We start from the raw sequence: 144,179 nt of genomic DNA on the forward strand, positions 1-144,179 counted from the left end.
CGGCCTGTAGTTCAGGAACAATCTGGTTCGGGGTCCTGATCGAATACTGGACTTACTCGGAGGTTGTTGGACTCCCATTCCTGGTGACCGCAGAACTCCATGGGGATCAGGGAGTCGCCTTCCGCCATCTCTTATGTGAGTAAAGCCTTGGAAGTTCACCCCTATGGCCTCCGGACTCTTTATTCTGCGTCACGCCGCACTATGCAGACTTTCTGGAGTACTACCCCCGTCTTCCTGTCTCTCTGCCCCGAGGCCCTGCTCCACCTGTGGGGAGTAGTAACAACGATGGACGCCATACCACCATGCCTCAGCGGACTGCAGCGGCTCTGGTGGCCTTCACCAGGTGCCACAGGTGGCGTAGTCGTAATCAGCCACTCAACCCGGATAAGCACCCCATCTCTCCAACTTAGGACCCGACTCCAAGTCTCCCAGGGTAAAAAGGGGCTTTCGAGTAAGAGGCGTCATAACAGCCTGTATACAATACTCCTTATTGTAGGACCATTATGCAAGCTATCAAACATGTCCAGAGAAACATAATTAGAATATTTGATGCAGGACTAGTCCACAAGAAAAAGACAACCCGCTAGACTAGTCCTTCCTCATTAGCATCAGCGACGCCGAATGATAAAAAAAAAAAAATGCATTGTTGTGCACTACTAAGCATAAGCACATAAAACACCTTATTAGAATGAAGATATTTGCTGGAATACCGCTATAATAGGTGTTGTAGACAGTCGGGAAACTTGACAGGTTAGCTTTAAATTTCTAAAAACATCACAGTAAAAGATAATGCCTTACCAACACTAGGTCAGATTACCAATGCACTGCAGGATGCAGCAAGCCTCCATGATAGGGGCAGCACATGTGCAAAATACTAATGCAGACAGCCACTCACTAACCTACCAATTCATGGAGGGGGTGGCTGTGTAGCATTATACATGCACACCGATGGAGTTTGCATAGGGCGCCGGTCACACAGATATGTGTGATGCACAGTGTTTGGCTTGCAGCCTATTGATGACGCCCCTACTATTAGATCAGACGGGTTGCTCAGCACTGTATACGTGCATCCCCACCGGACAGATGCCCCTATTCACCCTGCCAACACTAAAGAGGTCTAGCCGCATCCTGCATAAAAATGTGCAAAAAAGATGAAAAATAGTGTAGAAGATAAATACACCACATGAGGTATTGGTCGATATTTTGGCCAAAATACGCAAGCTCGCAACCCAACGTCAAGGGTCCCCATACTTGCGAGTCCTAACACTAAACATTAAAAATGGTGAACATTTAGTGTTAGGACTCGCAAGTATGTGGACCGTTGACGTTGGGTTGCGTATTTTTGCAATACCTCATGTAGTGTATTTCTTATACACTATTTTTCATTTTTTTTGCACATTTTTATGCAGGATGTGGCTAGGCCTCTTTAGTGTTGGCTGGGTGAATTGGGGCGTCTGTCCTGTGGGGGTGCACGTGTGACACCCTCCCTGAGCTGCGGCTGATTTCCGGGGAAGTCTTCACCCGGAGCCGGGCCAATGTTACAGTGCAAGTGTGTTGTGTCGTCGTGGCCATGACCCGGTCCGTGCCCAGGGCTGTCACATGAAAAATAGGCTTATTTGAGTGGTAAAGTTCGAAGGCCACCAGCGCTGCTGCGGTCCTCTGAGGCCGGTGTTATGGCAGCCTAGATGGTGTAGCTCCCCACAGGTGGAGCTAGGCCTCAGGGCAGAGTTTGGGGTAAGGAGAGTTGTGGTGGGTGCAGTGCCACTTAATAAAGACAGACGGAGGCGGTAGATGAAGTCATCCAAGCTTTACTCACGTTAATGAAAGTGGCAGCTGCAAAGCTTCTCTCTGCCTCTTGTGGCACGCTGAGGCCACCAGGTCAGGGTTCGGCACTCTACAGGTAGATCAGGAGCACCTGTCAAGACCCCGTTAGTGTGTTCCTCTCCTTCCTCTTTTCTCCCACTTGTGTTCCCCCTGGGATCCACTAAGCCTCCGGGCTTTTCTGACTGAGACGTGAAGTGACAAAGTCAGATATCAGGGGCCGGTCACCTCTCTTGCGGCAGGAGTCCCTCTGACTAGGCCAGAGTGAAGAATACAGGTGGCGACTCCGCTCCGTCCATACCCTCCTGGGAACCTTTCGCCTGTGGAGCCTCTCTCCTCTGCTCCCCTCCTAGGCCTTCTTAGTTCAGGACCCTGACCAGGGTAGAGTGCTCTAGTTACCTCCACCCTGCTCCTCGCCTCAAGGCCAGAGCGCGAGGACCGTGACTCTTCAGCCTGCTACAGACACTTGCTGGACCCCGACTGAAGACCTCACAATCAAAAGACCTTGAACTTAAGATGGCCACCTGTTATATATGATCCCTTTAAGTGCTTCATGCAAGTGTTTCCTCCACCCTCACCCACTACTTGGTCTGCCCACTCTTTGGTTCCCCCCATCTCCACTATCCGGGCCCGGGGCAGCACCCTGGTGCTATCTGGCCCCCTACAGGACTGGAGTGGTGTAGTGTTGAGTGTGAAGTTGGGGTCCTGTGTGATGCTCCATCCTTACCTGTAGGAGGAGATACCACACCTCTTTATGAGGTGCAGTTCACCCCTGTGGCGACCGAACCCCCAGGGGCGCCACACACGTATATAGTGCTGGGCAACCCATCTGATCTAATAGTATGGGCGTCATCAATAGGCTGCAAGCCAGACACTGTACATCACACGTATCTGTGTGACTGGCGCCCTATGCAAACTCCATCGGTGTGCATGTATAATACTACACAGCAACCCCCTCCATGAATTGGTAGGTTAGTGAGTGTCTGTCTGCATCAGTATTTTACACATGTGCTGCCCCCGCCTTTATCATGGAGGCTTGCTGCATCCTGCAGTGCATTGGTGACCCAGCTTTAAATTTCTCCAACATTCTTTTCTGATATATTTTACATAATATGAGCCCAGCTCGGTTGTTAGTGGTGCGTCTGGCAAATAGCATGTTGACTGCTCCAATGACAACCAGCAGAATTGTCACAACAGCTCTAAAATATAATACAGACTAAAACTTAAGGGAATGTCATATTTTTCTGAATGTTATCATTAATGCCGAATCCTTGCGCAAATACGGTAAGGGTGAGGTTGTAGTGTGGCTGCTTGAATGTAGTCCAGCCTAGGGTGCTGATCTTCTGGAAGTCTAAAACTGAACTTTCTCAAGAGATTGGAAACAAAAATGAACAGTTCAGTTCTGGCAAGTTGCTCCCCCAGGCAAACACGTTGACCTACAAGCAAGAAAATTAAAAAATGTTGGGCAAGTTCATGACGCTAAAGCAACTTTGTCCCACATAAATTATTCAATCCATATTTCCTAAATGTATTACATTGGCTTCTACTTATACAATATAGATATATAAGAATCAAGATATTACAGCTCATCTCAATGTCGTCAACTGTGTAGTCACGATTTCATGTAGGAAATGTATCTATGCAATTATGCTTGTTTTCTGTTAACACAGTAAAAAAATGCTAGATGTAAATTAATATATTTTACTTTTGTTAAGTATAGTAGATATACAGTGGCATATAAAAGTTCGGGCACCCGTGGTCAAAATTACTGTTATTGTGAACAGTTATGCAAGTTGAAGATGAAATGATCTCTAAAAGGCCTAAAGTTAAAGATGACACATTTCCTTTGTATTCTAGGCAAAAAAATATATATATACTGTATATATTTTCATCTTTTTACATTTTAAAAATTACAAAAAGGAAAATGGGCCGATGCAAAAGTTTGGGCACCCTGGGTGATTAGTACCTGGTAGCACCCCCTTTTGAAAGAATCACAGCTTGTAAACGCTTTTTGTAGCCAGCCAAAAGTCTTTCAATTCTTGTTTGAAAATTCTTCCAGTTCTGTGAGATTCCTGGGTCATCTTGCATGCACTGCTATTTTGAGGTCTAGCCACAGATTTTCAATGATGTTAAGATCAGGGGACTGTAAGGGCCATTATAAAGTATTTTGAGGTCGTCTATTGTCCTATTGTGGATTTGATGTGTGTTTAAGATCATTATTCATTATTCACCTTTTTTTCTTTTTTTTTTTTTTTTTTTTTTTTTACAGATGATGTTTGCATCAAGAATTTGTTGAAATTTCATTGAATCCATTTTTCCCTCTACCAGAGATGTTCTTGTCCTGAAATTCTGTGTTTTTTTTCTTCATACATACCTTTGATCATTGTGGCAAAAGAGTTATATTTTAACTACATCAGTCGACAGGACTTGTTTCCAAAATGCATCATTTGCATACTTCTGACGCTGAATTTTATGGTGAGGACACAGGAGAGGGTTTCTTCTGATGACTCTTCCATGAAGTCCATATTTGTGCGTGTGTCTCTGAACAGTAGAACAATGTACCACAATTAAGTCTGCTAAATCTTTCTGAAGGTCTTTTGCAGTCAAGCGGAGGCTCTGGTTTGCCTTAGCAAATGACTAGCAATCCTACGAGCAGCTCTCACTGAAATTTTGTTTGGTCTTCCAAACCTTATCTTGACCTCCACTGTTCCTGTGAATTGCCATTTCTTAATTACTTTTCAAACTGAGGAAACAGCAATTTGAAAACACTTTGATATCTTCTTATAGCCTTCTCCTGCTTTGTGGATCTCCACCATTTTCATTTTCAGAGTGCTAGGCAGCTGCTTACAAGAACCCATGGCTGTTTTTGGGCACAATGTTAGAGGAGGCTGGGTTTTTATAAAGCTTGTAAATTTGCATCACCTGGCCTTTCCTAACGATGATAGTAAATAAGCCATGCCACTAGCAAGCTAATTAAGGTCTGAAACCTTGGTCAAAGTTATCTGAGCACACAAATCTCCAATGGTGCCCAAACTTTTGCATCAGCCAATTTCCCTTCTTATAATTTTTTAAATGAAAAAAATGACTTTTTTTGGAGCTAAAATACTAAGGAAATGTGTCATCTTGAAGTTTAGGCCTTTTAGAGATCATTTCATCTTCACCTTGCTTAACTTCACAATAGCAGGAATTTTGACCAGGGGTGCCCAAACTTTTGCATGCTACTGTACTGTGCAGACATAAAGAGATGAGCCATATTAAGAATATAAACCTATTACATTACCATTCTGAACTTCATGTGACGCGCCCCTGGGCCTGTGTCGCGCAGCGTTGCGCACGCGGGAGCTTACCCGGAGCCGGATCTCTGGAGGGTTGTAGTCTCGTGGCGGTGATCCGGTCCGTGCCCAGGGAGTCAGACTAAGTGGCGCTGTATCAGCGGTAGATGTTGGATGACTACGCCACCCGTTGAATGCAGCTTTGGAGCTGCCGCTGCAGGGCAGACCGCTGAGGCCGGTGGAAGGATGGTGCAGCGGGGATGGTATAACCCCCAACGGGAGGGGTATGGCCTCAGGGCAGCCGACGTGGATGATGGGGGTAGCAGGAACCACTCAGAGACGATGCGGTGTAGTTCAGGGTCTTTACTGGTGACAAAGATAGACCCTCCCGGAGTACTGGCTAGCGGTTGGGGCCTGGTCAGTCCTTGAGCAGATGGGATCTCCCCTGGCCAGGCGGAGTTGTAGGCCTCCCAAACTAACGATACTCTTCTGGCTACCTTGCTAGAAGCGAGTATAAGTAGCCCACGTCCCTGAGTGTACCGTGTGGTGCTCACCCGTATGGCCGGTGACTCGGGGCCTTCGGGTTTCTGGGCCAGAGGACCTGCAATCCCCTGCCGGTCGGTTTCTGCTGCTGGATAGGAGTTAGTCCCCACAGCCTCGGACTCCGGGTCCGGTGATAACTTCTCAGTCAGGGCGAGCTCTGCAGCTGCCAGCCCCTGACTCCTTGTAGCACTGCTCCCACAGAGCTCCTGTTGTTTCTTCCTATATTTGCTTCTTTTCTCTGCTTCTTCTCTACTCACTCACCCTGCCTCAGCCCTAGGTTTATATAGGGGAAGTTCTTCCCCTCCCAGGACTGGGCAGGAGGTGTGGCATGCATAGGATCCCTGACCAAGAGACCTCCCACCTGCTCTCAGACATAACATTGCTGTTACTGTGGAAAACCAGACCCCTGGGGTGCCACATTCCCCCCTAGTGAAATTTAGTACTCCGGGACTAAACATATTTTAGAAAAACATAACAAGATATAACAATAACAATAAAGAAACACATAAAGGTGGTCACGGCATGTCCGTAACCGGGTGCAGTCTTTGAAGAAAGCAAGGTGTCCATTTCACCAAAACAGGGAGACGTAACCAGGTAGGGGTCTGTCCTGCCCCGAGTCCTTAACAGTCTTTAGTCCGTCCTGGGTTACGCTCCAACTATGTACAAAGGATTCCCGGTAAATCCACCAAGGACTCCTAAAAATAACTAGAAACACATAATTATACACAAGCAACAATAAACAGGTAACCACAAATAAAACAATTTATACACTTCAAATCCTCCAACGTGCGGGTAACTGGCCCCTAGTGGCCCTAGTGGACCTACGGAGCTGACTGTCTGGCCCTGAACTACAGGGTGTAGGAGCTGTTAAGGGTAAACTGGGCAGCGGTCTACGGGCCCTTTGGCTCACTAGGGATATGGCAGGCTCACTGCAAGCAGAGGGTTGATCCTCCTGGTCTGCTGGTGTGGGGTCTTCTGCCTCCTGGACCGGCTGTTCTTCCAGCTCTACCTGTTGCTCCGTAGGTGCTTGGGATGCTGGTTGGAGGAAGGTGAGTACGGGTACCACAACTGCACCATTGACTTGAGTCCAAGACCGAGGGAAGTCTCCGAGCACAGTATTAACCATGTCTTCCCTTTCCTCTACGGGTCGAGGGTCTTCTTGTTCCTCTTCAGGGTTCCGTAGCTGTTCGGGACACTTCTTCAGGTGATCCCGGGATACAATGGTTGTGGTTTCCCCTCCGTCTTTACTGATGGTACAGACCTTTGGGTTGTCGTGGCTTGAGGGCAGTACGGTGTACGGGTCCTTCTCCCACTGGTCGTCCAACTTGTGGAGCCGTCTTTTTCTCTTCAAGACCTGCTCTCCGGGTACCAGGGGAACAGCGGGAGCATACTGGTTGTAAGTTTTCTCTTGTCTTTCCCTAGCCTGACAGAGACTTCGCTCCACGCTCTCCTGTACTCTCCGGTACTGCTGCTGCCTCTCTGTGTCCCAGTCTGCTTCTGGTGAAGTGTCCTCAGGTGTCAGGACTCCCATTTCCAGGTCAACAGGTAACTTACCAGGTCTCGCCCTCATTAGGTAAGCCGGGGTACAGTTGGTGGAACCTACCGGGATGTGGTTGTATAGGTCCACCAGATCGGGCAGCTTCTCAGGCCACAGACTGCGTTCTTCCAGGGGCAACGTTTTCAGAAGATCCATTACCACCTGGTTCATTTTCTCACAAAGTCCATTAGTTTGCGGATGATAGGGTGTCGTCCTTATCTTCCGGCAGCCATACAGAGTGCAGAATTCTTGGAAGACCTCCGCTTCAAAGGCAGGTCCCTGGTCTGTCAACACTTGGTCCGGGTACCCGTGTGGACGGCAGAAATGCTGCTGGAAGGCTCTCGCTGCTGTTCGAGCTGTTAAGTCCTTGACGGGGACGACAACCAAGAACCGGGAGTAGTGATCCACGATGGTTAGTGCGTAGACGTAGCCACTTCTGCTTGGGGTCAGTTTTACATGATCCAAGGCTACCAGTTCCAACGGCTCCCGGGTGACGATGGACTGCAGGGGAGTCTTCTGGCTGGCACGGTCCTTCCTTCTTAGGTTGCACGGGCCACAGTCTCTGCACCACCTCTCGATGGTTCCCCTCATGCCTACCCAGTGGAACCGCTCGCGCAGCAGGAACTCCAGCTTCTTCCATCCGAAGTGTCCAGCCCCGTCGTGGTATGCCTCCATCACCATGGCTGCGTCTCTTCGTGGCACCACTACTTGCCAGATTAGTTCATGCATCCGGGAGTTAACCATTCTGCGGCACAACTTCCCCTTATAAAGGAACAGTCGACTCTTCTCAGCCCACAGTTGCTTGGCTTCCTCCGGAGCGTCTGGGTCAAGGCGAGCCTCTGGCCGAGTCAGCATCTCCTTCATCAGTCGGACGGCAGGGTCACTGTCTTGCGTTTCCTCCCAGTTGTAGTGAGGCAAGGGGTTAAACGTAGCGGCTTGCTTACTCCTTACCCGGTGGGAATACTGGATAGTCCCATGCCGGTGGAACGCAGGGAGTTCGACTTCTTCCAGTCCCTCTGGATCTTCTCCTACGTCCGGTAGGTTTGGCATCCTGGACAGGGCGTCCGCGTTGGTATTGGAGCGTCCTGCCCGGTATTTGATTGTGAACTCGTAGTTGGACAGACGGGCCATCCATCTCTGCTCTAGGGCACCGAGTCTTGCTGTGTCCAGGTGTGTCAACGGGTTGTTATCCGTGTACACGACGAACCGGGAAGAAGCGAGGTAGTGCTTAAAGCGTTCGGTGACTGCCCACACCACTGCCAGGAACTCTAGCTTAAATGAGCTGTAATTCTCAGGGTTTTTCTCGGTGGGTCGCAGTTTTCGGCTGGCGTAAGCGATTACTCGTTCTTTCACCTGCTGGATCTGGGACAGCACGGCTCCTAGCCCGATGTTACTTGCGTCGGTGTAGAGGATAAAGGGTTGGCTGTAATCCGGGTACGCCAGGATTTCATCCCCCGTGAGGGCCATCTTCAGCTGGCGGAAGGACTCCTCTTCCAACTTCTCCCATCTGAAGGGTGGCTTCTGGTTCTTGGCCTTCCGGGACTGGCCTATCAGGAGGTCCTGCATAGGAGCTGCCTTTTTGGTGAAACCGGGGATGAACCTGCGGTAGTAGCCTACCAACCCGAGGAACTGCCGCACTTCCTTTACACTGGAGGGACTTGGCCATTCCTTAATTGCGGTGATCTTATCAGGGTCGGGAGCCACTCCGTCAGCGCTCACCACGTGTCCCAGGTACTGCACCTTTGGTTTCAGGAGGTGACACTTGGAGGGTTTCACCTTTAGGCCGTAGCTTGCCAGAGCTTCGAACACTTCCGCCAGGTGTTTCAGGTGGTCCTCATAAGTCTTAGAATATACGATGACATCGTCCAGGTACAACAGGACCGTCTCGAAGTTTCTATGGCCCAGACAGCACTCCATTAATCGTTGGAAGGTTCCTGGTGCGTTGCAGAGTCCGAACGGCATGCAGGTAAACTCGCTAAGTCCCATCGGGGTGGTGAATGCGGTCTTCTCCCGGTCCGCCTCTGCTACAGGAACCTGCCAGTACCCACTAGTGAGATCCAAGGTAGAGAAGAAGTTAGCAGATCTTAAAGCAGCCATCAGCCTCTATCCTTGGTAAGGGGTACGCATCCTTGTGTGTGATACGGTTGATTTTCCGGTAATCTACACACATCCTCATGGTGTTGTCTTTCTTTTTGACTAAGACTAGTGGAGCTGCCCAGGGGCTACAGCTATCCCTGATCACCCCAGCCTCCTTCATGTCTCTAAGCATCCCCTTGGCGTGTTGGTAGTGTGCAGGGGGTACGGGTCGATACCTCTCTTTTATGGGAGGATGGTCTCCCGTGGGGATGTGGTGTTCTACCCCCTTGACTCGCCCGAAGTCTAACGGGTGTTTACTAAACACTCTCTCGTACTCTTGAACCACCCGATAGACTCCCTGTTTCTGATGTGAGGGAGTGGAGTCAGTACCCAAATGTAGTTGCTGACACCAGTCCTCCATTGTTTTCTTAGAGCCGTTACCTTCCTCCGGGTGAGATTGAGGCAAGGGTTCCACAGATTGTATAGCATTTTGGTTAATGGTATATAATTTGGCTAGCGTGGCATACCGGGGCAGGTACACTTCCCTCTTCCCGATATTGATTATGCGAACGGGCACCCTCCCATGGCGTACATTAACCACCCCCCGTGCTGTCAAGATGGTGGGCCTACTGTCTGAGTAAACTGGTTCTACCATTGCCTGGTAATCTCTACCTCTCAGACCAATAGCTGCCCGGCACCAAATCATCATTTCACTTTTTGGGGGCATGGCAATAGGGAAAGGGTCACACATTCTCACGCTACCAATCTCACCACCGGAGAGTTCCACCTGTTGCCGTCGCATCAGTGCCCGGATCTCTTTTTGGAGCACTCGCTGCTCGCCGGAGCTGGCGTTCTTGGCAACCTGCTGTAAAAGGAAAATCACCTCTGCAAGACAATTTTCAATTACATTAGTTCCTAGAGTTATCTTTGGGTGACTCTCGTGTTTGTCAATGTCTACAATGATCAGTCCCTGTGCTGCCAGTTCAACTCTACCAATTTTAATGGTCACCTCTTTAAATCCGATCTGTGGCACGGGCTGACCATTGCTGGCGATGATACTCAAGTCGTCGTCAGGGTAGCGGGTAATATCCGAGTCATTCCAGTACTGCTTGAAGAGCACGTACGGGATGGTGGTGACCTGTGACCCGGTGTCCAGTAGGGCACTCATAGGAATGCCATCCAGTACCACAGGCAAGACTGGACGTCCTCCCACATATTTGTCGCGCCAGTTTGATGGGCCTGATGATCTTTTTCCTAGGGGTTGGCCCTCTACCCTAGGTTGTGCCAGTTTAAAGGACAGTACCTTGCCATATGTCCGGGTTGATTACAGCGGCGGCAGATGGGTCGTCCGTCCTCGTATCGGTCGCTGGGTCTTCCTCTGGCCGGTGGGGTCCTCCTTGGTCGACGCCACGGGATGTCCTCCGGTCCGGATGCCAGCTGGATCTTCCCTGGAGTGGAAACCTGTAAAGACTGCACAGTTCGGGTTAGCGCAGCAACGCTTTTAGCTAGCTCTTGGACCTGATGGTGCAGGTCTGGAGCCGAGTCATTGTTCAAAGCCTGCGTATCAGCTCCCACAGGCCCTGCCGACAAGGGCGCCGCCTCCTGGTGGTAGGTGGTAGTGGGGCGTCTGTGGGTCACAACGCCACCTGGTGCCGGTTCTCGGAGCACCCGGATGGCTCTGTCCTTGAACTGTGCAAATCCCAGATGAGGGTCCTGTAAGGCCATTGCCCGCAACTGGGTTCGGTGGGCATTGCAATATAAACCCTCTATAAATTGTTCAGTTAACAGCCTGTCCTCGTCTCCCACGCCGTCAGGGTCGGTCTGCTTAATGGCTCTCAGGGCCTCTTGTAGGTTCAGGGCATAGTCCCTTATACTCTCATGTGCCCGCTGTTTGCACCCGTAGAATCTAAGCTTGATCTCGGCTGAGGTGCGGGTATCAAAGGTGTCCCTCAGCCGGGTTAGTATCTCTGCGACAGTCCTCCTCCCAGGTGGCCAGGACTTTACCTCCCTTTGGGCTGCCCCGGTTAATTGGGCCACCAGGATGCTTACTTTTTGCTCTTCTGTGAGGGGGTACACCTGGAAGAGGCTATCCAGTTTTTCTCTAAAGTCCTGCAGGGTATGTGACTCCCCTGAGTACTGGGGTAGCCAGGCTGCCCCCGGGATATAGGGCATGGTGAAAGGCATGACCGCAACAGCGGTGGCGCTGGCGGGGGTTGGAGCGGTGAAGCTCTCCTCCGTATCCGACATCCTTCTCCCCCCTAGTGGACCGTGGCCTACCTTGCGATGATCCTCTTCCGTAGGCCGCGGCTCCGCAGTGGATCGTCAGGGTTGAGGACCTTCCGTCGCGCTCCTGTGACGTCGGCGTCTGCTGGGCTCCTTCCAGGACCTTACGCAACGTCCGGACGTGAGGCGGGGCTTCAGTTCTCGCGCGTTTTCGGAGTCCACGCCCCTCTTCTTCCCGCGCGGCGTCCTCAAGATGGCGTCCAATGGCGGGAAAACTCCACGGATGGCGGGAAGAAGGCCGAAGATGGCGCCGGATGGCGGGAAAACTCCACCGATGGCGGGAAGAAAGCGGAAGATGGCGCCGGATGGCGGGAATCTTCACCACAGGTAAGTTTTCACAGTCTTTTTCAGGCACGCAGTACCCGGTGGTTGCGGGCACGATATCCTGCCGACTACGCCAAAAGTTGACGCGCCCCTGGGCCTGTGTCGCGCAGCGTTGCGCACGCGGGAGCTTACCCGGAGCCGGATCTCTTGAGGGTTGTAGTCTCGTGGCGGTGATCCGGTCCGTGCCCAGGGAGTCAGACTAAGTGGCGCTGTATCAGCGGTAGATGTTGGATGACTACGCCACCCGTTGAATGCAGCTTTGGAGCTGCCGCTGCAGGGCAGACCGCTGAGGCCGGTGGAAGGATGGTGCAGCGGGGATGGTATAACCCCCAACGGGAGGGGTATGGCCTCAGGGCAGCCGACGTGGATGATGGGGGTAGCAGGAACCACTCAGAGACGATGCGGTGTAGTTCAGGGTCTTTACTGGTGACAAAGATAGACCCTCCCGGAGTACTGGCTAGCGGTTGGGGCCTGGTCAGTCCTTGAGCAGATGGGATCTCCCCTGGCCAGGCGGAGTTGTAGGCCTCCCAAACTAACGATACTCTTCTGGCTACCTTGCTAGAAGCGAGTATAAGTAGCCCACGTCCCTGAGTGTACCGTGTGGTGCTCACCCGTATGGCCGGTGACTCGGGGCCTTCGGGTTTCTGGGCCAGAGGACCTGCAATCCCCTGCCGGTCGGTTTCTGCTGCTGGATAGGAGTTAGTCCCCACAGCCTCGGACTCCGGGTCCGGTGATAACTTCTCAGTCAGGGCGAGCTCTGCAGCTGCCAGCCCCTGACTCCTTGTAGCACTGCTCCCACAGAGCTCCTGTTGTTTCTTCCTATATTTGCTTCTTTTCTCTGCTTCTTCTCTACTCACTCACCCTGCCTCAGCCCTAGGTTTATATAGGGGAAGTTCTTCCCCTCCCAGGACTGGGCAGGAGGTGTGGCATGCATAGGATCCCTGACCAAGAGACCTCCCACCTGCTCTCAGACATAACATTGCTGTTACTGTGGAAAACCAGACCCCTGGGGTGCCACACATGTGTCCCAGCATCTTTGCTTCTTGCTTTCATAAATTCTGCTATCCTGGATATCTTCCAGACTGATTTGCTACTAATTTAATTATGCTAACAGGTTTTTTCCCAAACTCACAAGTTATTCCCTATAACTATTCCCAAGACTTGTTATATCCACTGTACACTGACTCAGCTTTGCTATACACCACTCACTTCTGCCTCACATACACTCACTCAATTCTGCTATTCACTCGCTCAGATCTGCCACACAAACACTCGGTTCTCCTATATCCTCACTCAGCTGTGCCAAACATACACTCAGCTCTGCCAGACACCCACTCCGCTCTGCCACTCCAGGAGGAGACGCCGACAGTAGAGCTGCATTGCCGCGCAAAGACCGTCTCCCAGCACAGCATTTCCAATGCCAGCCACCGGCCAATCAGAAGCCAGTAGCTAATATCTGCGTCCCAGCGCAGCGGCGTATGATGTCACTGCCATGCGCAGATGTCAGTTGCTGGCCTCTGTCTGCGCGGCAATGCAGCGTTGCTGTCGGCGGCTCCTCCAGGACCAGGTCGGGATCATCAAGGGGTCTATGGTGCCTGTGGGCCGCATGTGCACAAAGGGAACGGAGGACAGGTGAGAAGATTTTTTTTTTCTTCTTTTTTTATGTGTGTGAAGAACAGCGCAATTGACAATTCTACCAGATGGGGACCTGGATGGGGCATTACTACCGGATGGGGGACATTACTCCAAGACGAGGACCAGGATGGGGCACATTACTGCAAGATGGGGACCACCAGGATGGGGCACATTACTGCAAGATGGGGACCACCAGGATGGGGCACATTACTGCAAGATGGGGACCACCAGGATGGGGCACATTACTCCAAAAGGATGACTAGGATGGGGCACCTTACTGCAAGATGGGGACCACCAGGATGGGGCACATTACTGCAAGATGGGGACCACCAGGATGGGGCACATTACTACAAGATGGGGACCACCAGGATGGGGCACATTACTACAAGATGGGGACCACCAGGATGGGGCACATTACTACAAGATGGGGACCACCAGGATGGGGCACATTACTACAATATGGTGACGACTAGGATGGGGCACATTACTACAAGGTGGGGACCAGGATGGGGCACATTACTGCAAGATGGGGACCACCAGGATCGGTCACATTACTGCAAGATGGGGACCACCAGGATGGGGCACATTACTGCAAGATGGGGACCACCAGGATGGGGCACATTACTCCAAAAGGATGACCAGAATGGGGCACATTACTGCAAGATGGGGACCACCAGGATGTGGCACATTACTGCAATATGGGGACCACCAGGATGGGGCACATTACTCCAAAACGAGGACCAGGATGGGGCACCTTACTGCAAGATGGGGACCACCAGGATGGGGCACATTACTGCAAGATGGGGACCACCAGGATGGGGCACATTACTCCAAAACGAGGACCAGGATGGGGCACATTACTGCAAGATGGGGACCACCAGGATGGGGCACATTTCTGCAAGATGGGGACCACCAGGATGGGGAACATTACTGCAAGATGGGGACCACCAGGATGGGGCATATTACGGCAAGATGGGGACCACCAGGATGGGGCATATTACTCCAAGACGAGGACCAGGATGGGGCATATTACTGCAAGATGGGGACCACCAGGATGGGGCACATTTCTGCAAGATGGGGACCACCAGGATGGGGCACATTACTGCAAGATGGGGACCACCAGGATGGGGCACATTACTGCAAGACGAGGACCAGGATGGGGAACATTACTGCAAGATGGGGCATATTACTACAAGATGGGGACCACCAGGATGGGGCACATTACTTCAAGATGGGAACCACCAGGATGGGGCATATTGCAACAAGATGGGGACCACCAGGATGGGGCATATTACTACAAGATGGGGACCAGGATGGGGCATATTACTGCAAGATGGGGACCACCAGGATGGGGCACATTTCTGCAAGATGGTGACCACCAGGATGGGGCACATTACTGCAAGATGGGGACCACCAGGATGGGGCACATTACTCCAAGACGAGGACCAGGATGGGGAACATTACTGCAAGATGGGGCATATTACTACAAGATGGGGACCACCAGGATGGGGCACATTATTACAAGATTGGGACCATCAGGATGGACTACATTACTAGATGTTTGCCAGAATTACTATATGGTGCTAATTGTAAAACAATATTACTATATGTGGCCAAATGGAGGAAACAAAATTGTAAAAAAAAAAAAAAAAAATTAAAAATAAAACATGAAAAAATATTTTGCCACTAAAAATGCTGTTTTATATATAAACTAAAGTAAACACAAAAAAGTGCACGTTCATTATCGCCACATCTGTAACGACCCAAGCTATAAATAAAATAAACACAGCAAAAATGTTCAGACAGTGTATAATCCAAAAGCTGTGCGTAGTTGGCAGTCTTGGTTGACAAGCTGTCACCACTTGTCACAGAGGATGCAACCACCTTTACTGAGCTGCCCTTGAAGATGCTTCTAGGCTGAAGAGAGGTGGATAACACAAATGAATATGGTCATCTTTAGACTTGCTATTCATATGCATTGTTTATGTGCAGAAGCAGTTCAATGTACTGATTTACATATTAATTAGAGATGAATGAATTCATTCACAGGATCCTGGTCCAAAAGCCAGTCAGCAGTTCATGGCTGCTGCAGCCCTGCCCAGCCACCCCTTACACGCCATCATCCGTAACTCATCTTTCGATTAGCCGGCCTTGCTTCATGTCATCGTTGTGGCAATTGCAAATATTTTCGCTAATCTACATACTAGTCTACATTTGTCCATTATCAAATACTGGACATATGTGACACATACCTGATGAGAATGGTAAGAAGGCGTCATTGGTAAGAAACATCCCATGCTCATCTAAGAAATGCTGTGGATTAAATTTGAACGGTGTCTCCCATTGTTTTGGGTCATATAAAACAGAAGAAAGGTTTGGAAGGATTATTGTACCCTGCAAAACAGTGATTATGAGAATTAATTTAATAGAGTATAAGACAAACAAGCTCTAGTACAGTAAGTGAACATTGGTGACCCACTAAAGCACACGCACTGTGAAATGCAAGCAATAAATAAGAAGCTATGAAGCAAAAAAGATAAACAATAACGCATCAGTTGTTGTTTTTTTAACTAATTCTACTGCTTTTTACGGGTGAATTTTGTCAGAAATTCATCAAGATGGTGCATAATATTTCATAAATTTGACACAAATTTTAAAATGTCATATAATCTTGTCAGTAAGTTATAAAATGTCATGCTGGTTTTCAACTGGTGATTTTTTTCAGACATTTTTGGAAAGGGACCCACTATAAAAACTCCTCAAAAAACTACATGTGCACATATAGTAGTGTTCAAAAAAATAGCAGTGTGTTCAAAAACATGAGTTAAGCACAAAATCTTTTTACTAGTTTTTCTTTCCATACATTGGGAACATTGCACACGGTTTTTTAATTCAAAACATGAAGAGAAATGTATGTAATTTTTAACTACTTTACAGAAAATAACAAAAAATGAACATTGGGCTGTTCTAAGAGATAGCAGTGTCTGCAATTGTCTTTAGAAACAAATGCAGACAAAATGAGAAAACAAATCTTGAAAAACACATTGTCTGATTTGGAAAGAAATTTTTTTGAAGGTGGCATTCAAAGTTTTACAGTCATGGCCAAAAGTGTTGGCACTATTGAAACTGTTCCTTAAAATGAAGTATATCTCCCAGAAAATTATTGCAATTGCATATGTTTTGTTATACACATGTTTACTCCCTTTGTGTGTATTGGAACAACACAAAAAAACTGAAAAAAAAAAGATACATTTCCAAAATTGTGGGTAAACAACGTTGTTTCAAGCATATGATGCTTGTTAAAACTCAACAGTGGCAAGTAACAGGGGTGGGCAATATTAAAATCACACCTGAAACCAGACCATCTGTCTATGGATAGTAGACTGAGGTCCTGAGTTGTGTAATTTGCAAGGTTTTGCACAACTCTCTCAACACTTTCGACATGAATGGAGTCCCTTGATGCGTTAGGATCTCCTTAGGCAGCCCAGCTCTGGAAAAGATATGACCAACTCCCAAGCTATACACTTAGCGGGGGAGTTTCGTAATGGTACTGCCTCCGGGTACCATGTAGCATAGTCCACGACCACAAGGATATACGGATACCCTCTGGCAGACTTGAGCAGGGGTCCCACTAAATCCATAGCTATGTGACCTCAATGATGGGAAACGGTACGAAGGGACGAGGAAATGAGCCACCGTTGAGGTCAGCTGGCAGGTGGGACAGGACCTACAGTAGTTTATGATTTCTTGGTGACAACCGGGCCAGTAGAACCTCTGGAGTATCTGTTCTTGGGTTTTGTTTACCCACAGATGACCTCCTAACACATGATTATGGGCCATGTCTAACACCTTGCGTCTGTAGGGCCTTGGAACCAGTAACTGCTCGATCACCTAACCCTTCCGGTAACGCAATATAATAACTCCCCGTTCATGGCAAAATATGGGTATCTGGTGCCGGCCCCTGGCTCTTGAGCTACACCATTAAGTACAGTCACATTATTAAATGCCCCTTTCAGAGTTAAGTCCCTGAGTTGGGCAATTCCAAAGTATTCGTACTCGTCCAGCTCAGGGATGTTGGCCTCCGGAGATGCTGCCTCATTCCTCATCGCCAATAAGCACACAAAAGGGAAACCTATCAGCTGCCGCCTGCGACAAGGTTTCTTTAGGGGTGACCTGTCTGTCGTCAGAGCCATCAGGTGACCCTGCTTCCCCCACAAGTTTCAGAATAAAGCAAAGTCCCACCTTATTATTATAGGGTGTAATAGGTCCTGGATGACTCCAACGTCATGGGTCTAGATGCCGGAGTTTCCATTTATGACAACATGGGTCACAGAGTAATTTTTAGCACCCCATGGATGCCCCAGACTCCCACTACGTTCCCAGGAACCAGCTGGTAAGGAAGTGTGGCCCTTACTAGGGTTATCATACTCCCTGAGTCCTATAGACCAGTCACTTTCACCCCGTTCACCGACACTGGTCATGCCTGCAGCCCCTCATCAGGTTGAGGGTCAGTACTGCAGGCAGGGTATGCAAAATATGAACAGTGACGACCTATGCTGCAGTCCATTGGCTCAGTGGTCATGGGGCAATGGGCAGCTATGTGACACGGGGCATGACACCTCCAACAGATAACATTATTAGAGTATCAGATGAATCCCTGGAGACAGCTCTGATGCCTCCTGGGCCCTTGGACTCCTGAGGCTTTAGTCACCATATTTTGGGTGTCAGCCCCCCTTGGGTAACATTCAGGCCCCTTGCTTCCCCAATGACTTCTCGACCGCTTGGTATCTTTCCACCAGGCTATCGACACTCTGAGGATTTCCCTGGGCAACCCAGCATTGAACTGGACTTGGAGGGGAGTGTATGAACCTGTCCATCACAACTGTCTCCACCATCGGTGCTAGGAAAGAAGATTCAGGTTGCAGTCACTTTTGTAACAGGTGCAGAAGAACAAACATCTGGAACCGGGGGACTTTGACACTGTGGTAGTCCCAGTGGTGTACCAATTGCACCCTGACAGCCAGAGTTACGCCCAGATGTGGCAAAATCTCAGGCAATAGTTTCTTATACTCTTTGGCGTTCTGCAGGGCCAGGTCAAAGTATGCCTTTTGTGGTTCTCTGGACAAAACTGGCGCCAGAACCTTCACTCACTGCTCCGGAGGCAGTCTCTCACGGTCCACCAGCCTCTCAAACACAGGAATGCGTCGATGTCATCCGCAAAGGTCATCTTCTGTAGCGCCCCCTTTAACAACTTCCTCACCTGCGTCTCGTCACTGCGGCTTAGGACAGTGCGTTTTCCCTGACAGGGAAGGCCTCTGCTAGGAGAGTCATCTGCTGCTGCTGTTAGTGCTGCAGCTGTTTATGTTGTTGCATCAACAGTTTATTTGTCTACTGGTGGGCTTGCTGCTGCTTTTAGTCTGAACCAGCTTTTTAATTAGCTCCTCCATGGCTTCAGACTGCACTTGCATTGCTAGAGCAACTTTGACCCAGGACATACAGTTTCCAGACAGCAGTGCTCCTTGGGAAAGTTGCCCGCACTTCTAGCACCAATTGTAAGGTTTCCGCTCACTCGTCAGCGTTTGAGCCATACACAGGAAGCAATTTCTTAAACAACGACCAGAGAGGTTTATTCAAATTTCATAAACTGTGCAGTAAATAAACCATATAATGGCCCTTAAGCATAAGGAAAACAAAAATAGTCCAAGTACAATGGCTCACCCAGACAGTGTAACATCCAGCACAAAAGACTCTGCCAGGAGAATTAACACAGGAGGACTTCTCATCTGCACTCTCAGTCACTGAATCAGACAACTAGTCTCCTTCTTATCTGCCATACCATGCTCCAGGGTGGGGATATATAAGCAGCCAGTCCCACCCATCTCTCTGACTGCTCATAAACCCGACCTTTGACATGCCCTATTAGCTCTCTCAGCAATATACGCCCTGGAGCCTGCTTTTCCGGGCTAATCCCACGAGGCTACCAACGTCGATTAATCATATCTCCCCTCGAGAACCTGTCCGGTGGACATTTACAATACATTCAAGGTGCGACATGTTGCATTAAAATCTATGGCAAATAAGTTCCATGCGACCTTCGATAGAAAATCCAACTCATATGAAAACATTTACGACTATGTGTCACAGTGACAGGATGTCGCAATGCAACACTATAGGAAATCATTAGATGTGATGTCGCAAAGTAACATTGTGATTTCAATGCCACACTACAAATGTTGCCGTGTATCCCTAGCCTTAATCTGGGAAATTTGGCTTTTTTCCACCTGTCTCCTGGAACAGTTCTGTCTAACAGAACTGTGAAGACTGCAGCCCATTATTGGTCACTGTAGTCCGTAGCCTTCACAAGACATAAACAATGTCACAATGTGACCTGTGGCCATAAGGAGCCGAGGTTTAACGTTAGTCCAAGGGGTATGTATGCTTTTTTATTATATTGTTCAGTATAAAGGGGGGGTCGAAAAGGGGTTATCCAGTAGAAGAACCCTTTAAACAGAAAGATAGCTTGTACCATGTGCATACCTTCGGTAGATTAAATCCATGTAACTTTGTGTCTTTCATGCACTTTCTGACTACCCCAACAGATACAATATTGCCGAAGCGTTGAATCTCATGGATAACTGCATTGGTGTATGGCAGCCGCTTCCTGTCTTCATAACAGATCACGTCACAAGGAAGAAGAGTAGTATCCAACTCCATATGCACTTTTTCTAGACAGAAAGACAAGATCATTTTAATAGTACAAAAAAATTGAGGATACAGATATCAGCCCTACACACAAAAATAAGAGGCACACATAGTAAAACTCTCAATTTATACTAATGTTACATTTTCTAATGTACTTTGCTTATCAATTTACTGCATGAGTGGTAAGTGATTAGTGTAAAATGCTGCACATTCCCAGCATCAAGATAGCTCAGCTTCAGCCACTAGGCTGCGCTATCTGCCGCTGGAGCCATGTGACGCTCCTTTCTTTCTGAGCCATGCAGTGCCCAAACAGTAGTTTATGGCCATATATGAGGTCATATATTGCCGTCGTTTGGAAAAATTGTGGGGTGCTTTTCTCCTACTAAAACTTGTGAAAAAGTGAGACACCAAAATGAATTCTTTGAGAAGAATAATTTACACCATATTGGTGCCTCATGGACTCTATAATTGAAACATTATGCCCCAAAATCATTCCAACAAAATTTGTGCTCCAAAGGTCAAATGGCACTCCTTTCCTTCAGAACTCTGTGTGTCGAAGCTTCAATTTATGATCACATATGGAGTATTGCCGTACCTAGAGGAATTATGAAACAAATTGCTTTTTCTTCTAAAATCTTCGGGGAAAGTAAACATTTTTAGCTAAAACAACATATGATTGACAAACATGTGATTCTACATATTCACAGCTTAGTGAAACACTTGTGCAGTCAAAATACTCAGTACAACCCATAGTAAATACCTAGGTGGGGTGTAAATACCTAAAACGCCTTTTGGACAGTGCCGTAACTATAAACTTCGGGGCCCCGGGAGCAAAACTTCATAGTGGGGCCCCTCAACATTTCATTCACTAGAGGTTGTGCGGAACGTGGTGAGCCTGCTACGCATTGTTGTATACCACACACAGGCTTCACCACGGTCCGCAAGACATTTAATAGATTTTGTTTATGACGCAAGTTTTAGAAGTTAAATATTCAGTGAATATGTTTGGAAAATTAATAAGGTGAATAATTCCAAATATTGCACAATTTTCAAATAAGTATATGTTTATTAAATATTAAGTAGTTTTAAACAGTATATATTGAAACTTTGTTCACTTAAACATATCATTACTTAAACATTACCAATTTGTTCAGTTTTAAACAGCTACTTAAACATTTGTTTCCTAACTTTCAGAGAAGCGAATTCATCATTACTTTGTCAAAGTTGATCTGTTGAGCTCGATCATTCTCAATTGAAAGTAAAGCTAAGCTGCTGAGTCTTTCTTGAGCCATAGTACTTCTCAAGTAGTTTTTTATGAGCTTAAGCTTAGAGAAGGATCGTTCAGCCTTAGACACAGTCACAGGAACAGTCAAATACATGATGCACGCTGTGCAAACGTCTGGATAGCTTGATGAAAGTGAAGAATGCTCGACTATTAGGAAATCAGCAAATTCCTTAACACTTTTCATTTTTTCCAGTTGCTTTTGAAACAATTTTTTTACTGAACATAACTGTGAAGGAAAGGCTGGAGTTACATCATCTGCAAACTTGTTAACAAAATCAACAGCTTTTTTGTGAATATCTCTTTCACTTGCACTGGCCAAAAAATCAGGTTGTATTACTTCATAAGAGTCAAGAACAGCTTTCATCCCTTCAAAGCGGCGATGAAGTTGAGTACAAAGTGTGTCTACCATTGGATAGAACACAGTAACTCGGAAACAAGTTGTTGGGTCTGCTAATCTCTCGTCTTCACACAACTCATCAAAGTGTTTCTTCACTTTCCTTACTCTGTTCTGGTGAAATTCATTTTTTATTCCCCATCGACTACACACATCTGATGCTTCAGAAACAAGTGCTTCGCACCTTTCACGCATTTCGGTTATCTTTAACAATGCATTACCCAATAACTCATATGCAGACAAGAGGTCCATGGTTTCAGATTGTAAGGATTTCGAAACGAGGTTGAGAGTCTCTAAGACTTCACACTGCACAACCAAAAGTAATACAAAATCAAAACTTTCAAGTTTGTTCTTTAGCTGCTGTGCTTCATTTCTTTCCTTACTTTTTTTGGAACTCAAAGTTATGCGAGTAAGACTTTTCATCACGTCACAAAACCTGTGTTTCAGTGCATACACTGCATCATGTCTGCCAGACCAACGAGTTGGATTAAGAGTTCTCAGTGTTACTTTCGATTTCGAATTCAGTGAATCGGGCTGAGCCTCGATGCAGTACACTGATTTCAAATCTTGCCAGCAAACAATACTATTACCAAAAAAGCAATATACACTTTGAATTGTTTCAAAAAACTGGCTCACCACTCGGTTCTCTTCCACAGCATCCTTCAACACTAAATTAAGGTTATGAGCAGCGCAGTGCACAAAGTATGCGTGTGTGGCTTTTTCTTTAATACGCTGCTGCACTCCATTGTATACCCCACTCATGACTGCAGCACCATCATAGCCTTGTCCCCGGCATTTGGTCAAATCCAAGTTTTTCTCTTTCAATGAAGTTATTATTTCTTCTGCAAGACCTTGCGCAGACTGATCTTTTATCTCTCTGAAGGATACAAAAGTTTCACATATTTTGATTTCAATAGGTTTCCCCTCTTCATCATTAACTATTTTGACATACCGGTAAACTTCACTCATCTGATCAATTTTAGCTATGTACTGGGTGGTATCTAGGATCAATGAAAAAAGCAAGGAATTTTGAAGCTCAACTAGAATTTCATCTTTGATTTGTAAGGCTAATAGATCCACGAAACACAAGATTACATGTTGCAAGTGTTATTGTCACATTCAGGATTCTTTCAAAAACTTTACGCCAAAAGCTTCTTTCACTCTCCACATTTTTGTCGAAAACGTCTTCTAAAGTACCACGTTTCCGCCATTGCTCATAAACTACACAAGCATGTGTATGGCTTTTGGATGCTTCATGAACTGAAATACGTTCTGAAATATGCTTCCAGTCTCGAACTCCGGTTGTTGAAAACAGTAATACACGATTTCTGTATTCAAGTGCTTCCGACTGTGACTGAGGGAATAGCCAACATGGCAAGCAGTAAACACAATCTAATTTTGTTGAGTAACATAACCAACTTCTTTTAAGCTTCAACCCTGACTTTGTGTTGATAAAATAATAATTACTTGAAAAAGATCGACCTTGTTGATTGATATCCTTGGGAAATGGTCCGTCAGGCTGTATTGGAGCAGACGCTATCAGCCTACGTTTCTTATCATGATTTTCAATCACAGTAGGAAAGGCGTCGTAGTAGGCAGAATCTTCATCTTCCAAAAAATTTGGCGTATCATTGGTGGGGTCTGTTAGATCTTCTTCGCCTATAAATGTTTGCTTTTTCGAGTCATTATCATTATTAAGGTTGTCTTGTTCCGACGTATCTGAATTTAATTTTTGTGAGATTTCAATATCAGAAGGATCCCCTTTTTTTTCATTTTCCTCCAAAGTGTCTTCCAGACCTTGGGTAGTTAATTTATTCGTACCAAAAAAGAAAATAATTAAATTAATAAAAAATTATTTTTTGAACACAGGTTTTTATAACGTACTAAAAACGTGTTAATATGCGTTAGTATTCAGAAAATGAAAAATTTGAATGTAAAAGTACAATATAATAAATTATAAAGAAATTAAGTAGGCTAGTTTCAGTTTTGGAAATAAGTTTTTCTTCTGCATAAATATTTAAGAATAACGAATAATTGAATAAAGACAGCGTAGTGGCCGTAATGTAAACAAACATCATGCAAATGTAACCAATCAAATCATACACATACCTGTCTTATCATCATTCCTTGTCGAGTGGTTTTCAACATCCAGCCATGCTGCTAAGTTCTTAGAACTTTTTTCAGCCTCCAAGTTTCTTCTTTTCGCAGTCTGCCTTTTTTTATTTCCACTTGGCTGGTGCCCAATTCGCTTCATAATAAACGGTTTTACACACACAATCACAGACTAGTACCGTATTTTCCAGCGTATAAGACTACTTTTTAACCCCTGAAAATCTTCTCAGAAGTCAGGGGTCATCTTATACGCCAGGTGCAGGGCGCCGCCTACTGACAAAGAGACAGTGCGGCTGCCCAGAATATGTGCACTGTGTCCAGACATCAAATACTACAACCCCCGACCACAGGTACAGCAGTCACTATTGCTCCCTCCCGGTTGTGAGGAGAGTGGGGGTTGTTGTACACAGCTCTGATTATTGAAAACAAGAGGCAGATGACTGAGAAGATAGATACTGCATGACCTGGAGCCGGAAGAAATGTGTGATTATGGAGACTTCCCCCTCCTCCCCTCCCCCTCGCAGCAGTATAGACCTATAGCAGGACTTCTCACAGTTTGTCACAGAGATATTTGTGTCTGCTGAGACTGTCTCCTCTCAATGATGCTGAGAGTTTGTTACAGTCAGTGTGCACTGTGCCTGCCTTGCCAACTCTCTGTGATCTCCAGACTAACATATTGTTGCAAATCTTGTGCTATGAGACTCTCAAAGCCAGTGCAGCTTTCCATTCATTGACAGCTGACAGAGCTCCTGGAAATGATTGAAATGATAGTCTCTCCTGTCTTCCAGGTGACATTGTCCGACAGTGTGGCGCCCTGCTGTGCATTGGTGCCACAGATCCCAGAGGGGTGCATGGATGGACTTCTCCACAAGAGGCCCTCACAACATTCACACACCTCCACCCTACCACCTCAGACCACCAGAGGGAGCCCGGATAGGGATATATAAACTGGAGGGTGGAGTTAGGCAGTTAGTTCCTGCAGAAAGATGAGCCTGTGAGAGGTCAGTCTGCAGTGGAGCTAAGGCAGTTCACAGTTAGGAGTCTAGAGAACAGTCTACCCAGGGAGCAGAGTTAGTTCCAGTGGAGAGTTCAGACTCAGTGAGCTCAAGCTTGTGAGCCCAGAGCGTGCCGACGCTCCGAGAGCGGCGAAGAGCAGTGTGCCTGCTGCAGTGTGAAGCCTAGTGAGGGCCCCGAGCGTGGCCGAAGGCGAGTGGAGTGAGTAATATAGGGGGCAGAGGAGCTTAAAGCAGGCTCACCCCGATTAATCTACAGTGGACACCGGGTCCGCGCCTACAGGGGCCTATATCCCCAGCAGGAATAACCGGTACCCCTGGCGAACTATATGTCCCAGGTCCACCAGAAGCTGACTGTTATACCAGGGCCAGGAATCACAGAGGTCCCAGAGACCAGGGAGTGTGATCTCCAACAGAAGGCCCTACTACCAGGTCAGCAGGTGCAAGACAGAGACCAAGTTAGGCCTAGCTCCACGCAGGTCAGAAACTTATCAAGGAAAGGCAAGGAACAGGAGGCCCTACACCCGCTCACTGGGGAGAGTCCTGATATGCACCCTTCACCCTGAAGTACCCTGGATCGTGCCTGAAACACCACCAGTAAAGGTACTGAAGTGAACTCCGGTGTGCGTGCCTATTCTTTCTCTGACCCGGCTGGGTCCTCTCTGTCCTGCACCCCTACACTTACGCTGCCCTGAGACCCCGCTCCACCTGTGGGGAGCTGTACGTGGTAAAGGGTATGCATCTTTATGTGTAATGCGATTTACTTGTCTGTAATCTACACACATTCTCATGCTTCCGTCCTTTTTCCTGACTAGAACTAGGGGAGCTGCCCAGGGACTACAACTATCCCTTACTACCCCTGCCTTCTTCACGTCGTGCAACATCTCCTTCGCCTTCTGGTAGTGTGCTGGTAGTATAGGCCTGTAACGTTCTTTGATGGGTGGATGGTCACCTGTGGGGATCTGGTGTTGTACCCCCTTAATCCTCCCAAAGTCAAGTGGGTGCTTACTGAATACCTGCGCGTATTCCTGAACCACCCGGTGTACACCCTGCTTTTGATGGACAGGAGTGGTGTCTGTCCCAACATGGAGCTGTTGACACCAATCCTCCACCTGGGTTCCGGGGTCATTATCCTCCACTTCGTCTGGTGAGGTTAAGGACTCCGCTGTGTGTATGGAGTTGTTATTTACTGTGTACAGTTTGGCAACAGTGGCATAGCATGGTAATCTGACCTCGTCTTCCCCATAGTTGAGAAGACGGACGGGTACCGTCCTGTTGCGTACGTCCACTACCCCTCTGGCAGTTAAGAGTGTAGGTCTATGCTCTGAGCTAAGGGGCTCTACTACCGCCTGGTAGCTCTGTCCTTTGAGACCTATTGCTGCTCTACACCAAATCAGCATTTCACTCATTGGGGGAATCACAGTGGGTACCAGGTCTGTCACCCGTACATTACCAACTTCACCACCTGTTAGCTTTACCCGTTGCTGATACATAAGAGCTCGGATCTCTTTCTGGGGTGCCCTTTTCTGCCCTGGTCTGGCAGTGTCAGCTATCTGTTGGAGCAAAAGCAACACTTCTCCCAAACAGTTACTAGCAATATTGGTGCCAAGTACCATATACAGTTCTGTATCATCAGAAGTAGTCTCTACTACAATGAGTCCTTGGTCCTTCAGCTCCACTCTCCCCACCTTTACTGCCACATCCTTAACCCCGACTAGGGGGAGGCCGTTTGAGGCATATACGGAAAGATTTGGATCTGGCGGGTGGAGATTGTCTATGGACCAGAACCTTTTGTAGAGGACATCAGGCATGATGGTTACCTGAGATCCAGTGTCCAGCAGGGCAGGTGTCGTGATGCCGTCCAGTATAATGGACAGGAAGGGTCTTCCTCCCACGAACCTGCGGTACCAGTTGGATGGGCCTGGGGGGTCTACTCCTGGGTGTCGGCCCTCGGCCCCAGGGTTTACTCGTTTAAAGGACAGTTCCGCACTTTGTGGCCTGCCTTCTGGCAGCGGTGGCAGATGAATTCTTCTTGAGGGTGTCATTGGTCGTTGGTCCTTCCACGGGGCGGCGTTGTCCTCCTCCTCCTTCTCATCCAGGGGACATCCTCAGGGCTGTCGGCTAGCAGGATCCTTCCTTCCGTCTCAGGCTCCATCCGTAGCTGCAGGGCACTCATCACAGAGGTCAGGTTTTTAGTCAGCTGACGCACTTCTGAGCGCAGACTGTCCAGTTCACTAGGGGGCGCGGTTTGCACCTTGGCTTCAGCCAACGGGGAAAAGGTGGACACTACGGGCACTGGGGTGGCCCCAGCCTGATAACATTGGATAGCAGTACCTGTTGTTTCCAGGGGTTGAAGTCCATTTATAGCTATGTCCTTAAGGGTGTCAAAGGTGGCATCTGGATGATCCAAGGACCACCAACGCACAGTCCTGCTCTCCTCTTGGTACCTCAGTCCCCGGATAAACTGTTCCTTCAGCATTTTGTTTTCATCAACGATGCTGGTTGGACTAACCTGTTTCAGAGCTCGCAGGGCCCCTTGTAAACGCCAGGCATAGTCCCGAACACTGTCCTCCGGTTTCTGAGAGCAGTTGTAGAACCTCATCCGGAGGTCTGTCTCAGTGCGATTCTCAAAGACAGTCTGTAGCTTTTTAAAGATTCTGGGAACAGACTCCTGGTCTGCGGCCGACCAGGTCTCTACTTCTCGCTCCGCAGCACCAGCCAATTGTCCCAAAACAACAGCGGCTCTCTGCTTGCCTGTCAGAGTACATGTCCAGTATACCGCAGATCTTCCTCTTAAATCCAGACAGGGTATCTGGTTTGCCGCTGTACCGGGGGAGCCACTTCGCTCCAGGGATGTACAGTAGGGCCATGGGTATGACAGGGGTTACAGGCTTGCTGGTGGAGCGGCTGCTTTGGCCTGCGCGGCGCCTGGCGCGGGTTGATCGTCAGGGCCATTAACTGGTACTCCGGCGTTGCGCTGCTCTTCCGACATTCTGGCGCCCCCCTAGCGAACCGTGGCCTACCTTCTTCTTGTTTTCCGGTAGGCCGCAGCTCCGCAGGTGACTGTCTTCATCTAGGACTTTGCGTCGCTTGCGTCCTACGTCAGGGCGCTCCCTTGGACCTGGCGCTTCCTGGGTTGACGTCGAGGCGTGGGGTGTGTCCGGGACTTTGAGCGCTTCAGCAGGTATGCCTACTAGTTTCCCGCGGTTACGCCCTTCTTCCCGTGCGGCGGCACAGCAATGGCAGCGTTCTTCGCCACAGTTAAATACACAGTTCTTATTAAAAGCGCACAGTACCCGGTGGCAATGGGCACAACGCTCCGTCGTTGACGCGGGCACGAAATCCTGTTCGTGACTCCAGGAAGAGATAACGCGCCCAGGGGATATGGACGACTCGGCGCCTGGGCCTTGTTGCCTGGTTTATATGGAATACGGTGTCCAGTATAAGGCTTTTGGGGTGAGCTTGTAAAGCTCCTCTGCCCCCTGTGTTACTCTTTCCACACGCCTTTGGCCACGCTCAGGGCCCTCACTAGGCTTCACACTGCAGCAGGCACACTGCTCTTCACCGCTCTCAGAGCGTCGGCACGCTCTGGGCTCACAAACTTGAGCTCACTGAGTCTGAACTCTCCACTGGAGCTAACTCTGTTCCCTGGGTAGACTGTTCTCTGGACTCCTAACTGTGAACTTCCTGCCTAACTCCACCCTCTGGTATATATACGTCTCTATCCGGGCTCCCTCTGGTAGTCTGAGGTGGTAGGGTGGAGGTGTGTAACTGCTATGAGGGCCTCTTGTGGAGAAGTCCATCCATGCACCCCTCTGGGATCTGTGGCACCATTGTGCAGCAGGGCGCCACACAGCTAGCTACATATGGCCCAAACTTTACCTACCATGATGTTCAATGGCTGCATGATTTTGAGACTTTAGCCATCTTCAGATGAGCAGACTTTTCTCCATGTGTCCAGCTGTGCTGTGTGGTTTCACACTGTCTCATCCTTTGCAATTTATACCATTACCCATAGTCTTGCCCTTAGCTATTTTCTGTGATAACCTGCAAGTTAACATTTGCTAAAAGTCTTTTGGTTGACTATTCTTCTTGACTGACATGTGCAGACCTGTGTAGGGTAAAAAAAAGGACTGTGTGCTGTGTTTAGCATGCAATAATCAATCAAGGCGCATACCCACTGCTACACTCTCAACATATTTTATAGTCAGTGGCGTACGGTCCATAGAGGCAGACCACGCCATCGCTATGGGGCCCATGAGTAGTGTTGAGCCACCCCAATAGTGTTCAGGTTTGGTTCGTCGAACACCGTTAAAACCGATGGCAGGCAAACAAAAACACATAGAAACACATAGAAAACACATAGAAAACACCTTCAAAGGTGTCCAAAAGCTGACAAACTGCTCAGAAGACACAACTAACACACGGAAAAGTGACAAGTACATATAGTCATGCGAAAAGAAAAGAGGTGGAGGAGTAAAAGGAGGAGGAGACACAGATATAGGCATATCATGCCCTTCTAAAATCTAGAAAGGCTGGAGTAAAAATCTAAAATCAGCCTACCAACACCCAGACGCCGTGACAAGAAAATTAAAAAAAGAAATATCTTTAGGTAGAATTGCGGTTCCATTCAGAACACTTTCCTTACAAGACATAGTGGTATCCCCGTTGGGAGTCGTGCCAAAAACGGAACCCAATACATTCGGACTAATCCACCATTTGTCATATCCAAGAGGCAGGTCAGTAAACGACAACATCGACGTGGAACCGTGTACAGTAGTATATACTGTACCTCCTTTGACAAGGCAATCAGGCGGGTCAAGAAGTTGGGAAGGGGCACCCTAATGGTCAAAACAGACATTGAGGGGGCGTTCCGGTTACTTACTACCTGTGCCTCCAAATAGTGTCTGCCTATTGGGTTGCTTCTGGGAAGGAGCATACTATATAGATCGCTGTTTGCCCATGGGGTGCTCCATATCCTGCTCACTATTTGAGGCGTTTAGTTGCTTCCTCAAATGGGTCGTCATGGACGTTTCTAAGGGGTCACATATACCTCGATGACTTCTTATGCCTGGGCCCAAAAGATTCGCCACAGTGTGAATACACGCGGTAGTCCACCTGTGAGAAGGGGAGAGCTGGAGGGAGAGCGGACATCACAGAGCCGAGGGGTTAGATGGAGAACGGAAGAAGGAAAGAGGGCGAGGGAGGTAAGGGAGTACAGTTTAAGGTCGACCTGAGCTCCCCCACGTTCCTGCTGGGCGGGGAACAGCCCTGGGAAGAAAAGCCGCTTGCGCATCCCGTTGAGGTTACGGGCGCGAGCGGGCAGAGGGACTACACTGGAGGCTGGAGTGCGAAGCCGACACGGCCAGGTCGTTCCTGCCCATGCGACCTTCGTGTTGCCGGGTTTGTGCCAGAGCCACGTTGGACCCTGACGGCCAGCCCCCCTCTCCCAATACTGGTGCCTGTCCGCTGGTGGGTCGAGACCCCCCCCACGGTGGAGGCAGGTCTAAGCTCTGTAATTTAAATTGGCTCTGTAATTTGAATGAGTACACTTTAAATCCTTTTACAAGGATCTATTGGAGGGCAAATCTGGTGCCAGCAGCCCCGGTAATTCCAGCTCCAGTAGCGTCCATTAAAGCTGCTTCAGTTAAAAAGCTTTTATAAGGATCGAGCTTGGCATTCCACCGCAAGGCATGCTACCGCCAGTCCCAGCCCCTTTGCCTTAGGGCGCCTCCCCAATGCTCTTGACTGAGTGTCCCGGGGGCCCGAAGCGTTTCCTTTGAAAAAATTAAGTGTCCAAAGCACAGGTGGTGTAGCTTGCTTAACGGCTGGGCTACTCCGCTTACTAGCAGACACTGCTACTAGGCCCAAAGTATTGCCTGGGCTAGATGCAGTTCAAAATTTGTAATTAGATCTACAGGCGGTGTAGCTAGCTTAACAGCTGGGTTACTCTGCTGACTAGCAGTCACTGCTACTAGGCCCAAAGTATTGCCTGGGCTAGATGCAATTAAAAAATTGTAATTAGATCTACAGGCGGTGTAGCTTGCAAAACAGCTGGGCTATTCCGCTGACTAGGAGACACTGCTACTAGGCCCAAAGTATTGCCTGGGCTAGATGCAGTTCAAAATTTGTAATTAGATCTACAGGCGGTGTAGCTAGCTTAACAGCTAGGCTACTCTGCTGACTAGCAGTCACTGCTACTAGGCCCAAAGTATTGTCTGGGCTAGATACAGTTAAAAATTTGTAATTAGATCTACAGGCGGTGTAAGCTTGCAAAACATCTGGGCCACTCCGCTGACTAGCAGACACTGCTACTAGGCCCAAAGTATTGCCTGAGCTAGATGCAGTTAAAAATTTGTAATTAGATCTACAGGCGGTGTAGCTTGCTTAACAGCTGGGCTACTCCGCTGACTAGCAGACACTGCTACTTAGGCCCAAAGTATTGCCTGGGCTAGATGCAGTTCAAAATTTGTTATTAGATACAAAGGCGGTGTAGCTTGCTTCAGATGGGCTACTCCGCTGGCTACGAGACACTGCTACTAGCCCAAAATGATTGGCTGGATTAGATGCAGTAAAAAATTGTTATTAGATACACAGGTGGTGTAGCTTGCTTCACAGCTGGGCTACTACGCAGACTAGCAGACACTGAAGCTTTGGAGCAGACCTCTGATTCCCAGGCTATAGTATGAGTAAACAGCTCTGCAGACTCAACCATCTGTGTTACCCCATACTCAGACGGGCAGCTGGAGACTTGGGAGCTGTGAGGAAGCAAGTGCGATTGGGGTGACACCTCTGAGGACTGGAGTATTTGTGATGTTGAAGTTGAGGTGGAGGAGAGCTCACTTGAAGGAGCACTTGATATCCATTGAAGCACCTGCTGTTTTTGTGCCTCATCTGGAATTTGTAGCAATGGGCGTGTCCGTAAGAAAGGGATCATATCACATTGTCCACTAAAAGAAGTAGACATCATAGTTTGGCTGGAAGATGGTCTTTCTTCTGCTGATGTTACTGTTGCTTTAACACCTACCCCACGGACACAACCTTTTTTCCCTTTCCAACACGCCTATTCCCCTTTCCACCAGCAGCAGGCCTTTTGCCACTCATTTTGGTGGTTAACTAATTGGCAACTCTGTAGTTGTTTGCACAAAAAACGATGGATGGAAACTGAGCAGAGCTGAGTGGCCAAACTGTGATACTAGCCCAAAAGGATTGGCTGGGTTAGATGCAGTAAAACAATTTTATGAGATAGACAGGCGGTGTAGCTTGCTTCCTAGGTGGGCTACTCCGCTGACTACCAGACACTGCTACTAGGCCCAAAAAGATTTCCTGGGTTAGATGCAGTAAAAAATTAGAATTAGATACACAGGCGGTGTAGCTTCCTTCACAGGTGGGCTACTCTGCTGACCAGGGCCGGCTCCAGGTTTTTCTGGGCCCTGGGCGAAAGAGTCTCAGTGGGCCCCTTTAACACATACCACGATTCATGATGCACAGATACCGCAGAGAAATTATATATTGTAAATTCTACAATAGCTCAGAAACCGACGAATCGCTCCATACAGGACACTGGCCCCCATATAACGCTCCATACAGGATACTGGCCCCCATATAACGCTCCATACAGAATACTGGCCCCCATATAACGCTCCATGCAGGCTGTGCCCCCACATAATGCTCCATGCAGGCTGTCCCCCCTCATATAATGCCCCATGCAGGATGTCACCTCCCATATAATGACCCATGCAGGATGTCACCCCCCATATAATGCCCCATGCAGGATGTCACATCCCCCCTCCCTTATATTGCCCCATGCAGGATGTCACACACACCCCCCTCTCTTATAATGCACCATGCAAGATGCCACATCCCCCCCTCGCTTATAATGCCCCATGCAGGATGTCACACACCTCCACCTGCATTATAATGCCCCATGCAGGATGTCACTTCCCCCCCATATAATGCCCCATGCAGGATTTCACATCCCACCCTCCCTTATAATGCCCCATGCAGGATGTCACACTCCCCCCATAAAATGCCCCATGCAGGATGTCACTTCCCCCCTCCCTTATAATGCCCCATGCAGGATATCACATCCCCCTCCATATAATGCCCCATGCAGGATGTCATACCCCCCTCCCTTATAATGCCCCATGCAGGATGTCACACACCCCCTCCCTTATAATGCCCCATGCAGGATGTCACACACCCCCTCCCTTATAATGCCCCATGCAGGATGTCACACACCCCCTCCCTTATAATGCCCCATGCAGGATGTCACTCCCCCCCTCCCTTATAATGTCCCATGCAGGATGTCACATCCCCCCCCTCTCTTATAATGCCCCATGCAGATGTCACATCCCCCCTTCCCTTATAATGCCCCATGCAGGATATCATACACACCCCCCTCCCTTATAATGCCCCACGCAGGAAGTCACACCCCCCCATATAATGCCCCACGCAGGATGTCACCCCACCCTCGCTTATAATGCCTCATGCATGATGTCACACCCCCCACCCCACCATTTAATGCCCTATGCCCCCATACAATAAAAAAAATCCAATACTCACCTCACTTCTCACCTGCTGCTGCCGCTGCTCCGGACTCCAGCGTCGCCGGCATCTTCCCGCTCTGCGCTGTGACGGCTCAGGAGAGAGCGCAGTGTAAAGACATCACCGCGCCCTCTGACCTGAAACGTCACAGTGCAGGAGCGGAAGAGACAGGAGTTGCTGTGGAGGCACGGGGAGGGGTAAGCATTGTGCCGGGTGCCGGGGCCCTGAGCAAGCGAGGGAGGGTGGGCGCTGACACCGGCACCGCACCGCTCACGGGTCCCATTGCGAGCAGGGGTGCGCGATGGCAAGTAGGCCCCCCTGCCTGCTCAGGGCCCCGGCACTTGCCCGTGTGCGCCGGGTGCTGATGCCGCCCCTGCCGATGACTTCCAGACACTGCTATTAGGCCCAAAAAGATTTCCTGTGTTAGATGCAGTAAAAAATTAGAATTAGATACACAGGCGGTGTAGCTTCCTTCACAGGTGGGCTACTCCGCTGACTACCAGACACTGCTACTAGGCCCAAAAGGATTTACTGGGTTAGATGCAGTAAAAAATTGTTATTAAATACACAGGTGGTGTAGCTTGCTTCAGATGGGCTATTCCACTGACTACCAGACACTGCTACAGGCCCAAAGGGATTGGCTGGCTTAGATGCAGTAAAAAATTGGTATTAGATACACAGGTGGTGTAGCTTGCAACACAGATAGACTACTCCACTGACTACCAGACACTGATACAGGCCCAAAAGGATTGGCTGAGCTACATTTTGCCAAATGCTGTGAAAAACACTTGCACAGCACTGGCACAGACCTGCCTGGCAAAAAGTGCTAGGAATTGCTGTAACCTAGCCCTCAAAAGGGCTGAAATTACAACTAGTCCCTACTCCCTAAACCTATCTCTCTATGTAACTGGAAATTCGCTCGCAATGCACACAGTTATACTGTATAGCGCCCACAGCAGCAGCGGTGCCGTCTAACACTCAGCTGCAGCAGTGAGAAAATGGTGGTGATGGGGAAAATGGCTTGGTCTTATAGGGCAAGGACATGTGACATACACAGCCAATGACACATGCCCTTGTTTGTGTGAAAAAAAAGCACTTCGCTGCATGTGTGTGCTGCTGATAGGCTGACAGACTGCACCGCCCCACTGTAAATGCGGGAAAGAAAAAAAAAAGGGAGATCGGCATTATTTATGCAGAGATCCATCCCCTGCCCCTCCCTCCGCCCACTCTACACTGAAACTGTCTATTAACATTGATTAACAGTATTACTGTGAAAAAATCCAGTTACGCTTTTGCTGCACGAACAGTTATCGAGTATAACCTCGAACATCCGAATTTTTTGCAAATCATTCGAGTTCGTCGAATGACTCGAACACCGCCCAAAACAGCTTGAATTTGAGATTGGCGAACAGTTCGAGTCGAACAATGCTCATCTCTACCCGTGAGACAGGGGGGCCCCGGAGTCGGGAGAAGGAATGCACCGTGACCTCTGCAAAACTTGTGTGTCTGGGTGCAGAGGATGACTCATTTCTCTGTTTAGAACAGGAGAAGAGGCCCTGCCCACCAGCCCCGTGCCTTCAGCAGAGCAGACGAGTGGCTGCTTCCAATATGGCCCCTGCTCTCCTTGTTCCCTCCCCTGCTGTGTACATTAGAGCCCTACTCTTCTGCCCTGCAGTAACAGCAAGACAGCTCTGCAGTCGGGCCCCAGGAGGAGGGGAGGCTGCACCAGCGAGAGGGTAAGTCCATCTGTACTATGTGTGGGTATAGGTGTATGCATGTCTAATATGTTTGTATGGATGTGTGAAATATGTCCTGTGTAGATTTGTGTACATATGTGCAGGGCTGCCATCAGGGCATTACTGCCCTTACTGGCGTATAGGCCCGGTGAGCAGAGGGGCCCGGACGGGCCCCCCCTCTGCTCACCGGGACCCAGCGAACTGAACTTGCGTCCTCGGACGCACATTCACTTTAAATCTATTACTGTGCAGGAAACTTCCGCAAGGTGATAGTTAACAGCCCCCAACCATTCACATGCCGACAGCTGATGTCAGCGCACACGTCACCGGCGTATGACATCACTGCCAGCCTGTGATTGGCTGGCGTCCGCGCCTCAGATGACAAAGAAGAGTCGCCGCTGGAGTGGCGGCAAGCTAAGGAGGAACTTTATTTTTTATTTTTATTTTTTTACTTTTTTGTAAAGCGGAGACGGGGGCAGAATCGTGATGATGAGACACCTGGAGGCAGAATGGTGATGATGAGACACATGGGGACAGAATGGTGATGATGAGACACTTGGGGACAGAATGGTGATGATGAGACACTTGGGGGCAGAATGGTGATGATGAGACACTTGGGGGCAGAATGGTGATGATGAGACACTTGGGGGCAGAATGGTGATGATGAGACACTTGGGGGCAGAATGGTGATGATGAGACACTTGGGGGCAGAATGGTGATGATGAGACACTTGGGGGCAGAATGGTGATGATGAGACACTTGGGGGCAGAATGGTGATGATGAGACACTTGGGGGCAGAATGGTGATGATGAGACACTTGGGGGCAGAATGGTGATGATGAGACACTTGGGGGCAGAATGGTGATGATGAGACACTTGGGGGCAGAATGGTGATGATGAGACACTTGGGGGCAGAATGGTGATGATGAGACACTTGGGGGCAGAATGGTGATGATGAGACACTTGGGGGCAGAATGGTGATGATGAGACACTTGGGGGCAGAATGGTGATGATGAGACACTTGGGGGCAGAATGGTGATGATGAGACACTTGGGGGCAGAATGGTGATGATGAGACTCTTGGGGGCAGAATGGTGATGATGAGACTCTTGGGGGCAGAATGGTGATGATGAGACTCTTGGGGGCAGAATGGTGATGATGAGACTCTTGGGGGCAGAATGGTGATGATGAGACACTTGGGGGCAGAATGGTGATGATGAGACTCTTGGGGGCAGAATGGTGATGATGAGACACTTGGGGGCAGAATGGTGATGATGAGACACTTGGGGGCAGAATGGTGATGATGAGACACTTGGGGGCAGAATGGTGATGATGAGACACTTGGGGGCAGAATGGTGATGATGAGACACTTGGGGGCAGAATGGTGATGATGAGACACTTGGGGGCAGAATGGTGATGATGAGACACTTTGGGACAGAATGGTGATGATGAGACACTTGGGGACAGAATGGTGATGATGAGACACTTGGGGGCAGAATGATGATGATGAGACACTTGGGGGCAGAATGATGATGATGAGACACATGGGGGCAGAATGGTGATGATGAAACACATGGGGGCAGAATGGTGATGTTGAGACACTTGGGGGCAGAATGGTGATGATTAGACACTTGGGGGCAGAATGATACTGCATGCAGTTCAAAGCTCCTGCCCGCTGCAGCCTATCAAAAGCTGCAGCAGTCATGTGTCTAGTAGAGCGTTGACATACCTTATTTTTTGGACCATAAGACTCTCCCTTTTTTTTCTCCCCCAAATTTGGGAGGAAAATGGGGCTTTGTCTTTTGGTCCAAATGTAGCTTACCGGGGAGGTGTGGTGGTGGAGCGGGATCGCAGGAAGCAGGGTCCCTCCCTCAGGAACTCGGCAGCAGAAGTGGTGCGATGCTGCGGGCCCGGTATCGGGGGGCAAGCAGAGCTTTCCTGGCAGCCTTTTTCCTGAAGCCGTGGGCCGGTTGCGCAGACTGGGATCTCGGCCCAGCCAAGATATCAACCACGCCTGTGCCGCTTTCAGGGATCATTTCCCTTCAGAAAGATGGTCACCGGAAAATCAATACACTCCGCTCTGCCTCACCGCTGGCACCGCAGCATCTCACCACTTCTGCCGCCACTGGGAAAATCACATTCCCTGATGCATCTATTTCCCAGAGCCTCAGTCCACACAGAGTTGAGCAGCACAACAGTGGAACGTGATAGTCGAGTGGTATGTTTGCTTTCTTTTATTAGTCCGTACTCTCTCTGTGGTGATGGGGACCATTGTGCGAGCATTCATTCTGTGTTTAGGGGAATTGTACTGGTGAGGCCATTATGCTGTATGAGGTGATGTGGGGACATCATACTGTTTTGGAGACATTGGGTTCATCATGTTGTGCGCGTGGGGAATTTCACTGTTGGGTGGGGGTATCATGCAGTGTGTTAGAGGCATTATACTGTATGGGGCCAAAAATGGTGTATTGTAGTGAGTAAAAACAGTAAGGGGCTTAAGAAAGAGCTAAATTACTATGCATGTGCTGCAGTACATGTCTCTCTGCCTATCTTTAAAAGTTATGAAGCATGCCATTTTGTGACTCTTCCAATGCGCCGTGACCCTGCCTACTCCACCGAGAGGGAAGAGGGGCCCAATTAGAACTTTTGCTATGGGGCTCCATGGTTTCTATGTAGGCCCCTGTTTATAGTATATTATGATAGTAAAAAAATAACAATTGCATAACTGATAGCATCACAATATGTCAACACAGAAGTATTATTTCACATTCTGCAAGTTCCCCAGATAATATTGTATTCTATTCTTCAGTTACATCATTCACCTTGGATCTCAACAAAAGTAACCAAGTAGAGAAGAGCCCAACGGAGGGTTGTTGTCACCGTCTCTGTCCCAGTCATAAATAAATCTGCTATAAGATGGATCATGTTGTCATCATTATATGTGGAACTGGGGTCATTTTGAGTCTGAGAAGAGTAAATGGACACATAGTAATAAGAAACAAAGAAACACTAAAATACATTTTCAAGTTCTACATAAAATGCAGGTTACCTTTTGTATTTGTGTCAAGTAGCAGTCAATTACATCTTTATCGTCCCCAGGTTGGCATATTCGTAATTTCTTATGCTGCTCAACCTCCTTCTTGATGAACGAACACAGAAAATTATAGTATTTAAATGCCTTCTGATGAGGCCCTGGAAGCACATGGAGAAGACTCGGGACCATGTCATAAATCTACAAAAATCAACATAATTCAGAAGAAATTAGACAATTATCTAGAGTTACCAAAATTTTTTCCAGCTCTCACCTATTACCGTACATCCTGTTGCTGCACCAATGATTTCCTTACACAGCAGCATTGATATGCCATACCCTTGGCATCATTGTCACTGACACTTCTAATTCCAGAAATTTAAAACTGGAGTATCAGCAATATAAACTGACCACTGTGTATTTACAGCACGCCTGGGCTGGTGTCAGGAAAGAGTAAGGCTATGTTAATATTGTGCTTTAGTTTACAGTCAGTGGTTCTGCCAAGGCTGCATCTGAAGCCATGGAAAATGGGATCAAACATTTGCGCTGACAGGTTATTGACTTTAATGATGCACATGAAGTCATATTGTGCTCTGTCGGACAAATTTTTCAGCAGTATCTGCATATTTGAGGCAGGCACCAAGACGCAATCTATCACGTCTTGATGCCCTCCTCAAATAGACGGATATTTCTGAAAATCACATCTAACAGAGCACAATGTGACTCCAACTGCATCATTAAAGTCAATGGACCCACCAGAACAAATGTCTGAATCGAGCTACTGATAGCTAGTCTAAAACATAATGTGAATATAGCCTAAGACTCTGAACCAGAGAAGAGAGGACAGGGATAACAAATAAGCCCTGCCCTCTCTGTCTCTCCTCCCTGCATCACTTGCGCTTTACATGATGTTGCAGGTATAGAGGTTTCATTTGCCCTGCACATGTATTAACCCCTTTACCCCGGAGGGTGGTTTGCACGTTAATGACCAGGCCAATTTTTACAAATCTGACCACTGTCACTTTATGAAGTAATACCTCTGGAAAGCTTCAAGGGATCCCGCTGATTCGGAGATTGTTTCTTCGTGACATATTGTACTTCATGATAGTGGTTACATTTCTTCGATATCGCTTGTGTTTATTTGTGAAAAAAAATCGGAAATTTGGCGAAAATTTGACAATTTTCAAAATCTTAATTTTTATGCCCTTAAATCAGAGAAGTATGTTACACAAAATAGTTAATAAATAACATTTCCCACATGTCTACTTTACATCAGCACAATTTTGGAACCAAATTTTTTTTTTATTAGGGAGCTATAAGGGTTAAAAGTTGACCATCGATTTCTCATTTTTAGAACAAAATTTGCAAAACCATTTTTTTTTTTAGGGACCACATCACATTTGAAGTGACTTTGAGAAGCCTTTATGACAGAAAATACAAAAAATGACCCCATTCTAAAAACTGCACCCCTCAAGGTGCTCAAAACCACACTCAAGAAGTTTATTAACCCTTCATGTGCTTCACAGAAATTTTTGGAATGGGTAAGAAAAAAATGAACATTTAACTTTTTTCACAAAAATGTTACTTTAGACCCCAATTTTTTATTTTTGCAGGGGTAACAAGAAAAATGGACCTCAAAATGTGTTGTGCAATTTCTTCTGAGCATGCAGATACCCCATACATGGGGAAAAAACACTTTTTGGGCACATGGCAGGGCTCAGAAGGGAAGGAGCGCCATTTGACTTTTTGAATGTAAAGCTTGCTTGAATAATTAGCGGACGCCATGTTGCGTTTAGAGAGCCACTGATGTGCTTAAACAGTGGAAACCCCCCATAAGTGATACCATTTTGGAAACTAGAACCCTCAAGGAACTTATCTAGATGAATGGTGAGCACCTTGAAGCCCCAGGTACTTCACAGAAGTTTATAACATGGAGCCATGAAAATAAAATTTTCACATTTTTCCCACAAAAATGTTTGTCAGCCCCCAGTTTTGCATTTTCATAAGGGTAACAGGAGAAATTGCACCATGCAACTTGTTGTGCAAACTCTCCTGAGTTAGCAGATACCCCCCATATGTGGGGGAAAACCACTGCTTGGACGTACGGCAGGGTTCGGAAGGGAAGGAGCGCCATTTGACTTTTTGAATGTAAAATTTGCTTGAATAATTAGTGGATGTGCCCCTGATGTGCCTAAACAGTTGAAAACCCCCACAAGTGACACCATTTTTTAAACCCCTCAGGGAACTTATCTAGATGTGTGGTGAGCACCCTTAACCTCTAGGTGCTTCACAGAAGTTTATAACATGAAACCGTGAAAATAAAAAAATCTAACTTTTTCCACAAAAATTATATTTTAGCCCCAAATTTTTTAGTTTCACAAGGGTAAGAGGAGAAAATGGAACCTAAAAACTGGTGAGCAATTTGTACGCCAATACCCCCATATGTGGGAAAAATACACTGTTTGGGCGCACGTCAGGGTTCCGAAGTGAAGGGGCACTGTGTGACTTTTTGAACGCAAAATTGGCTGAAATCAAGAGCGGACGCCATGTCGCATTTCGAGAGACCCTGATGTGCCTAAATAGTGGAAACCCCCCACAATTGACTCCATTTTGGAAACTAGACCCCTCAAGGATTTTATCAAGGGGTATAGTGTACATTTTGAACCCAGAGGTACGACAGAAGTTGATAACATTAGGTCATCATATTGAATAAGTTGTCATTAGTCTTGAGCGCAAGTGCTTGCTACTTGAGTTTGCATCAGGTACTCGGATATGCACCATGTATCATGGGTGCTTGAGTGACATGCTCGAGTCCCTGCCCTGCATGTTTCACGGTTGTTAGACACGCAAAAAATAACATGCGGGGATTGCTCATGCATGGCACGCGATCCCAGCAACTTTTTTTTTGGCCACGAAGCATATGGGGCAGAGACTCGAGCAGGTCACTCGAACATCCACGATACTCAGTGCATACACAAGCACCCAGTGCAAACTCAAGTAGCGAGCACTTGCGCTCAACACTGGTCGCCATATCGTCATCATTTTTTTTTCTTTTTTTCTTTACTTTTGGAAAAATCCCAACCCTAATACAACCCCAACCCTAGCCTAACCCTAACCCCAACCCTAACCTTAGCCCAACCCTAACCCCAACCCTAGCCCAACCCTAACCCTAGCTCAACCCTAACCCTCGCCCAATCTCAACCCCAACCCTAGCACAACCCTAACCCCAACCCTAATACAATCCTAACGCTAACCCTAGAGTTTATTTTTTTACACCGTTCCTCGTGTGGTATAAGTGATTAGACGACTTTATTCTTCGGGTCGGTGCGATTACAGCGATACCAGATTCATATCGGGTTTTTATGATTGACAGCTGTCACACTAAAAGACACTTTTTTTTGCAAAGACTAGTTTTTGCATCGCCATATTTTGAGAGCTATCATTTTTCCATATTTTGGCCGACAAAGTCATGTGATGGCTTGTTTTTTGCGGGACAAGTTGATGTTTTTACTGGAATCATCTTCGTGTGTGCGACATTTTTGATCGCTTTCTATTCCGATTTTTGGGAGGCAGAATAAACAAAAAAACAGCAATTCCGGAATTGTTTTTATGGGGGTTTTTTTATACCGCTCCGCATGTGGTAAAATTGATAAGGCAGCTTTATTCTTCGGGTCAGTACGTTTACAGAAGTTCCGCATTTATATCTTTTTTTTATGTTTTGGCGCTTTTACACAATAAAAACTATTTTCTAGATAAAATATTTTTTTTTATCGCTTTATTCTGAGAGCTATAACTTTTTTTATTTTTCGGATGATGGAGCTGTATGGCGGCTTGTTTTCAGCAGTACCATTTTTATTTACATTTGTCTTTTTGATCGCGTGTTATTCCATTTTTTGTTTGACGGTATGATGATAAAGCATTGTTTTTTGCTTCGTTTTTTATTTTTTATTTTTTACCGTGTTCACTAAAGGGGTTAACTAGTGGGACAGTTTTATAGGTCAAGTCGTTCCGGACGCAGCGATACCAAATATGTGTACTTTTATTGTTTGTTTTTTTCATAATAAATAAATATTATGGGTTCAATATATTTCTATTCTTTGGGGATTATTTTTTTTCCAATTTTTTTCACTTTTCTACTTTTTTTTTTTTACTCTTACACATTGTCCCACTATGGTACTTTCACTTTTTGCAGCCTGATCGGCTGCATGGCATAGAGAGCAGCAGCTCCCTATGGCATGCAGCCTGTTAGCGCGGCACACAGGGGAGACATTACTTTGGTCATGCACTACACATGACCAAAGTAACGTCCTGGTGACCCGGATGTTGTCATGACCTCATCGGGTCGTCATGACAACACCCGGAAGCCGCAGCAGACATCGGTGGACGCCGGCGGGAGAGGTGAGTATAGCGATCACCATCACCCTTGCCACCGCAATGCTGCGATCGACTTTGATCGCAGCATTGCGGGGAGGATGTGCGGGACCGCTCCCTGCACATAGCACCAGGTGTCAGCTGTGACAATCAGCTGACACCCGGCATGCATAATAGTACGTAGCTGGTCCATAAGTCCCAGGGGGCAGCTATGTACTATTACTGACCTCGTCGGAAAGGGGCTACATTGGCACAAAAGAGTCCCAGCGCATCCTCTGCCTTGAGACGTCACAGAGTCAGAAGACGCGGAAGACACTGATACAGTAGATATAGTTGTTAATTATAATTAACTGGCACCCCAAAACTTGGCAGATTCTATACAGCCATACATTACAGTACTGTTGTATAATGTCCTCTATGCTGTTGCAACTGCTAAACAAATACTAAACAGAGGAAGAAGCAGGAATTACTCTGTTTCTGTGTGCACTGTGTAATGGAGACATCATAGCCTGCAGAGAACAATGATGAAAAATTCAGGGTATAAGTCATATAATGTCATATGATGTACAGAAATGGTGTTATTCCTCATGCATACACACGACAGCTTATTCTGAAAAGTTACCTGAAATTACTGGTACATTTTAAAGTCAAATCTGAAATCATAAGGCAATAATAAATTGGTCAGTTATAGTCTTTACTAAAATGCCAGGAAAGAAGATAGATACAAACCCTAGCCCAGAAGGTGCCTGGGGCAGCAATCACCAGTTCTGTAGCTTTGTGAAGCTCCTGGAAAGATTTATTTCCTGGGAGAAATCTTTTTCCAAATACCAAAAAAGATATAATATTTGAGACCGAGTGGACAATGCAATCAGATGGGTCAAGTGGAGCACCTACAAAATAAAATCAGTTAAAAAATAAATTAATACCCTACAGATCCGAATAAAAATGCTAAATCTCTTATTCTTGCTGATCGTCAAACATAAGAAGTACAACAATACCATAAAACAAATGGTCCAAAAATAATAAAAAATACTACTGACCAATTAAAAACAAATATACAGTATACTCAGATATCGTTGTGGCTTGTAAATAATTAAAAGAACCTGGCTTAAAATAAGAAAGGCAAGGCAACATCCAGAGAGAAACAAGAGCAACCAATCTTAGTGGAGAACTTTGATTAATGAAAAACCTAAAATACAAATATTTTAAACCATAGATTTTAATAAGTAATGGTAACAATTTAATACTCACCTCCAACTGAGCTTTATAAATAGATGTTATTGTAGTTCAGAATTACTGAAGACAGAGGTGTAGCTAGGGTTTTGGTTTGGGGGGGGGCGAAACTTCTGAGTGGGCCCCTAACCAGGTAACCCTGATTACAGCTACGGTGGCGCACCCAGATAGTGGATGTAGGGGAACCTCAGCAGATGACCGCGCTGTTACTGAAAATAATCTCTATACAGCACTGATATTACCGCCATATGGTGACCATATATTGATAGATACGAGTCCTGCAGAACATATATGAGATTACAGCACAGTTATATATAGTACCTTACAGCTGACGTTCTTTCTGATTAAATTGTTCACTTTTCCCGTCTTTTCCATCTGGCCCAGACCGTCACGACAATGTCTCCAGCCAGAACTCAGAGTCTCAGATCTGCAGAGATCACAACAAAGACACATTTGACTCCTTACATTTCAGGCACCGTCCCCATCTATTCCCAACCTGAAACAAACTCCTCATCCTGCTGATACCCCAATACTGAGCCGCTGCTGCTGTATGTGTCCCTATTACTGCACCTTCTGTGCACCCTCTAGATAGTAAAACAAACCTCTAGAATATAGTAATGCCGTGTGCAAGTGCCCTAGAAAACAGTGCCCACATTGTGCCCCCTACAAAGTAATAATGCCCTCTGTGTGTGTCTCTGACAGTCATAATAACCTGAGTTCCCCTATATCAATAAGTGGCAACTTAAAATTTAATAATGTCCTGAGTCTCCCCCCATGTACAGCTCCCATATACACAGTATGATGCTCTCCTATACATAGTATAATGCCTCCTCACTGTGTAGTATCCAACACACAGTATACTGACCCCTTAGTAGCCTCCAAACTGATGGCTCCAACACTGTGCAAAGACCCCACATTGTCTCCCACACGGTATAATTGCCCACACACTGTGAAAAGACCCCACATTATTTCCCACACTGTATGACCCTAACTGTAATCCCCACACTGTACAAATAGCCTACATATAGTATAATGCCCCCTCATAGGCAGAGTCTGTAGTATAATCCCCCCCATAGGCAGGGTCTATAGTATAATGCCCCCCCATAGGCAGAGTCTGTAGTATAATGCCCCCCGCCATAGGCAGAGTATGTACTATAATGCTCCCCCCCTTCCCATAGGCAGAGTCTGTACTATAATGCTCCCCCCGTTCCCATAGGCAGAGTCTGTAGTATAATTACCCTTACCTATAGGCAGAGTCTGTAGTATAATGCCCCCCCCTTATAGGCAGAGCCTGTAGTATAATGCCCCCCCCTTATAGGCAGATGCTGTAGTATAATGCCCCCCTCACCTTATAGGCAGAGTCTGTAGCATAATGTGCCCCCCCCCATAGGCTGACTCTGTAGTGATGGGAGCGTCATGCTCCCTCTCTTTCATCAGTGAACTTGCAGCGGTGATGAGTAGGGGGGGCCTGATGCTGGCACCAGGGCCCCCCCCCGTCCTTCTGCATAGTGGCCAAAAGAAAAAGTCCATCATTGTAAGGTCTAGTGACAGTTGTGGCGAACCAGCAATGCCTCGTCTACCTATTCACTTATAATGAAAAATAATATGAATAGACACTGTATGCCTACATATCCACCCATCTATATACATTGTAACAATGCTATTCACTTGGGAGCGATATGAGGCATCACAGAAACTGTTTCTATTTAAAGTCCTGCTGGTTTATTTCAGTACTCATAAACCATATTACAGGAAAACTTAAACTTAAATACAGCCTTTGTCCAGCACAAAGTAAACCATAAACTAACAAATCCATACAATAGTGCCGGTTAGCCCGCCTGACTTAGAGTCTAGCTTCTTAGTCCTTTAACGAAGACACTTAATCCATGAGATCTGCACACCTCCACAGACACAGTAATGTGTGTGACAAACTGGTCTTATTTTACAAAGCGAACCACACCCAGGGGTGGAGATATGGTAAGCAGCACTCTGTCCTAACTCTTCAGCTGCTCATAAGCAACCTGTTATGGCCAATTAATCACGTCTAGTCCTATATGTACTAAAGCATTACTCCAGCTTTATCTCCCATCCACTAGGTGTCCTACAACCTCCTTACAATTACACTGGTATACAGTGATATTAGTGTCTACAATGTCTGAACGGTTTTATATTAAGTTTATGGTACTGATTAAGAATATGACTTCGGTTTTGCCAGATTGGCTCTAATTTCTGGGATATCTAATAGTTAATTACTGTAACTATAGTAGAATTCTGGCTTAAAAAATCACTTTTATAGCACTGGAAGCCTACAAATTGAAATACATAATAATTATATGGGATATTTCATTCCCGAAGACACTGTTAAAGAGTTAAAAGACCAAAAGCTATTTCATTTGTTATCACACCCAAGTCAAACTGGGGGAATGTATTATTTTCATGAATGAATCATCTCAATAACTAGTACCAATTCGGCAACAAACAGTAATGGGATTTTTTAATTCCGCACCCCCAAAATACTTTAAATCCATTAAAAAAAATTTGGGAACCTGAAATTTTTTTTTTGCAGGCCCGTGTTATCAACCCCTTAGTGATGGAGCCAAATTTTACAATTCTGACCACTGTCACTTTATGTGGTAACAACTCTGGTACGCTTCAAAAGATCCCACTCTTTCTGAGACTGTTTTTTTCGTGACATATTGTACTTCATGATAGTGGTGAAATTTGTTCGATATGACTTGCGTTTATTTGGGAAAAAAAAACGGAAATCAAGCTAAAATTTTTAAAATTTCACAATTTTCAAACTTTGAATTTTTATGCCCTTAAACCAGAGTCATGTCAAACAAAATAGTTAATAAATAACATTTACCACATGCCTACTTAACATCAGCACAATGTTTGAAACAATCTTTTTTGTTAGGAAGTTATAAGGGTTAAAAATTAATCAGCAATTTCTCAATTTTTGCAATAAAATTTACAAAACCATTTTTTTAGGGTCCACAAAATATTTGAAGTGACTTTGTGGAGTCTATATGACAGAAAATACCCAAAAGTGACACAATTCTAAAAACTGCACCCCTCAAGGTGCTCAAAACCACATTCAAGAAGTTTATTAACCCTTCAGGTGCTTCAAGCAATGTAGAAGGAAAAAATTAACATTTAATTTTTTTTCACAAAAGTTTTACTTCAGATCCCAATTTTTTTATTTTCACAAGGGTAACAAGAGAAAATGGACCCCAAAATTAGTTGTTTTTTCTGAGCATGCCGATACCCCATATGTGGGGGAAAATTGTTTGGGCGCACAGCAGGGCTTGGAAGGGAAGGAGCACCATTTGACTTTTTGAACGCAAAATTCCCTGGAATCTATAGCGGATGCCATGTCGCGTTTGGAGAGCTCCTGATGAGCCTAAACAGTGGAAACCCCCTACAAGTGACCCCATTTTGGAAAAGAGACCCCTCAAGGAACTTATCTAGATGTGTGGTGAGTACCTTGAACCATTAGGTGCTTCACAGAAGTTTATAACATAGAGCCATGAAAATAAAAAAATCTAATTTTTTTCCACAAAAATGATCTTTTAGCTCCAAATTTTTTATTTTCACAAGGGTTACAGGTGAAAATGGACCTCAAAAATTGTTGTGGAATTTCTCTTGAGTAAGCCGATACCCCATATGTGGGGAAAAAAACACTGTTTGGGCTCACAGCAGGGCTTGGTAGGGAAAGAGCACAGTGTGACTTTTTGAACGCAAAATTGTCTGGAATCGAGAATGGACGCCATGTACCATTTGGAGAGCCCCGGATGTGCCTAAACAGTGGAAATTCACCACAAGTGACCCCATTTTGGAAATTACAACCCTCTAGGATTTTATCAAGGGGCATAATGAGCATTTTGAACACACAGGTATGACATAGAATTTGATAACATTAGGTCATCATATTGAATACGTCATCATTAGTGTTGAGCGCAAGTGCTCGCTACTTGAGTTTGCATCGGGTGCTTGGGTATACACCAAGTATCACAGATGCTGGAGTGAGATGCTCAAGTCTCTGACCTGCTTGCTTTGCAGTTGTGAGACACCCCCCAAAAAAATTCGGGGATTGCCCATGTATGGCAGGCAGGCAACACCCGTGTGTTGTTTTTTTTTTTGAGTCCCTGCCCCACGAAACATGTGGGGCAGGGACACAAGCTTGTCACTCGATCACCTGCAATACTCGGTGCATACCCAAACACATGATGCAAACTCAAGTAGCGAGCACTTGCGCTCAACACTAGTCGTCATATTATCATTTTTTTTTCTTTAGAAAAAATTCCAATCCTAACACAACCCTGACCCCAACCCTAACACGACCCTGACCCCAATCCTAACACAATGGCAAAGAATGTAGAAAAAAATGTTTTACTTTGAGAATTTTTATCTAACCAAGGGGGTGACAAAGGGGGATTTGATTTACTATTTTTTTCCTTTTGATCACTGTGTTAGGGTAAATCACAGTGATCAAAAGGAACCAATAGGAAAAATTCCCTAATGTTGCCAGGTACCAGCCTGCCATTGTTTTCACAGGAAGATGATGAGGAGGGTTAGGCGGACGGAGGAGGGGGGACTGAGGGATAATGGAGATACCAGGAGGGCTAGGGGGCACCATTTCTCTCTCCTCTCCTCATGTCAGAAGAGAGAGAAATTAAACAGCGGGCACAGTTTTTTTTTCCATGATCGCCGTTATTTACTGAATAACCGCAATCATGTGATCGGGGACCGGAAAATCCGGCCCTGATCATGTACTCCAGGGTCTAAGCTACCAGGGGTAGCTGAGACCATGGAGATTTTCCGCCTCTGGGGGGCACTACAGCCTTTTTCCGGATCACCGTTTTAAAATGGCAATGAGGGAATAAGGCCCCTTAACAGTCGCCGTTTCAATGAGTATAAACAACAATAGAACAGATAGTAGGCAATAAACAATACACTCAACATTTAAATTGCAAAAGGGAAAAGTCGAGGAGCTATGGAAGTCACAGGATCAATACACATGTTAATGATATGCAAATGATGAAAAAATAGAATTTTTTTTTTCCAAACATCTTGATTTATTTAGTATCCAGTATGAGCGCCACACTTATGCACTTATACACCTTGGCTGCTATCAATAAGGTTAATAATCTTTGTCGGAGGAATGTTCTGCCACGCTGAATGCACTTGGGCACATGGTAGCACATTTAGGCCACCAATAATTTTGACCAAATTTCCTACTTCATTTGCTGAAATGCAATTGAACTAACTTGCAATCTAGGACTGTACAACGACGAACAGACAGGGGCCGCTCCAATGACATATTCATATAAAGATAGATAATGTTATATTTTTAAAATTCAAACTTTTACGGACTTGATGATAACAAATGTTCATTTTCTTATTTAACATATTTGGTTGATGGTAACACTGCGCTCTCTTTTTTTTTTTTTTACTTTTTTTATCAGTACCCCCAGAAGTCTTGAATCTGTGATGGGGGATGTTATGGGACTATATTGGTGTTTTACAATCACGGTTTGGTAATCATATTTAACCATTATATTTTATTATGTTTTGGCTAATTTATATGTACTGATTCAAGATCCTGATACAGCCTAGTGTGTTCTGTAATTCATAGTAGAGCATATGAGTTTTGAGGAATACCATACACCATCAAACACCAGGACCTGACATGTAAACGTCACTATGAGCATCATTTATATTTATCAAATGTGCCACTGATAATTATTCTAACTGCTATAGTTTTATCATCTATCGTCTCCTATTTTAACACTGACCAATTGCTCAAATTTGTGAATCATGATGACACTTAGTGAAAATACTTATATATTATCCAGTATCTTAGTTCATGAAACCAAGCTATACGTACGTAGTGTATTAGTATTTTGACCTGTTTTGGTAAATATGGCTGCCTTTTTTGGGGGATGTTTTTTAGAGTGAGTAAATGAACTTAGTGGCCCGTAGAAGTGTCAGTAGACACAAAACCAGTGTTTCCCAAGCTCCAGTCCTCACGGCCCCCCACAGGTGACGTTTTCAGGATTTCCATAGTATTGCACAGGTGAGAGAATTTCTGATGCCTTAATGATACTTTCACCATCTGGGCAATATTAAGGAAATCCTGAAAACATGACCTGTGGGGGGCCATGAGGACTGGAATTTGGGAAAGACTGCACAATATGGTCATAGCCTGCTTTTGTTTGCCTATATGCTCCCACCTGATTTTTATTGCTTGCTATGAAATAAAGATTTTCCATGATGTGGTGAGTGCCGTCATCTTCACTTCTACTACTTGGAGCTAAATGCATGCACTTATGCTCCTTGCCTAGGCTAGTGTGAACTGTAAATGCGTCCTGGCCAGTAGGGTACTGCTAATAGTGGCAGACCACACAGCCACTATGGGACCCGTGAAACAAGGAGGAAGTCGGCACCAGGCCTCTCTCCACCGTCATACTTTCAACTGTATCTGCATAAAAAAACAGCTCCCTGTTAAATCATTCTCCCCGTGCGTCTGAGCTAACGTCTCAGCGCACTCTTGGAAATGTATGAAGATATTGTGTATCTATTACTATTCAATAATCAGGAAGTGAAAAGTATAGATTAATATGTAGATAGATTCATAAAAAACTAAAACAGCAACATAGCTCAATACAGAAAAAAATGTTGCTGTAATAAATATTTAAATGTCTATAGAAATTTACAAAGAAATCCTTAGAAATCTGGAATAATTTAAACATGGTATCATAATCATGTAACAATAAAACTAAAATATGAGTGATGCATACTGTAGTGATGTAATGTATGTACATTTTTACAGAAAAATACATTTTAGAAATGTTTCAGTATTTCTGTTGGCAATTTCTTATAGTTTCCATTATTTTTAGAACTGTTTTTCTTCCATGCCTGCTTGTAAAGCTACAAGTTCGGAGCTCACTGAGTGTTCCCTATAAGGGTATGTGCACACAACATCTTTTTCAAGAAGATGGCTCAGGAAACTAGCAATTTTTCCTGAAGCATCTATTGTGACATGTTTTTCGGACATTTCTTGAGTGTTTTATGACGGTTCTGGCAGCTTGTGGTTTTTTGAAGGAATTCTCATGTTTTTGTGACATCTTTTTTGTCATCTTCCGTGCATTTTTTTTCCCACTCCATTAAATAATTTCAAAAACCGCCAGAATTTTTTAAAGCTAAAAATGATCACAAAACGCTCAAAAAGACATCCAGACAGCTTGCAGACTGTTTAGCTTTCCTATTGATTTGCATTGTAAAGTTCAGTACAGGGCGTCTTCTGAGAGGTAAACGGCAGGAGAATGGACTACTTGCCATTTTTAGGAACCTTAAGTGGTTTTTAGAAACCTGAACCCGCCATGGCATCAGCCTGAAAAAGACACTTTGTGCACATACTCTAAAGCATGCTGCTGTATTCCCCAGCCTTTCCGCTATGCCAACCTCTCTCACATCACTAATACTAACATAGCTATATAGGTTGTAATTTATGTTAAATACTTTTGAGAAGGCCATCACGTGTCGTCAATATTTTTTTTTCACCTATAAAACAGTCTTTTTACAAAATTATGTTGTTTTCAAATGTTACGTTACTAAACATCATATGAATGTACACTAAACAGTACCTTTATTCATAGAAAACAATTCAATCAAATTCTGAGCCTCTTCTTGGATGTGCTGCTCCATACTTATTCTTCCCAGACCAAGGATTCGAAAGGCCATGTGTCCCAAGCGTCTTTGTTGTTTCCAAGTATGGCCCGAGGTCAGAACAATTCCTATCAACAGCATTGCAAGAGAGTAAGAGAATTTAGCTTCAATGCAACTCTACAGTAGATAAATGGTGAGAATCATTCTATGTAACTGCTACCAGTTCTCATGCAATAATTGCATCTGTATGACATTAATCATAATTTTGTGCATTAGACACAAATTTTTACACCAGAACTAAGGTTAAACTAAGATTGGCTTGTCTGTCACTTAATAGATGGGCTTGAAAGAAACATCTCTGATAAATTGATAAATTGTTTCTGACTGAGAATGATTGACTTGTTATTGTTGTAGCTTCATGTAGAACAGTACTCCTGAATGTGCATCTTATTCCAACAACTGTTTGAGTTTAACAACATTCCTTTTACATTTTTTCTTGGAAACTTGGACTATTTTCTTTGACTTTGTTGCTGTGCCCAGTTGTTTATCCCCTTCCGTTCGCAGCCAATTTTCGTTTTTGAGCTTAATTTTTTTTTTTCTTCTCCTTCTTCCGAGAGCCATAACTTTTTTATTTTCCTTTCAATGTAGCCATATGAGGGTTGTTTCTTGGCAGGATGAGCTGTAGTTTTAAATCACACTATTTGTTTTGACAATCAATGTACTGGAAAATGGCAAAACAACTCCAAGTGCTGTGAATTATGAAAAAATTGCAATTCCACCATGGTTTTTCAAGCTTTGCTTTCATGGTGTATATTCTGTGATAGAATTTGATCAGAATCATGATTCTCCAGGTCTGTATGATTATGGTTGTACCAAGTTAACTAGAATTTTTTATTTTCATTTACGAGAAGAAAAAAATCTGAAAATTGTAGAAAAAATTTTTTGGTCTATGTCACAATTTACCGTAACATTTTTATTTTTCCTTTAGTTGAGCTGGGAGAGGTTTTTTTTACGTGACAATCTACCAGTTTGTCACGTAAGGATGATTTGACTCATTTATTTGTTTTCATTGTGTTTTTTTAGGGAGTTACCAATTGGGTTAAGTAATTTTATAATTTGCTAAATAGAACTTTTATGAGAGCAACAATACTATAGACAGTGCCTTGAAAAATTATTCATACTCTGAACTTTTTCACATTTTTTCACAATTTTCAGATTAATATTTTTAAAATAATCAGAAAACCATGTATCATTTCCTTTACACTTCACAAATACTTCCTACTTTGCGTTGCTATATCACATAAAATCCCGATAAATTTAAGTTTGTGTAACGTCAAAGAAATGTGGAAAAGTTCAGGTGTATGAATCAATTCACTGCATATTTTTTATTATTTATTTACTTTTAATGAGGGAAAATGGTGGTGATTTGATGTTGTGTGTCTGTGTATGTATATATATATTCTCTTGTTTTTTTTTTAACTTTTTGTGCATTAGCTTTATTTTTTAATCCCCACAGGGGACTTGAACCTGCGATCGTCGATCACTTATACTATACAATGCACTACCAAAGTATTTTGGTATATAATTAAAATTGCAGTCTCCTTTAAAGCTCAGCATATAACTGCGCTTCTGAGAAAGACGAAGATGGCTGAAATGGGGGTCTACAGTAGGTACCCAGCTGTGATAGTAAATGTGATCATGGGATACTAATTGGAGCCAGTATGCATGAGCACCAGCGTGCATTCTATTAAAATGCTGCTGTCAGAGCTCCTGCCGCGGCTGTTAGACACAGATGTCAGTATATTCAATATTTCTGCCACAGCTCCTGAGCTCTCTCTACATGCGATTACCTCTGCAATCACGTTCATGTACATACAGTGGGGAAAATAAGTATTTAATACACTGCCGATTTTGCAAGTTTTTCCACCTACAATGAATAGAGAGGTCTGTAATTTTTATTTTAGGTACATTTCAACTGTGAAAGACAGAATCTAAAAAGAAAATCCAGAAAATCACATTATATGATTTTTAAATAATTAAATTGCATTTTATTGCATTACGTTTTTCTTTAAGAAGCAATCCTACTCTGCTTTCTTTATCTGTATTAACTGCACTTGTTTGAACTCATTACCTGCATAAAAGACACCTGTCCACATAATCAATGGATCACACTCCAACCTCTCCGCTCGGTGCCCGGCGGCTTTCTCCCGCTCTGCTGGCAGCGTGCGCTGCTTCCCGGCCTCTGTGCTTAGGGCGCGCGCCGTCCTAAGGAGTCCCCGGCCAATGGCCGGAGGACCTCACCATATATAAGGCACCTCCTCCAAAATGGAGGTGCCCGAGCAATGTTGTTGCAAAGCCTTTCAACTCTGCTTCAGCCCTCAGGTCCCGTTACCAGATACCTGCCAGATCTCGGCTTGATACCTACCTGATTCCGGTCTATCTGCTTGCATTCCTGCGGTCCGACAGTCTGCCTTCCAACACCTGTCAGTCTGTCTATGGATCTGCCCGCCCGCTCACCTGGGAGCGCTCACCTGCTACCTGCCTGCTAGCCTACCTGGAGGCTCTGCCGTCACTTGCCGTGACCACCTGCCTGTCCAGAGACTCCTGCCAGCTCACCTGGGAGCGCTCACCTGCTACCTGCCTGCTAGCCTACCTGGAGGCTCTGCCGTCACTTGCCGTGACCACCTGCCTGTCCAGAGACTCCTGCCCACTCACCTGGGAGCGCTCACCTGCTACCTGCCTGCTAGACTATCTGGAGGCTCTGCCGTCACTTGCCGTGATCACCTGCCTGTCCAGAGACTCTTGCCCGCTCACCTGGGAGCACTCACCTGCTACCTGCCTGCTAGCCTATCTAGAGACTCTTTCCCTGCTGTCACTTGCCGTGACCACCTGCCTGTCTAGAGACTCTTACCCTGCTGTCACTTGCTGTGACCACCCGCCTGTCAAGAGACTGTCCCCGTCACTTGCCGTGACCTCCTGCCCTTCTACCCAGAGACTGTCCCTGTCATTTGCCGTGACTACCTGCCCGCCTTCCCTGGGAGCCACCCGCTTCCTTACAAGGACTGCCCCTTTGTATAGTTGCTCAGAGGTTCCATCTCCCAGACCCGTTACAGTTTGCTCGGGCCATGGAACCCGTTGGCACCCAAGCTCCCTTGCTCTCGGACCTATGTCATGAACTTTCCTGTCAGAGGTCCCAACAGGACTCCATCCTGAGTCACCTGCGTAGTGTTAACTCCCGCCTGGACACATTGACTGCCTCATCGGGAGCGGCCTCCACTCGCACACTTACTACCCCGGCGCCGCCGCTGCCCATCAATACCATGGCATTTCTTCCCGGTCCCCGCCTCTCCGCCCCGCCTCGTTTTGGCGGAGATCCTGGCCAGGCACGGGGCTTCATTAACCAGTGCACTCTGCACTTCGAACTGTTGGCACCCCAGTTTTCCACCGACCGAGCCAAAGTAGCTTTCATCATGTCCCATCTCACGGGGGAGGCGGTGGCTTGGCTAAATCCTCTATGGGAGAGAGGAGACCCCCTGGTGTCCAACCTGCCAGCCTTTCTCACGGCTTTCCGGAAAGTCTTAGACGAACTAGGACGGAAGACCTCATCCACCTCATCCCTGCTACGCCTCCGTCAAGGAAGTCTCACCATGGGCCAATATGCCATACGGTTCCGTACCCTTGCTTCGGAGCTTGCCTGGGATAACGACGCCCTGGTGTCCGTCTTCTGGGAAGGTCTGTCCGGCCATATTAAAGATGAACTCGCCGGTCGGGACATTCCTACCACTCTCGACGACTTAATAACACTTGCTACTCGGATTGACATCCGGTTCCAGGAGCGCACCAAAGAGGTCACCCATGAGAGGAGGTTTCCACGCCTTGCCCCTACCTTCCAGAAACCCATCACTTCCTCCGTTACTCCCCAGGCGCACTCACCCGAGCCTATGCAGGTCGACCAGACCAAGATGGTCAAAACCCGTCAAGAATTACGCCGTGCCGAGGGGAGCTGCTTCTCCTGTGGCAGTAAGGAACACCGGATCCGTTCCTGCCCGGAGAGGTCGGGAAACGCCTGTGTCTAGGATCGCTCAGAGAGGTCGTCCTAGACAAGAGTAAACCCTCTCCATCTCTGATGCTGTCGGTCTCTCTCATCTGCGGGGAGAACCGTTATTTTGAACTGGCTCAACCTGAGCTGCTGGAAATCTCATTTCTCAGTCTCTGGTAGAGAAATACCGCATTCCCACCAAACCTCTGGCTGTACCCTTATCTGTCGCCGCCGTGGATGGGGGCCTCTTACCACATCCCATCCAACTCCTCACCGAATCCATAACTCTGCAGGTGGAAATGCTGCACTCTGAGAGCATCTTCTTTCATGTTCTGCCTGGACTCTCTCACGCCCTCTTGCTAGGCCTACCTTGGCTTCAGAAACATGCACCCATGCTTGATTGGCAGACCGGAGAAGTTCTTCGCTGGGGACAGGACTGCCATAAGACTTGTTTAGTTCCCATTCATCCTGCCTGTCCTTCTCCTACCCCAGCCAATCTACCCGGCCTACCGGTTCCCTATTGGTCTTATGCGGACGTCTTTAATAAAAAAGAAGCAGAAACATTACCCCCTCATAGACCATACGACTGCCCAATCGACCTGATACCCGGCGCTACTCCTCCCTGTGGGCGTATTTACCCTTTGTCCGCTGCTGAGACCCGGTCCATGTCTGAATATATTGAGGAGAATCTGGCCCGGGGATTTATCCGGAAATCTACCTCCCCGGCGGGAGCAGGCTTCTTCTTCGTCAAAAAGAAGGACGGCTCACTCCGTCCCTGTATAGACCTATAGAGGCCTTAACCAGATCACGGTGAAAAATAAATACCATCTTCCGCTCATTCCTGAATTATTTGACCGTCTAAGGGGGGCTAGAATCTTCACCAAGCTGGACCTCCGTGGGGCGTATAACCTGGTCCGTATCCGTCAGGGGGATGAATGGAAGACGGCATTCAACACCCGGGACGGTCACTATGAATACCTTGTAATGCCCTTCGGTCTCTGTAACGCTCCCGCCGTCTTTCAAGAGTTGGTCAATGACATCTTCCGTGACTTTCTCTACTCCTGCGTGGTGGTGTACCTGGACGACATCTTGGTCTTCTCTCCGGATCTCCTCACTCACCGGAAGGACGTTCGTCAGGTCCTACTCAGGCTCAGGCAGAACCACCTCTACGCTAAATATGAGAAGTGCCTCTTTGAGCAGACCTCGCTTCCGTTTCTGGGCTATATAATCTCTCAGACCGGCCTACAAATGGATCCTGAGAAACTGTCTGCCATCCAGAAATGGCCCCGACCAGAGGGGTTGAAAGCTATTCAGCGGTTCCTGGGCTTCGTCAACTACTACCGCCTCTTCATTCCGCACTTCTCTTCCCGGACTGCCTTCCTTTCCTTAAAACAAGCTTTTTCCTCCGCCCCTGTGCTGCATCGTCCGGACGGCAACAAACAATTCTTCCTAGAAGTCGACGCTTCCTCCTCCGGAGCCGGAGCGGTACTTACCCAAAAGTCGTCTTCCGGAAGAATGGTAACCTGCGGCTTCTTCTCCAAACTCTTCTCCTCTTCTGAGTGCAATTATTCTATAGGAGACCGAGAATTGTTGGCCATTAAGCTGGCACTGGAGGAGTGGCATTACCTGCTCGAGGGGGCTCTTCACCCGGTAATAATTTACACGGACCACAAGAACTTGGCTTACCTCCAGAGTGCCCAGAGACTTAACCCGCGCCAAGCCCAGTGGTCCTTGCTCTTCGCCCGCTTTAATTTCATTCTTCATTTTCGCCCGGCTGACAAAAACATCAAAGCTGATGCCTTGTCCCGATCCTTTTTGGTCTCTGATCTTGAAGAGGAACCTAAACACATCATCGACCCCGCCAAAGTAATGCAGGTGGCCCCCGTAAATCTAAATCGTCTTCCACCCGGTATGACGTTCGTAACTGTACCTGATCGTGAGAAGGTCCTACACTGGGGACACTCGTCCAAGCTAGCTGGCCACGCTGGTCAGAAAAAGACCCTCCAGCTTATTACTCGGCATTACTGGTGGCCTACCCTGCACAAGGACGTAATAGACTTTGTTTCAGCCTGTGTGTCCTGCGCCCGCAACAAGGTTCCGAGACATCTGCCAGCCGGCCGTCTCCTTCCTCTTCCTGTACCTGCTGCCCTGTGGCAGCATATAGCTATGGACTTTATAACGGACCTCCCTGTCTCTGCCGGTTGTACGGTCATTTGGGTGGTCGCTGACCGCTTTTCCAAAATGGCTCACTTTATTCCCCTGCCGGGTCTCCCGTCTGCATCAGAGTTAGCTAAAGACTTTATCCATCATGTCTTCCGTCTTCATGGTCTTCCTCTCCACATCGTATCCGACTGAGGGATTCAGTTCACCTCTCGCTTTTGGAGAGCCATGTGTAAATTGCTGGGGGTCACCTTGGACTTTTCTTCTGCTTATCACCCACAGTCCAATGGCCAAGTAGAACGGATCAACCAAATTTTAACCAGTTTCCACCGGCACTTTGTTAATGCTCACCATTCCGACTGGGTGGATCTTTTACCGTGGGCCGAATTTTCCTACAATAATCACGAGAGCGAATCTTCCTCCAAATCCCCGTTTTTTGTAGTCTTCGGTCAGCATCCTCGGATCCCGTTTCCCGTCTCCACCTCGGTGGACAATCCGGCTGCGGAATCTCTCATTAACGAATTTTCCTCCATTTGGGAAAGTACCAGATCCGCACTTCTTCAGTCATCCGAGCGGATGAAAAAACAGGCTGACAAAAGACGTCTGGATCCACCACAATTCCGTCCTGGAAATAAGGTCTGGCTCTCGTCCAAATATGTCCGGCTCAAGATTCTTTCCTACAAGTTAGGGCCTCGGTTCATCGGTCCACTGGAAGTTATCAAACAAATCAACCCGATGGCCTATAAATTGAAACTCCCGGCCAATTTGCGGATTCCTAATTCCTTCCATGTATCTCTACTCAAACCCGTGGTACTTAACTCTTTTTCCAAGTCTACAGGTACACCTCCTGCTCCGGTTTCCGCTGAAAACGAGTTTGAGGTAGAGAACATTCTGGCCACCAAAAGGGTAAGAGGAAAGTCCTTTTTTCTAGTGGATTGGAAGGGGTTTGGTCCTGAGCAGAGAACATGGGAGCCCCGGGAGAACATCCATGCCCCTCTCATCCTTGATAAATTTCTCTCTGGCCTAAAAAAGGGGGGGCCTAAAGGGGGGGGGCACTGTAGCGTCGGCGTCCCTGCCTCCTGCTAGGCAGGGACGCCGTTCCCCTCACCTCTCCGTGCCCGGCGGCTTCCTCCCGCTCTGCTGGCAGCGCGTGCTGCTTCCCGGCCTCTCTGCTTAGGGCGCGCGCTCCCCCTCTCTTAAAGGGGCCGTGCGCGCCGTCCTAAGGAGTCCCCGGCCAATGGCCGGAGGACCTCACCATATATAAGGCACCTCCTCCAAAATGGAGGTGCCCGAGCAATGTTGTTGCAAAGCCTTTCAACTCTGCTTCAGCCCTCAGGTCCCGTTACCAGATACCTGCCAGTTACCTGCCAGATCTCTGCTTGATACCTACTTGATTCCTGTCTATCTGCTTGCATTCCTGCGGTCCGACAGTCTGCCTTCCAACACCTGTCAGTCTGTCTTTGGATCTGCCCGCCCGCTCACCTGGGAGCGCTCACCTGCTACCGGCCTGCTAGCCTACCTGGAGGCTCTGCCGTCACTTGCCGTGACCACCTGCCTGTCCAGAGACTCCTGCCCGCTCACCTGCTACCTGCCTGCTAGCCTATCTAGAGACTCTTTCCCTGCTGTCACTTGCTGTGACCACCTGCCTGTCTAGAGACTCTTACCCTGCTGTCACTTGCCGTGACCACCCGCCTGTCAAGAGACTGTCCCAGTCACTTGCCGTGACCTCCTGCCCTTCTACCCAGAGACTGTCCCTGTCACTTGCCGTGACTACCTGCCCGCCTTCCCTGGGAGCCACCCGCTTTCTTACAAGGACTGCCCCTTTGTATAGTTGCTCAGAGGTTCCACCTCCCAGACCCGTTACACTCTCCACCATGGCCAAGACCAAAGAGCTGTCTACAGACACCAGGGACAAAATTGTAGACTTCACAAGGCTGGGATGGGCTACAGGACAATAGGTAAGCAACTTGGTGAGAAGGCAACAGCTGTTGGCACAATTATTAGAAAATGGAAGAAACACAAGATGATTGTCAATCTTCCTCGGTCTGGGGCTTCATGCAAGATGTTGCCTCGTGGTGTAAGGATGAGTCTGAGAAAGGTCAGGAATCAGCCCAGATCTACACAGAAGGACCTGAAGGAAGCTGGGACCACAGTCTCAAACATTACCATTAGTAACACACTACACTGTCATGGATTAAAATCCCGCAGGGCACACAAGGGCCCCCTGCTCAAGCCAGCACATTGAAGTTCGCCAATGACCATCTGGATGATCCAGAGAAGGCATGGGAGAAGATCATTTGGCCAGATGAGACCAAAATAGAACTTTTTGGTATCAACTCCACTTGTCGTGTTTGGAAAAAGAAGAAGGATGAGTATAACCACAAGAACACTGTCCCAACCGTGAAGCATGGTGGGGGAAACATCATACTTTGGGGGTGCCTTTCTGCAAAGGGGACAGGATGACTGCACCGTATTGAAGGGAGGATGGATGGGGTCATGTATCGCGAGATTTTAGCCAACAACCTCCTTCACTCAGTAAAAGCATTGAAGATGGGTCGTGGCTGGGTCTTCCAGCATGATAATGATCTGAAACACACAGCCAGGGCAACTAAGGAGTGGCTCCGTAAGAAGCATTTCAAGGTTCTGGAGTGGCCTAGCCAGTCTCCAGACCTGAACCCAATACAAAATCTTTGGAGGGAGCTGAAACTTAATGTTGCCCAGCAACAGACCCGAAACCTGAAAGATCTGGAGAAGATCTGTATGGAGGAGTGGTCCAAAATCCCTGCTGCAGTGTTTGCAAACTTGGTCAAGCACTACAGGTAACGTCTGACCTCTGTAATTAATTGCAAACAAAATATTTGGTACAGAAACCCAAGTTCTGTTTTTCTATTGTATCAAATACTAATTTCATGCAATAAAATGCAAATTATCCCCTTTCTCCCCCCCAAGGCTGTTTGCACCTTAATGACCAGGCCAATTTTTACAATTCTGACCAGTGTCACTTAATGAAGTAATAACTGAGGAACGCTTCAACTGATCCCACTAATTCTGAGACTGCTTTTTCGAAACATATTGTACTTCATGATAGTGGTAAAATTTCTTCGATATGACTTGCATTTATTTGTGAAAAAAAACTTAAATTTGGCTAAAATTGTGAAAATTTCGCAATTTTCAAACTTTGAATTTTCATGCCCTTAAATCAGAGAGATATGTCACACAAAATAGTTAAGAAATACAATTTCCCACATTTCTACTTTACATCAGCACAATTTTTGAAAAATTTTTTTTGTTAACGGGAACCTGCCACGCCCTAGCTACTATCTACACTGCCCCCATAGCATTGTTAGAGATACAATGTGCATCACTAACAAGCTTTTCTCAGTAAAATTAGTGGTAGTATAATGATTTTATAACCTTTGATATACTTTATCATATCTGCTCGTTTTCAGTCATAGGGGTGTGATTCTCACATTCAGTCATGAGCGGGCGCAGCATTCAGTCACTGCTGGCACCACCCATCCATTTGAATATTGCTCCCAGCAAGCGCTACTATTGTGGGGCGCATGCGCATTTGTACAAGTACGGCTGCTGGTCCGACGCCTGCGCAGTGAGGCTGTGTGATTACCAGCTTCACTGCGCACGCGCCATGTTCACCGCGCACGCGCCATGTTCCCCGCACGTGCGCAGTGAAGCTGTGTAGTACGCAGCTTCACTGCGCATGTGCTATGATGCTCGAGTCCCCACGAGTGCGCAGTGAGGCTGTCCGATTACCAGCTTCACTGTGCACGTGCTATGTTCCCCGCGCGTGCACCATGAAGCTGCGAACTACATAGCCTCATTGCACACACGCGGGCATATAGCGCGTGCACAGTGAAGCTGGTAATCACACAGCCTCACTGCGCAGACGCGGCACCAGCTGCTGGACATGTACAAATGCGCATGTGCCCCACAATAATAGCGCTTGCCGGGAGCAATATTCAAATACATGGGTGGCGCCAGCAGTGACTGAATGCTGCGCCCGCCCATGACTGAATGTGAGAATCACACCCCTATGACTGAAAATGAGCAGGTATGATAAAGTATAGCAAAAGTTCTAAAATCAATACAATACCAACAATTTTAATGAGAAAACCTTGTTAGTGATGCACATTGCATCACTAACAACGCTATGGGGGCAGTGTAGATAGTAACTAGGACGTGACAGGTTCGCTTTAAGAAGTTATAAGGGTTAAACGTTAACCAGCGATTTCTCATTTTTCTTAGGGACCACATCACATTTGCAGTGACTTTGAGGGGTTTATATGGCAGAAAATACCCAAAAGTGACACCAGTCTAAAAACTGCACCCCTCAAGGTGCTCTAGACCACTTTCAAGAAGTTTACTAACCCTTCAGGTGCTTCACAGGATTTTTTTGGAATGTGGAAGAAAAAAATAAACATTTAACTTGTTTTCACAAAAGTTTTACTTTAGACCCAATTTTTTTTTATTTTCGCAATGGTACCAGGAAAAAATGGATGCCAAATTTTGTTGTACAATTTCTCCTGAGCATGCCGATATCCCATATGTGGGGGGAAATCACTGTTTTGGCGCACGGCAGGTCTCAGAAGGAAAGGAGTGCCATTTGCCTTTTGGATTCCAAAATTTTCTGTAATAATTAGCGGACGCCATGCTGCGTTTAGAGAGCCCCTGATGTGCCTAAACAGTGGAAACCCCTCACAAGTGACACCAATTTGGAAACTAGGCCCCTCAGGGAACATGTGTGGTGAACACCTTGAATCCCCAGGTGCTTGACAGAAGTTTATAACACTGAGCCATGAAAATAAAAATTTCACATATGTCCCACAAAAATGTTTTTTAGCCCCAAGTTTTGCATTTTCATAAGGGTAACGGGAGAAATTGCACAATACAATTTGTTGTGCAATTTCTCCTGAGTACACCAATACCCAATATGTGGAGAAAAACTACTGTGTTTTTGTTGAGCGCACTGCAGGGTGTGGAAGGGAAGGAGCGCCATTTGACTTTTTGAATGCAAAATTTGTTGCAATCATTAGCGGACGCCATGTTGCGTTTGGAGAGCCCCTGATCTGCCTAAATAGTGGAAACCCCCACAAGTGACACCATTTTGGAAACTAGACCCCTCAGGGAACTTATCTAAATGTGTGGTGAGCACCTTGAACCCCCAGATGCTTGACAGAAGTTTACAGTGGGTACAGAAAGTATTCAGACCCCTTTCAATTTTTCACTCTTTGTTTCATTACAGCCATTTGGTAAATTCTAAAAAGTTCATTTTTTTCTCATTGAAGTACACTCTGCACCCCATCTTGATTTAAAAAATAGAAATGTAGAAATGTTTGCAAATTTATTAAAAAAGAAAAACTGAAATATCACATGGTCATAAGTATTCAGACCCTTTGCTCAGACACTCATATTTAAGTCATACGCTGTCCATTTCCTTGTGATCCTTCTTGAGATGGTTTTACTCCTTCATTAGAGTCCAGCTCTGTTTAATTAAACTGATAGGACTTGATTTGGAAAGGCACACACCTGTCTATATAAGACCTCACAGCTCACAGTGCATGTCAGACCAAATGAGAATCATGAGCTCAAAGGAACTGCCCAAGGGGCTCAGAGACAGAATTGTAGCAGGGCATACTATTTAAAGAATAGTATGCATAATTCATATACAGAGACCATAAGTACTAGAAGAGCAGAATCCCCCTTCAAGTGACCCCACTTTGGAAATGATACCCCTTTGGGAATTTACAGTTATATGAAAAAGTTTGGGCACCCCTATTAATCTTAAGCTTAATGTTTTATAAAAATTGGTGTTTTTGCAACAGCTATTTCAGTTTGATATGTGTAATAACTGTTGGACACAGTAATGTTTCTGCCTTGAAATGAGGTTTATTGTACTAACAGAAAATGTGCAATCTTCATTCAAACAAAATTTGACAGGTGCATAAGTATGGGCACCCTTATCATTTTCTTGTTTTAAATAATCCTACCTACTTTTTACTGACGTACTAAAGCACTTTTTTTGGTTTTGTAACCTCATTGAGCTTTGCACTTCATAGCCAGGTGTATGCAATCATGAGAAAAGCTACTTAAAGTGGCCACTTGCAAGTTGTTCTCCTGTTTGAATCTCCTCTGAAGAGTGGCATCATGGGCTCCTCAAAACAACTGTCAAATGATCTGAAAACAAAGATTATTCAACATAGTTGTTCAGGGGAAGGATACAAAAAGCTGTCTCAGAGATTTAACCTGTCAGTTTCCACTGTGAGGAACATAGTAAGGAAATGGAAGAACACAGGGACAGTTCTTGTTAAGGCCAGAAGTGGCAGGCCAAGAAAAACATCAGAAAGGCAGAGAAGAAGAATGGTGAGATCAGTCAAGGACAATCCTCAGACCACCTCCAGAGAGCTGCAGCATCAACTTGCTGCAGATGGTGTCACTGTGCATCGGTCAACTATACAACGCACTTTGCACAAGAAGAAGCTGTATGGGAGAGTGATGCGAAAGAAGCAGTTTCTGCAAGCACGCCACAAACAGAGTCGGCTGAGGTATGCAAAAGTACATTTGGAGAAGCCAATTTCTTTTTGGAAGAAGGTCCTGTGGACTGATGAAACCAAGATTGAGTTGTTTGGTCATATAAAAAGGCGTTATGCATAGCGGCAAAAGAGTAGTTACTTACCGGTAACGAAATTTCTCGGAACCCATGACGGCACCACGGAGAGAGGGGATCCGCCCTTCAAGGACAGGAAACCTACAGATAAAAAGGGCGGCGCCTCTCTCCCGCATCAGTTGGTTTACAGAGCACCGAGAGGACCGCCAGGTTAGTAACACCAAATATGGCATTTTTATTTATATATATTATATATGTATTTTTTATTTTTTTATTTTTTTTTATTTTTTTTTCCAGACACACCCTGTGACTAAACAAACAGGTAGTAACGATTGTGCACACCCATGTGTAAGAAAAAAGGGGAGGAAATGTACGGGTGCCGTCATAGGTTCCGAGAAATTTTGTTACCGGTAAGTAACTACTCTTTCTCTTTCCCCATGACGGCACCACGGAGAGATTGCAGAGCAGTGAAGATTAGGGAGGGACCACCGCTTCCAGAACCCTTCTGCCAAAGGTAAGATCTGAAGACTATGTTAGATCCAGCCGGTTGTGTTTAAAGAACGTGGAGGGAGAAGACCAGGTCGCCGCTCTACATATCTGTTCGATTGAAGCTCCGGCCTTCTCCGCCCAGGAGGCTGCCACTGCCCTCGTCGAGTGAGCCCTTAGGCCCACTGGCGCTGTTTCCCCGCTTGAGGAATAAGCCAGGGAAATGGCTTCCCTTATCCACCTTGCCAGGGTTCCCTTGGAAGCTTTCTGTCCCTTCCGAGATCCCTGGAAGCACACAAAAAGAGCCCTGTCCTTCCTACACTCCCGTGTGGACTCTAAATATTGCATAATGCACCTCCTGACGTCAAAGGCGTGAAGGGCCTCTTCCCCCTTGTTTTTTGGGGCTGCGCAGAAGGAAGGGAGGGTGACCTCCTGTGACCTGTGAAAAAGGGATCCCACCTTAGGAAGGTACGCTGGGTCGGTCCTAAGCATCACTCTGTCGTCTAGAATCTGCGTAAAGGGGGGTCCCGCGGATAATGCTTGGATGTCACTAATGCGGCGAGCCAAGGTGAGGGCTACCATAAGGGACGTCTTAAGGGACAAGATTTTAAGGGATGCTTCCCCTAGTGGTTCAAAGGGGCCTCTGGTCAGGGCTGAAAGAACAAGATTTAAATCCCACGGAGGAGTCTTCCGGGAAGGGATGGGCCTGGATCTATGAGATGCCCTGATGAACCTGGAGACCCATCTATCCCTTGCCAGGTTGCAGTTATACAGGGTTCCCAGAGCTGCCACCTGAACCTTCAGCGTGCTCGTGGCCAACCCCTGCTCCAACCCCCTCTGAAGGAACTCCAGGATGGTAACCACGGGGGCCTCCCCTACTATATCCGTACCTGCAAAGGAAAGGAATTTCTTCCAAGTTTTCCCGTAGAGCCTAGTAGTTACAGGTTTCCTACTCTGCAGCAAGGTAGAGATTAGATTGGGGGAAAACCCTTTATCCCTCAAGAGTGACCTCTCAAATTCCAAGCTGTCAAATGCAGGTTTGTTACCTGCGGGTGGAGTACTGGACCCTGAGACAGCAGGTCCGGAACTTCTGGAAGGACCCAGGGGTCGGAGACGGACATGATCCTCAGCCAGGAAAACCAAGGCCTTCTTGGCCAGAAGGGGGCGATCAGGATCACATTCGCCTCGTCTTCCCTGATCTTCCTCAGAACTGCCGGAATGAGAGCAATCGGAGGAAAGGCATATCCTAGCTGGTGGTCCCATGGAATCAAAAAAGCGTCTAGTGCTACTGGGTTCCCCCTGGGGTCGATCGAGCAAAACATGTCCACCTTTTTGTTTTTCCAGTTGGCGAATAGGTCTATACATGGGATTCCCCAAGCCCTCGTGATCTTTTTGAACACTAGCTGGTTCAGCTCCCATTCGCCCTGTCTCAACTGGGTCCGGCTTAGGAAGTCCGCCGTGACGTTCATTGACCCTTTTACGTGCAGAGCTGATAAGGACTCTAAATTTCTCTCTGCTACGTGGAGGATGGAGCTTGACGCCTGAAGAAGGGAGATGGACCGGGTACCCCCCTGGTTATTTAGATATGCCACCACTACCCGGTTGTCCGAGAACACTCTCACGTGGTGACCTTTTAACACGTTTAGAAATTCCAAGAGGCCATACTTCACCGCCAGAAGTTCTTTCATGTTGGAGGAAGAACCTTCCACCCCCTTTGCCCAGACCCCCTGAGCCACTCGGTCATCTAGATGAGCCCCCCACCCCCTGGGGCTTGCATCTGTCGTCAGAAACTGGGGTGCCGATATTGTCCATGGGACGCCCCTGCCTAGATTTTCTTCCTTTGTCCACCATGTTAGGGAAAGTAAAGTTTTTGAGGATAAGGTCAGTCGACCTTCTAAGTGCCCTCTTAGAGATTTTTCCACCCCCAAGATCTCCCATTGTAAGACCCTGGTGTGCAACTGAGCCCAGCGGACACCTGGGATGCAGGCAGTCATAGAACCTAGGAGGGACATTGCTCCCCTTAGTGTCATAACCGGATGCTTTTCCACATAGGACACACGGGCTATCATATTTTGGACTTTCCCTTCCGGAAGACGGCATTCCTGACTCCTTGAATCTAACAGGATACCTAAGTATTCCTGTAGCTGAACTGGCTCCAATCTGGATTTTTTTAGATTTAGAAGCCACCCCAAACTCGTCAAAGAATCCATGACTACTGCTAGCTGGTCTTTGCAGTGGCTGAACGAGTTGCCTATAACCAGTAGATCGTCTAGGTATGGGACTATCAGGATGTTCCTCTCCCTCAGATGAGCCATGACTTCCGACACCACTTTCGTGAAGACTCTTGGGGCTATTGCTAACCCGAAGGGAAGAGCCGCATACTGGAAGTGTCTGATTGTGCCCCTTATTGGTATTGCTACCCTCAGGAATTTCTGGTAGTCTCTGTGAATGGGGACATGATAGTAGGCGTCTTTTAGGTCTAAGACCGTCATGAAACAGCCTGGAAACAGTAATTTCACACAAGTTTTTATTGATTCCATCTTGAAAGGTTGTATATTCAAGAACTTGTTCAATTTCTTCAGGTTCACGATAGTCCTGAGTGTACCGTCCGGTTTTCTCCTGAGGAATAGGGGGGAGTAAAAACCCTTGCCTGCCTCCTGAGCTGGGACCTCCTGCAGGACTGCTCTGTCCACTAGGTCTAGGACTTCCTGTTCTAGAGTCAACTGCTCTACTACTGAGGACCTTATGGGGGTTACTGTGAAATTTCCTCGGGGAGTGGAGAGGAACTGGAGTTTTAGCCCAGATTTTATCAGGCCCAAAATCCAGCCCACATTTGAAATCTTTTCCCAGGCTGGGAGGAAATGGAGCAGTCTTCCCCCCACCTGGGGCTGCGTTTCATTGGGCGGGCTTCTTGTTGTCACTAAGGGGCCTGTTGAACATAAACCCCTTGGCCTTCCTCTGTCTCCTATCTTCCCACCTATCCTGATCTTTGGAGGGCCTCCTTCGCATGAATTTTTTGCTCCGAAAACCCTTCCTGAATGATGAACCGGAGAGGACCGGAAATCGTTTTTTGTCATCCCTGGCTTTATCCAGGATGTCATCCAGGGTAGATCCGAACAAAAATTCCCCTTCACACGGGATTGAGCACAGTTTGGATTTTGTTTGGAGGTCGCCTGGCCAGCATTTGAGCCATAGGGCCCGCCTAGCTGCATTTGAAAAACTCCCTGCTCTGGCTGCCAGTCTGACGGAGTTGGCTGAGGCGTCTGCCAGAAAAGCCGCTGCGCCTTTCATCACAGGGATGGCCCCTATAATATCCTCCCTTGAAGCCTTGTCTTTTAGCTGAGATTCCAGCTGGTCCAGCCAAACCATCAAGGATCTGGCTGTGCAAGTGGCTGCCACTGCAGGTTTTAACCCCCCCCCTGCCGCTTCCCAGGCTCCTTTCAGAAAGGAGTCCGCTTTTTTGTCCATAGGGTCTTTGAGTACCCCCATGTCTTCAAACGGCAGGGAATATTTTTTAGAGGCTTTGGCTATCGCCACGTCAATTTTTGGCGCTTTATTCCAGAAAGAGCATACAGGGTCCTGAAAGGGGTATTTCCTTTTCGGGGCCAACAACCCTTTCCTCTCTGGCTTTTTCCATTCTCTCTTAATCAGATCGTGTACCTGATCATTAAGAGGGTAGGATCTCTTTCTTTTCGGACCTAAGCCACTGACATTATCTCTTGGATGGACTTTTTGGGGTGAGGGTCTACAAACCCCATGGTGAACCTAACTGCTTTGATTAAGCTATCTGTTCCGTCTATAGGGAAACAGTTACGACCCCCGTCCTCTGAAGATGAGGAAGCAGATGATGAACAGGAGGATTCAGATACCGCAACTTCCTCATCTGATTTACTAGACTCTGACACCGGGGAAAGGTACCTAGTTTTTTTATGCTTCTTCCCCCCCTTTTGGAGGGATTTAAAGGTATCTTCGACTTGTGATGTTATCAGGGATCTGAGCTCGGTAGCAAACTTAGGTGTTTCCTCACAAATGGTTTGCTCGATGCATGAGCTACATAGTCTCTTTTGCCATGTGGTGGGTAGATCCGCTGCGCAAAGTGCGCAGGCCCTGTGTTTAAACTTCCCCGTGCTCTTCCTTCCCTAAGAAGAAAAAAGAGAGGGCCCAAGTTACAAGTGAACTTTCACGAAGATCACTTACCGCCCAGACGAAAGAGAGAGGGAATACCGCATTCGAAGAGGAACCTGCTCTGGTAGCTGGGTCTTTTGCCGAGGCTGATGCCGTGCTGGAATCTTTGCCACGCTGTGAAGACCTGCCGGACCGACTGCTTCCTCCGTCACCTTGAGTATGTTGACGCCGGGGGCCGCTGGAGGGTCCTTTCCTGCGTTTCCTCTGAGGCGATGGTGATGGAGATGGTGAGTGGGGGCGCAGGGACTGCACCTCCTGGGGCTCCTGGTCACTCATACTGCTGATCTCAACGTATGCCAGGAAGCATTTTCCCATTGCTTCCCTGGCTATTTAAGCTATGCAGGGGACCGCCCCCTCCCCCTCCAACACCGATGCGGGGAGCCCCCCCCTCTGGCCAGGGCACCGCTGTGTCCTACATGTTAGGCCTCCCCCGCGCGTGCGTGTTTAAACGCGCCGCTCCCATAGGGATCTGCAGCCGCGTCACTTTCGGGCGCCTCCCGCATCACTTCCGGCGCGCGCGCGTGGGGGAGCGTCAGCGCGCGCGCACCCGCCCAAACGCCGAATCGCTATCCGGCAAGCATGCGGGGCGCGCGCTGCACAAGGCCCAGGTACCCTGGGCCCAGGGCTCAGGCTCCCAACCCGAGCCCTGGACCCCCTATACTTACCGCCTGGGCCCAACGCCACAGGAGACCGCGGCTCAGCTTCGCGTCTCCCTGCCACCCTGGAGGCCCGCTGACCCCAGCTGTGGCGCTTCAGGACACCGCACCAGCCGAGGCAGGGAACCCCCGCTGCCTGAGCCGGACTGGTCGGGCCTGGTAAGTAAAATCTTCTTTCTTCGTTTCTTCAGGATTTTTCATCCGTAGGTCCCTGTCAAGGACAGGAAACCAACTGATGCGGGAGAGAGGCGCCGCCCTTTTTATCTGTAGGTTTCCTGTCCTTGAAGGGCGGATCCCCTCTCTCCGTGGTGCCGTCATGGGGAAAGAGAAAAACACAGCATTCCAAGAAAAACACTTGCTACCCACAGTAAAATTTGGTGGAGGTTCCATCATGCTTTGGGGCTGTGTGGCCAATGCCGGCACCGGGAATCTTGTTAAAGTTGAGGGACGCATGGATTCCACTCAGTATCAGCAGATTCTTGACAATAATGTTCAAGAAGCAGACAAAGTTGAAGTTACGCAGGGGATGGATCTTTCAGCAAGACAATGATCCAAAACACTGCTCCAAATCTACTCAGGCATTCATGCAGAGGAACAATTACAATGTTCTAGAATGGCCATCCCAGTCCCCAGACCTGAATATCATTGAACATCTGTGGGATCATTTGAAGAGGGCTGTCCATGCTCGGCGACCATCAAACTTTACTGAACTGGAATTGTTTTGTAAAGAGGAATGGTCAAAAATACCTTCATCCAGGAACTCATTAAAAGCTACAGGAAGTGACTAGAGGCTGTTATTTTTGCAAAAGGAGGATCTACTAAATATTAATGTCACTTTTCTGGTGAGGTGCCCATACTTATGCACCTGTCAAATTTTGTTTGAATGCAGATTGCACATTTTCTGCTAGTACAATAAACCTCATTTCAAGGCAGAAACATTACTGTGTCCAACAGTTATTACATATATCAAACTGAAATAGCTGTTGCGAAAACACCAATTTTTATAAAACATTAAGCTTAAGATTAATAGGGGTGCCCAAACTTTTTCATATAACTGTATCTACAGGTTGCGTGAGCATTTTAACTACATGGGTGTTTTTCAGAAACAAGCAGCAGTGGATGTTGCTGAGCGCAAACTGTCATTGTAGTGACCAGTACTTTGCAGTGACCAGTACATTATGCCCAGCTCATGCTTCTAAGACATGCACCCATAAATTAGGCGGGCTCTCATCACTACAGAAATGCCAAACATGTGGACACTAACTGGGGTTTGGGCACACTGTGGGACTCAGAAGGGAAGGGGGGCATTTGGATTTAGGAGCACAGAATTTTCTGAATTTCTTTTGGGGGGCAAAGGCCATTTTGCTTTTCCAGAGCCTTTGTGCTACCAGTAACGTGGAAGTCCCCTATATTTCCGTTAACAGATGACAGACCTGAGTGGGGACTTGCTTTTTTTGTGGATTGAGTCGAAGCTTTATTGTGATCCAAAATGTTATGTAAAATGTTCCCATTTATCCTGTGCTCTACGCTGAGCACTGATATCAGGGTTTCCATGTAAATCTATGAGTGACGTTATTCAAATTAAACCCCCCCAAGGGATCCATTGACTATAATGAGGCAGCAGAGTTACTCTGGATACCATCTGGCCTCTGTTTAGTGGTGTCCTTTTTTTGAGATGTGCACAAAACTGTGGCCAACGTCAATTTTATGCACGCCTAAAAAGACGGACACCGCCAGATCATACGCCAGACGGTGTCCACAGTGCTTCCATCTGCCTCATTATAGGGAATCTTCTGCCGGGGTTCCATCTGAATCACGTATTTCAGAGTTTTACACGGAAAACCCAGTGTAACTGCTCAGTGCAGAGCACATTGCTATACTTTATAACCTGTCAGTGCTGCAAACACAAGTTAGTTAGTTAGATCATGCACTGCACATGATCTAACTACTTTCGTAGTGCCTGGTGACCTGGATGTCTTCATGACGAGATCGGGTCACCATGGCAATGATCGATGACGTCACGGGGCCTCCGATCTAAGAGCAGAGGGGCTTCTGTGCCTGTGCCTTCTCGCTAAATGCTATGATCACAGCATTTAGAGGGTTAAAGTGCCGGGAGCAGTGCGGGCACCGTACCCGGACGTGTGGGTACATCTAAGGTCGGAAAGGGGTTAATTATGTAAAAATCAAACAATGTGATTTTCTGGATTTTTTTTAGATTCAGTCTCTCACAGTTGAACAAAAATTACAGACCTCTCCATTCTTTATAGGTGGGAAAACTTGCAAAATCGGCAGTGTATCAAATACTTGTTTTTTCCCCACTGTATATTGTGCTAAGGGATTAAAAGGAACCTGTCGTATGCTCAACTCTATTAACCTGCAGATATAGGGTTAATCTGCAGTTTAATAGAGTTCCAATGCCATCCTGCTACATTACTGAAAGTGTGTCTACCAGGAGAAAATGAACTTTTTTCCTCCCGAAACCCACAGCTTCCACTTATAGAGGCGTGCCCAGTACAAAGGCATTGCGCCAAAACGCATGTTGGGACCTGGTAACATATACTGCATAAAATAATGAATCTGTTATACTAATTACGAGATCAGGAGAAAAAGGAGTCCAAAAAAGCTCAATAAAAATTACAAACTATTTCAGTTAAATTAGAAAAGATGATGAGGTTTAAAAATTTTGGTCACTGGTGAAAAAAGTGGTAACAGGGGCTGAACAATATTACCTCTCAATATAGTATAAACAGTCTTGTATGTTGGCTTGGACTGGCTCACAGGAGAATCTTCCAGTAGACCCCTGTGCAAGAGTGAGATGGCTACTCCTAGTAAGCACCTGTACATATCTGTTTGGAAGTGACGGTCAGTCTTTTGATGTTTGTCAAAGAGGATTCACACTGGATAGGTTCCCAGCAACGAGAGTCACCTTACCTTGGTTGCCGGGTACACATGAATTGGCCAATTTATGGGCTAAGTATTCAGAATTATTCCTATTTTCTAGAGCAGTAACGCAATTCAAATTTCATATATTTCATGTTTGCATGCTATAGCGCTACAGAGTGCTACTTTATTTGTTAGTTATATATGGAGATGGCTACTCTTAGTAAGCACCTGTACACACCTGCTTTCTGTTTGGAAGTGACGGTCAGTCTTTTAATACCTTTGCAAGACTGGGCCACCACCCTCTTATATGAGCAGTACTTGGCACAATATACTTGAATCACTATGTACAGACAAAGGCTGCATCTTATTCATTTAACAATCTACCCAGTTCATTGTTATATAAATTTGTGATTGAGGATAATGTCACATTTGCATTTAGTTGAAAAGTGGGTTCCTGGCGTTGGTTACTGGTCGGCCCTTGGCTCCCCAGTCCGACACTGGTTGTTAACCATAATTGGGGTTATTCACCAAACATTATTTCATAAAGACATAAATAATAAATTAGATGTTTCAGACATAATACTTGAGTTGTTTCAGACATGCAGGAATGGAGTGATTTGTATTAATCTCTATATATTTATCAATATTATTTCTGAACGTTCAGACATAAGAATAACTATTTCACTTTATACAAGTATACTGCCCCATGTATCATATCAATATTCTAAAAACAGTACTAGCTTAATTCCTGTATCATAACAGAAAATCATTCACAGTGCACGGTAAATAGAAGAATGATTTTCTTTAAAATAAATAAATCCACGTTTAGTGAATCTTTAGTTATATCAAGTACTTAATAAATCCGTGCATAGAGTGCTATAAAGAGCTATATCGCATTTATATTACCCCCACCAGACACATGAGAGAAGGAGATTACCCATGTTTATGTCCAGACACGCACTGCACCACTACCCCAACACGTATTTCAAGCCACTCGCTTCCTCAGGGGCCATATGTTATACTTATGTAGGTATTTACTGCTCATTGTATAATTTTTGGTAAACCATAGGTGAGTGACATTACGATTCAGCGCAGTGCTTTGCTCTATTAATTTATTTATACATGATCTATTAGATGTTACGGGTCCGGGTGGTGGAACCTCTGTGCCGCGGTGCAAAGAGGGACCCAGAGGGGCGTGACTAAGTATCAACTCAGACCGACCCTGGTCGTACGGCGGCTAACGACTCCGTGACCAGGGAGGATCCGAGCAGAGGGACCAGGTGCTACTCTGGGGACGACCTTGTAAGAGAGCAGGTGGCTCCCACGGGTCAGCAGACTGGGACTGACCGGTAGAGCGGATGGACACAACAGGCAGGCAGAAGTCTCTGGATAGTTGACAGGTGGTCACGGCACGTGACGGCAGGGCAGGTAGAAGTCTCTAGACAGGTGGTCACGGCAAGTGACAGCAGGAGCCTCCAGGTAGGCTACGGTAAGTGAAGGCCAAGCAGGCTGAAGTCTCTAGGTTAGCAGGCGGGTGGTCATGGCAAGTGACTGCAGGAGCCTCCCGGTAGGCTATCAGGTAACAGGCAGGTAACAGGCGAGTGCTCCCAGGTCAGCGGGCTAGCAGGCACTGCTGGTAGCAGGCAGGTACTGGCGGGTGCTTCCTGGTAAGCAGGCGGACTTGTCCATAGACAGACCGGCGGGTAGAACGGAAGGCAGACAGTCGGGCTGGAGAGTAGTCAGACTGGCGGACTGGAACAGTAGTCAGGCTGGCAACAGGACCTAAGGGCTGAAGCATAGGTAAGTATGCTGTGCAACAACTTTTGCTCAGGCACCTCCATTTTGGAGGAGGTGCCTTATATATGGGAGGACCCTCGGCTATTGGCCGGGGACTCCTCAGGACGGCGCGCGTGGCCCTTTTAAGAGAGAGGGAGCGCGCGCGCCCTAAGCACAGTTCCCGGGAAGCTGCGCGCGCCGGCAGCAGCAGGAAGAGAAGCGCAGGAGGATGCCGCGCGGGGAGCGGGGAGGTGAGAGAGATGGTGTCTCTGCCTGGCAGGGGGCAGAGACGCCGATGCTACATTAGACTTACCTGATATGTAATATTTATCTTTATAATTATTGCACTGACTCTATTTTTGGTATATACGTTGCTTCACCCACTGGTTCATCATAATAGTATATTTATCTATTTATTTATATGATCTCTACACTTACCTCCTGCTACAGTTGTGCTCAAAAGTTTACATACCCCGGCAGAATTTTTCCTTTCTTGGCCTTGTTTCAGAGAATATGAATGATAACAAAAAAACTATTTATCCACTCATGGTTATTGGTTGGGTGAAGCCATTTATTGTGAAACTACTGTTTTTTCTTTTTAAACCTTAATGACAACCAAAAATATCCAAATGACCCTGATCAAAAGTTCACATACCCCGGTGATTTTGGCCCGATAACATGCACAGAATTTGACACAAATGGGTTTGAATGGCTACTAAAGGTACCATCCTCACTTGTGACCTGTTTGCTTGTAATCAGTGTGTGTGCATAAAAGCTGAGTGAGTTTCTGGGATCCAGACAGACTCTTGCATCTTTCATCCAGCCACTGACGTTTCTGGATTGTGAGTCATGGGGAATGCAAAAGAATTGTCAATGGATCTACGGGAAAAGGTAGTTGAACTGTATAATAAAAACAACAAAAATTTCGGCCACAAATGCCTGGAAAATTGTTTGGGATGCAAAGAAAAACCCACAAATATCATCAGCTGAAATTCAGGACTCTCTGAAAACTAGCGGTGTGGCTGTTTCAAGATGCATAATATGGAGGCACTTAAAGAAAAATGGGCTGCATGGTCGAGTCGCCAGAAGAAAGCCATTACTGTGCAAATGCCACAAAGTATCTAGCCCACAATACACCAAACAGCACAGAGTCAAGCTGCAAAATTTCTGTAACAAGTTAAATTGAACTTTTTGGCCACAACCATAAACGTTACATTTGGAGAGAGGTCAACAAGGCCTATGATGAAAGGAACACCATTCCTACAGTAAAGCACGGAGGTGGATCGCTGAAGTTTTGGGGATGTGTGAGCAACAAAGGCACTGGAAACTTGGTAAAAGTTGAAGGAAAGATGAAGCAGCACGTTATCAGCAAATACTGGAGGCAAATTTTCACTCATCAGCCCGGAATCTGCACATGGGACGTACTTGGACGTTCCAACATGACAATGATCCAAAACACAAGGCCAAGTCGACCTGTCATTGGCTACAGCAGAACAAAGTGAAGGTTCTGGAGTGGCCATCTCAGTCTCCTGACCTCAATATCATTAAGCCACTCTGGGGAGATCCCAAGCGTGCAGTTCATGCTAGACAGACCAGGAATTTACAGGAACTGGAGGCTTTTTGCCAAGAAGAATGGGCAGCTTTACCATCTGAGAAAATAAAGAACCTCATCCACAACTACCACAAAAGACTTCAAGCCATCATTGATGTTAGAGGGGGCAATACACGCTATTAAGAACTGGGGTATGTGAACTTTTGATCAGGGTCATTTGGATGTTTTTGGTTATCATTAAAATTTAAAAAGAGAAAACACAGTAGTTTGACAAGAAATGGATTCACCCAACCAATAACCATGAGTGGAGAAAAAGTTTTTCTGTTATCATTCATATTCGCTGAAAGAAGGCCAAGAAAGGAAAAATTCTGCCGGGGTATGTAAACTTTTGAGCACAACGGTATACATATATTTGTGTATTGTGGAGCCATCTGCTGGTTTCCCACTTCTTTAACTTTGTTATATAATTGTTTTCAATAAAATTTCACTTTTTTTACATTCTGGTTCTTTGTGTACAATTTCGTCTTATAGGCTTCTACATTTCAGATGCTGCAGAGCCTTATAATATACATATCAGCTATGACAGGACCTCATAAATGACAACTCAGTTGCAGCAGAACCTTATCATTTCCACCTCACATGCTGCAGAATCTTTGAAGCCGGAAAACCTCAACATACACTCATCAGCTGCTGTAGAACCCCATAATACACATCTCAGCTGCTGCAGAACATCATAATACATTCTGCAGCAGCTGCACATATAAATATGGGTGGATGACCAATGAAAACAGATCTCTCAAAAAGTGTGATGGTACCCCATATTTATAGCTAATCTCCATCATGTCTAGCCACTTCCCCTGAAGAAGGCAAGCACCGAAACGAGTGTAGGGGACCTGGCACAATCTCCAACTCAGGTATTGTAACTTTCTTTATCACGTTACCTATTACTCCTACTCTTGTTGTCATTACTTATGTTGCCTGAGACATTCTTGCATGTTGATTAATGGTCATGTTATAAAAGGTCTTTACTTCTCTTGTGCAGATGCCACTGTTTGGCATTACTCCCACTGATTTTTTTGCACATGAATATTCCAGTATTGTCCAGTATTACTCCGCTTTTTGCACATGAACACTTAGTTCTTTATCTATTTTGCACATTGAGTCAAGCCTTAACTTGCTACATCACTGTTTAGCATTACTTATTTATTGCTTGATCTCCCCTGCACTTAAATATATAAATAATCATTCATTTATTTACTTATTCTGCACATTATGTCTAGCCATATATTTGTATAAAAACATTTTTTTCTTAAATCAATTGCTGGGTTGTAGCCATTTTATCTTTTGGTCCTACTGTATTTTAACTTTAATTATCCAATAAAGATTTATATATTTTTACTCTTATCTACTATATGGTCCTTTTTGCATATATCTTTTATATGACCCTGCTCTATTTGTGTGCATGACCACACTCATACTCCTGACCTTTTGAAGTACACATATTTGTTTATTTACACCTGTTTTAGTGCCTATGTACTTTTTCAAATTGTTCACATTTGCTCATATATGTAGGCTGGAACAACTGTGCAACAGATACAGTAAAGTGCTGCATAGGTGAATCAATACATTTTGTAGGAGAACTGTTTGATGATTGAAGGGATGAATACAGAGCAAAAAGAGTTAGCACACTGAGCTGGTATATGAAATTCTGAGTCACAGGGAGAGTGGAGTTAGTGCTATTGTATCTGCCCACAATCCCCCTGTGTTGTTTTACTAGAGGAAGAAGCTACAGGCTGGAGAAAAAATGGAAAAAGCCCAAATAGAAAGCTACTTGCCAAATGGTGTGTCAACCCCAAGAGACTACATAGGGCCGAAAAAGGACATATGAAAAGCTCAATTCAGCAGCAATTCAGCAGTGCAGTTGTAATAACACCAGGATGACATGAGCATGCAGACGGAAAGTGTGCTACCCTGCTTTACAGTGCTAATTGTTGACAGTGGTTGTTAGTGAAACAGCAAAAATTATTTTTTTTTTCACACCAACGTCAGCCACTCAAACATGATGTCCAATTGACTGAGCAGAAAAATTTAATGATAATTAAAAAAAAAAAAAAACTGCCCGGTTGAATTCCTAGAGGACTGCATTTTCCACCAACCCCTCGTCCTAGCCTGTAACAACCTGTAATCTTTTTACAGACAAATTAGAAAACAAGTAATACATGTCTATATACTAAGATAAAGACATTTGCAGAATTTACTGTGAACTGTTAAATAACGAAAACTACAACTGTGATGACCTGCAGAGGAAAAAGATCAAGGAAGAATGTTTTGTTTTGTTTTGTTTTTTTTTATTATGGACACTGTCAATGTCTTCATAGTTGCCAATCCTGATTTCAGGACATATAACATGATGGATTATAGAATTAATGTTTATCTTAGAGTTCTGTACCTTTTTCACCCATTAAGTCCATGAAAAATGGTAAAATGGGGCGCCCCAGGAAGTCATCAGAATGAGAATTCAGGAGTTCTTTAACTGCTCTGTATCCATTCAGTACAACAACTGGAGTCTGTCCCAGCCATATTGTGTATATTTCTCCATATACATGAGCTAGCTGAATGTAAGAACACAAATTAAAAATGCATTTATCATAAATTCATAGAGTGTGACACAGAACATAATACGATTAATATATAGGGTAACTGCGCATATTTACACCACCACCGTAAATTGTGCCAAAAAGTTGCAAGTTATTTTTACATTAAAAGGAACCTGTCCCTCGATTCATGCTGCGCTAACCAAAGGCAGCATGAATCAAAGATGGCTGCACAATTGCACTGACAAACATGCCTTGAAAAAGTATTCATATCCCATGATCACATTTTTCCATGCTACTCCCACAAACGTAAAGGGAATTTGTCAGCAAGTTTTTGCTACCTCATCTGAGAGCAGTGTAGTGTAGGCAAAAAGAAGCTGAATCCAACGATGTATCACTTAGTTTACTGGGTGCAGCTGTTCTCATACAATCAGAGCTTTTAGATTTAGAATGAAGCAGAGCTGAGAAAGCTAAACCCGCCCACACTACAGCTAACCCCGCCCACCCCAGGCTTTCTGTGTATAAAGTCCATAGACAGTGAGGTGCTTATCACAGGAGAGGGTGTTTCTGGACTCATCCAGAAATGTTAATCTCCTAGTGATAAATCCTTTGCAGTTGATAAATCACAGCATGCACATTGACAATTGACACATCTCTGAATTCTGTGTTTCAGCCTCTATCTCCTGCTGCCTTCAGATTACATTGCAAAAAGCTGCTGCCACTTTCCCTGTAAAAGTATTTTATTGGGATTTTATGTGACATAACACAAAGTAGCACGTATTTGTGAAGTGTAAAGGAAATAATACATTGTTTTCTAAATATTTTTAAAATATATTCTGAAAATTGTGACGTGCATTTATATTCAGCCACCTGAGCCAATTCTTTGTAGGACCACATTTTGATGCAATTACTGCTGCAAGTCTTTTGCGTCATGTCTCGACCAGCTTGGCACATCCAGAGGCTGATATTTTTGCCCACTTTTCTTTTTAATCTAGCTCAGTGGGATTGGAAGGAAAGCGGCTATGAAAAACAATTTTCAAAGTCTTGCCACAGATTCTAAAGGGGATTTAGGTCTGGACTTTGACTGGGCCATTCAAACACGTGAATATTCTTTGATCTAACAACTCTCCAGAATTGCCCCTGCATTTAGCTCCATCAATCTTTCCATCAACTCAACTCTGACCAGCTTCCCTGTCCCTGCTGAAGAAAATCATCTCCACAGCACGATGCTGCCCAGGGCTGTGGAGTTGGTAAGCCAAACCACTGACTCCAACTCATCAATTTCCCTGACTCCAACTCCACAGCACTGCCTTGCTACTGAGTATATACATAAAGTGCAGCATAGATTTATCTCAACTAAAAACTTAAATCCTTAGATCAGGAATAAAACAGACATTCATAGGACGTTTCATAACTTTCCCAAATTCTTATGAAGACATTTACAGCACAACCTGCATTGAACTACTCTACCAATTTATTACATATTTTAGAAGTCGGAGTCATTCCATTTTATACCGACTCCAACTCTGACTTCACCAAAATGGACACTGATTCCACAGCCCTAATACTACCTCCACTATGTTTGACAGTGGGGATGGTCTTTTCAGGGTGATGTGTAGTGTTAGTTTTCCTACACACACAGATTTTTGAATTTAGCCAAAAAAGTTCTACTTTGGTCTCATCTGAGCACTTTCTTCCACTTGCTATCTATCTGTGTCCCTACATGGCTTTTTGCAAACTGCACTTCTTATGGCTTGGTTTAAAAAACGGCTTACTTTCTGACACTTTTCCACAAAGGCTAGATTTGTGGAGTATATAACTAAGGCCACGTTCACATGTTCAGTATTTTACATCAGTATAATAAGGAACGGTATAATAGAAACACATGTACCACTTCTGCATTTTTCACCCACTCAGGATTTTGGCTTACAAATACTGGTGTGAAATACTGACCAAATACTGAACAAGTGAAAGTGGACTAATAGTTGTCCTGTGGATCTCTGCAGTGCCTCCAGAGTGACCATTGACCATTTAGCTCCTCAGTTTAGGTTGATGGCCATGTCTTAGTAGATTTGCAGTTGAGCTATACTCCTTTCATTTTTGGGTGATGGACTGAACAGTGCTCCGCAAGATGTTCAGAGCTTTGGCTATTTTTTTAGAACTTAACACTGCTTTACTCTTATCCGCAACTATATCCCTGCCCTGTCTGGTGTGTTCCTTGGTTTTCATGATGCTGTTTGATCCCTAATGTTCTCAAACAAACCTCTGAGGCGGTCACAGAACAGCTGTAATTATAGAATAAATTTCACATAGGTGGACTCAAATTACTAATTAAGGGACTTCTGGATGCAATTCGTCACTCAGGATTTTATTTAGGGGTATCAGACTACAAGGGGCTGAATACAAATGCACATCACAATTTTAAGATTTATATTTTTAAAATATTAAGAAAACCATGTATCTATTCCTTTACACTTCACAAATACGTGCTACTTTTTATTGCTATATCACATAAAATCCCAATAAAATACATTTAAGTTTGTGAGTGTAACGTGAAATATTTCACAAGGTATGAATACTTTTTCAAGACACTAAATACAGATAACTTTCTGAATGACTAAATTGCATGCTATAAACCTAAAAAATAGAGTAAGATTTTCTGGTATAGAATATAAAATGCACCACAATGAACAGTAAAACACGATTTTTCAGGAATCTTTACCTGGATGAGGGTGTCATGATGAAGCTTAAATCTCAGCGTCCATAGATTGCCAAGGATAGGAAGAGAAGGTGGTCCTGGTGGGTACAGGTGAGTCACACTCCGATTATTAATTAGCTTCCAAACCACTAATACTAGAATGAATATTAGCAAACACTCACAGATCATGATTTACTATATCTGTCTATCTCCTCTACCAGCAATTTGCTTTTGTTTCTCATTTATATTAGATCATTGTGTTCTGGCTCTTAAGCTTTGGCAAACACTTAGCAGATTATGAGTTCATTGCACATGAAATCTCAGATTATTCTGACAAGGAATGCAGCTACTTTACAGAACAAACCCATCTATTAAGAAGGAAGTCTACATGGTCTTATGATGTGGAGGCATTTAGAGCACTAAAGGGAATTACTCCGTAGCCGGTTACATAAGCTATTTGGTTCTAATAGAGCGTTGCAGAATACATTGCAGACTCCAAATTAAAAGTTTTAGCAGTTACATTACACTAATATAAGGTTTTGGACTGGATATACTAAACTGTACACTGTGTGTTATGGGCATTAGGTCAACAGACAAACACTATGGAAAGATATATATAACCTATTGACAGTCTATCAATAATAATAATAATAATAATAATCTTTATTTATATAGCGCCAACATATTCCGCAGCGCTTAACAATTCACAGGTTCATGTACAACAGTCATAAGTAACATAGCTAAAGATAATACAATAATTACAGCAAAAATAATGACGACCCTGCTCCTAAGAGCTTACAATCTACAATGAGGTGGGGGTGACACAAAGTACAATGGCTTATTTACAAGGATGGTCCAGCCATCTAGAGGGGATGAGGGATAGATAGAGGCTGCATGAGCTGATCACCAGCCAGTATCTGTAGTGCTTTTTGGTTAGGTGGAGACTTATGTTTGGAGAAATAAAGAATGGGCTATAAGAATATAAAAGGACTTTGATTAGGGAACATGATAGGCCACCCTAAACAGATGTGTTTTTAGGGAGCGCCTAAAACTGTGTAAATTGTGGTTCATCCTAATTTCTTGGGGTAGAGCATTCCAAAGAATAGGTGCAGCTCGGGAGAAGTCTTGAAGCCGGGAGTGGGAGGTACGGATTAGTGCGGATGTTAGTCGAAAGTCGCTTGCAGAGCGTAGAAAACGGGTAGGCCGATAAACAGAGATGAGGGAAGAGATGTAGGGGGGTGCCACACTGTGGAGAGCTTTGTGGGTGAGAACAAGCAATTTAAATCGGATCCTATAATTCATGGGCAGCCAGTGCAATGACTGGCACAGAGCGGAGAAGTCTGAGTAACGGTTAGCCAAATAGATGACCCTGGCTGCAGCATTAAGGATGGACTGGAGGGGGGAAAGTCGAGTGAGGGGGAGGCCAATTAAGAGAGAGTTACAGTAGTCAAGGTGGGAGTGGATCAGGGCAACAGTGAGGGTTTTTGTTGTTTCCAAGGTGAGAAAAGGGCGGATTCTAGAGATGTTCTTCAGGTGCAAGCGACAAGAGCAGGCAAGAGATTGTATGTGGAGGGTGAAGGAGAGATTGGTGTCAAACACAACGCCCAAGCAACGCGCCTGCTTGCTCGGCATTATTGTGGTGCCACACACTGAGAGAGATGTCAGATTTAGAGAGGTGAGTAGACGGCAGGAACAGAAGAAGTTCAGTTTTTGAGAGGTTGAGTTTCAGATAGAGAGCGGACATGATTTTAGAAACTGCGGCCAGACAGTCACTGGTGTTCTGTAGTACAGCGGGGGTAAGGTCAGGGGTTGAGGTGTATAGTTGTGTGTCATCAGCATAAAGATGATACTGCAAACCAAATTTGCTGATTGTCTGTCCAATTGGGGCTGTGTAGAGAGAGAAGAGAAGAGGGCCAAGGACTGAACCCTGAGGAACCCCAATAGTGAGAGGAAGAGGGGAAGAAGTGGAGCCAGCGAACGATACACTGAAAGAGCGGTCAGATAGCTAGGAGGAGAACCAGGAGAGAGCAGTGTCCTTTATGCCGATTGAGTGAAGCATAGAGAGTAGGAGGTGGTGGTCAACGGTGTCAAAGGCTGCAGAGAGGTCAAGAAGAATGAGCAAAGAGTGGTCACCATTACGTTTTGCTGTCAGAAGGTCATTGGTTACTTTGATGAGTGCAGTTTCTGTAGAATGTAGAGGGCGGAAGCCGGACTGTGATGGGTCTAGAAGAGAGTGAGTGGAGAGGTAGCTGGTAAGGTGGGAGTAGACCAGGCGCTCCAAGAGTTTAGAGATGAAGGGAAGATTGGAGACTGGTCTGTAGTTGTTTGTGCAGGAAGGGTCAAGAGAGGGCTTTTTTAATAATGGAGTGATGATGGAGTGTTTGAAGGAGGAGGGGAAGATACCAGAAGAGAGGGAGAGGTTGAAGATTTTAGTTAGGTGAGTAGTGACGACTGAAGAAAGAGACTGGAGTAGATGTGAGGGGATGGGGTCAGTGGTGCATGTGGTGGGATGAGAAGAAGAGAGGAGCCTGGAGACTTCGTCTTCTGTGACTTGGTCAAATGTGGACAGGGATCCAGAGGGGATGTGTGTGGGGGGGGTGGGAGTCACGGCACTTTGTGGCTGGGAGCTGATTTCCTGACGGATGGTGTCTATTTTCTCTGTGAAGTAGGAGGCCAGGTCCTCAGCACAAATGTCCGTGGTGGGGGCCTGCGCTTTAGGACTGAGGAGGGAGTGAAAGGTATCGAAGAGTTTTTTGGGGTTGTTGGATAGTGAGGAGATCAGGGTGGTGAAGTAGGTCTGTTTGGCGAGGTGAAGGGCAGAGTTATATGTTTTTAACATAAATTTGTAGTGGATAAAGTTTTCTGCTGTCCGAGTTTTCCTCCATAGCCGTTCAGCACTTCTAGGGCATCGCTGGAGAAATCGGGTTTGCGGTGTGAGCCAGGGCTGTTTTACTCTGTGTTTAGAGGTTCTGAGGGTGAGGGGCGCTAATTGGTCCAGCATGCTTCTGAGAGTGTCATTGTAGTGGTTTACAGCCAGATTAGGACAGGAAGAAGAGGAGATTGGGGACAGTGATGAGTGAAGGGAGTCTGTAAGTATGAGGGTTAATGGCTTGTAGATTTCTGAATGTGTGATAGGTAGGAGTGTGCTGGGGCGGGCGAGGATTTGTGAGCGTGAAAGAGAGAATGTTATGATCAGAGAGGGGAAGAGCGGAGTTATTTAGGTGGGGGATTGAACTAAGCCGGACAAAGACCAGATCAAGGGTGTTTCCATCTTTGTGTGTCTCAGAGGTTGAAAGCTGTGAGAGGCCGAGAGAAGTGGTTAAAGATAGAAGCTGGGATGCGGATGAGGAGGTGGGGCTGTTTATGGGGATGTTGAAGTCTCCCAGGATAAGGGTTGGTAAATCTGAGGACATGAAGTGTGGCAGCCAGGCAGAAAAATGGTCAAGGTTTTCAAGGTTTTCATCAGGGCTCCAGTATTTTTATGGCTTCAGGTTATGCTAAAAAAGCTGTTAAAACTTTTGAAAAGCCTGACAAAGCAAATAATAGCAAATAATACAAGGAGCCTTAGTCAGGTTTATTGTAATTTGAATATTGGAACTTTTTGTCTACTACATGCAGACAATAAGAGCATCAAATCACAAATCAAGACAAGATATGTGTGTGGAATTTAGAGAGAAGTGGTCACTCGATTCATGCTGCCCGAACCACGGGTAGCATGAATCAGGCATATTTTCGCTGAAACGCTCTGACGTTTCAGAGAAAGTATAGTTTGAAGAGCCAGCTAGGGAGACCCAAGGCTAGTCCGTGAATAACAGACCGTGACACACAATGTGTGAATGATCGCATGTGCCTGGGCTTCACAGAAGGATAAACATGACTGTTACGGAGGCCATTTGCAGGCTCCTGGCTGCCATAGTAATTGTGACTATCGTCACTACTCATGGAAAAGCCATGTCAAGAGTCAAGAGGTCCATGGTCAGATACCAAAAGGGCTCGTCATAAAGGGGTAAGGCAAGGGTGTAGACAGGCCACAGTCTGAGGTCAGAATTCCGGGAAGGTAGTGGATCAAGACAAAAGGGCAAGACAAATGGATGGTCAAAAGGAAGGTCGGTCAACAAAGATCAAATACAGAGTACTGAGCAATCGCACACCACTTGAGTTAAGCTACAACTGGCAAGAATTGGATGCAGAGAACCAGCTAAATAGCTAGGTAATCACTTGAATAGGAAACACCTGGTGGAAGCCCCGGCCCTGATTGGACGGCTGAACTGTCACTCAACACACTGACAGCTCAGCGCCAGCCTCCGATTGGATGGCAGAGCTGTCCATCACCATAGTGACAGCTCAGCTCGCCCCTGTCCTAGATTGGATGGCTAAACTGTCACTCACTGCTTCCAGACACACAGATAGACGGAATCGTTACAGTAACCCATTGGTTCTTTGTGATTGTCATGTGGGGCCTATAAGAGCCATTGTGCCCTTGCACAATTTGACATTTTTAAATCTTTTGTTCATGTATTTTACTTTCTATAGAAATAAAGGAATATTTTAGCAGGACAAAAAGAATAGCCACATATTTATTTAAAACAGCACTCATTGAAAGTATGCATTTCCAATATAATCACAGTGGTAGTGATGAGAATCCCAAGAATGTATAGCATTGCGGGTGTACTAATAGACAGCCACAAGCAGCTATTTAAAGACTCTAGGTGGAGCATCGACTTATTACTGTGGAAGAAGCGTGTATCTTTTCAAAACGTGTTGGTGAAACTTGCTCCTTTCGGACTTCTATAGCTCCTGATGATGTTATCGCACAGCACTGTCTTCGTAACTTGCAGACTTTAGAGACACTACTGGCCAGAGCGTTCTAACACTATTGGATTCCTATCTGCATCAGGAGTACCATGTCACCATAATTAAACCTAGGAGACAAGTTTTGGCCTTAACTATCGGTACGGACCTACAAACCACTAAGATACTAAGATTGGTGTTTTAAGCTATTGCCCTTCATAGAACAGTCAGTATCTCATATACATACAATTAGGTGATGCAACCTGGAGGTATATGTCATGCAGGATGTATATATTTGTATGCTGATTCTTCTTTGTTCGTCATTTCAGATGTATGCAGACACACCTTATCCTGCGGCAGTGTCACCTTATTGTAAGAGCATGGTGCATATCTCGCTGTGTTTTTATATACAACCCCTGGCAAAAATTATGGAATTACTGGGTTCAGAGGATGTTCATTCAGTTGTTTAATGTTGTTGAAAAAAAGCAGATCACAGACATGGCACAAAACTAAAGTAATTTCAAATGGCAACTTTAGGGCTTTAAGAAACACTAAAAGAAATCAAGATTAAAAATGTGGTACTCAGTAAGGGTAATTTTTTTCAGACCAAGCAGAGCGAGAAAATTATGGAATCACTCAATTCTGAGGAAAAAATTATGGAATCACCCTGTAAATTTTCATTTCCAAAACTAACACCTGCATCAAATTAGATCTGCTCGTTAGTCTGCATCTAAAAAGGAGTGATCACACCTTGGAGAGCTGTTGCACCAAGTGGACTGACATGAATCATGGCTCCAACACGAGAGATGTCAATTTAAACAAAGGAGAGGATTATCAAACTCTTAAAAGAAGCTAAATCATCACGCAATGTTGCAAAAGATGTTGGTTGTTCACAGTCAGCGGTGTCTAAAATCTGGACCAAATATAAACAACATGGGAAGGTTGTTAAAGGCAAACATACTGGTAGATGGTAGACCAAGGAAGACATCAAAGTGTCAAGACCGGAAACTTAAAGCAATATGTCTCCCAAACAGGAAATGCACAACAACACAAATGAGGAACGAATGGGAGGAAACTGGAGTCAATGTCTGTGACCGAACTGTAAGAAACCGCCTAAAGGAAATGGGATTTACATACAGAAAAGCTAAACATAAGCCATCATTAACACCTAAACAGAAAAAAACAAGGTTACAATGGGCTAAGGAAAAGCAATCGTAGACTGTGGATGACTGGATGAAAGTCATATTCAGTGATGAATTGCGAATCCGCATTGGGCAAGGTGATGATGCTGGAACTTTTGTTTTGGTGCCGTTCCAATGAGATTTATAAAGATGACTGCATAAAGAGAACATGCAAATTTCCACAGTCATTGATGATATGGGGCTGCATGGCAGGTAAAGGCACTGGGGAGGTGGCTGTTATTACATCTTCAATAAATGCTCAAGTTTACATTGATATTTTGGACAGTTTTCTTATCCCATCAATTGAAAGGATGTTTGGGGATGATGACATCATTTTTCAAGATGATAATGCATCCTGTCATAGAGCAAAAACTGTGAAAACATTCCTTGAAAGAAGACACATACAGTGCCTACAAGTAGTATTCAACCCCCTGCAGATTTAGCTGGTTTGATAAGATGCAAATAAGTTAGAGCCTTCAAACTGCAAACGAGAGTAGGTTTTATGAACAGAAGCATAAATCTTACAAACCAAAAAGTTATGTTGCTCAGTTGAATTTTATTAAATTTTAAACATAAAAGTGTGGGTCAATTATTATACAACCCCTATGTTTAATATTTTGTGGAATAACCCTTGTTTGCAATTACAGCTAATAATCGTCTTTTATAAGACCTGATCAGGCCGGCACAGGTCTGTGGAGTTATCTTGGCCCACTCCTCCATGCAGATCTTCTCCAAGTTATCTAGGTTCTTTGGGTGTCTCATGTGGACTTTATTCTTGAGCTCCTTCCACAAGTTTTCAATTGGGTTAAGGTCAGGAGACTGACTAGGCCACTCCAACACCTTGACTTTTTCCCTCTTGAACCAGGCCTTGGTTTTCTTGGCTGTGTGCTTTGGGTCGTTGTCTTGTTGGAAGATGAAATTACGACCCATCTTAAGATCCTTGATGGAGGAGCGGAGGTTCTTGGCCAAAATCTCCAGGTAGGCTGTGCTATCCATCTTCCCATGGATGCGGACCAGATGGCCAGGCCCCTTGGCAGAGAAACAGCCCCACAGCATGATGCTGCCACCACCATGCTTGACTGTAGGGATGGTATTCTTGGGGTCGTATGCAGTGCCATCCAGTCTCCAAACGTCACGTGTGTGGTTGGCACCAAAGATCTCGATCTTGGTCTCATCAGACCATAGAACCTTGAACCAGTCTGTCTCAGAGTCCTCCAAGTGATCATGAGCAAACTGTAGACGAGCCTTGACATGACGCTTTGAAAGTAAAGGTACCTTACGGGCTCGTCTGGAACGGAGACCATTGCGGTGGAGTACGTTACTTATGGTATTGACTGAAACCAATGTCCCCACTGCCATGAGATCTTCCCGGAGCTCCTTCCTTGTTGTCCTTGGGTTAGCCTTGACTCTTCGGACAAGCCTGGCCTCGGCACGGGAGGACACTTTCAAAGGCTGTCCTGGCCGTGGAAGGCTAACAGTAGTTCCATAAGCCTTCCACTTACGGATGATGCTCCCAACAGTGGAGACAGGTAAGCCCAACTCCTTGGAAAGGGTTTTGTACCCCTTGCCAGCCTTGTGACCCCTCCACGATCTTGTCTCTGATGGCCTTGGAATGCTCCTTTGTCTTTCCCATGTTGACCATGTCTGAGTGCTGTTCACAAGTTTGGGGAGGGTCTTAAATAGTCAGAAAAGGCTGGCAAAAGAGATCTTTAATCCACACATGTGAAGCTCATTATTCTTGGTGCCTGAACTACTTCTTAATACTTTAGGGGGACCAAACAGAATTCTTGTGGTTTGAAGGGTTGAATAATAAATGACAAAAAAAAATTTGCTGCAGTGCATTTCCCACTTCCAGGCTGATCTACAGTACAAATGTCACAATGCCAAGTTAATTCCGCATGTGTCAACCAGCTAAATCTGCAGGGGGTTGAATACTACTTGTAGGCACTGTAAGGTCAATGTCATGGCCTGCAAATAGTCCGGATCTCAATCCAATTCAAAATCTTTGGTGGAAGTTGAAGAAAATGGTCCATGACAAGGCTCCAACCTGCAAAGCTGATCTAGCAACAGCAATCAGAGAAAGTTGGAGCCAGATTGATGAAGAGTACTGTTTGTCACTCATTAAGTCCATGCCTCAGAGACTGCAAGCTGTTATTAAAGCCAGAGGTGGTGCAACAAAATACTAGTGATGTATTGGAGTGTTCTTTTGTGTGTTTGTTTTTCATGATTCCATAATTTTTCCTCAGAATTGAGTGATTCCATAATTTTTTCCCTCTGCTTGGTCTGAAAAAAATTACCCTTGCTGAGTACCACATTTTTAATCTTGATTTTTTTTAGTGTTTTTTAAAGCCCTAAAGTTGCCATTTGAAATTACTTTAGTTTTGCGCCATGTCTGTGATCTGCTTTTTTTCAACAACATTAAACAACTGAATGAACATCCTCCGAGCCCGGTGATTCCATAATTTTTGCCAGGGGTTGTACAGTACTGTACGAAAGTTTTAGGCAGCTATGGAAGAAATGCTGCAAAGTAAGAATGCTTTCAAAAATGGAAATGTTAATAGTTTATTTTCAACAATTAACAATGCAAAGTGAATGAACAAAAAAGAAATCTAAATCAAGTCAATCTTTGGTGTGACCATACTTTATCTTCAAAACTGTATCAATTCTTTTAGCTTGCACAAAGTCATGGATTTTGTAGGATTCTAGTCACCAATTATACCAAACAGGTGATAATAATCATTTTCATATGTAGGTAGAAACATAGTTATTAATTAAAACAGAAAAAAAACTGTGTTGGAGGCTTAAAACTGTGTGAGGAACAGCTAAATTTTGCTACAAAGGTGAGGTTGTGGAAGACAGTTTCATGTTGCAGGTCATACAGCAATAGGGTGTGTGGTCTGACTGCTGTCCTGAATGGCAGCTTTTTGAAGGAGTGCCACTTAGGTATCTACAGTCATCCTCCTTGTGACCTCCACTCACAAATCACCACCAATTTGGGACCCAGTGAGACGCTATGATCATTTGAGCAGAGTATCAAAGATATCTAATGGGTTATTGAATATTAAAGAGAATTTGTCAGCAGTTTTCTGTCATTTAATACGAGAACATAATGTAGGGGCTGGGAGCCTGATTGCAGGGATGTGTCTTATTAGGCTGTGTGCTTTAGTTTCAATACAATCAGTGTTTTATCATCAGAAGATTATCACTAGAAAACTAGATCTCACGTGCCGGACAGTTAGGCTGTGTAAACCCGCCCCCACCACTGATTGGCGGCTTGCTGCAATGTACACAGGAAGCTGCCAATCAGGGGTGTTGGCGTGGTTATACAGAGCTCAGCATTCTGACCACTGCTACATTTACAACAGATAAAACAGGGATTCTATCAAAATTGTACAAAGTAGTTTAGTAAGTGACATAACTGGAATCAGGGTCTCTACCCCTACATCATGCTGCTGTCAGATTACATAACAAAAACCCGCTAACAGATTCCCTTTAATGCATATGTACTAGGGCAGTGGAATACTCCAAAAATATTGGCAGGATGTTCTGGAATTTATAGAGACTCATGTAGGTGACCAAGAATCATACATCCTAAGGTCGGTCTCTTTGTACTGATGGATTATCTACCGGCTCGCAACCTGAACAAAATATTGCTATATTATGCAGAAAAAGTAACATTAAACTGAAAACATCTTAAAAGACCCTCAAGAGCCACATGGATACAGGAAGTGAATAGTGTACTTACCATGTATAAACTTTCAAATACAGCAAGGGGGTGTCCGTAAAAATTTCATAAGATCTGAGGCTTATAGATAGATTCACATGCCATAAACTCGGGGGTAAATGTCTCCAATTATTGACTACAGGAAAGCTTTTGATGCCGGAGCTCACCGCATGCATATCTGCACTGCTGTGGACCATGTAGTCTGATTGAACTGCAGTTACTTCCCCTATACCCTTTTTTCCCCTTCGTCTAATTCCTTCTTTATATTTAGTTGATCCCTGTTGGGGTAATTCCCTGCAACTGGAAGTCCATAGCATTTGCTTTCTTTTCAGAATAAGAGATATACACAGTTGTGGTTATGAATAACGTGTGTGCTTACTTTAATTCTGTGTAACGCAATCCTCTGATATGTACAAGCTGTATTATTTTTTATTTAATAAATGTTCCTTTAAAAAAAAAAAAAAAACAGAGCAATAAAATACCAGGTAGTTATACTGCATCAACAAGGTCTTGCTGAGGCAGACTGGGGTTTCAAGCTGTGCTTTTCTTGCTTTTTTGAAGAAGCTCCAAGAAATGGGCAACATTAAAGGGGTTTTCCCCACAAACAAAAGTTAATTTTAAGAATTGTCTGTGTCTGACCGTGTACGGAACATACCACATCTCCTGGGAAGGGGAGGAAGCAAAAGACAACACTGACATTACAGCAGGGGATCGCAGAGGGTTCATTTTGTGAGGTAAAATATTGTTTAAAAACAGACAGTGAGGGGGACGTGGCCTAGGCACGAGCAGGGGAGGACGTGCAGACACCGAGCTCCTGTCCCTAGGCTCTGTATATATATAATTCCAACCTGGAAATCTCGCTTTGCTGGGTCCTAAAAAGATCCTTAGGGGACCCTTACCCGCAGAACCGAGAGACTAAAAGAAAAAAATGAAAAGACCCCAGTAATTTGGGCGTAAGAAACCTAGGCTCTATCCGGGCTGGAGCGCAGTGGAATCAGGCGGCGCGCGGACACAGAAGGCTGCAATTCAACTTCTCCGCTTACCCAGCTTGCTGCCTAGGAGCTGTGAAGGAGCGTGGCCCGCTCGAGAGCACGAACCCGGAGACCTGTGAGAGGTGAAAGAGGAACGGGATCTCCTGTCGGTAAGCCACGACGACGAACTGTAGATGTGGGAGCATTCCGCCGGAGGTGGCAGGTTGCGGGACCGTCGGATCACTGAAGGGACGATGTGAGTCTACCCCACCTCTCCCCTCCTTCTACCCTGCGGCTACGATCCTCCTTACCTGATCCGCTGAACTCCGGGGTGATAGAGAGCGGGGCCTTCACTCGGAAGAGGTGGGGGCAGAGAGCCCGCGGCTGTGCTTTACCTTGTGGTGCAGGAGGGAGAGGAAGGCGCCGCGCCCAGAGTGAAGGAGCGGGATCGCCGCTGTGAGGGGAGACGATCCTGCTGCCCTTTGGACTTCCTCTCCCCCGTTGCTCCACACTCGCAGAACGGGACATTAACTGGAAAAAAACACTGTAAGCCTCTTTTTTTTTTTTTCTCTTCTTTTGGCGCCAAAAGTTCCCACCATCTCCCTACAAGAAAGACAGCCGCCATCTTGCCATACCACAGGGAGTTAACAAGTTGCCTAGACACAGTTCCCATATTATTAAACATCCACAAAACAGCTCTACAAACATAAAATATGATTCAGAGCACTCCTTATGCACAGATGTTAAAAAGCTTTATGTACCTAGTGACTTTTTTTCTAATTGCAGACTCTACTACTGTTAAAAACAGACTACACTGATAGTGGCATAAACAGTACAATATTGCCACCTGCTGGAATAAGGCAATACTACAACTCTTTTTTTTCTTTATCACCATAAAATTCTCTGCATCCCCTTTTCTACTTTCAATTTCCAGAACAGTTTTGCTTGAATGCTTTATTTAAACACAGACTCAGCCCGTAAAAAAATAAACACAACTGATGCTCAAGTGGTGATTTATAAGTAGCACGCTCATATCTCAATATGGTTAAACAAAATAAGGAAACTTCCGATAGTGGTGCACTCCGTAAACAACAAGGGGAACTTGATAAATACCTAAAAAAAAAACATCCACGCCTCTGCCATCTCTTAAAAAATTATCAAACCAGACAATGGAATGGGCACATACAGACATCTCTGACTCAAGCAAAGATAGCTCAGAGAATGAATCTCTGACAATGGACTCAGCTCCCATCTCCAGATCATACCTAAAAAAAATCTCTGGCACAAGCAATAACCGAATTGAAATTTTTTTTAAAGAAAACACGCAACCAGATATCTCTTCACCAGTTGTCTTTGAAGCCCATAAGGGCGAACTAATTGCTTTGGGCTCCTATACAAAAAAGATGAGAGATAAAGAAGTCTTATCCCTAATTCTTCAAATAAACACTCTGGAAACTGTGCATAAAAAATCTTTGGCTGAACAAACTCAAGACTCCCTTAAAAACCTAAGGAACAAACTGAAAGACATTTTGAACATACGAACTGCAAAAACGTATTTAAGATGCAAACAGAGATTCTACATGCATGGTAACAAAGGAAGTAAACTCATCACCTCACTCGTAAAAAAAACATTTAGACCAAACCTTTATTAGGAAAATAAAACTAGCCAATAACTCTTCTATCTATGCAACAGACGAAATAGCACAAGCCTTCAGTTTTCTATGAAAACGTATATAATCGAACGCCATCTGCTAAAATGACTAACCAGTAGAAGCAGATAATAGTATTGGAAACTTCCTATCTCAACTTAAGCTCCCAGTCTTACTACCAAATAAAGGGGAAACTTTGTTATCACCAATTACACCACAAGAGATCCTTGACACACTCAAAACAATACCTAAAGGCAAGTCACCAGGCCCCGATGGTTTCCCAATTATCTACCATAAAAAATGTACTAAAACTCTAATACCTCACTTAACGATATTGTTTAATGACCTACTACAAGGTCTCAGTCTCCCCAAACAGTTGCTAGAAGCCTTCGTAACCATTATACCTAAAAGAAGGCAAAAAAACAGAACTTTGCAGTAGCTACTGTCCCATCTCCCTTTAAATGCAGATACTAAATTGTGGGCAAAAATTTTAGAAATCAGAATCAGCAAATTCCTCTCAAGACTAGTACACCCCGACCAATCGGGATTTGTGAAAGGGAGAGAAGGCAAAGACAACACAGCTAAAATTCTCCACTCTATTTCTTACACTCTAAAATCTAAAAGACCCTGAGCACTTCTCTCAACAGACGCTGAAAAAGTGTTTGACCGAGTAAGTTGGCAATTTATGGAAAAAGCACTAGAAAAATTTGCTTTTCCTCACAATTTCATCAAAGCCACTCTCTCCTTATATTCTTTCCCATCTGCAAAAGTAAAGGTCAATGGAATTCTCTCAACCTTTTAACATCCACAATGGACCAAGACAGGAATGCCCCCTTTCGCCCACCCTCTTCACCTTAGTAATGGAAACTCTGATCCAAGCAATCAGATACGATCCCGTAATTAAAGGGCTTAAAATTAAAAATGTTGAACAAAAAACAGTCGCGTTCGTAGATGACCTCCTTATCCTCCTCACTGACCCCAAAGTGGCATTCCCCAGACTTACTGAAACTTTAAATAGATTTGGAGAAATTTCAAACTTCAAGATTAATTGGGATAAATCAGAAGCACTGAACATATCAGCCTCGACAAAAGATGTTCTATTCCTTAAAAACTCTCTGCCATTCAATTGGCCCACCCCTCCCAGGTCAAATACTTAGGAATTTCCTTTACTAAAAATCCCAATGACCTTTACAAAGAAAACTATGGAAAACTAATTTCAACAACATCTACGCTCCTAAAAGCTTATGATCATCCATTCCTTTCCTGGATGGGGAGAATAAACAGTCAAAGCATATATTCTTCCCAAACTAATATACACGTTGTCCATGATCCCAATAGCTCTCCCCAAATCCTTTTTCTCTACTATCATAAAACTTATCACGCAATATGTGTGGAAATTTAAAAAAGCTAGATTGTCTCAAACTACTAACTTATCCAAAGACCTCAGGGGTTTAAATTTACCAGACCTTTCAGCTTACTACAAAGCCATACACATCAGTAGATACTCAAATTGGTATACGCACACAAACTTGCTACCCAAGATAATCTTGAGTTTACTCTACTTGAGAATGATGCATATCAATATATTTAGAATGACATAATGCCCCCACTCAATCTAAACCTAGACCCCATAACGCAGACCACTCTAAAAATTAAGAAAGACTTAAGTAAAACACTTTCTACATCAGATGCACCTCCTGCGCTCGCTCCTATAAGCATCATCCCCTACCTGTTAAACCCGGAATACAAAGATATATATAATCTATGGCATCACCTTCCGTACCACACCCTATCCAAATTGAACTTAAACAAAATTCCTATGCTAAACAATTGGCCAAAAGATGCCACTACACACCCTAAGAACTTTCTACAGCAAGTTCATGTTACCGACATCTTAGCCCGTTTTAAATCTAAGTTCCCGAAAAGTAGAAACTGGTCATGGATTGATCTGATGACCAAACTTCCCATCTCCTCTCCTAAATTATTATCTAGAATATATAAGAATATATCCTCGCCTACAGAACCGCCTAAACCAGTTTACATAATATCCTGGGAAGAAGAACTCAGCATCTCGTTAAAGGAATCTGAAGTCTATAAGATATTAGCAAACTCACACGGTTTTTCTAGGTGTACACTCTTACAAGAGAATGTGTTTAAAATCCTAACTAGATGGTATAGAACACCAGAGCTCTTACACCACTTAGGCTTATCAGAGTCTAAAAAATGCTGGAGATGTAACTCTGGAGTAGGTAACATGACACACATATTCTGGTCATGTCCACTTCTGCAGGAATTCTGGATGAACGTTAGCAAAACGCTCAAACACTTAAACCTAATCAAGAGAGACCTCTCTCCAAAAGAGATTTTACTCTCCTGCCCCTCTTCAGACTTTCAGCCAAAGAAACACAACCAAAACCGTGACACCGCAGCGATCTCGCTATGTGAGACGGGGGCTTAAGTGTGACGGGGCCTTTACTTGCATTAATGGTAAGAGCAGCCAAACACTTGATCCCATCTCATTGGAAGAGTTCTACACCCCCTCTGCACTCTGGATAGAAAAAATTAGGTCTATATTTAGAATGGAAGAAATCTCCAGCTGTGAAAGTCATACTCACCCCTCTTTCCTAAAAATGTGGACACTGTGGAGCCGCAAATATAATAGAGCAATATAACCCCTTAAGATAGGAATTAATCTAACCTTTCAAGACTATAAGGGTAAGTGCCCACGATGCAGATTTGATGCAGAGCGTTTTTGCCTCTCCCTGGCAAAAAAAAATGCATGCAGATTTACATGCTTTTTCTGCCAGTGAAAAGCGTTTTTTTCAGCGTTTTTACATGCGTCTTCGCATGTTCTTTTCAAGCGCTTTTCCAAGCGATTTTGAGCATCACTTGGAAAAGTACTTGACAAGTTGGTCACACAATATAAATCCATGCAACCGGCATGGATTTATATTGTGTGACCAACTTAGATATTTTAAATGCTGCATCTATAGTATATAAAAAAAATAAATAAATTTAAGTTAAAAATAAAAAAAACCTGTATACACACACCTCTCCGGCGGCGGTAATCCTCTCTCCTCGGCGTCCCGCGGTGTTCTGGCAGGACCTGCGGTGATGTCATTTAGTCAGCTAATGGTGGTCACGCGACCATCACCTGACCGCTGAGGTCAGTGGTCGCGTGACCATCAGCTGGTTAAATGACGTCACCGCAGGTCCTGCCAGTATACCGCGGGACGCAGAGGAGAGAGGATCGCTGCCGCCGGGAGGAGACCGGAGAGGTGAGTATACAGATTTTTTTTATTTTTAACTTTATTTCTTTTTTCATCGCATGGTAGTTGGGATGAAGAGGAGTTGTGGTCTCCTCTTCATCCTGGGTACCACACGCACCGCGATTATGCCGCGAATTCGCGGCCATTGAATTTAATTGAAACGCAGCAAATCCACATATACCTGCGGGTTTGCTGAGTTTCAATGTAACTCAATGGTCGCGAATTTGCGGCGTAATCGCGGTAGAAATGGTCATGCTGCGTTTTGCACCACAATGCGAATTCGGCGTGCTAATTAGCGCATCATGTGCACAGCACATCCGAATTCACATTGCTTTGTATGGCAGACTGTTTTACAAGCGTTTTCGCGGCCGTAAAAACGCTACAAGAATGCTACGTGGGTACATAGGCTAAGGCCTCGTCTGTCAGCATTATGCACCCCTTAGCCTTCACCACTACAAATAAGCTCAAGCTATAAAAAGTTGGTGTTGCACTCATGATTATCCACATCTTTCTTAGACTAGTGATATACATATGGACATTTTTTACAACCTAATTGAAGTTCTAGGATGGTTTATTATATAGCTGTCAAACAACTAAAGTCTCTAGACTTCTCCCTCAGATTTACTCACATTTGTACCATTGTTCCTGTTTATACGTTATTATGTTGAATTGTTTACATGTTACAACCTTGAATTGATTTGATATGTGATTTACTCAGCAAACAAACAACTTATGCTGTTAAAAACTTTTCTAATAAAGAAATAGATTACAAAAAAGAAAAAAACAGGCAGTGAAATACACTGCTCAAAAAGATAAAGGGAACACTTAAACAACAGAATATAACTCCAAGTAAATCAAACTTCTGTGAAATCAAACAGTCCACTTAGAAAGCCACACTGATTGTGAATCAATTTCTCATGCTGTTGTGCAAATGGAATAGACAATAGATGGAAATTATTGGCTATTATCAAGACACACTCAATAAAGGAGTGGTTCTGCAGGTGGGGACCACAGACCACATCTCGGTACCAATGCTTTCTGGCTGATGTTTTGGTCACTTTTGAATGTTGGTTGTGCTTTCACACTCGTGGTAGCATGAGATGGACTCTACAACCCACAGAAGTTGCTCAGGTAGTGCAGCTCATCCAGGATGGCACATCAATGCGAGCTGTGGCAAGGTTTGCTGTGTCTGTCAGCGTAGTGTCCAGAGGCTGGAGGCGCTACCAGGAGACAGGCCAGTACACCAGGAGACGTGGAAGGGGCCGTATGAGGCTACCTCCACCTTTGTGCAAGGAGGAACAGGAGGAGCATTGCCAGAGCCCTGCAAAATGACCTCCAGCAGGCCACAATTGTGCATGTGTCTGCACAAACGGTTAGAAACCGACTCCATGAGGGTGGTATGAGGGCCCGACGTCCACAGATGGGGGTTGTGCTCACAGCCCAACACTGTGCAGGACGCTTGGCATTTGCCACAGAACACCAGGATTGGCAAAGTCGCCACTGGCGCCCTGTGCTCTTCACAGATGAAAGCTGGTTCACACTGAGCACATGTGACAGACGTGACCCAGTCCGGAGACGCCATGGACAGCGATCTGCTGCCTGCAACATTCTTCAGCATGAACGGTTTGGCAGTACGTCAGTAATGGTGTGGGGTGGCATTTCTTTGGAGGGTCGCACAGCCCTCCATGTGCTCGCCAGAGGTAGCCTGACTGCCATTAGGTACCGAGACCATATGCAGGACAATGCCAGACCTCATGTGGCTGGAGAGTGTCAGCAGTTCCTGCAAGATGAAGGCATTGAAGCTATGGACTGGCCCGCCCGTTCCCCAGACCTGAATCCGATTGAGCACATCTGGGACATCATGTCTTGCTCCATCCACCGTCACGTTGCACCACAGACTGTCCAGGAGTTGGCGGATGCTTTAGTCCAGGTCTGGGAGGAGATCCCACAGGAGACCATCTGCAACCTCATCAGGAGCATGCCCAGGCGTTGTAGGGAAGTCATACAGGCATGTGGAGGCCACACACAATACTGAGCCTCATTTTGACTTGTTTTAAGGACATTACATCAAAGTTGGATCAGCCTGTAGTGTGTTTTTCCACTTTAATTTTGAGGGTGACTCAAAATCCAGGCCTATATTGGTTAATAAATTTGATTTCCATTCATCATTTTTGTGTGATTTTGATGTCAGCACATTCAACTTTGTACAGAACAAAGTATTCAATGAGAGTATTTAATTCATTCAGATCTAGGATGTGTTATTTGAGTGTTCCCTTTATTTTTTTGAGCAGTGTATTTTACCTCACAAAATAAATCCTCAGTGATCCCTTGCTGCAATGTCTGTATTGTCTTTTGCTTCCTCCCCTGCCCAGGAGCTGTGGTATGTTCTGTACATGGTCAAGTTTTAAATGAACTTTTGTTCGTGGGAAAACCACTTTAAGGACCGTAGATCCAGTGGTAGGCCAAGGAATTTGCTCAGATGAAAGGTCCTTCGAAAAACAGTAGTGACCTCAAGAGAAGATTTCAAGAAAAAGGTTACTCATCGAGGACTACTGAACGAGGTTACTTGTGAGTGAAGAACACGGATAGACAACAGGCTCTAACTGCTAAGACATCTCAAATACCTAAGGATGACAAAGTACACGATTTATCTATTCATACGACTCAAGATGGAAATAGGTACAAGAGATTTTCTCTCGACATTAGATGGTATTGCAATTGGATCTGGTTATATCAAAATATCTACCCTTTAGACCAGCCATCACCTATAGACGCTCAAAGAATTGTCGTGACATTCTGGTTCATAGTTGCTACCAAAAGAAATCCTCTAACACCTTCGGTTCTAAGGGCCCTACACTGGGATGTCGACTGTGAGGTACTTGCGCAGCATGTCCTAATATTGAAAGGAGTACCACATTTACGGACTTAACAGGACAAAAGACGTATGCAATTCTTTATACTATTACATGCACAACATGTCATTGTAATCAACAATACATTGGACTTACCTATCGAGAACTATGACGTAGAATAAGAGAACATGTTTTGGACATTAAAGCAGCTCAATCAACCACGGATATTGAATCTTTAAAAACTCTTCCCAAACATTTCAGGTTAGTACATAATTGTAAGACATCGGGTTTAAAAGCAACTATATTGATCATATAGATTTGAATGCTAGGGGTGGCAATATCAAAAAACTTTTCACAGATTGAGGCGAAATGGATCTTCAGACTTAATACGATTGTACCCAATGGCCTCAACGAACAGTTGACCTTTCATGCATTTCTCCAAGTTGCTTTGTTTTTATTGTACTTTTAATGATTTTTGTCTTTATTGTAGCTCTTGTTGATGTCCTCCACACCACAACAGCTGTGGAACATCATATCCACATTTACGAATTGATATTATTGTAATGTCTCATATGTCATAACATTAACTTTATTCCCTTTTATATGGATATTTATTTTTTTCTCTCATCACTCATTCGCACGCGTGCTCACTTTCACTGTTACCACCTTGCATGACCTTAATGATGTTGTATTATTATTCTCTCAATATTTTATATGTATGAATTATACATGTTTTTGTCATAATCTCCTGGTAGGTCCCCTCTATTTTTGATTGCACCCCACTGGCCCATTAATTAATCATGTGGTCTTCTATCATCAACTATTATATGGTTATAACATATTGTTTACACACATTCCCTATTTGGGTTTAGGGATTGCCCACATATAACTAGTTGCACTATGGTCTCTTTTGGTTACAGAGTTATACATTCATGTATTGAAAGCAGTAGGTTATCCCCAAATTGCAGCCCTGATTCAATATACAGCTACACTTCATTTTGTCATATTTTGGCAGTGCCTCTGCTCCGGCTGTGAATGCGTTCCACTCTGGAACGCATTATGTCCATTCTGATGCAGTATACCAATTCCAGCGCTGGTCTGAGGGCGGTCCCCCGATGCGCTCCATTCTGGAACACAGTGTATCACTTCTGATGTGCTCCCTTGAGCGCATCTCATCATTTCCGATGCGCTTTTTGGCTGGTGCGTTCCATCCTGGAGCGCATTACCTCATTTCCGGTGTGCTCTTCGGAGTGCACCGTGTCACTTTCGGTGCACTTTTTAGCGTGCGCTCCAGACTGAAGCGCACAATTATGGGCTTACCATCTCAACATGATCTTTCACACCTGAGTTATTTCCCTGCCCCACGAATGAGACTATCCCTCACATTTGGACATTGACCTGATCCTATGAGACAGGTCTGTATATTAAATTGGACAGCTGGATATCTTTGCCATTATTGGTTGAATGGGCATATATATACCCCCTACTTCCTGACTATCTCACACTCCTTGAGGAAGCCACCTGGCGAAACTTACATTGAAGCATTGGGACACCTATATTTGGTATTATAATTTTCATTTACTTATTTTACATTGTTTGTCATGGTTATATGCCCATAGACATAGGTTACTATACATATTAAGGCACTATATTCTACTGGGCCATTTGAGACATATGTGATATTTTTTATTAGCATGTAGTGCCTCTAATTTTGATCCACAATGTTATATTATTGTGTAATTGTTACCAATTAATTATATATGTTTCTCTGTGATTTTTCCTGTTTGTAGTTTCCCCTTTTATACATTTATCGGTCTGCCAATAGGCAGTTTTTTTAGATTTATGATATAATAAAAATATTTTTATTCAGAAGTTGGGTGTTTTTGCCAGGTTTTGTTGTAATGAAAATAGAATTAGACTTACCGGTAATTCGGTTTCTAATAACCCACCACGACAGCACCAAAGGAGGATGTCACCCCACCCTAATAGGGACAGGAAACACAAAGAGGTTAAATAGCTCCTCCCTCATCCTCCCTCCAGTGTTTTTATAAAGGACCACACAAGTATGGATACTTCAAATTATATTTATTCAAATTAAATGATTGGCTAACCAAGCCTGTGAGGGAATTACCATTGCTGTCGTGGTGGGTTATTAGAAACCGAATTACCGGTAAGTCTAATTCCATTTTCTCCAATAACCCCCCACGACAGCACCAAAGGAGGAGTACCAAAGACTCATGTTTAGGGAGGGACAATGGCCTGAAGCACTTTCCACCCAAAGGCCAAGTCTTTAATGGACATTAAATTAAGTTTGTAATGCTTGGTGAAGGTATGGACCGAGGACCATGTAGCTGCTCTACATATCTGCTCGAGGGAAGCGCTAGCCTTTTCTGCCCAGGAGACGGACATGGCTCTAGTAGAGTGTGCTTTCAGTTTCTCTGGTGGTGAGAGATTTTGGAACGGATATGATTCCACAATTGCTTTCTTGATCCAAGTAGCGATGGTAACCTTTGAGATCTTCTTCCCTCTGTTCTGACCAGATGGCTGAATAAAGAGGTTCTGATCCTTCCTCCAGGCCTCTGTCTTTTGGAGGTAGTGAAGAACAACCCGCCTTACGTCCAAAGTATGGAATTCTTCTTCCCTTTTATTTTTTGGATCTTGACAGAAGGAAGGCAGAATTATCTCCTGAGACCTATGAAAGTCTGAGACTACCTTTGGCAAGAAAGATGGGTCCAGTTGTAGAATAATCCTATCATCCAGGATTCTCAGATATGGGTCATTCATTGAGAAGGCCTGGATTTCACCCACTCTCCTGGCAGTGGTAATTGCTACTAGAAATGTTGTTTTCCAGGCTAATTTGTCCAGCTCTATTGAGGCCAAAGGTTCAAACGGTGGTAGTGTCAGACCTTTAAGGATGATATTAAGATCCCAGGAGGGAACGTGGTTAATTATTCTGGGACGCAGACGAGTAGCTGCTGTCATGAACCTTTTTACCCATTGGTGTTCGGCTAGGCTCTGGTCGAAATAGATACTCAGCGCCGCGATCTGAACCTTGAGGGTGCTGGGTCTAAGGCCCTTCTCCAGCCCCTCTTGTAGAAAATCCAAGATCTGGGTCATGTCAGGATGCCGAAGATCTGGTATATTTGGTTTATACCATGTTAGGAAAGGTCTTCCATATCTTGCTGTATATGGAGTTTGTGATTTGTTTCCTACTTTTTTGTAGGGTATGAATTACTCGGTCTGAGAGTCCTTTGGCCTTCAGGATTGTGAACTCAGAAGCCAGGCCGCTAGATGGAGGTTCTCTGGATCTGGATGGAGTATTGGACCCTGATGGAGAAGGTTTTTGATTGCTGGCAGAATGAGGGGTCCTTCTATGCTTAAACTGTTTAGTGCACTTCTATTTTTGAAGTTTTCTTACTTTGCAGCATACCTGCTTAAAAGTTTTGCACAGTACTATATATCACAATGCAGTGACTGGGCAGATAAGGCAGAATATGACAAAAAATAAGTTATTGACATCCTTATTCCTCAGTTTACAAGACTGTAAATTGTTTTTTTGGGATATAAACGATACCCTTCACTAAATTATATCAATTAGACAAAGCAAGTGAAACATAGTAGGAGGCCATGTAAAAAAACACAGTTTATTTTACTGTACGGTCATAGTACACAGTTCAGATTTACAGCACTAAAGTATAAAACCTAGGAACAGGCAAAAATCACATTTTAATAGCAGCTTATATTGTACATTATTAGTGGCAGTATCACCTAGGATTTTGGGTTAGTACCAAACCTTTCATATGATCAGTTTAATACCCTGTTTTGTCAGTTTACAAAAATGTTGACAGGAGCGTCTTTAAAACTGATTGAACATTTTTTTGGTTGTTTTTTCTTTCCAAAAAAAAAAAGACATCCTCAAATGGATTTTCCAACTTTTACTTCATCATCGATATAACAGAAACCTAGAGATCAAAGACAAAAAAAGAAAATAATGTAAATATATGCAAGAAACAAATTATTATTTTTATTGCTGGTAGAGAGCCAGACATGCAGATCAGAGATGAGGGATAGATGTTTTTTCTATGACATTTATATAGTGTATTTTTCGGATTATAAGAAGCATTTTTTAACAAGAAAACTTCTTGTTAAAAAGTGTGTGTATCTTATAGTTCAGAGGCCGCTTCCTGTGATGGAGGAGAACACTGACAAGGCATCCTTCCCGATCAGAGAGAGCTGCCCTCTCTCTTCCGGCCTGGCACTGATGTATGTAATCGGTGTAGAGCAGAAGATGAAGCTTACCAGGACCAGAACGGAGGCTGCACGAGCTGAACAGCTGAAGGACCTTCTCCACGAGTAATTCAAGGACCTTTCAGGTCTTGAAAGGTCCTTGAATTGCTTGTATAAAAGGTCCTTTAGCTGTTCAGCTCGTGCAGCCTCCGTTCAGGTCTCAATCAGGAACTGCATGATGTGGTAATTTACAGTCTGTGTGTATGAATGTGAGATACAGTACAGATCAAAAGTTTGGACACACCTTCTTATTTAAAGATTTTTCTGTATTTTCATGACTTTGAAAATTGTACATTCACACTGAAGGCATCAAAACTATGAATTAACACATGTGGAATTATATACTTAAAAAAGTGTGAAACAACTGAAAATATGTCTTATATTCTAGGTTCTTCAAAGTAGCCACCTTTTGCTTTGGTGACTGCTTTACACACTCTTGGCATTCTCTTGATGAGCTTCAAGAGGTAGTCACCGGAAATGGTCTTCCAACAATCTTGAAGGAGTTCCCAGAGATGCTTAGCACCTGTTGGCCCTTTTGCCTTCACTCTGCGGTTCAGCTCACCCCAAACCATCTCGATTGGGTTCAGGTCTGGTGACGGTGGAGGCCAGGTCATCTGGCGTATTACCCCATCACTCTCCCTCTTGGTCAAATAGCCCTTACACAGCCCGGAGGTGTGTTTGGGGTCATTGTCCTGTTGAAAAATAAATGATGATCCAACTAAACGCAAACCGGATGGAATAGCATGCCGCTGCAAGATGCTGTGGTAGCCATGCTGTTTCAGTATGCCTTCAGTTTTTACAACTAAGTTAATAGCTTAGTGGTTAGTGCACTGGCTTTGGGACACAGAATTTTGGGTTCAAGTCCCATCAGCGAATAGTTACTTATTACAGTTGTAAAAGTCACTCGTCAGAATCATTCTGTTTAGCCTCAAACTGACATCATTCTGATGTTTGATTTCTGATCATGTCCTAAAATGGACACTGTACGATAGCGGTTCTATCGCCAGGTTGAATAGCAGAGGTGATAGCGGGCATCCCTGACGCATCCCTTTCTTCAAAGGGAAGATGGCCGATAGAAACCCCGGTGTATATATTCTTGCCTGGAGGTTCGAGTAGAGACCCTGAATGAAGGTGCGCATTGCACTTCTCAAACCTATTCCATCCAGTACCTGTTCCAGCCATGGCCACTGTATGTTGTCAAATGCTTTTTCAGCATCTAGTGTGACCATGGCTGGAAGACCCCCTATCTGTCCCCCTCTCACCACATCCATAATCAACATGGCCTTCCTAATATTAGTTACGGCAGACCGTCCCTTCACGAAAGCAGACTTGGTGAGGCGTAATTATTCTAGGCAAAACCACTGCTAGCCAATCAGCCATGATCTTTGACAGCACTTTTAGGTCTTGGTTAATAAGAGATATCGGTCAGTAATTGGAGGGATCACCTAAGTCTTTGCCATTTTTTGGCAGTAATTTGATGTAGGCCAAATTGGCATACTGAGGTAACGCCTCTCCTCCCACTATTGCATTAAACCAAGCCGTCAGCACCGGCGATACTTATTCTCCCTAGGGCCTTATAAAATTCTCCTACAAACCAGTCAGGTCCCGGGGCCTTGCCATTTCTCAATCCCCCAATCACCGTCTTAACCTCTTCCACCGAGATCTCTGCATTCAAAAGCTCTAGTTCCTGTTCAGTAAAACTTTGCACGCGAGTCTTCTTTAACCATTCCCCTCCCCCTCCCCCTTTCTCTTGGTTTGTATCATATAGATTTCTATAGTAATCGCCCAGAATCTTGCTTATCTCCCCAGGATCCGAAGTGGTGCCTACTGTTCTCTTATTCAGGCTAGGGATTAATGTCAGGGGTCTATGTCCCCTTGCCAGATTAGCTAGCATTTTCCCTGCCTTGCCACCGAACCTATTTAGATCTACCTCTTGTTGTGCTTGTGTCATTTGTTCTTTTCTCTCCGCCCAAAGCTCAAATTCTTTTTTTGCTGTTATCCATCTCTCTTTTGTCAGGGTGGAGTGGTCCGCCAAAAATGCTGTGTATGCTTCCCTCAAAAGTTTGCTGGTCTTAGTATATTGCTCAGTTGTTGTTCTTTTGAACGTGGACGCATATCCCACTAGGCGCCCTCTCAAAACTGCTTTAGCTGTTTCCCAGTATAGTTGGACATTTAATTCATGTTCTCTGCTAGTTTCTGCAAACTCCACCCACCATTCCTTCAGTATCCTGTGAAAATTCTCTCTAAGTAAAAATGTCAGAAACCGCCACAAGATGTCTGTCCCTCTTTGACATCTATCCTGTATCTTAACGCTGATTGGACTGTGGTCAGAAATAAAAATGTTTTTAAAAATATTAAAAAAAATATAAAAAGTTTAAATCACCCCCCTTTTGCCCCATTCAAAATAAAATAATTAAAAAAAAAACCACATACACATATTTGGTAGCGAAGCGTTCAGAACTGCCCGATCTATCAATATAAAAAAAAGAATTAATCCGATCGGTAAACAGCGTAACAAGAAAAAAATTCTAAACGCCAGAATTACATTTTTTGGTCGCCGCAAAATTGCAATAAAATGAAATAACGGGCGATCAAAACATTGCATCTACCCCAAAATGGTATCAATGAAAACTTCAGCTCGGTGCGCAAAAAAATAAGCCCTAACCCGGCCCCAGATCCCGAAAAATGGAGACGCTACAGGTCTTGGAAAATGGCACCTACGAACTCGTAATGACCTGGAGAATAATAATGGCAGTGGTCAGTTTTTGCATTCAGTGAACATGGTAAAAAAAGAAAGAAAAAAAAAAAATCTGTGGTATTGCACTTTTTTTTTTGCAATTTCACCGCACATGGAATTTTTTCCCCGTTTTCCCATACACGATATGGTAAAACTAGTAATGGGGTTGAAAACCACAACTCGTCCCGCAAAAAATAAGCCCTCACACGGCCATATTGACCAAAAAATAAAAACGCTATGGCTCTGGTAACAAGGGGAGCAAAAAACGAAAATGCAAAAACGCAAAATCCCAGGGTTGCGAAAGGGTTAAAGAACCTAGAATATAAGACATACTTTCAGTTGTTTCACACTTTTTTGTTAAATATATAATTCCACATGCGTTAATTCATAGTTTTGATGCCTTCAGTGTGAATGTACAATTTTCATAGTCATGAAAATACAGAAAAATCTTTAAATGAGAAGGTGTGTCCAAACTTTTGGTCTGTACTGTATATTTTATTTATATATATATATATCTCACATTCATACACACAGACTATACATTAGTCTAATAAATATATATTTATCTAAAAGTTAAAAAAATAAAATCGCAAGGTAAACATATTTGTATACCATGTGAAATGTGACTGACACATGCATGGTATGCGAATACGACTATCTGGAGAAAGTCACTACTAGCATCTAGCATTCTAGTAGAACTACGTTCCTCCACTACCTGGAAGGGACCTCACTGCTAAGATAAAGAGAGATCATATTCAGGGCTATGGCGTGAAGCTGCTGCCTTGAACAGTTATATTTAATTAGGAGTGTGTTTGCTGCCTCTGAGTACTACTTCAGTGTCCGTCACTGTCACACTGGTTTCTGCTCTGATCAGCATGTTCTCACAGGTAGGGAAAACTGATGAAGCTCTTACTCCTGGTTACTCCACTCCTGAAGTGAGGTCTTCTGCAGCCATACATACTCTATCGGTCCCTCTATGGTCTCTGTGCACTAAAGTAAGATGTCGCAATAATTTGCACGATCTCACTGCTTAGTGCAGAAAGACCACAGAGGGACTGATATTGTATGCGCAGCTGCCAGGTACATCACTTCAAGAGACGAGTCACTAGAAGTAAGCACTCTCAGTTTTCCCTGCCTTTGTGCACCACTTCAAGTGTCAATGACTGTTATACCTGTGCTGTGATTGGTATGAGAACATCTTGAACATGCCTATCAGAGCAGAGACCAGTGTGACATTGATGGACAGTGAAGTAATGCATAGAGGCAGGCAACATACGTCTAATGAGAACACTGTCCCAGCAGCATTGCGCCTCCAGTTTTTTTCTGCCGACCCATGTGCATTAGAAGCATGCGTGATGCAGAGAGATCAAGAAGCTACGCCATTCACAAGATGGAGGTGCACTTACATTCAAAATTAGGTATCTAAATCAAAGCTTTTTAGATAGATACTAACTGCTTTGAAAGTCAGTATCTATATAAAACAAGTAAACACATACTTACATTTTATTTTTGCCGTTAGACACTCTTTAAACTTAAAGGGTTATTCCTATCTCCAATATCCTATCCCAATACGACGTAGTAGTTGTAATAGTAACAATATCAGCAAATACCTCCAATTAGAAATGTATTTTTTTTTTCTGATTCGCTATGTCTCTTTCCTCATGTGCAGGGCACTGGATGACCTTAGGTATCCATGGTTACGGCCACTGATATAGTGACAGTTAGTTAGCTGGTTGCTAGTGGTCGTAACCATGGATACCTAAGGTCCTGCAATGCCTGCACATGAGGAAAGAGACCTAGCGAATGAGAAAAACTATACTACATTTTTAATTGTACGTATTTGCTAATATTATTATTATTACATCTACTACATATTGGGATAGGATCTTGGAGATGGGAATATCCCTTTAATGACGTTTATGCTTGTGAAAAACAGAGCTAAAACGGTTTTCCCTTTTTTTCTAACCTCTTTTAGGATCTGCCCCAGCGTCTCCTCACTCTGGATAGGTTTCCTGCACAAACACAAAGGTTAATACTGAAAAACAAAGTTAAAATGTAAACGTGTTGTATATTGCAAGCAATTTACAAGCAAGAGGTGTCCTGCACATTATACTAACCTCTCGGTCTTTGTAGAGATAAAGATTGAGAATTTGCCCTCCTGGTCGGGAAGGTAAGTGGAAGGCACAATAAGATATTGTCCAGGGACCAGATCACAGGTTTGTGACACTTCTAAAGAGTGACTATGTGGAATACAGCTGGCACATGGTTCTTGTAAAAATGGAGAGAGGTCACCATCAGCTGGTGCCTAAAGACACATGAAAAAGTTCATATGCATTTAAAATACTTAGATTAGTATAGAAGCATGACTGGAACACAATCTATATACTGTAGTGAGAGATCCCCAACTTTCAGTCTCTAAAGAACTATATTTTAATTAAAAAAAAAAACAATAGTAAGTGTGAGCAGTAAACATGCATTATGGCATCAGCGCCATCTCAGGTGGCATAAATAGCATATCAGCTTACACTTTTACTTTAAGGCTATGTGCCCACGTAGCGTCTTTGCGGCCGCGAAAACGCTTGTAAAACAGTCTGCCATGCAAAGCAATGTGAATTCGGATGTGCTGTGCACATGATGCGCTAATTTGCGCGCCGAATTCGCATTGGTTTGCAAAACGCAGCATGACCATTTCTACTGCGATTACGCTGCAGCGTAATCGAGGTGGGTGTAGTACCCGGGATGAAGAGGAGACTACAACTCCTCTCATCCTGGCTACCACGCGGTGAAAAAAAGAAATAAAAAAGTTAAAAATAAACAAAACCTGTATACTCACCTCTCCGGCGGCCCCTGGTCTCCTCCTGGCCGCGTCTTCTCTCTTCAGCGTCCCACAGTGTACTGTCAGGACCTGCGGTGACGTCATTTAGTCACCTGATGGTCACGCAACCGCTGACGTCGGTGGTCAGGTGATGGTCGCGTGACCATCAGCTGACTGACGTCACCGCAGGTCCTGACAGTACACTGCGGGACGCTTAAGAGAGAAGACGCGGCCGGGAGCAGACCGGAGAGGTGAATATACAAGTTTTTTTTATTTTTAACGTTTTAATTCTTTTTTTTTTTTTTTTTTTTTTTTTTTTTTTACTATCGATGCTCCATTTAAAGCATCTACGCTGTTCACACATTATGAATCCATGCCGGTTACATGGATTTATATTGTGTGATCAACTTGTCAAGCACTTTCCAAGTGATGCTAAAATCGCTTGGAAAAGTGCTTGAAAAAACGCATGTAAAAACGCTTCTCTCTGGCAGAAAAAACGCATGTAAATCTGCATGCGTTTTTTCTGCCAGAGAGAGGCAAAAACGCTCTGCATCAAATCTGCTACGTGGGCACATAGCCTAAGGCCACGGCCCACTATCAGTATTTAGTCAGTATTTGTTCTCAGAAGTGGGAGGCAAAACCAGGTGAGGAACAACCAGAGAAAAGGTATAATTGAAACAAGTCACCAATTCTACTTTTATCACCCACTCCTGGGAAAAAATACTGACCAAATACTGACCAAATATTGATAGTGGGGCCGTGGCCATTCACAGCTGTATGCGTAATATAACACTAATAAAATAAAAATATATGACGCTAACCAAGTACACATGGAAACCAATGGCGTAGCACCGCTTCTCTTGATTGTGCTGGCGAAGTGTCACTTTTACCAGTTTGGAATTAATGGGCACACAAAAAGAAATAGCTGGGTTTAGATGGTAAGAAGGAAAGTTCCTGCTGCCTCCCGCACTATTACTCTTCTTCCATTCTCCTTTAAGCTCCAGTGTTTCCCACACTCCAGGAATCGCATCTTTACTGGCCCTCTCCATAGGCTGATTGGAGGTTATTTCACTGTAAAAAATTACAAATTGTTAAACTAAAATTTCACAAAAAGTCTTAGTTGCTAAATCAAGAAGTGTACTACAGATACTTGGAGACAGTTTCCCATTTTATTTACAAGCCCTACATTTTTTAAGTTCAATCTGTTTTTAATAAGAATTTTACAACTATAAAAGACAATATCGAATAAAAATAGAATAAAGTTTATCATCTGGATGCTATTTCCATCAAACCTCAATGTCATGAGTAATATAAGGCAGCTCACTGTAACCTGAGTGTGATGGGTCCATTGGAGGAAAGTACACGCAGTAAGAATTCCCCTTCTGTGTCCCTGAGAAATGTGCTGGGGATAAGCAGATGATATCCTGGAGATAACTCGCACCGCAGATGCAGCTGTCTATCATAAGTGTGTGAGGAGGTGCCAGCCAAAGGGGGTGTCACAATGGTCTTCTGAAGGTTAAAGCGACGTTTTTCCACCTATAGACAAAGAAAAAAATAGAAAAATCAGAGCTTATTTAATATAAAAGGAAAAAAAACAACACACAAAATTTGAGCTTTGTTTTTTAATTGGTATACATGCAGCACATAAATGCATGCTTCACAATGGCCATGAATCAGAAAAACCTACAAGAAGCAAAATGAACAAAAACCCTGCTGTAAATAAATAAAAAGAAAGTGCATTTAAATAAAATAAGGTTCTTTGTAACACTGTTTTTGATCAAAAATAGTATAAAAGCTATCCCACCATCGACAAGGTGAACTCGTTCAGGATAGTCCTACACTGTCTAATATTAAAAACCTTACCAAAGTTGACCTCTGTGTGAATAAGGGCAGACAAAGGACCGGGTCCCGAACTGTGGACATCAGCCAAGGGAAGCTTTTTAAATGTATTATGCAGCTCTGGGAAGGGAGGCCACAGTTCGGGACCCAGTCACCAGTCACGCTCCACCAGAAGACAGAGAGCTCCTCTGTTGACTTGAAGCAGCAGAATCGCCAGCAGGAGTGGTCTGTGATCGCTCTGACCTGGCACCGGGCAGAACAGGCAGGTAGTTCACAACTACCGGCCTGTAAGTTCTTAGCCTCATGAAAAAAAACAATAAAATAAAAATGTTAACCCCATTAATAAATATGATGTGGTCCTGTACTACGTCATCCAGATTTTGAACAATCAGTGATATGAAAGGTGCCATATTTGAATGCTCCATAGAACTGACCCCTTATCTTAGTATTTTGGGATGTGTTGATACTCCAACTTCTGATCCAAAAATAGGCAATTGTCAGAATGTTGTATATGGCCAGGAAACTTAGATGAATTAAAAAAAAAAAAAACACATACCTTCTCTATGGCTGATGGGGTGGTGTCATATTGCTATATGTACATATCTGATGTGAATTGCCAGTTGAATGGAAAAAGTCAATGCACTATAGTTATTATGAGGGGAATTTTTGGAAAAGTATGGGGGACGGGAAAAAGTGCTTTGGGTTTTATATTTGTTGTAGAAACTTAAATAATAAAAAAAAAAAAGTTACCGTATATAAGCAGACTTTTTCAGCACATTTTCTATGCTGAAAAAGCCCCCCCTCGGCTTATACACAAGTGAGGGTCCCACTGATCTTCCAGTTGTGGATGGTGGGGGGGTGGCGGCGGAAGAGCGGGGCACAAGCCAGTAGCGGTAGCCTGCTGCTGCTCAGCGATCCTGTGTGCCCGTTACTAAAGAGAATGAATATTCATTCCTCTCCACGCCCATGGGAGTGGAGGAGTGAATATTCATTCTCCTTAATAGCGCACACTGTCAATCACAGCCGCCGACTCCTGCAGTGGATCAGCGATCCTCTGTGCCCGCTATTAGAGTATGAATATGCACTCCTCCCCACTCACATGGGCGTGGAGAGGAGTGAATATTCATTCGCTTTAGTAGCGGGCACACAGGATCGGTGAGCAGCAGCAGGATGCCGGCAGCTGCGACTGACAATGTGCGCTATTAAGAATACAGCGTTGGAGCAGAGGGAAGGAAGGGGAGTATAATTATTTTTTTTTCATGTGTGCAGTGATGAGGTGCCATGCATGCTGGGATTGGTGATGAGGGGTGCCATGCACACTAGGAATGGTGATGAGTGGGCAATGCTTGCCAGGATGGGGAAATTTACCAGTAGCTACTGCATTTCCCACCCTAAGCTTATACTCGAGTCAATACGTTTTCCAAGTTTTTTGTGGTAAAATTAGGTGCCTCGGCTTATAAGGTTCCCCCCACCCCACAAAAAAAAAAAAAAAACACAATACACAATAGCACTATCTTGAACAGATATGAGTAATACACTGAATGATCAGGAAAATTATCCAAAGAGAATGTTTTCTATATGAATGGCTTGGTGAATTTATCTAAAAATTACTTTATTGCTACAGTCCTCAACACTGAAACTGCAACACCCAGAAGGAAAAATAGTGGAATTACGCAAAGCACAGTATCGATGATAGACATGTTTAAAGCAGTATTTTCCCTTTCAGATAATGTTCTGCTCCATCTGCAATTTGTTAAAAAAAAAAACAACACATGTTGTACTCGCCATCCCTAGGTTAACTGGCGAGTCATGCTTCCGCTGTCTGGCATTGGCTAAGGCGCGGATGTCATGTCAACAACCAGAGAAGCCAGCAGCTCTGAAGGGGGTGTTTGGTGCACACACACATATACATATATATATATATATATACATATATATATATATATATATATATATATATATATATATATATATATATATATATATATATATATATATATATATATATATATATAATGTTACAGGTTATGAGTACTACATTGTGTGATGGGACATTGTTCCAGTTAACTAGTCTGATTGGCATATGTGGAATCGGGAAGGGATTTTTCCCCTAATATTAGGTAATTAGCATCTGCCTCTCTGGATCAACACGTTAGGCTACAGGTTGAATTGGATGGACTTCTGTAGAATATTTTTATTTATAGTTTTTAAAGGTTGAAAGTAGACATAACATTATTTTGTGCTGAAATAATTATTAGTGCTATTAATAACAATAATTAGATTATATGAAGCATAACTGTTCTATGATCCTGAAAACTTTGTTACCAGTGTTCACAAAGCGTGTGATACTCAAATTTACCTTCCAAATGTGCAATCCCACAGCAATTGGGGTGGTTCTTTTTGAAGCCTCACATTGTAAGTGTCTGATGCAGTGCATATTGCTGGAGGCTCCTTGTTCGGAACTTGGCCTTTGCATAAGGATCAAATACATCTCGCTTTTCTCCTTTAAACGTAACCAGAACTTTGGGTTATCAGGAAAGCTGGTGTTGTTGCGTGATCCACCTGCATTCTGGCCCTTAATCCAAGACCCATAAATCTGTTGTGTGTAAGAAAGCAAGGAGCCTATGCAGAGAATAAAAAATGAAATATTTGCTTGATATATCTATCAATTATTACAAGACCTCTTCTAGTGAAAAGACATTAAGAACATTTTATATTACATCTGGAATGTTGAATAAACAGCATACAGTTTAACCATCAGAAAAAAGTCAGAGTTCAGTCTACTACATTTACTTTTTGAATAGCATACAGTAAACAATTGAAAAAAAAAATAAGCATGCATCTGGGTACATGTGTCTGTTAATTACAAGCTAGAAAAAAAATAATATGCAGGGTGATATTCAAGCTACTTGAAGCAAAGATTAGCTGGGCCACCCGACAGATCTTATCATTATGGGCATGGAAAGCAGGGATTTAGAGGGCCGAGCGTGGGCATAATGTTGAATAAACTGTAAACCACATTCCAGAACCCCGGATAAGCTTAGCTGGGAAGTTCCCCAGGATCGGTCATCAAAATAACATTGGTGTGGATCCGACACCCAGCAGCGGGTATCACCTATGGTAGTAGCTCCTACTGAACAGAATAGGATGTAATCAACAGTACCCAGCAGCAGCCGCCACTAAATGTGTGGAGCTGTGATGTTACACTCTGCACTATGTTAGAGAAGATAACAGATGACTGGTGAGGGTGCATATGTCAGACCCCCATTGATCTTACACTGACGACTTATCCTGAGGGCAGGAAATCAATATAAAAATAGTGGATGAACCCTTTTAATAAGTTTGTTCAAAAGGCAGTACCTGGTTGATTGCATCTACTGCTTACAACTGAGATTTGTCAGTGCAATGCATTACATTTTTCTGGCTAACAAATAAGTTTGTCAGTCTTAAATAATATGACCATTCCTCCTCCTGCATATACATTATTTTTTTATTTAAAGAGCTAAAATTCTGTATCAACTTTCTTAATGTATTTCTATGACAGTCACAGCTATATCTTTTTATTCACAGCTCTATATTCCCTGTGGAGACCAAATCTACTATATAATCAGCTTATCCCGTCTGTCAGTCCGTCCAGGAAAACCTGCGTCGCTGATTGGCCGTGGCCGAACCAATCAGCGACGCGGGATTTCAGAACAAGATGACGGCCATTAGCAGCTCATTTGCCGCACGGAGGTCAGCGGCGATGCAGCCGGGAGATGACCGCTGCTAGCGCCAGTCATCTCCCGGCTGCTCGCAGAGGAAATACCCGCACAGGCAGCGCCGCTCCCCGGTCCTCACTAACACGGTTCGCTGTTAAATCCGGCGCCAATTGGCCGGAGAGTGTGTTTAAATTTGGCGCCAGAATCGCTGATTGGTGGCAAATTTAAACACAGCTCTGCTGATTTTGGTGCCAAATTTAAACACGCTCTCCGGCCAATTGGCGCCGGATTTAAAATAAGTACGCCACCGTCGGGAGATAGCAGGGCTGACTCCACCCATGTGGTCATGTGACTCACCAACTGCCCATGACGTACTGAACATGTTTTGTCAGTCACAGTGTGTGATGTACTTCTGTCACGTTCAGTGAACATGTTCTGTCAGTCACAGCGTGACGTACTTCTGTCAAGTTTTTTGTTGTAAAATTAGGGGTCTCGGCTTATACTCCGGTCAAAGCGCACAGGCAGCATGTGACCCCCGGCTGCAGCTGGCTCTTGCTTCCGCTTATGTCACAACTATTTGCGGCTGCAGCCAAGGGGTCTCCTGTTTCGCGTTCCACGGTGAGTGATGGGCTGTGGGCGGGGTTATCCCCCATCCAGTCACACCCGGCATTCACCGCAAGCGCATTCATTGACAGAGCGCGCGGTGGATGCTGGGTGTGACACGATGGGGGATAACCCCACCCACAGCCCGTCATTCACCATGGTACGCAGAACAGTAGACCCCTGGCTGCAACCGCAAATAGTCGTGATGTAAGCGGAAGCAAGAGCCGGCTGCAGCCGGGGGAATTACGTGCTGGCTGTGTGTGGTCAGCGATGTTGTCACAAGCAGTATTGACAACATGACATAATTACAAAATTCATTAGGGGCCCCGGGGGGATACATTGGGGGGGGGGTTAATTTAAAGTAGTGCACAACCCATTTAAATACTGCTTCGCTGATTAGTCGCGCCCGGTCGGCCGCATACATATTCTAGAATACCCGATGCGTTAGAATCGGACCACCATCTAGTAAATAACATAATTACAACTTATTCAGTCACCAATAGAGGGAGCTTTGGTGATTTAGAAGAACACAGCTCTGAGAACTGTAAAATCAGAATGTGTGATATTACCTGTAATATTCACGTCAGTGCCAAAGCCTGATCTACACATGCCCGTACGCTAAAGGTAAAATATGCACAATTTACCTGCACTCACCAGTCCAGATACTTTGAATATGATCTTTCTCAATGACAGGAAATGACACTGTAACCTCATTAAATTCTCTGAGAAATTCTTCTTTTTCGACCCAAAATTCTCCATCCTGAATTTGAGATAAAAATCGTGAACGTTCTGTCTGGTCCATTAAAGCCCATTTATCACCCCTGAAAAAAAAATAAAATAAAATGTAGAGTAATTCTGCAGTAGCAACGAAGTTAAAATATGTGCAATAGAAATTAAGGAGCTGTGGATTTAAAACTGCAGCCTGATAATACATGCTGCACATTACCAACGATTTCACCCTCTCCAATGCATGGGGTAAAATCTAGGGCAAATTCGTATTAAGGCCAGTTTCACACGTCCGGATACTCCCGCTACTGGAGAAAAACGTACCGGAGATATCCGTAGGGCACATGTATGGAATATCAGGAGCACACGTGCTGGCGCCTGGGAATCAGCATACAGTTAGAGCTGTTCCAAAGCGCCGGGTGCTGAACGCTGCCCTCATCATAGCCCCCTGCCGGCGCCGCGATCAGCACCAGCAGGGAATAATGATGAGAGTAGTAGTAGTCTGCTCCCACCTGTAAAAATAAGAATAAAATAAATAAATCCTTATACTTACCTGTCCTAAGTGTCCCCCGCTTTAATCCACGTGACCACTCAGGCGAGCTGGGGAGAATGACTCCTGCAGCGAGCGGCCCCGGACCTCCGCTGAGCTCAGTGAGTGACAGGACACCGTTCACTGAGCGCAGCTCCGGGGCTCACTCGCTGCAGGAGTCATTCTCCCTGGCTCCTCTGCTGAGCGGTCAAATGGATTACAGCGGGGGACACTTAGGACAGGTGAGTATATGCATTTTTTATGTTATTCTTATTTTTACAGGTGGAGACAGTGGGAGCAGACTATAACTCTCATCATTAACAGTTTCTGGTGCTGATCGAAGCCGGCAAGAGACTGAGGAGGGCAGCGTTCAGCACACGGCGCTTGGGAACAGTGCGGATTCCCAAGTGCCAGTACTCAATAGTCACTCACATCCAGTAGCCGCTTTATTATTCCAGACTTGTCCCAGCATGCACAGAATTGGCCCATGGCCATTTCATGTCTGAACATACTATGATGACACCCCACCATGGGACAATTCTTTGCATAATGTAACGTGTTCATAGCGTATAGAAGTTGCTGTGAGACATGTGAGTGCCGCTGTAAGCATTTCTTTCCATAACTGGATACTAACTACACGCTAATGGCAGAGAACCTCACACTCATGAGCAGGAAATACCATTTGACTTGAAGGAGTGGTTCAAATTAATAAAATGATTCTTTGATATCTGCGTTCCAATGTCTTATTAAAAAACATGTGAATTTCTCTTGGATAAGTAAAGGAGCTGTTAAGATCTATGGGCCAGATACAGATCTGCATGAGACTTTGGCTCCAGAGCTTAACATAGATCAGTGGTCCTCAACTTTTTAATTTTTTACCTTGAGAGCCACATTCCACTTAGAGATGGTCGCGAGTGAGCCACAATCTGTGTAAAGCATTCATAGGAGCCATATTGCAAGAAATAAGAGATAACCCTTTAATAACTAGTTATCACTGGTTGTTTAGAGGATTATTCTGGTTATTCCTTCAGGTTAATGTGGGTCAGAGGGCAAGTGTATCTGCTACTCTTTCTTATACTACGTTCAGGTGTTCGTTGTAAAACTTGGGTCAGTCATGTCTGCAAAATTAGAAAATGACTGGTTCTGTGTGCAGCTCCCTGTACATGTCCACAAAGTGCAGGAATGGTCTGCTATTTCCATGCGCTAATCTGGCCTGAAAATCAGCCCAGGCTACAGCATGTTGCCATTTCTTTTTTCACAGCGCACAGGCTAACCTTTGATTGTGCATAGTCGAAAATAAGTTACCGTACGACTTAAATTAGACATCTGAATATCACGATCCCAACATGGACTGTGATTTATGGACTGACTGCTGGACTCCTGACAAAAACTCAACGACCTCATAGGAATATACAAGACTGTTAAGTTTGGGTCAGGTGACCCAATGTAAGTCCTTAAATCGCGGTTTCAGACTGATATACGGATTTCTGAATGAGGCCATAGGCCGAATTTAGCCGTCCGTGTTTTACAGTCCGAGCATGGACCACGAGTCACCATGGGTTTCTCAAATTCAACAGCCTCAGGTATATACAAACTTACATACACAGCAGTATGTGCCCCCCTTTCTTAATCTTTCTTTTATGCCAAGTCAATACCCTAACCTTCTTTAGGTGTCCACACAGAAATATTGTTACTAGTGAAGCCCATTAATGTTTCCACAAAGAATGGTACCCCTTTCATGGTCCACACAGTGCCTTCCATATGTTACAGATCTAGTGGCAAAATAATTTGGAGACAACTTTACTGAAACTGGACATCCCGATTAATATAATAATTTTATTTCTAAAGTGCCAACATATTCCGCAGCACTTTACATTTTAGAGGGGAATTGTACAAACAATAAAGACATTACAGAATAAAACATAGCTCAGATACCAAGAGGAGTAAGGGCCCTGCTCACAAGCTTACAATCTATAGGAAATTTGGGAGACACGAAAGGTAAATGGTAAAAAGTGCTTGTATTATATGGTCAACTATCAATATAATAAATCGGGTAATCACATAATGCTGAATGAACCAGTCACCAACCAGTATGTGAACAAGTACAGACACAGAAGTCTATTAAGTGCATGGGGGTGTGTGAACAAAATGATAAGAGGGTCCTGATTTGGAAGGAAATTTTGTATGGGAAAAACAGGGATAGTCTATAAACAAATGCGTTTTTAGGGCATGCTTAAAACTGTGGGTGTAGGAGATTAATCGAAGAGTCCTGGGTAGTGTGTTCCAAAGAATTAGTGCAGCACGCAAGAAATCTTGGAGGCGGGAATGGGAAGTTCGGATTATGGACGATGTTAATCTTAGGTCATTTGCAGAACGGAGGGCACGGGTAGGGTGGTAGACAGACGAGGAGATGTAGGGCAGTACTGAAGCGTGGGGCGCTTTCTGTGTGAGAGTGATGAGTTTATATTGAACACTGTAGCAGATGGGTAACCGTTGCAACGACTGGCACAGGGTCGAGGCATCGGTGTAGCGTCTGGCAAGGAATATGATCCTGGCTGCTGCATTCAGGATTGGAGAGGGGAGAGTTTAGTAGGAAGGAGACTGATTAGTAGAGAGTTGCAATAGTCCAGACGAGAATGAATAAGAGCGACAGTACGTTTTTGCAGAGTCAAAAGGTAAGAAAAGGTCGAATTCTAGAAATGTTTTTGAGGTGTAGACGACCTGAGCGAGCAAGTGATCGGATGTAGGGAGTGAATGAAAGATCTGAATCAAATATGGCCCCAAGAGAGCCTGTTGCTGGGGAGTAATGGTGGAGCCACACACAGAAATGGCAATATCGGGCACAGGTAGGTTGATGGAGGGAGGAAACACAAGTAGTTCAGTTTTTGACAGGTGCAGTTTCAGATAGAGAGAGTACATCATGTTAGAGACAGCAGAAAGACTATCACTGGTATTTTGTAATAATGTAGGGGTGATGTCAGGGGATGATGTGTATAATTGGGTGTCATCAGCATAGAGATGGTACTGAAAACCGAATCTATTGATTGTTTGGCCAAAAGGGGTGGTGGTGGGAAAAGGGGAGGAAGAGGAGCCGGCAAAAGATACAGTGAAGGAGCGGTCAGAGAGGTAAGAAGAGAACCAAGAGAGAACGGTGTCCTTGAGCCCGAAAGAGCTGAGCATGGTGAGGGGGTAGCTGGTGATCCACAGTGTCAAATTCTGCTTAGATATATAATGAAGCGGGGGGGCTATTCAGCTTGGTTTAGTGGCCACATGTGCTGTTTAACTGAGTGAGAGGGAGGGAATCATCAGTACCCTTAGCTCTCTCCCTCAGAGAAGCTCTGCATTCTCATACTATGTTTATGTCAATTTCTCGAAACTGATGAGGGAGTGGGAGAGATTGTGCTGTGTTCACCATTTTCTAGTGAGTTCTAGTAACAGCCCAGCAAAGGCAGGGAGACTGCTCGTCAGCAGCATTAGATGTCATGAACAGAACCAGCCTATTCCTGCTAACAGCAGTGTCAGTGTCTACACGGGCTGGTACTAGCACTCGCTTGATAAGCAGTGGAGAAAGCACTTGCAGATTATCCTGTGTTCTTTCTGCTCACTGATGGGTTTGTGTCCCCTCACTGTGAGCAATGCTGAGTGCAAAGTGAAGACACATCAGAAGGTGCTGAGTGGGATGACATCACCAGCAAAGAAAAAGGAGGCAGCCTCAAAACTTTTCATGGCTTGTTCTCCTCCTCCTTCACTTCATCTTGCTCCTGGCTGTCTGCTATGCCTGGCAATAACGCAATGAGGAAGTAGACCGTTGTGAGCCACATAGCATGGGTCTGTGAATCACATGTGGCTCGTGAGCTGCAAGTTGGGGATCTCTGTTAAAATTAAATGAGTTACTCGTGTGAGACATGTAATGGCTGACAGTCTTCTCTCCTGATCTACATGTCTCACACTGGTAAATCCCTGTTTCATTAAAAATAAGCTCTGGAGGCAGATTCTCAAGTATATCTGGGTCTGGCCCATAGACCTTAACAGCTCATTTACATATTAGGAAAATACCAAGGTTACTTACCGGTAGCCGGTTTTTCCTGAACCCATGATAGCACACCTAGAGAGAGGGATCCGCCCCACCAAGGACAGGAAACCGTCTAAAATAAAAGGGCGGTACCTCTCCCTCGCTTCAGTTGGATTACAGAGCTTTGAGAGGACCTCCAGAAAAGGTTAAACACATAACCAACACCTACAATATACATATATCATCACGCAAAATGTAAAGTACTTCACCAGGACGTGAGAAAGACAGGGGGGGGGGGACTACGGGTGCTGTCACGGGTTCAGGAAAAAACGGCTACCAGTAAGTAACCTTGGTGTTTTCCCCTCACCCATGACAGTACACCTTGAGAGAATTTTGGAGAATATGAGCACCCTAGGGAGGGACACCGCCTGAAGTACCCTTCTCCCAAAGGTAAGGTCAGAGGAGGATAGATCCAACAGATAGTACTTGTAGAAGGTGGATGGTGCAGACCAAGTAGCAGCTTCACATATCTGGTCAATCGAGACGTCTGCTCTCTCTGCCCAAGAGGTTGCTACAGCTCTGGTGGAATGAGCTTTAATACCGTCCGGTGCCAGAACACCTGTAGATGTATAAGCTAGACAAATGGCCTCCCTAAGCCATCTAGCAATAGTTCCCTTTGATACCCCGTGACCTTTCCTACTCCCCTGAAAGGCTAGAAACAAGGACTTATGTAAAGAAAGGAGAGAACAAGGCGCAATGGGTGACTCAGTATTGCAATTGTAGAGGGATGTGGGAATGGCTACTAACCTTATGAAGTTGTGCACCTCTGCACAACCCCAGTGTAAAGCTCCACAAGCTCCGCTCTGTTGGTGGCTGTCATCTATTTCCAGCGGCGACACCTGATGAAGGTGGCTGTGTCCACCGAAACGCATTGTGTGTGTATTAATAAATTAGTCCTTTTAATATTTTTGCCCTGTTATTGGCGCTCTGGTACCGCTATTCATATCCATTGATAGAAACAAGGACTTGTCCTTCCTCCACTGACTAGTCATGTCTATGTACTGTAGTAATGCCCTTCTAACATCTAGATTGTGGAACCTAACCTCCGGGGTTTTTAGGGTTACTGCAGAAAAAGGGAAGTACAATCTCCTGATTACAGTGGAATCTGGATATTACTTTCGGAAGGTATGCCGGATCTGTACGCAGGATGACCCGGTCCTCATGAGTTTGGGTGTATGGGGGGGGGGTCAAAAGAAAGGGCCTGCAGGTCACTCACCCTACGGGCCGACGTTAGGGCCACTAAGAGAATGGTTTTGAGGGTGAGGATCTTTGGAGAGATAACCCGCAGGGGTTCAAATGGGTCACCAGAGAGTGCGTTTAAAAACAAATTCAGGTCCCAGGGAGGAACTCTGAGAGCCCGAACTGGCTTCGCTCTGGAACAGGATTTAATGAATCTAGAGACCCATCTGTTCCCTACCAGGTTACAATTATAGAGCGCCCCTAGGGCGGACACCTGAACTTTAAGTGTTCCCGTAGCCAACCCCAGGTCACGTCCCTTTTGTAAAAATTCTAGGACTTCTCTAACTGGAGGTTTATCCGACAATGGGGAGTCTATAAAATCCAGGAATTTTCCCCAGACCCTGGAGTAAATTTTAGTTGTTATGGGCTTCCTACTACCCAACAGGGTAGAAACTAGGCCTGGTGAAAACCCCCTATTGCTCAGTAACAACCTCTCAAATTCCAAGCCGCCAGATGGAAACCTTTGGCTTGTGCATGGAATATTGGCCCCTGGATGAGAAGGTCCGGCCTGTCCGAGACCAACATTAGGCGAAGCAGGGAGAACCAGAGTCTTTTTGGCCAAAAGGGGGCTATCAGAATTATCATCGCCCCCTCCTCCCGAATTTTCCTCACAACTGCCGGGATCATCACTATCGGTGGAAACGTGTAGGCCTTCCCGAACTTCCAGGGTATCTGGAGAGCGTCTACAGCATAGGGATTCTCTGTTGGATTTAGTAAACAGAATCTCTCCACCTTCCTGTTCGCCCTGGTGGCGAACAAATCTATGTCCGGTGACCCCCATAGCTGGATAATTTGTTGGAAGACTATCGGGTTTAGAGCCCACTCCCCTTGTTTTAAAGTGTGACGACTGAGGAAATCTGCCCTTGAATTTTCTACCCCCCGGATGTAAAGAGCACTGAGGGATGGGAGATGCTGTTCTGCTAGATGCAGGATTCTGTTTGCCACTACCATAAGGGAGCTAGACTTTGTTCCTCCCTGGTGATTTATATAAGCCACTGTCGTCCGATTGTCGGACCCGATCTGGACATGGCAACCCTGTATGTGGGGAAGGAAACCTATCAGGGATTTCTCCACTGCCAAAAGCTCCTTTAGGTTCGATGATGCTTCTATTTCGTGACGTAACCAGAGCCCCTGAACTGAGAGATCTGCTAGATGACCCCCCCAGCCGGAGCCACTTGTATCTGTTGTAATTGTATGGTTGACTGGTCTGGACCACTGTAAGCCTGAGGTCAGATTCTCCCTGTTTGTCCACCAGGAGAGGGAGTTTACTGTCTCCAAAGAAAGAGATAGTCTTTTTCCCACATGTCCGTTGAAGGATTTTTGTGCCGACAGGACATCCCACTGAAGAAGCCTCATATGACTCTGGGCCCATTTGGCTGTCAGGAGACAGGAAGTCATGGAACCCAGTAGGAATATTGCTTCTCTCAAGGACATCACGGGAGACTTTATGGCTCTTGAGACCAGGCTGATTATTTTGGAAACCTTGTCTTCCGGGAGGAAACAGGATTGGAGTTGGGAATCTAGGGTCAAGCCCAGAAAGACCCGAGTCCTTCAGGGGGATAGCTTTGATTTTTGAATATTTACCAACAACCCTAGCTGATGTAAAGCTGTCCTGACCTCTAAAAGTTGAGCGGAACAGTGGTCCTCCGATTTCCCTATTATCAGAAAGTCGTCCAGATAGGGAACAATCACCACGTTTTTGATTCAGAGAATACGCTCGGTGCTAGCGAGAGTTCAAAAGGTAGGGCAGTAAATTGGAAATGTCTCAATTGTCCTTGGATGAACAGGGCTACCCTTAGATACTTCCGGTAGTCTGGATGGATTGGGACGTGATAATAGGCATCTTTTAGGTCGATAACTGCCATAAAACAATCGTGGTGTAGGAGTTTTACTGCCGAGTTCACTGATTCCATCTTGAAAGTCTGGTTGTTTATCAGCCGATTTAGACTTTTGAGGTTGATAATGGTCCTTAAGGACCCATTTGGGGTTTTTTTTATCACGAACAGGGGGAAATAGAATCCCCGTCCCCATTGTGAATCTGGAACTTCGTGAAGGACTTGCTTGTTGACTAAGTCTAATACTTCCGATTCTAGGGCCATCTGCTCCTCCCTGGACTTCCTCCTGGGGGTGATCATGAAGGTTCGATGAGGGACCTGACTGAAGCATATCTTTAGGCCGTTCTTTATGATATTCAACACCCAGGGATTTGAAGTGATGGCTTCCCAAGCTGGGATAAAATGGGAGAGCCTCCCACCGACCTCCAGCCTCGCGTCATTGGGGAGATTTTTTGGTACTGGAGGATGGTCCTCCAAACATGTAACCAGAGTCCTTTTTAGATCTGGGCTCCCATCTCCTCCTTTCTCCCGGAGGGCGACCCCGGTTAAACCTCTTCCTCCGAAAATAGGACCTTTTTGTGTCCCCCGGGAAACCTCTCTTTCTGTCGCCAGCCTTCTCCAAAAGCTCGTCCAGCTTTTGGCCACACAAGAGTCTACCATCACAAGGAAGGGAACACAGCTTGTGCTTAGATTGTAGGTCTCCTGGGCAACGTTTGAGCCACAAGGATCGTCTGGCAGCATTGGACAAATTTGCAGACCTGGCAGCGAGTTTAACTGAATCCGCTGAGGAGTCGGCCAGAAAAGCGGATGCTGCTTGTAGCAAAGGCAGATTGGAGAGGATCTTATCTCTGGATATCTTCCTATCCTTGAGCTGGTCTCCTAATTGCTGAAGCCACACCATAAGCGATCTAGCGACACAAGTGCCTGCTACTGCTGGCTTCAGGCCCCCTGCCGCTGCTTCCCAGGTGTGACGCAGGAAGGATTCTGCCTTCTTATCCAGAGTATCTTTAGACTGCCTGAATCTTCCAGGGGTAGGGACGATCTTTTTGATGATCGGGCGACAGACCCTTCAACTTTAGGAATTTTGTCCCAGGACTCAGACACTATCCTCGAAGGGGTACTTCCTTTTAGAGGATGAGGGCAACACTCCTGACTTCTTCGGCTTCCTCCATTCCCGGTCTATAAGGGCCTGAATTTTAGGATTTACTGGAAAGGAGCGTCGATTTTTTTTCCTCCAGGCCTGCAAACAATGTCTTCCAGGGACCTGGCTGCCTTTTCCTCCCTCAACCCCATGGTAGATCTGACCGCTCTGACCAACTTGTCAGTATCCTCAATAAGGAAACAGGGCCTACCACTGTCTGATGAAGAGGAGGATGCCGAATCACTGAGGCAAAGATCCTCTGACTGGGAGGATAAATCATAGTCGGAAGAGATATCTCTATGGGATCTCTTTTTCCCCTTTAGCAAGCCTTTCAGGGAATCCTGCACCTCTGAATGGATTACAGACCTTAAATTAGAAGCGAAATCTGGGGTGCTCTCCGCTATAGTTTGGTTAATATAGCTTGCACAAAGCTGTTTCTGCCAATCTATGGAAAGGGGGGCCTGGCATAAGGTGCAAACCCTGTGCTTCTTTTTGGCGCAACTCTTCTTAGGTTCCTAAGGAATGAAGCACATAACTTTCCATTACTATTAAGTGACATTCACGAAGATCACTCACCCCTGAAGTCACAAAAGGGTACCGGATTTGGAGGCTGTGGTGGGACATAAGATGAATCCCTTCTGGATGGCCCTGAAGAGTCCGACACCTTAATCCTCCTGCTGCCGCTGCGGTTGCTGGAGCGGCCGTCCGTGTGCGAGGTGTCCGACTCGACTGCTTCTTCCGCTGGCGTTGATGAGGTGGAGGGGTCAGCTGCTGCTGCTCCTGGCTGTCCTGGTCTGCCATAGCTGCTACACCATGAGCTTGAGCATAAGCAGCGCTTGTCAGGAGAACCCCCCACCTTAATAGGGCACATCCGGACCTCCTCCGGTCCATGTGTTCTCCCCCCTCCTGACACCCACCGGCCGATTTTTGAAAAAAGCCGGCCGGCAAGTGCTTACAGGGCGCCGCCATCTTGGATCCGGGTGCTGCCCTCCGACGTCATCGGGCACGCCTCTCCCAGCGTGCACCGCGCCGTGACGTCAGGCGCGTCATACCCGGAAGACGCTGCTCTCGGCGTGCGACCAGCAGGAGCCTTCGGCAGGTAGAGGACAGCGCAGCGGTCTGCGGGGAGCCGGAGCCCTCCTCACCGCCTGCGCCCGCTCTGACATGGCTCCAGGGAACCGCGGACGGCGCTTCTGGGACCTGGAACCCGCCCGGTGCACAGGCGTGTGCCCGCTCTTCCACACAGGAACAGGCCCAGGTAAGTAAGACACCTTTCTTCAGACAGGTTCCCATCAAGGACAGGAAACCAACTGAAGCGAGGGAGAGGTACCGCCCTTTTATTTCAGACTGTTTCCTGTCCTTGGTGGGGCGGATCCCTCTCTCAAGGTGTGCTGTCATGGGTGAGGGGAAAAACATGGATTTCTCTGAGAAAAAGCATTGGGTCGCAGATATCAAGGCATCATTTTATTCAACTTTCTATGACCTACTTGCCTGTGTAGATGGCTTAAGAGAGTTGATCCTACTGACAGATTCCCTTTAACCGATACAAGAGTTGTAGATCCACACAATGCAAGACTTTAAGCAGTGCCAGGTCTCGACTGTACACATAAAAAATATTTCCAATGTTATCGTCATTCTAAATGCAAAAAATATTAATATATTGTCCTGTTGCATTTTTTCAGGTGGATCTGCAGTAAATGGTATGGTTTAGGTATCTAAAAGACGGATTTTGGTAAGACCTTACCTGTAAAATCCTTTTCAGCGAAGGAAGGAAGGGAGACACAGTCATTACTAGTGGGTAGGCGGAGCCCACATAGGATAGAAACACCTCAGATTAGAAAAGAGTGTTGTCCGGCCCCTCCAGCTTGGGCTCCTCCTACTCCAGCTCTCCAGTCCGTACACAAGCTAAGGAAGAGCAAATATCACCAGCGGAGCAACATAACCCCTTCTGAAGAACTTCAGAGAAAAAACAAGAGACAGGTTATGTATATAACAGAAAAACCACACAGTCCCAGGTACTACTCACTGGACCTGACCACTGCGATGAGCTGGCAATGCTGGAACAGAGCCTTAGCGCGCCGACCTCAGCCCAGATAATCGCTATCAGAGAAGGGTCACGCTGCATCTGAAAACACAACAACACACTTCTGCCATGGGAGGGAGCTGTGTCTCCCTTCCTTCCTTCGCTGAAAAGGATTTTACAGGTAAGGTCTTACCAAAATCCGTCTTTCAGCAGCAGATGGAAGGAAGGGAGACACAGTCATTACTAGTGGGACGTCCCAAAGCAGTCCAAAAATTAAGGGTGGGAAAAAACCAACAGAGGCAGAATCCCAACAACCTAGAAAAAATGCGCAACTAGCGCTAAATACAAGTTAACAATAACTTAAACTACAGCCGCCTGCAGGACCCTACGTCCTAAGGCTGCATCAGCGGAAGCACTGACGTCCACCTTATAAAACTTTGTAAAAGTGTGGACGGAGCGCCAGGTAGCCGCCCGGCAGAGTTGAGCTGCCGAGGCCCCTTGATGAAAAGCCCACGATGAACCCACAGCTCTCGTGGAGTGAGCTCGAATCTTAATTGGACAAGATTCGCCCTTGAGTCGGTAAGCCTCTAAAATGGCCGACCGAATCCATCGAGCTATAGTGTCCTTGGAAGCTCGTTGACCACGCCGACGACCTGCTGGAATCACAAACAGAGAGTCCGATTTCCGAAAACCTTGAGTAATAGACAAATAGAACTTCAAAGCCCGCACTAAATCCAATGAGTGCAAGGCCCGTTCCTTCGCATTCCTCGGTTCCGGACAGAGCGAGGGCAACACAATATCCTGGTTAACATGGAATTGTGACACCACCTTAGGTAGAAAGTCGCCCCGTGTGCGAAGCACCACGCGATCCGGGAGAAACTCCAGAAAAGGAGGCGAGCAAGAAAGAGCCGCCAGTTCAGAAACCCTTCTCAAAGAGGTGACTGCCACCAAAAAGGCAACCTTCCAAGAAAGCAAAGAAAAGCTAACGGAGTCCATAGGCTCAAAAGGCCCATGTTGAAGAGCCTCCAAGACCAGATTGAGCCGCCAAGGGGACACAAGCGCCTTAAGCGGCGGAAACTGACGGGTTACCCCGCGAAAAAAGGAACGAACGTCCCTACGCGAGGCGATAGCCTTCCGAAACAGCAAGGACAAAGCAGAAACCTGACCCCTCAGAGTGCTAACTGCCAAACCCTTGTCCAGGCCATACTGCAAAAAGGCCAACAAATTGGGAATGGAAAAAATCCTCGGGTTCCTTGAAGAACCCGAACACCATGAAAAGAAGGCCTCCCAAGTCTTGTGATAGATCCTAGTAGTGGCAGGACCCCTGGCAGCTCACAGAGTGGCAATGACTTCGGCTGAAAAACCTTGACGAGTCAAGATTTCGGTCTCAAGAGCCACGCCGTCAAACGCAGAGACTTCAGGTCCGGATGACGAACGGGCCCTTGGGTTAACAGGTCCGGGCGAAGAGGGAGAGGAAGTGGAGGCGCAGCCAGAAGCGACACCAGCGTCGAGAACCACGTCCTCCTTGGCCAGTCTGGGGCTACTAACATAGCCGGGACTCTTTCCAGTCTGATCCGACGCAACACCAGAGGAATTAAGGATATCGGCGGGAACACATAGATTAGCTCAAATTGGTCCCACGGAGCCACCAGAGCATCCAACGCCACAGCCTTCGGGTCCTTGTACCTGGACATGAACGTCGGTAACTTGGAGTTGAACCTTGATGCCATCAAATCCACTTGAGGAGTTCCCCAACGGGAGCACAGCTGTGCAAAAATTTCTGGGTGAAGACTCCATTCTCCGGGATCCACCTTCTCGCGACTGAGGAAGTCCGCCGTGATATTCTGAACTCCCGGAATGTGAATCGCAGAGATGGCTGGCACCTTGGCCTCGGCCCATACCAGGATCCGAGACACTTCCATCATGAGCCTGGAGCTCCTCGTTCCACCTTGATGGTTGATATACGCGACCGCCGTCGCGTTGTCTGTCTGCACTCGGACTGGCAGACCGTTTAAAGGGACCGTCCAGTGTTGGAGGCAAAGGAAAATCGCCCTCAATTCCAGGATGTTGATTGGCAGGACAGACTCTTCCGACGACCATACTCCCTGAATCCAGAGATCGTTCCAGACACCCCCCCCCAGCCTGACAGGCTGGCATCGGTGGTTATGACCGACCACCTCGGAAGGAGGAAGGACTTCCCCAGGGATAACGCTTCCGGACGTAACCACCATTCTAGAGACTCTCGCACCCTGTGGGAGATGATGACACTGCGATCCAGCGAAGCCTGTGATCGATCCCAACGGTTCAGAATGAGCATTTGGAGAGTCCTGGAATGAAATTGGGCAAACGGAAGTGCCTCCATTGACGCCACCATCAAACCCAAAATGCGCATACACCTTCGAAGGGACATTGCTGTCAAAGACTTCATAACCTGTACATGTCGAAGACTTGCTTGCTTGTCTGGAGGCAGGGACACCACTGCTCGTACCGTGTCGAAATGCATCCCCAAAAACAGGATTGACTGCGACGGTTCCAGAGACGACTTCTTCCAATTGACCAGCCACCCGAAGTCCTCCAGGAGCTGAAGGGATAGATTGCGAGCCGTCACCGCCTCCTCCTTTGAGGACGCCACAATCAAAAGGTCGTCCAGGTAGGGAAGAACCGTAACCCCCTGTCTTCGAAGGATCGCCATGAGAGGTGCCAGAATTTTTGTAAAAACTCTGGGCGCCGAGGCCAACCCGAATGGTAGGGCCACAAACTGGAAATGGTCCTGACCTATGGCAAAACGAAGTAAGCGTTGGTGGGCCCTTCCGACGGGAACATGCAAATAAGCGTCGCGAATGTCGATTGACACCAAAAAGTCGTTCTGCGACAGGGCCGCCACAACCGAGCGAAGCGACTCCATGCGGAATTTCCGGGTGCGGACATGCCGATTCAATATTTTGAGATCCAGAATTAGGCGAAATTTGTCCTCCTTTTTGGGGACCACAAAGAGGTTTGAATAAAACCCTCTTCCCCGGTCCTCCGGCGGAACCGGTACCACCACACCCTTCAGCAGAAGGGAATCGACCTCCTGCCGTAGAGCGGCAACTAGCTCGGGCTCTGACGGAATGCGAGATCGGCAAAACCTGTCCGGGAGTCGAGAAAGAAACTCTATGAAGTAGCCTGCTGACACAACCCGCGTCACCCAGGCGTCCGAAACGCGGGACGCCCAAGTTGATTCGAATTGGAGCAGACGACCCCCCACTCGAGAGTTCTCAAGTGAAAACCTGGCGTCAGTCCGCCTTAGCGGGCTTTTTGTCAGCTTCCCGCTTGTCTTGACGGAAGCTCTGTTTCCAGGGAGTGCGGGATTTCTGAGAAGCCTTTTTTCCTGAAAAAGAGGGACGACCCGATCCCCAAGAGGGCTGACCGGACCGTCCCCTGGACCGAAAGGGCCGCCGACTACTACCGGCACTAGGCCTGCCCGACGCAGAAGCCACAGTTCTTCGCTGTGGTAAGGCCGCTTCTTTTGCCTTTGCCTTGACAATCAGCTCCGTGAGGTCAGATCCAAATAACTGACCACCCTTGTAAGCTAAAGATAGCAAACCTTGCTTGGAAACCGCGTCCCCGGTCCACTGTCTGAGCCACAGTGCTCTTCTGACTGTGACCGCCGAGGATTGCGCCCTGGACAGCAGTGACGCGGTATCCAAACCTGCATCACTGCCATATCGGGCCGCATCCTCCAACAACTTGAAAAGCCCATCTACCTCGGATAGCGGGGATCCATCCTGCCACGCCGTCCGTAGACGGTCCAACCAGCTTAGGGAAGCTTTACAAGCACACATAGATCCTAGCACCGCTCTGAATCCATGACCCGCGGCCTCGTAGATGGACTTCGCCGCCATCTCCGTTTTTCTGTCCAGCGGATCCTGCAGACTCGCCTTCCCTTTAACAGGCAGTAATGAGGATTTGCTAAGCTGGGATAAAGGGACATCCACTTCAGGAGAAGGAATCCAATTATCAATCAACTCCGTGGAACACAGATACAGTGCCTCAAAAAACCGTGTTCCCTGAAAACGTTTATCTGGACACAGGCGTTCCTTCTCCACTGCCCCACTAAGCTCATCCAGAGATGGTAATGCCAAGCGCGACCTATGCGACTCCTGAAACATCCGGGCCGACTTACCAGGACGTCTAGTTACCTCCTCCGGAAACTGTAACGCCTCCCTCATGGCTCCAATAAAAGCCTCTGCACGGCCCAAAAAAGAGGCAGAGTGCCCCTGCCGATCCTCCTTATCCGAATCGGACATCTCCCCATCTGAGCTTGAAGGGGAACCCTCCATAACAGAGATCTCCGAGTCGCTGCGCGGGGAGGGCAGTACCGGCCTGTGGCGCTTCCTGCCATGAGAGGATCTAGCTGACACCCAATAACCTAGAAGGTCAGACAGGCCATCAATAGAACGAGTGAGGGCCTCCATTTTGACCACTGCCCCATCACCGAAACCCCCGACCGCTGCGCTTGACGCCGTCGAGGACTCCTGCGTGTCAGACACGCGAGACTGATCCTGTAGCGGACCTGGGAGACGGTCCGCACCTCCTGGACCCTGATCTGACATGCCCTCACACAGTATATGGCAAGTTAAACCTGTCAGTAAGTAGGACAGTGTGGTTTCTTAAAAGAAAGCTGAAGGGTTAAAGCTCTTAAAGAGAGAGCTACCCCAGCTGACCCCCAATTAAGGGATAACCGCCTAATAAGGGGTTAATGTCGCAGACTCCCCACAACCTCTGTGAAATGAAAAGGATGTGCGAGCCCCAGACAAAAAAAAAAAAAGGAACCTCTATATGAGGTAATAGCTGCAGGACAGCACAGTCTGCCACCTTATTGTGCCTCAGAAAGGTGCCCTGCGCTGAGGTGGTGAGGGGTTAAGCTTCTGCCCTGACAGGCAGAAGCGACTCACCCAGCTGGCCGCGGTGCAGTGTTCCTTCGGTCTGTCGGGAGGAGAGGAGAGTGAGGAGCCCGATGGAAGCCGTTCAGTAATGGCCGCAGCGCTGTGAGGAGAGAGAAGCCGGAAGAGGAGGGGCAGGAGAAAGCGCGCGCTCAGAGCGCTTCCTGCCCGCGAAAGACCGGGAAGGCGCGAAGCCACGCCCCCCGCCGGCTTCAAAAAAAGCGCGCGCGACTCCTCCGCTCTCCGCTCCTGCCCCGCTTCCATGTCCTGCAGGCATCCACCTGCGGACAAAAAAAAAAACACAAGTCACCACCTGAATACATGTAGCAGCGGCTGCCGCAGCAGCCGCTGAAGCACTCAAAACACATTAACATGCTGAGTACTCACCCAGCTGAGCGCCACAGGGACCCCCAGGGATTTGTGGCGCTGTGCCCAAGCTTCCCCCCAGGGCGGAGAACGCAGTGACCCCAGATGCGCGGTTTGCGTCCCCGCCAGGGAAGCATCCCTCATCCCCCGGGGCCGGCAGGGTTCTGCAGGGACCTCTCTCAAAGGGTAATGCAGATCCGCCAAGGGAGGGGTGGGGGTCCAGCAGCGCTGAGACCCCTGAGACCTCAAGACCACGGGGGTCCAAGTCTCTGTCCGATAAAAATAAAAAAAATTTCTGAGGAGCTGCTTCCAGCAGCGACCATCCTCTGTGACCTCAAATTTTAGACTGGAGAGCTGGAGTAGGAGGAGCCCAAGCTGGAGGGGCCGGACAACGCTCTTTTCTAATCTGAGGTGTTTCTATCCTATGTGGGCTCCGCTTACCCACTAGTAATGACTGTGTCTCCCTTCCTTCCATCTGCTGCTGAAACACAATAGTCTTCAGTGTTCACAACAGCAAAGTTGTGACTACAAGTGTGGTCTTTACCTTAAATTTTTAACACTAACCTGTTACCCCAGGATCCTTCCCAGCAACTTCTGCCCCAGGGATTGTGTACACGGAACAAGAGCAAAGACTGTCCTTCCTTTGTAAATCCATGTTGTATATCTGTGATTGTGAAGGCATGAAACTGCCCTAAATCTCCAGACCCTACATATACATAAGATCAGATAAACAACTGAAGTTAAATGTTTTGCAGGCAGAATCCTTGCCATTATCTTTAGTCTCCAGAATAACCTCATTTTATTAATTTAATATAGGAGAAACAAATAGCAGCTAAACCTCACATACAAAACACATGCAGCACACTGCATCCACACTTTATCGCTGTCAATACTACTCGGGCTGACCATCTGGGGAAGGCGGTGGCGGTCTCACAGGGTTTTCCAGCTGTGTTTATAAGGTTCGCCTCGTATTTTCTTTGAAGCAGTTATCCGTCTCTGTCCTGCCCAAGCACTTGTCTTTAACTGGTCTTATTCTTATGTTCTCATTTCATCTATCTAGTGAGAGCTGCATGGATAAAGGCACTGGGCACAAAACAGTTACCTAACAGTCTAGGAGATATTTGTCAATGCCTCAGCAAGATACCGCCTCTACTTTTTTCCCCCTGAATGAATGCTTACAACTTTTAAACTATCCAGGCGTTAAAGCCAGCAAGAAACACGAGTTATCATTATAGCCCATCTAGTTCAGGCATCTCACAAAAAAGGATAACCATTAAAAAAATATATAAATAAATATATGAAAACAAAAGATAGCTGAAATAAGCTTGCTTACTGCCATGCCATTCTGTGCAAGAAGGCATACATGAGATGAATATTTAAAACATATGACTGATGGGATTTTAATTAAGGGCATTCTACAAATTGGATCCAGCTCAGTCTAAAGTCCAGGACCCGTTGAAGCGCAGACAGGATCGAAACAGCCGTCGTCCGTCCCATGTGCTTCACTCTCCCCTGCAGCCAGTTTTAATATAATCTACTATATAATCAGCTTATCTCGTCTGTCTGTCCGTCCAGGAAATCCCGCGTCGCTGATTGGTCCGGCCGTGGCCAATCAGCGACGTGGGATTTCAGAACAAGATGGTGGCCGTTAGCGGCTTATCTGCCGCACGGAAGTCAGCGGCGATGCAGCCGGGAGATGACCGGCAGATCGCAGCGGAAGTACCCCGACCGGAGGCCTCGCTCCCCGGTCCTCCCTTCACACTTGCTGTCGGGAGATCAGCGGCCCTAGCCGCTGATCTCCCCACGGTAGCCGCATGGAGGTCAGCGGCGATGCAGCCGGGAGATGACCGGCACTAGCCGTCATCTCCCGGCTGCTCGCAGCGGAAGTACCCGCCCAGGCAGCGCCGCTTCCCGGTTCTCACTAACACGGTTCGCTGATTGGTCGCGGCCGCGACCAATCAGCGATATTGGCGCCAAATTTAAACACCGATGTAGCGGAAGCAAGAGCCGGCTGCAGCCGGGGGAATTACGTGCTGGCTGTGCGTGGTCTTCGATGTTGTCACAAACAATATTGACAACATGACGTAATTACAAAATTCATTAGGGGCCAAGGGGGGATACATTGGGGGGTTAATTTAAAGTAGTGCACAACCCATTTAAATACTGCTTCGCTGATTAGTCGCGCCCGGTCGGCCGCATACATATTCTAGAATACTCGATGCGTTAGAATCGGGCCACCATCTAGTGTGTTAAATAAAAACTTTGGATTTTAATAGGACCAGTGAGTGCCACTATGTTTTTTTTTTTGCAGTCTAAAGTCTGCCATACACAGTAGATGACTTTTGGTCAAACATCGATCTATCAACAACCTCCACCATACACAGGAACGATTGCTCTGACTACTGCTCCTGTGGTTTCTGAGAGACAGGTCTGGCTACGGCTCATCTCCGGGCATACAAAATGATCGGCAGCCCGAAATCTGACAAGCCGGATCCTTATCTACCCCCGACAATTGTCCAGGGCCCCCATACAAAGTAGACTGAGGACCAAATCTATTGATATTGGCGGGTTCGGATGACAATACTGTTATGTGTATGAAGGAGGGGTGGGGGGCTTAAAAGAGGGCCTTTCACAAAATTTTTCCTGTTGAACTGGACACAATGAAATAGTACCTGCAAAGCAGAATTAAACATTTTTTATTTTTATTTCAAATCTGTTGCGGAGATATTAGCAAAGTATTTGGCACCTAATAAGTTAACTTTTGTTAAGTACAGGTGGGCGTTATCAAAGTTTCTACTGGGGGCATGTACTTCCTCTTCCAGATGTAATGATACAGTTCTGATCTCCTGATATAACCTCCTGCATAATTATAAAAGTGCTGGGAATAGAGCACAGAAGACTCATACCTTTTAGATAAGGTCCCAGCAGTCCCTTCAGAGGGGAAGAGGGACTGCACAGCTGAGTTTAGTTGCGTCACATTACAAACCCTTCTATCAGCCCTCGTCCTCTCATAGCACTGTCACCTCTGCTGTATTGCTCCTCTCCCCACACTGCCTATCCAGAGATTAGCTCAAAAGTATCATAAAACTTATGTCTGTTGTGCTCACAGCAAGTTGTAATCACTCTGCAGTGAGAGCAGAGCAGGCTACTCCTAGGTGAGACATAAAATACCTTGCTAGGCGCTCACTGCAAAGTGATTACAAGTCGCTGTGAACAATACAGACAAAGGTGAGGCAATACAGCAAAGGTGACAGTGCTATGAGAGGAGGAAAGCTGATTGTAGGGTCTGTAATGTGACACAGGTAAATTCAGCTGTGCTGCCCCTTCCCCTCCCTACATGGACCGCTTGGACCTTATCTGAAAGGTGTAAGTCATCTGTGCTCTAATCCCAGCACTTTTATAATTATGTAAAGGTTGACCAAAAGAAGTACACGCCCTTAGTGAAAAATATGTTATAACACCCACTTGAACGTAACAAAAGTTAACTCATAAAGTGCCAAATACTTTGATAATATCTCCATAATGGAGAAATGAAAAAAAATTAATAAGATTTATTCTGCTCTGCAGCGACTATTGTTTCGTGTGTCCAGTTCAACATGAAAAATTTGTGAGAAGCTATCACATTTCTTGCTTTTTTGGTTAAAGATATCTCTTCTCTTGGGGATTCAATGGACAATGAGGTGTATTATGTTCAACATAAGTTATTCCACGTTATCAAAGCTTTATTCAGATCAGTCATTGCTTTAGTACCAGTCTTCATGCCGCTTAGCCAGGCTTTGCCAGCTTGCATCATTTTTGAGAATTTATATCCTGTAAAAGAGTATAAGAGTGCCAAAGGCAGGAATAAAGTAGAATCTTATCAACGTATTTAAATTAGTTTCTCAACAAAAAAGTCATTTTCAGAAACCCATTTTGTCACAATGTACACTTATGTTGCTGTGGTAAACTGGTAATATAAAATATACAGTGACTCTTACCTTCTCTGCTGTGAAGCACGGAGCAACTCATTGCACATCTCTCCTTCAATTCCAGCATCCTACTGAGCATTTCTTCTCTGAAACTCTCGTCTGCAACTTCAAACGACCATCTTTCTACCAAACCTCCAGTTAAATCTACCAAAGCATCGACAACCTGACCGGCCCACAGTGCCTCATAGCAGCCATGTAACCTGTAGACACAGTCAGATATACAACAAAATATTGCACGAGTATGTACACAAGAGCGGAAACTTAAGGAAAATGAACATACTTCATCTAAAAAATCTTGATACACATGCAATTTTACAGCCGTTTGTAAGCTAAAGCCAAGAGTAGATCCAAAACATAAAGACAAATATGAAGGAAAGACTCATCCTTTCTACAACAGGAATCAAATTTAAAAAAATTGTGGCAAAGTGGTATTTGAGTCAAATTTTGTGATTTTTAGACTTTTAGCAGTTGCCCCAATTGTGTTAGCTACTCTTGTACAACAAATTCACTTTAATTCACGACAAAAAAATGGCTTACATTGAAACTGAATTCTAAGCCATGAGGTTAGATTTCATGTATGATATGAAAAAAAAATTAGAAGAAAGGCACTACTAGTCTGAACCGCTGTTCCTAATCTCCCTCCCGATGAAAAAAAGAAACATATGTTTGACATATAAAAAAAGATAACTAATGAAAAGGGAAAGACAAATAAATATATAATACATTGGGTACAGTAGTTCAATGCAGTTTGTGGGGAATATTTTTTCATAAGAATTTGGGAAAGTTATGAAATGTCCTATAAATGTCTGTCCTATTCCTGATCTAAGGGTCTAGACTTTCAGCTGAGATGAATCTGCGCTGCAGTAAATCTATCACTTAAACATGAGCCATGTATGAGGGAGTCGGAGTTAGGCTAAGTGCACACGATGCGTATTTGAAGCGGAAATTTCCGCTTCATTTCCGCATGTCCTTTTTCCTGGAAAACGCATGCGGAATTTGGCATGCGTTTTTCGCGCGTAATTTGCGCGTTTTGCACATGCGGAATTGCCTTGCGTTTTCTACTGCATTGTAGATGGCAATTCCGCATGCGTAAACGCACAAAGAATTGACATGCTGCGGAATTTTCCGCCCAACAAAACGCTGCGGAAAATTCCGCAGCGTGGGCATTACAATTGCGGAATGCCATAGGGGACCATGGCAGAAGGCTAACATGCGTAATTCATGCGTTTACGCTGCGGAATTTTCCGCACAAAATACGCATCGTGTGCACATAGCCTTAGAGGTTTGGCTTAAGGACTCCACCGCCCTGTCACTAAAATGCATTTTTTAGGAGCCGGAGTCGGTCCATGTTATACCGACTCCAGCAAAATGGGCTCCGACTCCACAGCCCTGTTTAGTGGTTACTTTTACTTTGTTGTGTAAAGAAAAAATTGGAAATACATGTTCGCTTTGCACATTTTTTTTCTTTTCCCTCAATTAATAGCAAAAAACAAAAATGTAAAATACAAACACTTAAAAAATATATAAATTTGGCTCCAGATAGATATAGATATATAGCAAAAATTTAATTTAACTCCCTTCAAAACCTTGCGATTTTCCATTTCTGCGCCTTTGTTTTTTACTCCTCTTCTCAGAGCCATAACTTTATTTTTCCATCAATACAGCCATATGAGGGTTTTTTTTTGCAGGATTAGCTGTACTTTTGAATGACACCATTGATTTTATCATATAGTGTACTGGAAAATGGGAAGAAGAATTCCAAGTGCAGTGAAATTGCAAAAAAGTGTAATTCCACAATTGTTTTTTATTTACCATGTTCACTAAATGTTAAAACTGACTACGATTCTCCAGGTCAGTAAGAGTATGCAGATACCAAATACGAAAAAAAAATCTGAGACTTGAAATTTGCTTATGTCACCGAGACCCGTAGCGTCTCCATTTTTCGGGATCTGGAGCTGAGTGAGGGCTTATTTTTTGCGCCGCAAGCTGACGTTTTTATTGATACCATTTTCGGGTAGATAAGTTATTGCGTTTTATTGCAATGTTGCAGAGGCCAAAAAAAAACAATTCAGAGTTTCGATTTTTTTCTCGTTATGCCGTTTACCAATCGGTTTAATTTACTTTATATTTTGATAGATCGGACATTTATGAACGCATCGATAGCAAATGTGTATTTTTTTTAAATTGTTTTAATTTTCAGTGGGGCAAAAGTGGGATGATTTGAATTTGTGTTTCTTTTATATTTTTTAAATTATTACTATTTACTGCCTTAAATAGCCCCTTAGGAGACTTGAAGTTGCGATCATCCGATCTCCTGCTCACCTGTGCTACACATAGCAGGGCTCTCACACTGCTATATGTAGGGAAAAAAAATCACGATCTCCTATGAATGCTGGCCACAAGTCGGCATTCATAGGAGATTCACAATAACAGGCACAGGGGTTTTCTTCAGACCCCTGGCTGTCATGACAACCCATCGGCACCCTGCAAACACGTGACAGGGGCGCCAATGGGCAGGATTTGTGACGCGCTTCCGGCCATCGCATGTTAAAATCTCGGATCCACCCATGGCTGTCAGAATCACATGACAGCTGACCAGATTAGCTGTCATGTGTGGAGAAACATGCGGGCTCAGTGCCAGAGCACACATCAAAGCCAGGGACACAACCTTGGACGTACCTATACGTCCAATGTCATGAAGGGAACCAAACAGGAACAATTTTTTTTAGAGCTCTTGAAACTACTTAATGTATGCAAAAAATCTACTAAACATTAAAAAGGGTTCTCGTTACTCTATGAAGAAAAAGTATGCAAGCAATCTGAAACCTGCAGACTGACAAATCGTGAAAATATGCAATGCGCAGTCATGATTCCTCTGTATTTCTAGGGAGAATAATTGGTCATGTGACCGCAAGTATACAATTTGCATGCTTATGGTCATGAGCTGACTAGTCTCATCCAGCTTCTCTCAATTCTCATACATGTGGTCACGTGACTGCCCACTAGTATGGGGAATATAGAGAAATCATAGTGTGCGCTCACATAATGTAACGAATCCTCAGACTACATTCATACAAAGTGCCTGTAGACTTTTCTTTTTAGACCGAAAAACCCTTTTAAAATGTTACTAGTCATGAACAGGGGAAAATGACCTGGTCTTCAACTGGTTAGGAAGCATGTTTTAAAAAAAATTGCAACACCTTATTTCAGCAGGTTCAAGACTTCTTTGTTCTGTAGGTTCTTCAGGCTCAAGCACAAAAAACTCCAGTTGTGAATTGAGCCTTATGAGCATTACCATGAAAATACAGTAAGGTATTCTAATTCTGAGCTATGAATATATCACATAAAAGGGCCACAAGAATGGGTATACCAATATCAAATACACTTTCTATGGTACAAAGACTGAGAATTGATTTTTCTTCATACATACATACTTGGCGTATGCCTTTTCTAAGAGTGGAAGCCAAAAGGCTTCCTCATCTTGACAATGGGAGAAGCAGAGTTTGCGCCCCAGGCATGGCAATCGATCATCAATGGTCACCTGCACCCAAAGTCCGAACCTCCAAAACTGGCAGGTGAACCGTCCAGTATACCCATCATCCTCCCAAGCGCATTGGTCAGCAGGAAAAACCTAAGAATAAAAAAAAAGAACTGTCGTTAAACAGAGAAGGCAGCCACACGATTAAGAAATGATATCAGAAGACGGGAGTGCAGATGCAGCCTTCATATCCAGTTACACTATAAATGCCGACTTGCATAAATACTCCAGCGCGTATGGCAGGATATCCATAATTATACAGTACAGTTCTATGAAAAAGTTTGGGCACCCCTATTAATCTTAAGCTTAATGTTTTATAAAAATTGGTGTTTTTGCAACAGCTATTTCAGTTTGATATATGTAATAACTGTTGGACACAGTAATGTTTCTGCCTTGAAATGAGGTTTATTGTACTAACAGAAAATGTGCAATCTGCATTCAAACAAAATTTGACAGGTGCATAAGTATGGGCACCTCACCAGAAAAGTGACATTAATATTTAGTAGATCCTCCTTTTGCAAAAATAACAGCCTCTAGTCGCTTCCTGTAGCTTTTAATGAGTTCCTGGATGAAGGTATTTTTGACCATTCCTCTTTACAAAACAATTCCAGTTCAGTTAAGTTTGATGGTCGCCGAGCATGGACAGCCCTCTTCAAATGATCCCACAGATGTTCAATGATATTCAGGTCTGGGGACTGGGATGGCCATTCCAGAACATTGTAATTGTTCCTCTGCATGAATGCCTGAGTAGATTTGGAGCGGTGTTTTGGATCATTGTCTTGCTGAAAGATCCATCCCCTGCGTAACTTTAACTTTGTCACTGATTCTTGAACATTATTGTCAAGAATCTGCTGATACTGAGTGGAATCCATGCGTCCCTTAACTTTAACAAGATTCCCGGTGCCGGCATTGGCCACACAGCCCCAAAGCATGATGGAACCTCCACCAAATTTTACTGTGGGTAGCAAGTGTTTTTCTTGGAATGCTGTGGGGTTTTTTTTTTGCTGCCATGCATAACGCCTTTTTGTATGACCAAACAACTCAATCTTGGTTTCATCAGTCCACAGGACCTTCTTCCAAAAAGAAATTGGCTTCTCCAAATGTGCTTTTGCATACCTCAGCCGACTCGGTTTGTGGCGTGCTTGCAGAAACGGCTTCTTTCGCATCACTCTCCCATACAGCTTCTCCTTGTGCAAAGTGCGTTGTATAGTTGACCGATGCACAGTGACACCATCTGCAGCAAGTTGATGCTGCAGCTCTCTGGAGGTGGTCTGAGGATTGTCCTTGACTGATCTCACCATTCTTCTTCTCTGCCTTTCTGATGTTTTTCTTGGCCTGCCACTTCTGGCCTTAACAAGAACTGTCCCTGTGTTCTTCCATTTCCTTACTATGTTCCTCACAGTGGAAACTGACAGGTTAAATCTCTGAGACAGCTTTTTGTATCCTTCCCCTGAACAGCTATGTTGAATAATCTTTGTTTTCAGATCATTTGACAGTTGTTTTGAGGTGTCCATGATGCCACTCTTCAGAGGAGATTCAAACAGGAGAACAACTTGCAAGTGGCCACTTTAAGTAGCTTTTCTCATGATTGCATACACCTGGCTATGAAGTTCAAAGCTCAATGATGTTACAAAACCAAAAAAAGTGCTTTAGTAAGTCAGTAAAAAGTAGGTAGCAGTATTTAAAACAAAAAAATGATAAGGGTGCCCATACTTATGCACCTGTCAAATTTTGTTTGAATGCAGATTGCACATTTTCTGTTAGTACAATAAACCTCATTTCAAGGCAGAAACATTACTGTGTCCAACAGTTATTACATATATCAAACTGAAATAGCTGTTGCAAAAACACCAATTTTTATAAAACATTAAGCTTAAGATTAATAGGGGTGCCCAAACTTTTTCATATAACTGTATATTACACGGATGACTATGGGGGGTGCATTATACTGTATGGTGGACTATGGGTTGTGCATTATACTGTATGGTGGACTATGGGTTGTGCATTATACTGTATGGTGGACTATGGAGGGTGCATTATACTGTATGGAGGAATATGGAGGGTGCATTATACTGTATGGAGGAATATGGAGGGTGCATTATATTCTGGCTATGGAGCCCCATGACTTCTATGTACTCCCCCAAGTGAATATAATGGTTTATTTTTTTGTATACATTAAAGAACAGTGGCAGAATGAGGGACATATACCAGGATGAGAGATATATATCAGGATGGGGCCCAGGGTGAGGGGGATATATATACAGTGCCTACAAGTAGTATTCAACCCCCTGCAGATTTAGCTGGTTTGATAAGATGCAAATAAGTTAGAGCCTTCAAACTGCAAACGAGAGTAGGTTTTATGAACAGAAGCATAAATCTTACAAACCAAAAAGTTATGTTGCTCAGTTGAATTTTATTAAATTTTAAACATAAAAGTGTGGGTCAATTATTATACAACCCCTATGTTTAATATTTTGTGGAATAACCCTTGTTTGCAATTACTGCTAATAATCGTCTTTTATAAGACCTGATCAGGCCGGCACAGGTCTGTGGAGTTATCTTGGCCCACTCCTCCATGCAGATCTTCTCCAAGTTATCTAGGTTCTTTGGGTGTCTCATGTGGACTTTATTCTTGAGCTCCTTCCACAAGTTTTCAATTGGGTTAAGGTCAGGAGACTGACTAGGCCACTCCAACACCTTGACTTTTTCCCTCTTGAACCAGGCCTTGGTTTTCTTGGCTGTGTGCTTTGGGTCGCTGTCTTGTTGGAAGATGAAATTACGACCCATCTTAAGATCCTTGATGGAGGAGCGGAGGTTCTTGGCCAAAATCTCCAGGTAGGCCGTGCTATCCATCTTCCCATGGATGCGGACCAGATGGCCAGGCCCCTTGGCTGAGAAACAGCCCCACAGCATGATGCTGCCACCACCATGCTTGACTGTAGGGATGGTATTCTTGGGATCGTATGCAGTGCCATCCAGTCTCCAAATGTCACGTGTGTGGTTGGCACCAAAGATCTCGATCTTGGTCTCATCAGACCATAGAACCTTGAACCAGTCTGTCTCAGAGTCCTCCAAGTGATCATGAGCAAACTGTAGACGAGCCTTGACATGACGCTTTGAAAGTAAAGGTACCATACAGGCTCGTCTGGAACGGAGACCATTGCGGTGGAGTACGTTACTTATGGTATTGACTGAAACCAATGTCCCCACTGCCATGAGATCTTCCCGGAGCTCCTTCCTTGTTGTCCTTGGGTTAGCCTTGACTCTTTGGACAAGCCTGGCCTCGGCACGGGAGGACACTTTCAAAGGCTGTCCAGGCCGTGGAAGGCTAACAGTAGTTCCATAAGCCTTCCACTTACGGATGATGCTCCCAACAGTGGAGACAGGTAGGCCCAACTCCTTGGAAAGGGTTTTGTACCCCTTGCCAGCCTTGTGACCCTCCACGATCTTGTCTCTGATGGCCTTGGAATGCTCCTTTGTCTTTCCCATGTTGACCATGTCTGAGTGCTGTTCACAAGTTTGGGGAGGGTCTTAAATAGTCAGAAAAGGCTGGCAAAAGAGATGTTTAATCCACACATGTGAAGCTCATTATTCTTGGTGCCTGAACTACTTCTTAATACTTTAGGGGGACCAAACAGAATTCTTGTGGTTTGAGGGGTTGAATAATAAATGACACTCTGAATTAACTTTTAACGTTTTTAAAAAAAAAAAAAAAATTTGCTGCAGTGCATTTCCCACTTCCAGGCTGATCTACAGTACAAGTGTCACAATGCCAAGTTAATTCCGCATGTGTCAACCAGCTAAATCTGCAGGGGGTTGAATACTACTTGTAGGCACTGTGTATATATATATATATATATATATATATATATATATATATATATATATATATATATATATATATATATATATATATATATAATCAAGATGGGGGGCCAATCAGACTCTAGTTATGCCACTGAGCAGTGCCCATAGCAGAAGACGACGTCAGCGGTTGCGGAGTAGAGTACTACGGCTGGGCAGGGAACTTACATTAGTTGTAATACTGCAATTTAAAAATAACGCTGGATTGGTGCTTGGAAGGGACTATGTGGAGGAGAATTGGGGGAGGCATATTATATATACACACACATACATACACACCCTCTGAATACCTGTACCTG

The 144,179-nt window shown here is 45.1% G+C and overlaps 3 protein-coding genes across 8 annotated transcripts in view; all 3 read right to left on the minus strand.

The window, feature by feature from the left end:
- Positions 1-2,938: 2,938 nt before the first annotated feature.
- LOC141258122 (cytochrome P450 2J5-like) lies at positions 2,939-81,561 on the minus strand. Its single transcript, XM_073673126.1, has 9 exons — positions 81,260-81,561; positions 78,393-78,555; positions 51,563-51,712; positions 43,410-43,570; positions 38,328-38,510; positions 38,101-38,242; positions 20,029-20,216; positions 15,744-15,885; positions 2,939-3,257 (listed from the first exon to the last, which is right to left on the minus strand). Exons 1-9 carry the CDS (start codon positions 81,422-81,424, stop codon positions 3,079-3,081), a joined length of 1,473 nt encoding a protein of 490 aa, XP_073529227.1. The 5' UTR covers positions 81,425-81,561; the 3' UTR covers positions 2,939-3,078.
- LOC141257842 (zinc finger MYM-type protein 1-like) lies at positions 21,384-24,141 on the minus strand. Its single transcript, XM_073672855.1, has 2 exons — positions 23,982-24,141; positions 21,384-23,669 (listed from the first exon to the last, which is right to left on the minus strand). The coding sequence occupies exon 2, from the start codon at positions 22,839-22,841 to the stop codon at positions 21,384-21,386; it is 1,458 nt and encodes a 485-aa protein (XP_073528956.1). The 5' UTR covers positions 22,842-23,669; positions 23,982-24,141.
- A 21,741-nt stretch (positions 81,562-103,302) lies between the features above and the next one.
- The window catches only part of CAPN10 (calpain 10), a 41,637-nt gene continuing 760 nt past the window's right edge, over positions 103,303-144,179 (minus strand). Inside the window, exons 2-12 of one of the 6 annotated variants that reach the window (XM_073675305.1) lie at positions 144,171-144,179; positions 139,913-140,109; positions 136,488-136,678; positions 133,075-133,216; positions 116,299-116,414; positions 113,710-113,972; positions 110,836-111,047; positions 110,333-110,582; positions 108,814-109,001; positions 108,663-108,708; positions 103,303-103,634 (exon numbers count right to left, since the gene is read on the minus strand). The exon at positions 144,171-144,179 is cut by the window's right edge and continues 129 nt beyond it. In XM_073675305.1, the coding sequence (XP_073531406.1) occupies positions 103,608-103,634; positions 108,663-108,708; positions 108,814-109,001; positions 110,333-110,582; positions 110,836-111,047; positions 113,710-113,972; positions 116,299-116,414; positions 133,075-133,216; positions 136,488-136,678; positions 139,913-140,109; positions 144,171-144,179 (1,641 nt within the window). In that variant the 3' untranslated portion in view covers positions 103,303-103,607. Of the gene's footprint in view, positions 103,635-108,662; positions 108,732-108,813; positions 109,002-110,332; positions 110,583-110,835; positions 111,048-113,709; positions 113,973-116,298; positions 116,476-133,074; positions 133,217-136,487; positions 136,679-139,912; positions 140,110-144,170 lie in introns of all 6 variants that reach the window. The other 5 variants (XM_073675303.1, XM_073675300.1, XM_073675302.1 and 2 more) reach the window with 5 other exon arrangements.

This window comes from Phyllobates terribilis, unplaced genomic scaffold (assembly GCF_046119375.1).
Source record: "Phyllobates terribilis strain yellow unplaced genomic scaffold, ASM4611937v1 Scaffold_3__8_contigs__length_932513732, whole genome shotgun sequence".
In the NCBI taxonomy this organism is placed as follows: domain Eukaryota; kingdom Metazoa; phylum Chordata; class Amphibia; order Anura; family Dendrobatidae; genus Phyllobates; species Phyllobates terribilis.

Coding starts and splice junctions, on each gene's coding strand:
- LOC141258122 (XM_073673126.1), bottom strand. CDS start 81,424: ATGATCTGTGAGTGTTTGCTAATATTCATTCTAGTATTAGTGGTTTGG. Junction 43,571..51,562: donor ATTGTTTTCTATGAATAAAG/GTACTGTTTAGT, acceptor TTTATTTTGTAG/GTGCTCCACTTGACCCATCT. Junction 20,217..38,100: donor TACTTTTGTTGAGATCCAAG/GTGAATGATGTA, acceptor CTTTCTGTCTAG/AAAAAGTGCATATGGAGTTG.
- LOC141257842 (XM_073672855.1), bottom strand. CDS start 22,841: ATGAGTGAAGTTTACCGGTATGTCAAAATAGTTAATGATGAAGAGGGG.